Consider the following 144179-nt stretch of genomic DNA (forward strand, 5'->3'; position numbering starts at 1 on the left):
ATTGTCAGACACACAATATTTATGAGGTTGATGTTTGTAACAATGTGTATCAACATGTTTACACAAAACTCACACAGTCACCGGGGGAATATTCCAGAGAGCAGGTTAAGTGCAAAGTCCTGAGTATGTAAAACTCGAGAGTACCTCCTAAAATAAGAAAGGTAAGACACATTTAGAGTCAGTTACCATGGTAACTGACTCTGTAAACCTAGCCTGCTAGCTGGCAGGTTTGACAAGTTATATATGTGTGTCAAAGCTATTAGTTCCTTCATATTGGTGCAGCCATTAACCTACTACAACACCTACTACATCCACCTACTCAGTGTTCTAGTGGTTAGAGTGTCCGCCCTGAGGTAGGTTGTGAGTTCAAACCCTGACTGAGTCCTACCAAAGACTATAAAAATGGGAGCCATTACTTCCCTGCTTGGCACTCAGCATCAAGTGTTGGAATTGGGGGTTAAATCACCATAAAAATGATTCCCGGACGCGGCCACCGCTGCTGCTCACAGCTGCTCTCACCTCCCAAGGGTTGATCAAGAGTGATGGGTCGAGTGCAGAGAATAATCTCTCCACACCAAGTGTGTGTGTGACAATCATTGCTACTTTAACTTTTTAACGTGGCAGTAATTGTTGAAAAAACCATGCCTGATCTAAAGATGACATCTTGATCTCATACCATCTAAAACTAATTGACCGTTAATTATTAAGTGACGTGTCTTATAGTCGCTTAAATTTGTCTTTAACCAAGCAACACTACGTTTTATCCAGTTACTCGATTAATCGGAAACATTTCCCGTAGAACACTTGATTAATAACATTTTCAATAGCAACAACCCATTATTTCATGTAGGATTTAATACTTAGCATGTAGGAGTTAAAATGTGTTTTGTTTGTGTCCTGTAGACATCCATCAGCTGATTGGACACCAAGAAGAATGTCTCCCTCATCTGCAGGGGGACAGTTTCACTTTAGAGTATCCACAGCCCTCACATTTTAAAGGGGACAAAGATGATCCACAGCCCTCTTATTTTAAAGAGGAAGAGGGGGGAGAGTGTCCTGTAGGGCAGGAGGTGGCTGATGTCAGCAAGTTTCCACTGACTGTTGTCTCTGTGAAGACTGAAGAGCATGAAGACAAACCACCTGAGTCCTCACAGCTTCATCACAGTCCAAGTAAGCACAACATCCACATATCATCTAATACAATGTTTGTGACACATGTTCACACATTTATGACTAAAGATAAAGATAAACTTGCTTTTTAACACCACCATTTAAACATGAATGCTCATCGATCATCAACAATGTAATTACTGGGGTGTAACCATGTGACCTAGAGGCCGTCCTCCTTACCTCACGTGGTCAAATGAAGGCAAACATTCAATATGGCTACTGTTTATTTACCTTAGCAGCACATATGTCAGCATATTTCAAGGGTTTAGTGGTGAAAATTAGGGATTTATTTGTGTATACGTGTATTTGTATTGAACCGTTTCGGTATGGGGGTTTCGGTTCCGTTCGGAGGTGTACCGAACGAGTTTCCACACGAACATATTAAGCTAAAGTCTTGACAAGCTGCTTCACCTCGTTCTGCCTGTCTCTGTCAGTACCCTACACAGCACCCAGCAAGTGTGCTGGTGAGAAGAGCCGCAGCAAATGAAACTGCAGGATTTGAAATACATGCCCCTTTGTTTGGTCACAGTAAGTTTTTTGTTTTTGTTGATCATAACCATGCCATCGCGTTGTTTTAGTTTATAGTTCATTATTATTCATGCCACCGAGCAAGTGTTTTTGTTTCATGTTTGTATTTTGTAGCCTAGTATTCGTACCTCTTTGTGAGCGCCCTTTGTTTTTTTTTTTTTTATTATAGTATATCATTAAATTAATCATGTACTCATATTCTCGCCTGGCTCGTTCCAAATTCCCTCTGCATCAAAGAAGCAAAATCAATCCAAGTCAAAGTCCTGACACATACAGTAAACATGTATTTATTATTCTCTAAATAAGGCACGCTTGGAAATAATGAATATTCTTTGTGTGCAATTGCAGCAGAAGTCCACAAGAGGGCGCACGTTCCCTCTTCATAAGTCCGCCCCCCCTCCCCCACTTTCCTATTTTTTTAACATCAGTTATATGTTTATCATTATATATATTATATTGTTTTACAGCCCAGCCCTATGATCTTTCTTCAAATTACTGTGTTTTTTAATTGACTTCGATTTGATGTCTTTTGCAATATATATTGACATCGTTGACATCATGTCCACTAAAGACGCTGAGATCATTATCCATAAGTTTGTTACGTCTCGTCTCCATTACTGTAACCTATTATTTTGGGGTCTCCCCAGGTCTAGCATTAAAAGATTACAGTTGGTACAAAATGCGGCTGCTAGACTTTTGACAAGAACAAGAAAGTTTGATCATATTACGCCTGTACTGTATATACCTTTATATACATATATACCTATACTGTATATACCTTTATATACATATATACATACATATATACCTATACTGTATATACCTTTATATACATATATACATACATATATACCTATACTGTATATACCTTTATATACATACATATATACCTATACTGTATATACCTTTATATACATATATACATACATATATACCTATACTGGCTCACCTGCACTGGCTTCCTGTGCACTTAAGATGTGACTTTAAGGTTTTACTACTTACGTATAAAATACTACACGGTCTAGCTCCATCCTATCTTGCCGATTGTATTGTACCATATGTCCCGGCAAGAAATCTGCGTTCAAAGGACTCCGGCTTATTAGTGATTCCTAGAGCTCAAAAAAAGTCTGCGGGCTATAGAGTGTTTTCATTTCGGGCTCCAGTACTCTGGAATGCCCTCCCGGTAACAGTTTGAGATGCCACCTCAGTAGAAGCATTTAAGTCTCACCTTAAAACTCATTTGTATACTCTAGCCTTTAAATAGACTCCCTTTTTAGACCAGTTGATCTGCCGTTTCTTTTCTTTTTCTCCTATATCCCACTCTCTCCTGTGGAGGGGGTCCGGTCCGATCCGGTGGCCATGTACTGCTCGCCTGTGTATCGGCTGGGGACATCTCTGCGCTGCTGATTCGCCTCCACTTGGGATGGTTTCCTGCTGGCTCCGCTGTGAACGGGACCCTCGCTGCTGTGTTGGATCCGCTTTGGACTGGACTCTCGCGACTGTGTTGGATCCATTATGGATTGAACTTTCACAGTATCATGTTAGACCCGCTCGACATCCATTGCTTTCCTCCTCTCCAAGGTTCTCATAGTCATCATTGTCACCGACGTCCCACTGGGTGTGAGTTTCCTTGCCCTTATGTGGGCCTACCGAGGATGTGGTAGTGGTTTGTGTTGTGGTTTGTGCAGCCCTTTGAGACACTAGTGATTTAGGGCTATATAAGTAAATGTAACCTATACGTGCTACAAAGCAATGCAATAAATATATATACGGGGTTTTATGGGCTAGGAAGAGAAGACTAGTTTCAACTCGTAGAGAGAGAAAAAGCTTGAATTGTAGTTTGGTTGACAGCAGATATACACACACAATGATGGACAGCAGATATACACACACAATGATGGACAGCAGATATATACACACAATGATGGACAGCAGATATATACACACACAATGATGGACAGCAGATATATACACACAATGATGGACAGCAGATATACACACACAATGATGGACAGCAGATATATACACACACAATGATGGACAGCAGATATATACACACACAATGATGGACAGCAGATATATACACACAATGATGGACAGCAGATATATACACACAATGATGGACAGCAGATATATACACACAATGATGGACAGCAGATATATACACACAATGATGGACAGCAGATATATACACACAATGATGGACAGCAGATATACACACACAATGATGGACAGCAGATATATACACACAATGATGGACAGCAGATATATACACACAATGATGGACAGCAGATATATACACACACAATGATGGACAGCAGATATATACACACACAATGATGGACAGCAGATATATACACACACAATGATGGACAGCAGATATATACACACAATGATGGACAGCAGATATATACACACAATGATGGACAGCAGATATATACACACACAATGATGGACAGCAGATATATACACACACAATGATGGACAGCAGATATATACACACACAATGATGGACAGCAGATATATACACACACAATGATGGACAGCAGATATATACACACACAATGATGGACAGCAGATATATACACACAATGATGGACAGCAGATATATACACACAATGATGGACAGCAGATATACACACACAATGATGGACAGCAGATATACACACACAATGATGGACAGCAGATATACACACACAATGATGGACAGCAGATATACACACACAATGATGGACAGCAGATATACACACACAATGATGGACAGCAGATATATACACACAATGATGGACAGCAGATATATACACACAATGATGGACAGCAGATATATACACACACAATGATGGACAGCAGATATACACACACAATGATGGACAGCAGATATATACACACAATGATGGACAGCAGATATATACACACAATGATGGACAGCAGATATATACACACACACACACAATGAGTTGAATGGCCATTCAACATGAAAGCAATTTAAAGAGACAAAACACAAGTACTATATACATATACAGTATACAATTTAAAGAGATAAAACACAAGTACTATATACATATATACAATTTAAAGAGACAAAACACAAGTACTATATACATATATACAATTTAAAGAGACAAAACACAAGTACTATATACAATTTAAAGAGACAAAACACAAGTACTATATACATATATACAATTTAAAGAGACAAAACACAAGTATTATATACATATATACAATTTAAAGAGACAAAACACAAGTACTATATACATATATACAATTTAAAGAGACAAAACACAAGTACTAAATACATATATACAATTTAAAGAGACAAAACACAAGTATTATATACATATATACAATTTAAAGAGACAAAACACAAGTACTATATACATATATACAATTTAAAGAGACAAAACACAAGTACTATATACATATATACAATTTAAAGAGACAAAACACAAGTACTATATACATATATACAATTTGAAGAGACAAAACACAAGTACTATATACATATATACAATTTAAAGAGACAAAACACAAGTACTATATACATATATACAATTTAAAGAGACAAAACACAAGTACTATATACATATATACAATTTAAAGAGACAAAACCCAAGTACTATATACATATATACAATTTAAAGAGATAAAACACAAGTACTATATACAATTTAAAGAGACAAAACACAAGTACTATATACATATATACAATTTAAAGAGACAAAACACAAGTACTATATACATATATACAATTTAAAGAGACAAAACACAAGTACTATATACATATATACAATTTAAAGAGATAAAACACAAGTACTATATACAATTTAAAGAGACAAAACACAAGTACTATATACATATATACAATTTAAAGAGACAAAACACAAGTACTATATACATATATACAATTTAAAGAGACAAAACACAAGTATTATATACATATATACAATTTAAAGAGACAAAACACAAGTATTATATACATATATACAATTTAAAGAGACAAAACACAAGTATTATATACATATATACAATATAAAGAGACAAAACACAAGTATTATATACATATATACAATTTAAAGAGATAAAACATAAGTACTATATACATATATACAATTTAAAGAGATAAAACACAAGTACTATATACATATACACAATTGCATTGAACTATTCAGTGTCTCTGGATGTTGTTTAAATGTCAGTTCAGATAGTTGTTCTTGGGGAAAAAAGGATGGCAGTACAGTCCATGTGCTGCAGGTAAAGGTGAACATTGTAAAGTGTTGGCTGGAGAGTCTCCTACCAGCCCAGACAGAGCAGGTGGTGCTCAGCTTCCTGGCTGGAATCTTCCAAACTTGATCCTTGGACTAGGTGATTCTTTTCCTTAGCTGGCCATCAAAAAGAGAAGCCTGGCCCGTGTAAGAGCCAGAACCATTCTTATAGATCCATGTCTACACAAACAATCTTCATTAAATAACACTCAATTGCCTTATCTAGTATTCATAATATATTATCCAACAATATACCATCAAGTATTCATAATAAATATTCAATAATTTCTAGTTCTTTCCTCCATATTGTACAATATACATCAATAAACATGAGAATCCCAATATGCAATAAAATGCTGAAATAAGCATTAGCAGCATAATTATGAGCAACACAAAGCAGTCAGTGCACTAAATGTGCTTATGATGTAAACACACATAAAAGTACATTCAATACACAAATGTGATCATTAGTTGAAGTCATAAAGATGTTAATAAGGAGGATTGAGAATATTCCAGAAAGAAGAAAGATGAATGCTTGAAGTGCTATTGTCATCAATATGGACTCACCAACTCAGCTTCTACGGTCAAACACAGCTTCATGACAAACAATGGAAGTCTGCTCTATAAAGTGACAAAATAGTCATGTACTTTAAAATGGGTCAGCACAATATTTCAGGTGAAAACAAGGTTTAAAAACTACTTTGAGCAGAAATGTCATCCATCTCTCATGTCCTGTCTCTTGGCTACTTCCTGCTAGCGGCTTATAAGCACCACTGATTGGACCGCGGCGGTCACGTGACAAGGGAGGAGTGCAAAGAGTTGCCAAAGACTAAACAGAGCAAGAGCATACCAGTCACTTCCGGCTACCGGTATATACCTACAGCTGATTGGACTGTGGTGGTCATGTGACTAGGAAGTGCGCAAAGAGTAAATAGAAAGGCAAGAGCCTAATAGTCTCCGCAAATGTATTTGACACCTGCGTTACATAAACATTGATTGATTGATTGATCGTTTAATCGCCCAGCCCTATCGGCATTTTTCAATTTTTTTCTATTTTTTTTATATGTCATGCTATATTTTTTTATTCATTTATGTTTTGCGATAAATATTGGTATTGTTTTGTCGCCCAGTCCTATCAGCCTTTATTTATTTATTTATTTATTTATTTACCCAAGTTATGTTTCTCATACACTTATATTCTTACACTAAACATGTATTTCATATTTATGCAGTAAACATGTATTTAATATTTATACACTAAACATGTATTTAATATTCATACACTAAACATGTATTTAATATTTATGCAGTAAACATGTATTTAATATTTATACACTAAACATGTATTTAATATTAATACACTAAACATGTATTTAATATTAATACACTAAACATGTATTTAATATTTATGCCGTAAACATGTATTTAATATTTATACACTAAACATATATTTAACATCCATACACTAAACATGTATTTAATATTAATACACTAAACATGTATTTAATATTCATACACTAAACATGTATTTAATATTAATACACTAAACATGTATTTAATATTAATACACTAATCATGTATTTAATATTTATACACTAAATATGTATTTAATATTTATACACTTAATATGTATTTAATATTTATACACGAAACATTTATTTAATATTAATACACTAATCATGTATTTAATATTTATACACTAAATATGTATTTAATATTTATACACTTAACATGTATTTAATATTTATACACGAAACATGTATTTAATATTTATACACTAAACATGTATTTAATATTTATACACGAAACATGTATTTAATATTAATACACTAATCATGTATTTAATATTTATACACTAAATATGTATTTAATATTTATACACTTAACATGTATTTAATATTTATACACGAAACATGTATTTAATATTTATACACTAAACATGTATTTAATATTCATACACTAAACATGTATTTAATATTAATACACTAAACATGTATTTAATATTTATACACTAAACATGTATTTAATTTTTATACACTAAACATGTATTTAATATTCATACACTAAATATGTATTTAATATTTATACACTAAACATGTATTTAATATTCATACACTAAACATATATTTAACATTCATACACTAAACATGTATTTAATATTCTTACACTAAACATGTATTTAATATTTATGCAGTAAACATGTATTTAATATTTATACACTAAACATGTATTTAATATTCATACACTAAACATGTATTTAATATTAATACACTAAACATGTATTTAATATTTATACACTAAACATGTATTTAATATTTATACACTAAACATGTATTTAATATTCATACACTAAATATGTATTTAATATTTATACACTAAACATGTATTTAATATTAATACAAAAACATGTATTTAATTTTAATAAACTAAATATATATTTAATATTAATACACTAAACATGTATTTAATATTCATAAACTAAACATGTATTTAACATTCATACACTAAACATGTATTTAATATTCATACACTAAACATGTAGTTATTATTTGTACAATAAACATGTATTTAATATTAATACACTAAACATGTATTTAATATTTATACACTAAACATGTATTTAATATTAATACACTAAATATGTATTTATTATTCATCCACTAAACATGTATTTAATATTCATAAACTAAACATGTATTTAATATTCATACACTAAACATGTATTTAATATTTATACACTAAACATGTATTTAATATTTATACACTAAACATGTATTTAATATTCATACACTAAACATGTATTTGATATTCATACACTAAATATGTATTTATTATATATCCACTAAACATGTATTTAATATTCATAAACTAAACATGTATTTAATATTCATACACTAAACGTGTATTTAATATTCATACACTAAACATGTATTTAATATTTATACACTAAACATGTATTTAATATTTATACACTAAACATGTATTTAATATTTATACACTGAACATGCATTCAATAATCATATTCTAAACGTATATTTAATTATACATTAATCATATATTTAATATTCATACAGTAAACATGTATTTATTATTTATACACTAAATATGTATTTAATATTCATACACTAAACATGTATTTAATATTTATACACTAAATATGTATTTAATATTTATACACTAAATATGTATTTAATATTCATACACTAAACATGTATTTAATAATAATACACTGAACATGTATTTAATAATCATATACTAAACGTATATGTAATCATATACTAATCATATATTTAATATTCATTTAGTAAACATGTATTTATTATCCTCTAAATAAGGCACACTTGGAAATAATGATTTTCTTTATGTGTGCAGTTGCGGCAGAAGTCCACAGGAGGGAGCACGTTGCCCCTTAATAAGTCCGGTCCTCTCTGTCTCTCTCTCTCTCTTTTTCCTTTTTTTTTGTTTCTTTTATTTTTTTTACATAAGTTTGGTTTCTCATACACTTATATTTATACACTAAACATGTATTTAATATTTATACACTAAACATGTATTTAATATTAACACAGTAAAAATGTATTAAATAATTATACACTAAACATGTATTTAATATTCTTAAACTAAACATGTATTTAATATTTATACACTAAACATGTATTTAATATTTATACACTAAACATGTATTTAATATTTATACACTAAACATGTATTTAATATTAACACAGTAAACATGTATTAAATAATTATACACTGAACATGTATTTAATATTCTTAAACTAAACATGTATTTAATATTTATACACTAAACATGTATTTAATATTCTTAAACTAAACATGTATTTAATATTTATACACTAAACATGTATTTAATATTTATACACTAAACATGTATTTAATATTAATACACTAAACGTGTATTTAATATTCATACACTGAGCATATATTTAATATTTATACACTAAACATGTATTTAATATTTATACACTAAACATGTATTTAATATTTATACACTAAACATGTGTTTAATATTCATACACTAAACATGTATTTAATATTTATACAATAAACACGTATTTAATATAAATACACTAAACATGTATTAAATAATTATACACTAAACATGTATTTAATATTTATACACCAAACATGTATTTAATATTAATACACTAAACCTGTATTTAATATTCATACACTAAACATGTATTTAATATTTATACACTAAACATGTATTTAATATTCTTAAACTAAACATGTATTTAATATTTTTACACTAAACATGTATTTAATATTTATACACTAAACGTGTATTTAATATTAATACACTAAGCATGTATTTAATATTAATACACTAAACATATATTAAATATTTATACACCAAACATATATTTAATATTTATACACTAAGCATGTATTTAATATTCATACACTAAACATGTATTTAATATTTATACAATAAACACGTATTTAATATAAATACACTAAACATGTATTAAATAATTATACACTAAACATGTATTTAATATTTATACACCAAACATGTATTTAATATTAATACACTAAACATGTATTTAATATTCATACACTAAACATGTATTTAATATTTATACACTAAACATGTATTTAATATTCTTAAACTAAACATGTATTTAATATTTTTACACTAAACATGTATTTAATATTTATACACTAAACGTGTATTTAATATTTATACACTAAGCATGTATTTAATATTAATACACTAAATATATATTAAATATTTATACACCAAACATGTATTTAATATTTATACACTAAGCATGTATTTAATATTCATACACTAAACATGTATTTAATATTTATACACTAAACATGTATTTAATATTCTTAAACTAAACATGTATTTAATATTTTTACACTAAACATGTATTTAATATTTAAAAACTAAACGTGTATTCAATATTTATACACTGAACATATATTTAATATTTATACACTAAACATGTATTTAATATTTATACACTAAACATGTATTTAATATTTATACACTAAAAATGTCTTTAATATTTATACAATAAACATGTATTTAATATTAATACACTAAACATGTATTAGATAATTATACACTAAACATATATTAAATATTTATACACCAAACATGTATTTAATATTAATACACTAAACATGTATTTAATATTTATACACTAAACATGTATTTAATATTTATACACTAAACAAGTATTTAATATTAATACACTAAACATATATTTAATATTCATACACTAAACATGTATTTAATATTTTACACTAAACCTGTATTTAATATGTATACACTAAACATGTATTTAATATTTATACACTAAACATGTATTTAATATTAATACACTAAACATGTATTAAATAATTATACACTAAACATATATTAAATATTTATACACTAAACATGTATTTAATATTCATACACTAACCATGTATTTAATATTCATACACTAAACCTGTATTTAATATTTATACAATAAACATGTATTTAATATTTATACACTAAACATGTATTTAATATTCATACACTAAACATGTATTTAATATTTTTACACTAAACATGTATTTAATATTCATACACTAAACATGTATTTAATATTCATACACTAAACATGTATTTAATATTTTTACACTAAACATGTATTTAATATTAATACACAAAACATGTATTTAATATTTTTACACTAAACATGTATTTAATATTAATACACTAAACATGTATTTAATATTTATACACTAAACATGTATTTAATATTTTTACACTAAACATGTATTTAATATTCATACACTAAACATGTATTTAATATTCATACACTAAACATGTATTTAATATTCTTACACTAAACATGTATTTAATATTTTTACACTAAACATGTATTTAATATTAATACACAAAACATGTATTTAATATTTATACACTAAACATGTATTTAATATTCATACACTAAACATGCATTCAATAATCATATTCTCAACGTATATTTAATTATATATGAATCATATATTTAATATTCATACAGTAAACATGTATTTATTATCCTCTAAATAAGGCACACTTGGAAATAATGACTTTCTTTATGTGTGCAGTTGCGGCAGAAGTCCACAGGAGGGCGCACGTTCCCCCTTTATAAGTCTGGTCCTCTCTCTCTTTTTCCTTTTTTTGTTTCTTTTATTTTTTTTTACATAAGTTTGGTTTCTCATACACTTATATTTATACACTAAACATGTATTTAATATTAATACACTAAACATGTATTTAATATTTATACACTAAACATGTATTTAATATTAATACACTAATCATGTATTTAATATTTATACACCAAACATGTATTTAATATTCATACACTAAACATGTATTTAATATTAATACACTAAACAAGTATTGAATATTTATCCACCAAACATGTATTTAATATTCATACACTAAACATGTATTTAATATTTATACACTAAACATGTATTTAATATTAATAAACTAAACATATATTTAATATTAATACACAAAACATGTATTTAATATTAATACAATAAACATGTATTTAATATTAATTAACTGAACATGTATTCAATAATCATATTCATATTCTAAACGTATATTTAATTATATAGTAATCATATATTTAATATTCATACAGTAAACATGTATTTATTATCCTCTAAATAAGGCACACTTGGAAATAATGAATTTCTTTATGTGTGCAGTTGCGGCAGAAGTCCACAGGAGGGCGCACGTTCCCTCTTAATAAGTCCGGTCCTCTCCGTCTCTCTCTCTCTCTTTTTCCTTTTTTTTTGTTTCTTTTATTTTTTTTACATAAGTTTGGTTCCTCATACACTTATATTTATACACTAAACATGTATTTAATATTCATGAAATAAACATGTATTTAATGTTCAAATCCAGGCTCGGGATCTTTCTGTGTGGAGTTTGCATGTTCTCCCCGTGAATGCGTGGGTTCCCTCCGGGTACTCCGGCTTCCTCCCACCTCCAAAGACATGCACCTGGGGATAGGTTGATTGGCAACACTAAATTGGCCCTAGTGTGTGAATGTTGTCTGTCTATCTGTGTTGGCCCTGCGATGAGGTGGCGACTTGTCCAGGGTGTACCCCGCCTTCCGCCCGATTGTAGCTGAGATAGGCGCCAGCACCCCCTGCGACCCCGAAAGGGAATAAGCGGTAGAAAACGGACGGATTAATATTCATACACTAAACATGTATTTTATATAAATACACTAAACATATATTGAATTATATACCAATTATATATATTAATACAGTATACATGTATTTTTTAAACATGTATTTAATATTAATATAAAAAAAGGTATTTAATTTTAATAAACTAAACATATATTTAATATTAATACACTAAACATGTATTTAATATTTATACACTAAACATGTATTCAATATTAATACACTAAACATGTATTTAATATTTATACACTAAACATGTATTTAATATTTATACACTAAACATGTATTTAATATTAATACACTAAACATGTATTTAATATTAATACACTAAACATGTATTTAATATTCATACAATAAACATATATTCAATATTAATACAAAAACATGTATTTAATTTTAACAAACTAAACATATATTTAATATTAATACACTAAACATGTATTTAATATTCATCTACTAAACATGTATATAATATTAATACACTAAATATGTATTTATTATTTATCCACTAAACATGTATTTAATATTCATACACTAAACATGTATTTAATTTTAATAAACTAAACATATATTTAATATTAATACAAAAACATGTATTTAATTTTAATAAACTAAACATATATTTAATATTAATACACTAAACATGTATTTAATATACATACACTAAACATGTATTTAATATTAATACACTAAACATGTATTTAATATTCATACACTAAACATGTATTTAATATTAATACACTAAAATTGTATTTAATATTAATACACTAAACATGTATTTAATATTAATACACTAAACATATATTTAATATTTATACACTAAACATGTATTTAATATTCATACACTAAACATGTATTTAATATTAATACAAAAACATGTATTTAAGTTTAATAAACTAAACATATATTTAATATTAATACACTAAACATGTATTTAATATTTATACACTAAACATGTATTTAATATTAATACACTAAACATGTATTTAATATACATACACTAAACATGTATTTAATATTAATACACTAAACATGTATTTAATATTCATACACTAAACATGTATTTAATATTTTCACACTAAAATTGTATTTAATATTAATACACTAAACATGTATTTAATATTAATACACTAAACATATATTTAATATTTATACACTAAACATGTATTTAATATTCATACACTAAACATGTATTTAATATTAATACAAAAACATGTATTTAAGTTTAATAAACTAAACATATATTTAATATTAATACACTAAACATGTATTTAATATTTATACACTAAACATGTATTTAATATTAATACACTAAACATGTATTTAATATACACACACTAAACATGTATTTAATATTAATACACTAAACATGTATTTAATATTCATACACTAAACATGTATTTAATATTTTCACACTAAAATTGTATTTAATATTAATACACTAAACATGTATTTAATATTAATACACTAAACATATATTTAATATTTATGCACTAAACATGTATTTAATATTCATACACTAAACATGTATTTAATATTAATACACTGAACATGTATTTAATAATCATATACTAAACGTATATGTAATCATACACTAATCATATATTTAATATTCATACAGTAAACATGTATTTATTATCCTCTAAATAAGGCACGCTTGGAAATAATGAATTTCTTTATGTGTGCAGTTGCGGCAGAAGTCCACAGGAGGGCGCACGTTCCCTCTTAACAAGTCCGGTCCTCTCCGTCTCTCTCTCTCTCTTTTTCCTTTTTTTTTGTTTCTTTTATTTTTTTTACATAAGTTTGGTTTCTCATACACTTATATTTATACACTAAACATGTATTTAATATTAATACACTAAACATGTATTTAATTTTAATACACTAAACATATATTTAATATTATTACACTAAACATGTATTTAATATTCATACACTAAACATTTAGTTATTATTTATACACTAAACATTTTGTTATTATTTATACACTAAACATGTATTTAATATTAATACACTAAACATGTATTTAATATTTATACACTAATCATGTATTTAATATTAATACACTAATTATGTATTTAATATTAATACAAAAACATGTATTTAATTTTAATAAACTAAACATATATTTAATATTTATACACTAATCATGTATTTAATATTAATACACTAAACATGTATTTAATATTTATACACTAAACATGTATTTAATTTTAATACAAAAACATGTATTTAATTTTAATAAACTAAACATATATTTAATATCTATACATTAAACGTGTATTTAACATTTATACACTAAAAATGTATTTAATATTAATACACTAAACATGTATTTAATATTTATACACTAAACATGTATTTAATATTAATACAAAAACATGTGTTTAATTTTAATAAACTAAACATATATTTAGGCCCTGCGATGAGGTGGCGACTTGTCCAGGGTGTACACTGCCTTCCGCTCAATTGTAGCTGAGATAGGCGCCAGCGCCCCCCGCGACCCCGAAAGGGAATAAGCGGTAGAAAATGGATGGATGGATGGATAAACATATATTTAATATTAATACACTAAACATGTATTTAATATTAATACATTAAACATGTATTTAATATTTATACACTAAACATGTATTTATTATTTATACACTAAACATGTATTTAATATTAATACACTAAACATGTATTTAATATTTATACACTAAACATGTATTTAATATTCATACACTAAACATGTATTTAATATTAATACAAAAACATGTATTTAATTTTAATAAACTAAACATATATTTAATATGAATACACTAAACATGTATTTAATATTAATACAAAAACATGTATTTAATTTTAATAAACTAAACATATATTTAATATTAATACACTAAACATGTATTTAATATTTTTACACTAAACGTGTATTTAATATGTATACACTAAAAGTGTATTTAATATTTATACACTAATCATGTATTTAATATTAATACACTAAACATGTATTTAATATTAATACACTAAACATGTATTTAATATTTATACACTAAACATGTATTTAATATTCATAAACTAAACATGTATTTAATATTTATACACTAAACCTGTAGTTATTATTCATACACTAAACATGTATTTAATATTAATACACTAAACATGTATTTAATATTAATACAAAAACATGTATTTAATTTTAATAAAGTAAACACATATTTAATATTAATACACTAAACATGTATTTAATATTCATACACTAAACATATATTTAATATTAATACACTAAACGTGTATTTGATATTCATACACTAAACATGTATTTAATATTAATACACTAAATATTTATTTATTATTTATCCACTAAACATGTATTTAATATTCATAAACTAAACATGTATTTAATATTAATACACTAAACATGTATTTAATATTAATACACTAAACATGTATTTAATATTAATACAAAAACATGTATTTAATTTTAATAAACTAAACATGTATTTAATATTTATACACTAACCATGTATTTAATATTAATACACTAAATATGTATTTATTATTCATCCACTAAACATATATTTAATATTCATAAACTAAACATGTATTTAATATTCATTCACTAAACGTGTGTTTAATATTCATACACTAAACATGTATTTAATATTAATACAAAAACATGTATTTAATACTTATACTCTAAACATGTATTTAATATTTATACACTAAACATGTATTTAATATTCATACACCAGACATGTATTTAATATTAATACAAAAACATGTATTTAATTTTAATAAACAAAACATATATTTAATATTAATACACTAAACATGTATTTAGTAATAATACACTAAACATGTATTTAATATTCATACACTAAACATGCATTTAATATTAATACACTAAACATGTATTTAATATTTACACACTAAACATGTATTTAATATTAATACACTAAACATGTATTTAATATTTATGCACTAAACATGTATTTAATATTTATACACTAAACGTGTATTTACTATTCATACACTAAAAGTGTATTTAATATTTATACACTAAACGTGTATTTAATATTAATACAAAAACATGTATTTAATTTTAATAAAATAAACATATATTTAATATTATTACACTAAACATGTAATTAATATTAATACAAAAACATGTATTTAATATTCTTACACTAAACATTTAGTTATTATTTATACACTAAACATGTATTTAATATTAATACACTAAACATGTATTTAATATTTATACATTAATCATGTATTTAATATTAATACACTAATCATGTATTTAATATTCATACACTAAATATATATTTAATATTTATACACTTAACATGTATTTAATATTTATACACGAAACATGTATTTAATATTTATACACTAAACATGTATTTAATATTCATACACTAAACATGTATTTAATATTCATACATTAAACATGTATTTAATATTTATGCACTAAACATGTATTTAATATTCATACACTACACATGTATTTAATATTTATACACTAAACATGTATTTAATATTCATACACTAAACATGTATTTAATATTTATGCACTAAACATGTATTTAATATTCATACACTACACATGTATTTAATATTAATACACTAAACATGTATTTAATATTTATACACTAAACATGTATTTAATATTTATACACTAAACATGTATTTAATATTCATACACTAAACATGTATTTAATATTAATACACTGATTACGTATTTAATAATCATATAATAAACGTATATGTAATTATACACTAATCATATATTTAATTTTCATACAGTAAACATGTATTTAATATTTATACACTAAACATGTATTTAATATTCATACACTAAACATGTATTTAATATTAATACACTGAACATGTATTTAATAATCATATACTAAACGTATATGTAATCATATACTAATCATTTATTTAATATTCATACAGTAGACATGTATTTATTATTAATACACTAAACATATTTAATATTTATACACTGAAATATTCGTACACTAAACATGTATTTAATATTCATACACTGAACATGTATTTAATAATCATATACTAAACGTATATGATATTATATAGTAATCATATATTTAATATTCATACAGTAAACATGTATTTATTATCCTCTAAATAAGGCACACTTGGAAATAATGAATTTCTTTATGCGTGCAGTTGCGGCAGAAGTCCACAGGAGGGCGCACGTTCCCTCTTAATAAGTCCGGTCCTCTCCGTCTCTCTCTCTCTCTTTTTCCTTTTTTTTGTGTCTTTTATTTTTTTTTACCAAAGTTTGGTTTCTCATACACTTATATTTATACACTAAACATGTATTTAATATTAATACACTAAACATGTATTTAATATTCATACACTAAACATGTATTTAATATTAATACACTAAACATGTATTTAATATTAATACACTAAACATGTATTTAATATTAATACAAAAACATGTATTGAATTTTAATAAACTAAACATATATTTAATATTTATACACTAAACATGTATTTAACATTTATACACTAAACATGTATTTAACATTAATACACTAAACATGTATTTAATATTAATACACTAAACATGTATTTAATATTAATACAAAAACATGTATTTAATTTTAATAAACTAAACATATATTTAATATTAATACACTAAACATGTATTTAATATTTATACACTAAACATGTATTTAATATTCATACACTAAACATGTATTTAATATTAATACACTAATCAAGTATTTAATATTAATACACTAAACATGTATTTAATTTTAATAAACTAAACATATATTTAATATTTATACACTAAATATGTATTTAACATTCATACACTAAACATGTATTTAATATTAATACACTACACATGTATTTAATATTTATACACTAAACATGTATTTAATATTAATACAAAAACATGTATTTAACTTTAATAAACTAAACATATATTTAATATTGATACACTAAACATGTATTTAATATTCATACACTAAACATGTAGTTATTATTTATACACTAAACATGTATTTAATATTAATACAGTAAACATGTATTAAATATTTATACACTAAACATATATTTAATATTCATACAGTAAACATGTATTTATTATCCTGTTGTGCTTGTAGCGTGAAAGCAAGACAACTTCGCGTATCGTTGACACACAAAAACATGTGCGTCCTTTAATCTTTTAGAACCAGAACAGACAGACTTAAAACACTCAAAAATGGCGGGAACAACAAACCCCCACCTTTGGGAGAATCTCCTGCCGGCCACTTAAAGGGGCCGCGCCGAATTACCTGCAACGGAACAACCTTGTCATGTGCCTAATTGAACAGTACAGTGAAACAGAACAACATTGTCATGTGCATACTCGAACAGTACAGTGAATAATAACAATAAGGTCAAGCACTAGGTGTGGCGAATTATGTCCGTAAATCAACCGCTACACACGTCCCCCCAGAATTCGCCATCACCAAGGAAAATAAACGGTCAATAGACAGGGGCACGAACAGGTCTACCAGACCGGGTGCGCCGGACTGGTACTAACGCCGGGGAGTCAGCAGGGGGAAACGGAATGGAATCTGCACAGTCCAAGGTACCGAGGGATTGCTCAGAAGGATGCAAAAAGTCATTATGAGGCCTAGGCAACGCGGGCGGACGACCCCGGCGTGGGGGTACAGCTGTGGTAACCGGCTGACTAAGATCTAAGTGGGCCGCTTTCAGCCGGTCCACCGTGATCTTTTCAGACCGACCCCCGATATCCAAGAGAAAATGTTTGTCCCCGCTCTCTAGGACGCGAAATGGCCCATTGTAAGGGGGCTGAAAGGGGCCGCGGTGGGCGTCGTGGCGGACAAAAACAAAAGCTGCACCCCTTAAAGAAGTGGGAACATGAGACGGCGTAAGTCCGTGCTGAGAAGTGGGGATGGGGGCAAAACCCTTGGCAGCATCGAGGAGAGCAGCTCGTTGCTCACCAGCGGACCAAGATGCCGTCGTGTTAGGAATGAAATCTCCCGGCACACGCAGGGGCTGCCCATACACCAACTCTGCCGAGGAAGATTGCAGGTCTTCCTTGGGGGCAGTCCGAAGGCCCAGCATTACCCAAGGGAGTTTGTCTACCCAGGCGCTGTCCTTCAGGGACGCCCTAAGCGCTGCCTTCATGGATCTGTAAAATCGCTCACACATACCATTGGCCTGTGGGTGATATGCCGTTGTGTGGTGGAGTTTCACTCCCAAGCTCTCGGCCACAGCGGCCCAAAGCTCAGAAGTGAACTGCGAGCCCCGGTCGGATGATATGTCCGACGGGGTACCGAAACGGGCAACCCACGTACCAATGAACGCGCGTGCCACCTCTGCGGAGGTGGCGGACGTCAGAGGTACTGCTTCCGGCCAGCGGGTGGTCCTGTCAACCATCGTGAGAAGGTATGTGTAGCTGCGTGAGGATGGAAGAGGGCCGACCAAGTCCACATTGACATGGTCAAAACGGCGCTCCGGAACCGTAAACGGTGCCAGTGGAGCCCGCGTGTGGCAGTGCACCTTTGAGCGCTGGCATGCTACACAGGTGGAAACCCAGTCCCTAACATCTTTCTTTAATCCCCGCCAGACAAATTTTGCAGCTACTAGCCGCTGGGAAGGTTTCCTGCCCGGGTGAGAAAGGCCGTGGATGGAGTCGAAAACACGCCGCCTCCAACAGGCGGGCACAAGGGGCCGTGGCCGACCGGTAGCGATGTCACAAAGGAGCATAACCCCTGTGTCCTCAAAAGGGACCTCAGACAATCGTAACCCTGTGGTTGCAGCCTTCAGAGCTTTGATGTCAGGGTCGTCGGCCTGGTCAACTGCCATTTGAGCAAAATCGAGCCCGACATGGACGGCGCCAGCGACAGCTCGGGAAAGGCAGTCAGCAACGACATTGCTCTTACCAGCAAGGTGTTGGATGTCTGTCGTGAACTCTGAGACGTAGGAGAGGTGCCTCTGTTGCCGAGCCGACCACGGTTCAGCTGTCTTGGCCATCGCGAAAGTGAGCGGTTTGTGGTCCACAAAAGCTGTGAAAGGCCGGCCCTCAAGCAACGAACGGAAATGGCGTATGGCCAGATAGAGGCCGAGGAGCTCACGGTCAAATGTGCTATATTTCCGCTCGCAGGGGCGCAACTGCCTGCTAAAGAAAGCCAAAGGTTGCCAAGTGCCGCCCACCCACTGCTCATGCACTGCACCTACGGCATAGTCTGACGCGTCTGTGGTGATTGCAATGGGAGCATCGGGTAATGGGTGTGCCAGCAGGGTAGCGTTAGCGAGAGCAGACTTGACCCCCACAAAAGCACTGTGCCGCGTGTCAGACCAGTCCACCATGTGCTTGGGAGCAGCTCCTTTAAGCGCATCATACAGCGGCCGCATGAGGTCAGCTGCCCTGGGAATAAAACGATGGTAAAAATTTACCATGCCCAGGAACTCCTGGAGAGCCTTAACCGTGAGTGGGCGGGGGAAGTTTGCGATGGCAGCCACCTTTGCTGGGAGGGGAACGGCCCCGCACTCCGTGACACGATGACCGAGGAAGTCGATCACAGACACCCCGAATTGGCACTTAGCCGGGTTAACAATGAGCCCGTGTTGGCTAAGACGCTGAAAAAGAGTCCTAAGGTGGGTCACATGTTCGGCTTGCGAGGTGCTTGCTACCAGGATATCGTCCAAGTAAACAAACAAAAACGGCAAATCACGTAAAACAGAGTCCATCAACCGCTGGAAAGTCTGTGCGGCGCTCTTAAGGCCAAACGGCATGCGTAAAAATTCAAACAGTCCAAATGGGGTAATTACCGCTGTCTTCGGAATATCAGAGGGGTGGACCGGCACCTGATGATAGCCCCGGACGAGATCTACCTTAGAAAATACAGTTTTACCAGCCAGGTTGGCGGAAAAGTCTTGTATGTGGGGGACAGGGTAACGGTCCGGGGTAGTCGCCTCGTTGAGTCTGCGGTAATCCCCGCACGGCCGCCAACCACCTCCGGGCTTCTCCACCATGTGGAGGGGCGACGCCCACGGGCTGTCTGAGCGGCGAATTATCCCGAGGCGTTCCATGGTCTCAAATTCAGCTCTAGCGATGGAGAGCTTAGCGGGGTCCAGGCGCCGGGCACGTGCGTGCACAGGGGGGCCCGTGGTGGAGATGTGGTGTTCCACACCATGTTTGGTGGTAGCTGACGAGAACGTGGGCTGCACCAGGGTGGGGAAATCGGCGAGGAGGCGCAGAAAAACGTCTGCGGTGGGTAGCATGCTGGAAAGTCTGATTGAGTCTGTCGCGCTGAGACTGCACTTGCAGGAGCAGAACGTAATTGCATCCAACAAACGCCTGTTTTTAACATCCACAAGGAGGCCGAAAGCACAGAGAAAATCTGCCCCGATGAGCGGCACTGTCACTTTAGCAGTCACAAAGTTCCAACTGAAACGCTGTCCACCAAAACACACTTCCACGTACCGTATTCCATAAGTGCGGATGGGGCTGCCGTTGGCCGCTTCCATGGGGGGGCCATGAGACTCAGACAGCATGTCCAAGTTTGATGCTGGCAGGACGCTCCTCTGCGCGCCCGTGTCACACAGGAACCGACGTCCAGAGAGGGAGTCTTGGATGAAGAGCAGCCTGCCAGTACTGCCGGCATAGCTCGGTTGGTAGAGTGGCCGTGCTAGCAACTTGAGGGTTGCAGGTTCGATTCCCGCTTGTGCCATCCTAGTCACTGCCGTTGTGTCCTTGGGCAAGACACTTTACCCACCTGCTCCCAGTGCCACCCACACTGCTTCAAATGTAACTTAGATAATGGGTGTCACTATGTAAAGCGCTTTGAGTCACTTGAGAAAAGCGCTATATAAATATAATTCACTTCACTTCACTTCATGGCTACTGCTGAGCGCCGGCCCCGGCGTTTCCCGGCGGCGGTCCTCGAAAACTGCACGGGGGTCGGCAGCGCCTGGCTTTTGTCCCGAACTTCGCATGGAAAAAACATAATCCAGAATCCGGTTGCTGCCTGTGGGGCGCTGCTACCGCGGCGGCAGCCGCGATAGTGGGCGAATCTGCCTCAGCCGGTAGAAATGCAGCCACATAGGTCGGTTGGGTGGCTACAAAAACTTTATCCGCTTCCGCAGCTAGTTCGCGGCAGTCCAAAATGGCGGTGTTAGCCAAAGCAGCCCGCACCTGAGAAGGCAGGAGTGTTAGGAAAAGCTGCACGAACAGAAATCCTGGGCTGTGCTCACCCAAGAGGTTTAGCATTTTGTCCATGAGTTCAGAGGGCTTGCAATCGCCAAGCCCCTGCAACGAAAAAAGGCGCCGAGCTCGCTCCGCGTCGGTAAGTCCAAATGTCTGTAACAGGTGAGCCTTCAACGTGAGGTACTTGTTCCTCTCCGGTGGGTGCGTAAGGACGCTAGCCACTCTGGACGCCGTCGCGCTCCCGAGGGAGGACACAACATAATGGAACTTAGTGTCGTCTTCGGTGATACCTCGCAGGGTGAACTGTGCCTCGGCCTGGGCAAACCATACAGTCGCGGAAGATTCCCAGAACTCGGGCAGCTTCAGAGAAACTGCATTCGCCGTCATGGTCGAAAAAAAAAATCCACTGAATTCGTTCAGTGAAACGTCGGGGTCACCAGTGTTGTGCTTGTAGCGTGAAAGCAAGACAACTTCGCGTATCGTTGACACACAAAAACGTGTGCGTCCTTTAATCTTTTAGAACCAGAACAGACAGACTTAAAACACTCAAAAATGGCGGGAACAACAAACCCCCACCTTTGGGAGAATCTCCTGCCGGCCACTTAAAGGGGCCGCGCCGAATTACCTGCAACGGAACAACCTTGTCATGTGCCTAATTGAACAGTACAGTGAAACAGAACAACATTGTCATGTGCATACTCGAACAGTACAGTGAATAATAACAATAAGGTCAAGCACTAGGTGTGGCGAATTATGTCCGTAAATCAACCGCTACAATCCTCTAAATAAGGCACGCTTGGAAATAATGAATTTCTTTATGTGTGCAGTTGCGGCAGAAGTCCACAGGAGGGCGCACGTTCCCTCTTAATAAGTCCGGTCCTCTCCGTCTCTCTCTCTCTCTTTTTCCCTTTTCTTTCGTTTCTTTTATTTTTTTTTACATAAGTTTGGTTTCTCATACACTTATATTTATACACTAAACATGTATTTATTATTAATACACTAAACATGTATTTAATATTTATACACTAAACATGTATTTAATATTAATACACTAAACATGTATTTAATATTTATACACTAAACATGTATTTAATATTAATACACTAAACATGTATTTAATATTCATACACTAAACATGTATTAAATATTAATACAAAAACACATATTTAATTTTAATAAACTAAACATATATTTAATATTCATACACTAAACATGTATTTAACATTTATACACTAAACATGTATTTAATATTATTACACTAAACATGTATTTAATATTCATACACTAAACATGTATTTAATATTAATACAAAAACATGTATTTAATTTTAATAAACTAAACATATATTTAATATTAATACACTAAACATGTATTTAATATTAATACAAAAACATGTATTTAATTTTAATAAACTAAACATATATTTAATATTAATACACTAAACATGTATTTAATATTTATACACTAAACGTGTATTTAATATTTATACACTAAAAGTGTATTTAATATTTATACACTAAACATGTATTTAATATTAATAGACTAAACATGTAGTTATTATTCATACACTAAACATGTATTTAATATTAATACACTAAACATGTATTTAATATTAATACAAAAACATGTATTTAATTTTAATAAACTAAACATATATTTAATATTAATACACTAAACATGTATGTAATATTAATACAAAAACATGTATTCAATTTTAATAAACTAAACACATATTTAATTTTAATAAACTAAACATATATTTAATATTAATACACTAAGCATGTATTTAATATTGTTACACTAAACGTGTATTTACTATTTATACACTAAAAGTGTATTTAATATTAATACACTAAACATGTATTTAATATTTATACACTAAACATGTATTTAATATTCATACACTAAACATGTATTTAATATTAATACACTAAACATGTATTTAATATTTAAACACTAAACATGTATTTAATATTAATACAAAACATGTATTTAATTTTAATAAACTAAATATATATTTAATATTGATACACTAAACATGTATTTAATATTCATAAACTAAACATGTATTTAAAATTTTTACACTAAACATGTATTTAATATTAATACACTAAACAAGCATTTAATATTTATACACTAAACATGTATTTAATATTAATACAAAAATATGTATTTAATTTTAATAAACTAAACATATATTTAATATTTATACACTAAACCTGTAGTTATTATTCATACACTAAACATGTATTTAATATTAATACACTAAACCTGTATTTTATATTTATACACTAAACATGTATTTAATATTAATACAAAAACATTTATTTAATTTTAATAAAGTAAACACATATTTAATATTAATACACTAAACATGTATTTAATATTTATACACTAAACATGTATTTAATATTCATAAACTAAACATGTATTTAATATTCATACACTAAATGTGTATTTAATATTCATACACTAAACATGTATTTAATATTAATACAAAAACATGTATTTAAGTTTAATAAACTAAACATATATTTAATATTAATACACTAAACATGTATTTAATATTTATACACAAACATGTATTTAATAGTCATACACTAAACATGTATTTGATATTCATACACTAAACATGTATTTAATATTTATACACTAAACATGTATTTAATATTAATACAAAAACATGTATTTAATATTAATACACTAAACATGTATTTAATATTTATACACTAAAATTGTATTTAATATTAATACAAAAACATGTATTTAATATTCATACACTAAACATGTATTTAATATTTATACACTAAACATGTATTTAATATTAATTCAAAAACATGTATTTAATTTTAATACACTAATCATGTATTTAATATTTATACACTAAACATGTTTTTAATATTAATACACTTAACATGTATTTAATATTAATACAAAAACATGTATTTAATTTTAATAAACTAAACATTTAATATTAATACACTAAACATGTATTTAATATTAATACACTAAACATGTATTTAATATTTATTCACTAAAAGTGTATTTAATATTTGTATACTAAACATGTATTTAATATTAATAGACTAAACATGTAGTTATTATTCATACACTAAACATGTATTTAATATTAATACACTAAACATGTATTTAATATTTATACACTAAACATGTATTTAATATTAATACAAAAACATGTATTTAATTTTAATAAACTAAATATATATTTAATATTAATACACTAAACATTTATTTAATATTAATACACTAAACATGCATTTAAAAATTATACACTAAAATGGAATTTAATAATAGACTAAACATGTATTTAATATTTATACACTAAACATGTATTTAATATTCGTACACGAAACATGTATTTAATATTTATACACTAAACATGTATTTAATATTCATACATTAAACATGTATTTAATATTCATACACTAAACATGTATTTAATATTTATACACTAAACATGTATTTAATATTCATACACTAAACATGTATTTAATATTTATACACTAAACATGTATTTAATATTTATACATTAAACATGTATTTAATATTTATACACTGAATATGTATTTTATATTCATACACTAAACATGTATTTAATATTAATACACTGAACATGTATTTAATAATCATATACTAAACATATATGTAATTATATACTAATCATATATTTAATATTCATACAGTAAACATGTATTTAATATTAATACACTGAACATGTATTTAATAATCATATACTAAACGTATATGTAATTATATACTAATCATATATTTAATATTCATACAGTAAACATGTATTTATTATCCTCTAAATAAGGCACACTTGGAAATAATGAATTTCTTTATGCGTGCAGTTGCGGCAGAAGTCCACAGGAGGGCGCACGTTCCCTCTTAATAAGTCCGGTCCTCTCCGTCTCTCTCTCTCTCTTTTTCCTTTTTTTTTGTTTCTTTTATTTTTTTTTTCATAAGTTTGGTTTCTCATACACTTATATTCATACACTAAACATGTATTTAATATTAATACACTAAACATGTATTTAATATTTATACACTAAACATGTATTTAATATTAATACACTAAACATGTATTTAATATTAATACAAAAACACGTATTTAATTTTAATAAACTAAACATATATTTAATATTCATACACTAAACATGTATTTAATATTAATACAAAAACATGTATTTAATCTTGATAAACTAAACACATATTTAATATTAATACACTAAACATGTATTAAATATTCCATCCATCCATTTTCTGCCGCTTATTCCCGTTCGGGGTCGCGGGGGGCGCTGGCGCCTATCTCAGCTACAATCGGATATTCATACACTAAACATGTATTTAATATTCATTCAATAAACATGTAGTTATTATTCTTACACTTAATATGTATTTAATATTAATACAAAAACATTAATTTAATTTTAATAAACTAAACATATATTTAATATTAATACAGTAAACATGTATTTAATATTGTTACACTAAACGTGTATTTACTATTAATACAAAAACATTTATTTAATTTTAATAAAGTAAACACATATTTAATATTAATACACTAAACATGTATTTAATATTCATACACTTAACATGTATTTAATATTTATACACTAAACATGTATTTAATATTAATACACTAAATATTTATTTATTATTTATCCACTAAACCTGTATTTAATATTTATACACTAAACATGTATTTAATATTAATACAAAACATGTATTTAAGTTTAATAAACTAAACATATATTTAATATTAATACACTAAACATGTATTTAATATTTATACACAAATATGTATTTAATGATCATACACTAAAAATGTATTTAATATTCATACACTAAACATATATTTAATATTAATACACTAAACATATATTTAATATTCATACACAAACATTTATTTAATATTTATACACTAAACATGTATTTAATATTTATACACTAAATATGTATTTAATATTCATACACTAAACATGTATTTAATATTAATACACTGAACATGTATTTAATAATCATATACCAAACATATATGTAATTATATACTAATCATATATTTAATATTCATACAGTAAACATGTATTTATTATCCTCTAAATAAGGCACACTTGGAAATAATGAATTTCTTTATGTGTGCAGTTGCGGCAGAAGTCCACAGGAGGGCGCACGTTCCCTCTTAATAAGTCCGGTCCTCTCCGTCTCTCTCTCTCTTTTTCCTTTTTTTTTGTTTCTTTTATTTTTTTTTTACATAAGTTTGGTTTCTCCATCCATCCATCCATTTCTACCGCTTATTCCCTTTCGGGGTCGCGGGGGGCGCTGGCGCCTATCTCAGCTACAATCGGGCGGAAGGCAGGGTACACCCTGGACAAGTCGCTACCTCATCGCAGGGCCAACACAGATAGACAGACAACATTCACACACTAGGGACCATTTAGTGTTGCCAATCAACCTATCCCCAGGTGCATGTCTTTGGAAGTGGGAGGAAGCCGGAGTACCCGGAAGGAACCCACGCATTCACGGGGAGAACATGCAAACTCCACACAGAAAGATCCCGAGCCTGGATTTGAACTCATACACTTATATTTATACACTAAACATGTATTTAATATTAATACACTAAACATGTATTTAATATTTATACACTAAACATGTATTTAATATTAATACACTAAACATGTATTTAATATTAATACAAAAACACATATTTAATTTTAATAAACTAAACATATATTTAATATTCATACACTAAACATGTATTTAATATTAATACACTGAACATGTATTTAATAATCATATACTAAACGCATATGTAATTATACACTAATCATATATTTAATATTCATACAGTAAACATGTATTTATTATCCTCTAAATAAGGCACACTTGGAAATAATGAATTTCTTTATGTGTGCAGTTGCGGCAGAAGTCCACAGGAGGGCGCACGTTCCCTCTTAATAAGTCCGGTCCTCTCCGTCTCTCTCTCTCTCTTTTTCCTTTTTTTTTGTTTCTTTTATTTTTTTTTTTACATAAGTTTGGTTTCTCATACACTTATATTTATACACTAAACATGTATTTAATATTAATACACTAAACATGTATTTAATATTTATACACTAAACATGTATTTAATATTAATACAAAAACATGTATTTAATATTAATAAAAAACATGTATTTAATTTTAATAAACTAAATATATATTTAATATTAATACACTAAACATGTATTTAATATTCATACACTACACCTGTAGTTATTATTCATACACTAAACATGTATTTAATATTTATACACTAAACATGTATTTAATATTAATACAAAAACATTTATTTAATTTTAATAAAGTAAACACATATTTAATATTAATACACTAAACATGTATTTAATATTTATACACTAAACATGTATTTAATATTTATACACTAAACATGTATTTAATATCAATACACTAAATATTTATTTATTATTTATCCACTAAACCTGTATTTAATATTTATACACTAAACATGTATTTAATATTTATACACAAACATGTATTTAATATTAATACACTGAACATGTATTCAATAATCATATACTAAACGTATATGTAATTATACACTAATCATATATTTAATATTCATACAGTAAACATGTATTTAATATCCTCTAAATAAGGCACACTTGGAAATAATGAATTTCTTTATGTGTGCAGTTGCGGCAGAAGTCCACAGGAGGGCGCACGTTCCCTCTTAATAAGTCCGGTCCTCTCCGTCTCTCTCTCTCTCTTTTTCCTTTTTTTTTGTTTCTTTTATTTTTTTTTACATAAGTTTGGTTTCTCATACACTTATATTCATACACTAAACATGTATTTAATATTAATACACTAAACATGTATTTAATATTTATACATTAAACATGTATTTAATATTAATACAAAAACATGTATTTAATTTTAATAAACTAAACATATATTTAATATTCATACACTAAACATGTATTTAATATTTATACACTAAACATGTATTTAATATTAATACACTAAACATGTATTTAATATTAATACACTAAACATGTATTTAATATTAATATAAAAACATGTATTTAATTTTAATAAACTAAACATATATTTAATATTAATACACTAAACATGTATTTAATATTAATACAAAAACATGTATTTAATTTTAATAAACTAAACACATATTTAATATTAATACACTAAACATGTTTTAAATATTCATACACTAAACATGTATTTAATATTCATTCAATAAACATGTAGTTATTATTCTTACACTTAATATGTCAATCAATCAATCAATGTTTATTTATATAGCCCCAAATCACAAATGTCTCAAAGGACTGCACAAATCATTACGACTACAACATCCTCGGAAGAACCCACAAAAGGGCAAGGAAAACTCACACCCAGTGGGCAGGGAGAATTCACATCCAGTGGGACGCCAGTGACAATGCTGACTATGAGAAACCTTGGAGAGGACCTCAGATGTGGGCAACCCCCCCCTCTAGGGGACCGAAAGCAATGGATGTCGAGCGGGTCTAACATGATACTGTGAACATTCAATCCATAGTGGCTCCAAGACAGCAGTGAGAGTCCCGTCCACAGGAAACCATCTCAAGCGGATCAGCAGCGTAGAGATGTCCCCAACCGATACAGGCGAGCGGTCCATCCTGGGTCCCGACGAGCGGTCCATCCTGGGTCCCGACTCTGGACAGTCAGTACTTCATCCATGGTCATCGGACCGGACCCCCTCCACAAGGGAGGGGGGGACATAGGAGAAAGAAAAGAAGCGGCAGATCAACTGGTCTAAAAAGGAGGTCTATTTAAAGGCTAGAGTATACAGATGAGTTTTAAGGTGAGACTTAAATGCTTCTACTGAGGTGGCATCTCGAACTGTTACCGGGAGGGCATTCCAGAGTACTGGAGCCCGAACGGAAAACGCTCTATAGCCCGCAGACTTTTTTTGAGCTCTAGGAATCACTAATAAGCCGGAGTCTTTTGAACGCAGATTTCTTGCCGGGACATATGGTACAATACAATGGGCAAGATAGGATGGAGCTAGACCGTGTAGTATTTTATACGTAAGTAGTAAAACCTTAAAGTCACATCTTAAGTGCACAGGAAGCCAGTGCAGGTGAGCCAGTATAGGTATATATGTATGTATATATGTATATAAAGGTATATACAGTATAGGTATATATGTATGTATATATGTATATAAAGGTATATACAGTATAGGTATATATGTATGTATATATGTATATAAAGGTATATACAGTACAGGCGTAATATGATCAAACTTTCTTGTTCTTGTCAAAAGTCTAGCAGCCGCATTTTGTACCAACTGTAATCTTTTAATGCTAGACATGGGGAGACCCGAAAATAATACGTTACAGTAATCGAGGCGAGACGTAACAAACGCATGGATAATGATCTCGGCGTCTTTAGTGGACAAAATGGAGCGAATTTTAGCGATATTACGGAGATGAAAGAAGGCCGTTTTAGTAACGCTTTTAATGTGTGACTCAAAGGAGAGAGTTGGGTCGAAGATAATACCCAGATTTTTTACAGAGTCACCTTGTTTTATTATTTGGTTGTCAAATGTTAAAGTTGTATTATTAAATAGAGGTCGGTGTCTAGCAGGACCGATAATCAGCATTTCCATTTTTTTGGCATTAAGTTGCAAAAAGTTAGCGGACATCCATTGTTTAATTTCATTAAGACACGCTTCCAGCTGACTACAATCCGGCGTGTTGGTCAGCTTTAGGGGCATGTAGAGTTGGGTGTCATCAGCATAACAGTGAAAGCTAACACCGTATTTGCGTATGATGTCACCTAGCGGCAGCATGTAGATGCTGAAGAGTACAGGGCCAAGGACCGAACCCTGGGGAACTCCACACGTTACCTTAACATAGTCCGAGGTCACATTGTTATGGGAGACACACTGCATCCTATCAGTAAGATAAGAGTTAAACCAAGACAGGGCTGAGTCTGACATACCAATTCGTATTTTGATACGCTCTAATAAAATATTATGATCGACGGTATCGAAAGCAGCGCGAAGATCGAGGAGCAGCAACATAGATGACGCATCAGAGTCCATCGTTAGCAATAGATCATTAGTCAATTTTGCGAGGGCTGTCTCAGTCGAGTGATTTGCCCTGAAACCGGATTGAAAGGTTTCACATAGATTGTTAAACGCTAAGTGCTCATTTAGCTGCTCTGCAACAATTTTTTGGAGGATTTTCGAAATAAAGGGAAGGTAAGACACCGGTCGGTAGTTTACCATGAGGTCAGGATCGAGGTTAGGTCTTTTAAGGAGAGGATGAATAACCGCTTTTTTGAATGCTGGGGGAACAGTGCCCGAGGAAAGTGATAAGTTTATAATATTTAGCACTGATGGACCTAATAATACAAAAAGCTCCTTGATAAGTTTCCCAGGAAGTGGGTCAAGTAAACATGTTGTTTGTTTTATTCCATTTACACGTTGTAACAATCCTTCTAATGTTATTTCCTCAAAACGAGAGAAACTATTTTGGAGGGCAGTATCCGCCGTATATACAATCGTGTCAGTGTTAATAGAACCCAGTTGTAGCTGGGACGCATTGTCTTTAATCTCCTTTCTAATGACTTCAATTTTCTTACTAAAGAATTGCATAAAGTCATCAGCTGAGTGGGTTGAGCTACTGGAAGGAGTCCCTTGTTGGGTTAGCGATGCTACCGTACTAAACAAAAATTTAGGATCGTTTTTATTACGGTGGATGAGATTTGAGTAATAATTAGCTTTAGCTAAGGTAAGCATGCGTTTATAAGTTATTAAACCATCACTACATGCTTGATGGTGCACCTCAAGTTTAGTCGTGCGCCATTTGTGTTCCAGCTTTCTACATAATAATTTCTGAGCTCTAGTTTCTTCAGTAAACCATGGCGTACGCCTTTTTGGAGCCTTTTTTAACTTTAGCGGTGCTATGTTATCAATGGTTTCGCGCAGGGCGTTGTTAAAGTTGTTAGTGAGGTTATCAATAGAGCCCACATACTTTGGGAACGGTGCCATTACCGAGGGCAGTAGGTCAGCAAGAGTCGTCGTTGTGGCCGTATTAATGTTGCGGCTGCTATAGCAGTTATTATTATTATTAGTTTGACGAACATGCGTCTGAACTTTGAATTTTATAAGGTAATGAGTTTCCTCCGCAGTGTGGTGGGTCTCTCCCTTAGAGATAGGGTGAGAAGCTCTGCCATTCGGGAGGAACTCAACGTAAAGCCGCTGCTCCTCCACATCGAGAGGAGCCAGATGAAGTGGTTCGGGCATCTGGTCAGGATGCCACCCGAACGCCTCCCTAGGGATGTGTTTAGGGCACGTCCAGCTGGTAGGAGGCCACGGGGAAGACCCAGGACACGTTGGGAAGACTATGTCTCCCGGCTGGCCTGGGAACGCCTCGGGATCCCCCGGGAAGAGCTAGACGAAGTGGCTGGAGATAGGGAAGTCTGGGCTTCCCTGCTTAGGCTGCTGCCCCCGCGACCCGACCTCGGATAAGCGGAAGATGATGGATGGATGGATGGGTTATCCATACATCTCTGTGCCATGTCTGTCTTAGCATCGCCGGTCAAATGTGGAAACACTTTGGTACATTCAATGGGGGACTGGCGGCAGACACTTTGGCATCTTGGGGCCAGTGGTGCAACTTGAATCCCTCCCTGTTAGTGTTGTTACACCCTCCGACAACACACCGACGAGGCATGATGTCTCCAAGGTTCCAAAAAATAGTCGAAAAAACGGAAAATAACAGAGCTGAGACCCGGTGTTTGTAATGTGTTGAAAATGAAAATGGTGGGTGTGTTACCTCGGCGACGTCACATTCTGACGCCATCCCCTCCAGAGCGATAAACAGAAAGGCGTTTAATTCGCCAAAATTCACCCATTTAGAGTTTGGAAATCGGTTAAAAAAATACTTGGTCTTTTTTCTGCACCATCAAGGTATATATTGATGCTTACATAGGTCTGCTGATAATGTTCCCCTTTAAGCTTAAGTTGCATTTAAAATGTTTTTGTTCCTGTTGAAAGCGTTCAGAAATGTAGAAAAACAGAACCTGTTCTCTTGGCTCATGGACCTATGCTACCTTTACACAGGATGTCAAACCAGGTAGATTGTGGCTCACTTACATAATCTTACCACTGATTCAATAGAATATTTGCATAATCATGGACAATCAATTCATATTAAGTAAGAAACCTCACCACTCTTTGTCGAGCTGGGTCATTCGATGGTTCCTTCAAAAATTCCTCAAAGGCCTCCACTGCCTCCAACTCGTCCATTGGAAACTGGATGTTGGCCGGCATTTCAAATTCTGGCCCCGGGGTACTGGTCAACCTGCTGGTCAAGAAGTTGACCTTCGCCATCAGCTGGTCTTGGGTGTGTTTAATCGTTTCCAGCAGGCTAAGGATCTGGACCTCAGCCGCTGTTGACAAACAGCAGTATAATATATCCTGACATTAGCTATTGATCTTGGTTAATGACAAAAGTTATTGACGAAGTTTGAAGAAAATATGTGATTGGTTGTGAATTTGAATTGTTTCCAAAACCTGTGGGACAGAATGACCATCCAGTATTTGTCAGTTATTTCTCACCTGAGCAGGAAATGTTGTCGGCCATCCTTCCCCCTCGCCATGTCGGCCTGTAGGCCAGGCGGGATCCAGGCTCCTCTGTCTGCCACATGTTGAGGGCTGGTGCGGGGGGTGGAGGGAGTCGAGGAGGGACTGCCGTTCCTAGTGAGGTGGGCATTGTGAGAGAGTCATCAGTTAACCATGACTGATAATACCCATGGGGCCTATCTGTTCACTAATATTTCAGAGATCAGTCCCTACCTTGTGTAACTCTCTGCATGTTTAACGCAGGTGCTGGTGAAGGCAAATGAATAAGTCCTTCCCCATGGTGAAGTGCTAAGGGAGATAAATTGGTATTAAATGGTTGTGATCTGTTAACCACGGTTACTGGATGCTGAGACTTTTCATGCAATATTGCATGAATGCAGATCTTTTTAACTGAAAAATATTTGGCTGAGATTTGTTACGCAGTATGCAGAAATCCAAGATAAGATGCAACAACACATTTCCTACAAACAATACTCTCTCTCTAAAAAAAAAATAAAAATAGAACTGGTTGATATCACAGCATTTTCTTCTCCCTCGTTCTGTCTTCTGCTTCCGGCACATGTTCTGAAGGTGTCCTCCTACACACGAGAGCCGATGGGAAACTTTTCAACCTCGCCCGTTTGCGCTCCAAGACCAAGGTGACCAGTGTCCTCCTGAGGGAAATACTTTTTGCTGATGATGCAGCTCTAGCATCCCACACCGAGTCCGGGCTCCAGAGGCTGGTGGACAGGCTTTCATTTGCCTGTAAAGAGTTTGGTCTCACCATCAATCTAGAGCCCAAAAAGAGTCTGCGGGCTATAGAGCGTTTTCCGTTCGGGCTCCAGTACTCTGGAATGCCCTCCCGGTAACAGTTCAGTAGAAGCATTTAAGTCTCACCTTAAAACTCATCTGTATACTCTAGCCTTTAAATAGACCTCCTTTTTAGACCAGTTGATCTGCCGCTTCTTTTCTTTCTCCTATGTCCCCCCCTCCCTTGTGGAGGGGGTCCGGTCCGATGACAATTGATGAAGTACTGGCTGTCCAGAGTCGAGACCCAGGATGGACCGCTCGTCGGGACCCAGGATGGACCGCTCGCCTGTGTATCGGTTGGGGACATCTCTACGCTGCTGATCCACCTCCGCTTGAGATGGTCTCCTGTGTACGGGACTCTCGCTGCTGTCTTGGATCCGCTTTGGACTGAACTCTCGCGGCTGTGTTGGAGCCACTATGGATTGAACTTTCGCAGAATCATGTTAGACCCGCTCGACATCCATTGCTTTCGGTCCCCTAGAGGGGGGGGGGGGTTGCCCACATCTGAGGTCCTCTCCAAGGTTTCTCATAGTCAGCATTGTCACTGGCGTCCCACTGGATGTGAATTCTCCCTGCCCACTGGGTGTGAGTTTTCCTTGCCCTTTTGTGGGTTCTTCCGAGGATGTCGTAGTCGTAATGATTTGTGCAGTCCTTTGAGACATTTGTGATTTGGGGCTATATAAATAAACATTGATTGATCAATCTAAAGAAGACCAATGTCATGGGCCAAGATGCTGAAACTCCACTCTCCATCTCCGTCGACAATCAGACTCTGGAATGTGTCAACACCTTTACATGCCTTGGATCCGCAATCTCCAGTGACTTGTCACTTGACATAGAACGTTCCATCCGGCTTGCGAGAGCCGCCACAGTGATGGCCAGGCTGTCCAAAAGAGAATGGTCGAACAACCAGTTATCCACGCGCACTAAACTCCAGGTCTACCAAGCCTGCGTCATTAGCACACTGATATAGAGTCCTGGACCACCTACACCGGACATGAGAAACAGCTAAACAGCTTCCACCTGCTCTGTCTTCGCCGCATCCTGGGAATCTCATGGCAGGACAAAGTTCCCAAGATGGAAGTCCTAGATCGTGCTCACTCCACCAGCCTGTTCACCATGCTCAGCCAACGCCGCCCTAGATGGCTTGGCCATGTCCACAGGATGGACCCCAGCCGGCTCCCCAGAGCTGTTCTTTACGGCGAATCGTCAACAGGCTCCAGACCCCTTGGTCGCCCCCGACTGCGTTTCAAGGACGTGTGCAAACGTGACATGAAACTGGCAGACATCGACCACAACAACTGAGAGGCAGACTGTTGCCACAGGAACCCGCCATGCCGAGGAGAAGCATATCTCCCTGTTGCAGGCGAGGAGACTAAAGCGGAAACTGCGTGACGTGGGACCTGCTCCTGTGTCAGAACCCTCCCCATACGTCTGCGCCAACTGCACCAGAGATTGTCACTCCAGAGTGGGGCTGTTCAGCCACAGCCGCCGCTGCAAGAAAGAATGAACTCCCCCAGGCGCAACCCATCGTCATTACTGACGGACGGATGCCTATGATGATATTTTATTTTTTATTTTTTCCAAGATGGCGCTGCTGTAGTGGCTGCTGTAGGCAGGAGCTCTGTGCTCTTGTGTCATCCTTTTGTGTTTCCCTCTTGTTTTCATGTCTTATTATATTTTTTTGCCTTTTGGTCCGGGACCCTTTGGGACTGTGTGACAAGGGGTGGCACTTTCGTGACCTCCGTGGTGCTTTTTTTGTGGACTTCTGGATCTGCCTCCCGGGAGCCTTTTGGCCATGGAGACCAGCTGCTGGGTCTCTGCCACACCGGAGTCTGTTTGGAGGGACTGGAGGAGATGCAGATGAGGGGACAGGGCTGCGGAGCTAGCACTGAGCGCTGGGACGGAGAGGCTTCACGGTGTCTTGGCTGGGTGAGCAGGTGTCGGACACCTCAGTCACCTTGGACGTATCCTCACTCATCCATGTGGACTGGACATTGGCCGAGAGTGGAGTTTTGCTGTTTTGGTTGCTTTGTTGGGTCTGCTCCTGTCTCTGGCCATGCTCCCTTCTCCCCAGCGGACGATGGCGTGGAACACCGCAGAGGCCACCACAGTGTATATGTTTCTTTTACTTTTTATTCATAGCTGTATGTAGAAGTGTCTGGTTGTATATGCTGCTTTAATGTCTTTAATGTCCTCTGTGTTCTTTGATGTTTGATGTTTCCCTCTTCCACACATGGAAGAGGGATGTGTACTATGGCTATGAGTTGTTCTTTTTTTTTTTTTTTCCCTTGGCCTCAGTCTGCACCTCCAATCCAGGGCCCAGGCTAAGACCGATTTTTTTTTATTTTATTTTACCCCCCCCCCCGTTTACCTGTATGTCATCTTTTTTGTAAGGGGCGCTGGAAGCCGGCAGACCCGTCAGCGATCCTGTTCTGTCTCCCTGTAATGTTTGTCTGATCTTGAATGGGATTGTGCTGAAAATTGTAATTTTCCTGAAGGAACTCTCCTGACGGAATAAATAAAGTACTATCTAATATAGAAAAGAATCGGCTTGCACAAGCGCAGTCCACACCAACAAATACGGTGGCTGCCAAGGTACAATAACTACCAAGTGAGCGTGACGTGAATGCTCTACAGCAAGGGTGTCAAACTCATTTTAGATTGGGGGCCACATGGAGAAAAAATCTATTCCCAAGTCACGGCACAATAACTCAAAAAAGAAGACAACTTAAGATTGTTTTCCTTGTTTAAAAATAGAACAAGCATATTGACGTTCGAGATGCCACCACAGTAGAAGCATTTAAGTCTCACCTTAAAACTCATTTGTATACTCTAGCCTTTAAATAGACTCCCTTTTTAGATCAGTTGATCTGCCGTTTCTTTTCTTTTTCTCCTATGTCCCACTCTCCCTTGTGGAGGTGGTCCGGTCCGATCCGGTGGCCATGTACTGCTTGCCTGTGTATCGGCTGGGGACATCTCTGCGCTGCTGATCTGCCTCCGCTTGGGATGGTTTCCTGCTGGCTCCGCTGTGAACGGGACTCTCGCTGCTGTGTTGGATCCGCTTTGGACTGGACTCTCGCGACTGTGTTGGATCCATTATGGATTGAACTTTCACAGTATCATGTTAGACCCGCTCCATATCCATTGCTTTCCTCCTCTCCAAGGTTCTCATAGTCATTATTGTCACCGACGTCCCACTGGGTGTGAGTTTTCCTTGCCCTTATGTGGGCCTACCGAGGATGTCGTAGTGGTTTGTGCAGCCCTTTGAGACACTAGTGATTTAGGGCTATATAAGTAAACATTGATTGATTGATTGATTGATTCTGAAATTGTACATATCATAATGTTTTTGGGTTTGTTTTACACTCACATGGTGCGGTTAATAGTGTTCTCTTTATTTGTTGTTATTTATATTTTCTGAATAAATTGTGTGAAAATGTTCATCACACCAACTAACACCAACTCATTACATGGAAATCAAATTACAGTATTTATGTAGTTTGGAGTGTTGTTCACGAGTGGGGGAAGAGTGGATGGTGAGATCGACAGGCGGATCGGTGCGGCGTCTTCAGTAATGCGGACGTTGTATCGATCCGTTGTGGTGAAGAAGGAGCTGAGCCGGAAGGCAAAGCTCTCAATTTACCGGTCGATCTACGTTCCCATCCTCACCTATGGTCATGAGCTTTGGGTCATGACCGAAAGGATAAGATCACGGGTACAAGCGGCCCAAATGAGTTTGGGTCTCTCCCTTAGAGATAGGGTGAGAAGCTCTGCCATCCGGGAGGAACTCAACGTAAAGCTGCTGCTCCTTCACATCGAGAGGAGCCAGATGAGGTGGTTCGGGCATCTGGTCAGGATGCCACCCGAACGCCTCCCAAAGGAGGTGTTTAGGGCACGTCCAGCTGGTAGGAGGCCACGGGGAAGACCCAGGACACGTTGGGAAGACTATGTCTCCCGGCTGGCCTGGGAACGCCTCGGGATCCCCCGGGAAGAGCTAGACGAAGTGGCTGGAGAGAGGGACGTCTGGGCTTCCCTGCTTAGGCTGCTGCCCCCGCGACCCGACCTCGGATAAGCGGAAGATGATGGATGGATGGATGGATGTAGTTTGATCATTTTCCTCGACTGATGTACTAACATCATGTGGTTTATTTTGTACATACGTAGCATCATCTACAAAGATACAAATAATTGCTATTGCGACATCCAGCGGACACATTTACAACAGCTGTTTCTTTCATTAAAAGTGAAGTGAATTATATTTATATAGCGCTTTTTCTCTAGTGACTCAAAGCGCTTTACATAGTGAAACCCAATATCTAAGTTACATTTAAACCAGTGTGGGTGGCACTGGGAGCAGGCGGGTAAAGTGTCTTGCCCAAGGACACAATGTCAGTGACTAGGATGGCAGAAGCGGGAATCGAACCTGCAACCCTCAAGTCGCTGGCACGGCCACTCTACCAACCGAGCTAAACCGCCCCTATCAGTCATGGTTAACTGATGACTCTCTCATAAAACATTTCAGGTTAATTTTTATACTTGGCAAACTCATGCCGCGGGCCGGATAAAACCTGTTCGCGGGCCTGATCCGGCCCTAGGGCCGTACGTTTGACACCCCTGCTCTACAGTCTTTTTCACTTCCGGTTCACCATCGCTGTGTCTGTTTTACTTCCGGTTCACTGACATAGGAAAAAAAAGCGAGATCTTGCAAAACATCTATATCCCTTTGGGGCCCTGTAGTTTTTTGTAGTATTATGTTTTATTATTATTATTATTTTTGCAATGTATGCACTTTTTTCTGGTTCGAGCACCAGCCATCGAAAATGTCTGTGCACGTGCTTGTGGATGGACGAAAAAAAAGTTTAAAGTTTAATTGTCCATTAGGTGTTTTAAGACAAGAAAAAAATGCCTTTATTTTGAAAAAACAAACAAAAACAAAACGCTGTCAAGTAGAGAAAGGAAGTTGCTGATTTTTGGCGCATGCGCAAACTACTTGCAGCTACAGGGATAAGATTCAGATGGCTGTGGTTTTTCTGAGAATTTTCCAATTTACGATCTTAAAGCCGTAAAGTTCCACAGCGAATATTGCAAAAAAATACCTAAAAATTCATATTTTCCGAAGCAGTGTCTGTTTTACTTCCGGTTCACTGGTATAGGAAAAAAAAAATGAGGTGTTTTAATACAAGAAAAAATGCCTTTATTTTGGAAAAAAACCAACAAAAAAAAAACGCTGTCAAGTACAGAACGGAAGTTGCTGATTTTTTGGTGCATGCACAAACTACTTGCAGCAAAGGGGATAAGATTCAGATGGCTGTGGTTTTTCTGAGAATTTTCCAATTTACGATCTTAAAGCCGTAAAGTTCCACAGCGAATATTGCAAAAAAATACCTCAAACTACATATTTTCCGAAGCTGTGTCTGTTTTACTTCCGGTTCACTGGTATAGGAAAAAAAAATATGAGGTGTTTTAGGGGTTCCGTAAAAAACAGATTTTGTAAACGTACATAGTTATTTTAGCTAACAGCCTTTACAATCTCAAACGATCGTATTGAACAAAGAAGAAAATCACTAAGTGTAGATCTACACCAGGCCCAATCTCCCATAAAATAAAATAAAATGTCAGAATTATTGTATCTAAGTATTCGCAACCGTTCGTGTTGCCATGAGTTCCCGGCAAGAAGACAAAAGCTGTCTTTGATCCTACCAAGAAGAAGGCTTGTAAAACTCCACCGTGTAGGATGGGAAGCAACATGAAGGTGTTCTTTGAAACACAAAGTGTGAGGCTTGTGTGGCATTGTAATGCCGGATTGGTTCTTCCAGGGATGCGTCGAAGCGATGAACACAACAAGGTATGTTATAAATGGATTTATTAAATAATAAAAAGGCTAGGAACAAAAACACTGGTGTAAAGAGAAAGCAAACAAAAGACGCTAGCGTGAAAACTAGGATAAAACACTAGAAAACTAAAACTTGGCACGAGAGCACAAACGAGAAAACAAATCATCAGTATGAAAACTGGAATAATCAAGTGGCATAGCATGAGAGCTAGCCAGAAAATACATATAGTAGAAGAATGAAAGTAGTCACGGTTGCACGTAGGCAAATTAGGAGCCGAGAATGAATAACGAAAAGGGGCGGGTTTAAATAAGGGAGGTGATTAGAAGAAAACAGGTGTGCGTAGATAACAAGGGGCAGGTGAACTAATGAGCTACCTTGGTGACATACTAAACAGGAAATAAAGACGTTAAACAACGGGGTGATACTAAAATGTAACAATAAACCAGAATATGTACAGATCCGAGCAGCGGATCGCAACACGAAGTTTTGTGATAACATAAATACAATTATTCTGACAGACACATTACTGTATTTCCCCACCACAAACATCCTACTCCGATCTAAACTTGTATAAACACATTCATGTCTGAACAACTAAGATATTCAGTTGTGCGCATTGAACCTACAGCTTGTGCTCTCTTAGACCTGAGTGATAAACGTGAACACTTTTATCAAATTCATCTTTATTTCAAGAACAAAGCGATACAAAACACCATACACAAAACAAACACTACAGCAATGACGCAGTCTTTCAAAACGCCAACAATGTGATCACCAAACTAAAAACTATCTTCAATACATTTTCGAAATGTGGTTATGAGAAAATATATATTCAGCAGTTGTCAGACTATCAGTACTATTCAGGCAAAATATTAAAGTAGCAGTAGAGTGGAAAAACAAGTTGCCTCTACATTGAAGCTATTATCATATAGATCTGATTTATGACATCAAAAGACTTTCAAATTTGCGAATAAATATGTATGATCAAAATAGTAGCAGAAGTAGCCACAGATCCCTTTTGGAAAAATTATGATCCAGGACCTCACATTTTTGAGGCCGAACACAAAGAAGATGAGCAATAAGTTTTAGAAAGCTGACAGCAACACTAGCATCTGCAGCATGGCTTGGTGCTAAACATACAAACTAACAACAACAAACCAGAATAAAACAAACATTTACTGTAATATTTTCATTCTTGTTGGGATGTCCACCGACACCGTTTAGATGAAGATTCAATCACAATCCTCGGGGAGGGTTAAAATAAAAAGTTTCCGCAACAAGCATCTTTTTGGTTGTTGTTGGCGGTTTTTAGATGTTTGTAAAAAGAGTATATAATGAGCGCAACAGAGGACCATCCCTCTGTTGACTCAATTGTTAGCAATTTATTTAGGATTTCAAATGCATAGAAAAAGACAAGTATATGTGTTCTTGTCTTACATAAGGATTTTGAATGATAAACAGCACATCTCTTTCCAATTTTTGCATATTTCCAGTGTGACTGACCTAATAATATGGTCAGAGTGCTGTAGCGTTACTAGAGTGATGCAGAATCTCCGGAAATTACCGAAGAAATTCGGAGCGGAATATTCAAAATAGCTGGCTGAATTTGTGGCATTTTAGACGGTATTTTCACATAGTTTGCGGACTGTAAATACAAATGGATATGGTTTAACTAAAGGCTTAGTGGCCACATGCGTGGACAGCACCTTTTCGCTCTTATTTACAAAATTGTGTGCACTACTGAATTGGGGTCTTATGGCCGCGTATGTGGACACTTATACTGCCATCTGGTGGTGTCAGAAGAGTATAACATACAATGGAATTTGGAAAAAAGAAGTGTAAAAATAAGAATTAGTATGTCACCAAACATGAAGTACACTTTTGTGTACTTATGGACGAAGTACATCATATCAAAAGATGATTCTTAGTTTTTTTTGGCTTCACGGTGGCAGAGGGGTTAGTGCGTCTGCCTCACAATACGAAGGTCCTGGAGTCCTGGGTTCAAATCCAGGCTCAGGATCTTTCTGTGTGGAGTTTGCATGTTCTCCCCGTGAATGCGTGGGTTCCCTCCGGGTACTCCGGCTTCCTCCCACTTCCAAAGACATGCACCTGGGGATAGGCCCCTCCCACTTCCAAAGACATGCACCTGGGGATAGGTTGATTGGCAACACTAAATGGTCCCTAGTGTGTGAATGTGAGTGTGAATGTTGTCTGTCTATCTGTGTTGGCCCTGCGATGAGGTGGCGACTTGTCCACGGTGTACCCCGCCTTCCGCCCGATTGTAGCTGAGATAGGCGCCAGCGCCCCCCGCGACCCCGAAAGGGAATAAGCGGTAGAAAATAGATAGATAGATAGATTCTTAGTTTTTATTTTTTAATTAGGGTCTGTCACGCCTATGGTTCATGTTTAGTTTTGGTCATGCTATGTTTAGTTTTTTGGACATTGAGTTTTGTTTTGCATTTCCTTGTTTGTCTTACCATGCCAACTGATTTAGTTTTCTGTCATGTCTGATCATGAGTTTTGTATGGCCATATTACCCTGAGCATCCCCAATCTTATTCTCAAAGCTAAGCAGTGTCTGGCCTGGTTAGTACTTGGATGAGAGACTGCCTAGGAATACCAGGTGCTTTTGAGTCCTAGACTCTAAGTTCCTTTTTTTTTCACTCCCTGTTTTGTTACCATGACAACCAATCAGTTCACCTGTCTTGTCTCACACCTGTTTTCACTTATCATGTTCATTATTTAAGCCACAGTTACCAGTTAGCCAGTCTGGCAACATCACCTCATTCACGCCCTCGATTATCTGCCTCATGCCTTGCAATGCTGTCCATTTTGTCCACGTAAGTTCTTGTTATTCATGCCACTGCGCAAGTGTTTTTGTTTCATGTTTGTAGTTTATAGTCTTTGTGCTAGTCTTTTGTTTCATAGCCCAGTTTTTTGTACCGCCATTGTGCGCGCTTTTTGTTGGTTCCTGTTTTTAGTTTTAGTGTTAAAATAAAGATGTCTTTACCTTCACGCCGTTTCCACTCCATTCGCTTTGCACCTCGGGAAAACAAACCAAGACCAAGTCCAAGCCTGAAAGGGTCCAATAAGCCCAAATAGCAAAGAGAAAAAAAAAAAAAAATGTAAACAAAAAGCTTGGGCCTTAAAAGGTTAATGGATACAATGAAACACAAACAAGCACATAAAGTTGACTTGTTTTTCCGCAATACTGCTCCTTTAGTACCTAAACTCAACTTTAGTTTTAAAATAAAAAAATATAAATTCGTAACGTATAAGCTACAACAATTAAAATAATACTATTACCAATAAAAACATAGCTATAGCAATGTAAAAAAAATAAATAAAAGTAAGTTATTCTGTTTTAAATTCAGTTGTATGCCTTTTACAGTTATTTTAGCACCATAAAGTGCCTGCTTTTTTTTTTGTCAAATAGGATTTAATAAGATTTTTGTTAATTAAATAAAAAACTCCTTACATTTATCGGTGGAGTACATCTTTGGACAATTTTGAACAGTATTTTAAAGGGGAACATTATCACAATTTCAAAAGGGTTAAAAACAATAAAAATCAGTTCCCAGGGGCTTGTTGTATTTTTTGAAGTTATTTTCAAAATTTTACCGGTCTCGGAATATCCCTCAATAAAGCTTTAAAGTGCCTTATTTTCGGCTCTCTGCGAAGACACTGGCCATTTCCCTGTGACGTCACACAGTGCTGCCAATGTAAACAAACAATGGGAATACCAAAGCAAGATATAGTGACATTAGCTCGGATTCAAACTCGGATTTCAGCGACTTAAGCGATTCAACAGATTACGCATGTATTGAAACAGATGGTTGGAGTATGAAAGTATTGAAGAAGAAACTGAAGCTATTCGGCCATAGCGTGGGTGTACCTAATGAATTGGCCCATAGCATGGCTGCCTTATTAGCATCGCCGGTAAAATGTGTGGACCAAACGATCAGGACTTTCGCATCTTTTGACACTGGAGCAACTTAAATCCGTTGATTGGTAAGTGTTTGTTTTCCCATTAAATGTGGGTGGAAGGAAACGTAATATAGTTGCAAATGCATCTACAGATTATCCATACATCTCTGTGCCATGTCTGCTTTAGCACCGCCGGTAAATAGCATGTTAGCATCGATTAGCGTAGCATGTTAGCATCGATTAGCTGGCAGTCAACATCAACAAAACTCACCTTTGTGATTTCGTTGACCATCGTTGCAAATGCATCTGCAGGTTATCCATACATCTCTGTGCCATGTTTGTCATCGCCGGTCAAATGTGGAGACACTCCAGTATATTCAATGGGGGTCTGGCGGCAGACACTTTGGCCTCTTCGGGCCAGTGGTGCAACTTGAATCCCTCCCTGTTAGTGTTGTTACACCCTCCGACAACACACCGACGAGGCATGATGTCTCCAAGGTTCCAAAAAATAGTCAAAAAAACGGAAAATAACAGAGCTGTAATGTGTTGAAAATGAAAAGGGTGGGTGTGTTACCTCGGCGACGTCACATTCTGATGTCATCGCCTCCAGCGCGATAAACAGAAAGGCTTTTAATTCGCCAAAATTCACCCATTTAGAGTTCGGAAATCGGTTAAAAAAATAGATGGTCTTTTTTCTGCACCATCAAGGTATATATTGACGCTTACATAGGTCTGCTGATAATGTTCCCCTTTAAACAAAACAATAAAGTCATATTCTGATAAAAAAAAAAGAGAAAATTTCAAAATGCGTATTTCGGCGGTCTTGCAGAAATTTAAGATGCCTGATATATGTGAAAAAAGCAGTGGACCAATTTGGAAGTCCTGGGTTTGGGTGGATGTGCCACATATGAGCAACATACCACTAACTAAAGAGTTAACTGGTTCCTCTCCCCCTTGTGTGTTTGAATGTGTCTTACTGCGTCTGCTTTGAGATTAAACCCTTTGCAGCACACTGAACAACCAAACGCTTTTTCTCTGGCGTGTCTTTTCATGTGTTCCATCAAATGGCTGTTCCGAGAAAAGCTTTTACCACAAACTGAACAGTTAAATGGTTTTTCTCCTGTGTGTGTTCTCATGTGTTGAGTTAAACAGCTGTTCCCAGAAAGGCTTTTACCACACACAGAACAACAGAATGGTTTAAGTCCGGTGTGTGTCATTTTGTGATTTGTCAAACCTTTTTTGGAAACAAAGATTTTACCGCAGACAGAGCAATTAAATGGTTTTTCTCCTGTGTGCGTTCTCATGTGTGGCTTCAAAGCGCTCTTTTGCAAAAAGCTTTTACCGCAAACTGAGCAATTATATGGTTTCTCTCCTGTGTGTGTTCTCATGTGTTGGGTCAAATTGCATTTAAAAGAAAAGCTTTTACCACAAACTGAGCAGATACATTTTTTTTCTCCAGTGTGTGAGCTCAGGTGTTTTGCCAAATTGGATTTTTGACAGAATCCTTTACCACAAACTGTGCACTTATAAGGTTTTTCTCCTGTGTGTGTTCTCATGTGTTCATTCAAATTGCTCTTCTGAGTAAAAGTTTTACCACAAATTGAACAACTAAACGGTTGAAGTCCTGTGTGTGTCATTATGTGTTGAGTCAAACCCTGTCTGGAAACATACATTTTACAACAAACTGGGCAATTAAACGGTTTCTCCCCTGTGTGCGTTCTCATGTGTGGAATCAGACCATTCTTTTGCGAATAGCTTTTACCACAAACTGAACAATTAAATGTTTTCCCTACGGTGTGTGTTTTCATGTGTTGAGTCAAATGTCTCCTTTTTGAAAAGCTGTTCGCACAAATTGAGCAACTGAAACCTTTTTTACCTCGCAAAAAGCTTTTACTACAAACTGAGCAATCAAATGGTTCTCGCCCGGAAAAGGGTGGAGTGCCATCTCCGGGTTGGGGAGGAGACCCTGCCCCAAGTGGAGGAGTTCAAGTACCTAGGAGTCTTGTTCACGAGTGGGGGAAGAGTGGATCGTGAGATCGACAGGCGGATCGGTGCGGCGTCTTCAGTAATGCGGACGTTGTATCGATCCGTTGTGGTGAAGAAGGAGCTGAGCCGGAAGGCAAAGCTCTCAATTTACCGGTCGATCTACGTTCCCATCCTCACCTATGGTCATGAGCTTTGGGTCATGACCGAAAGGATAAGATCACGGGTACAAGCGGCCGAAATGAGTTTCCTCCGCCGGGTGGCGGGGCTCTCCCTTAGAGATAGGGTGAGAAGCTCTGCCATCCGGGAGGAGCTCAACGTAAAGCCGCTGCTCCTCCACATCGAGGTGGTTCGGGCATCTGGTCAGGATGCCACCCGAACGCCTCCCTAGGGATGTGTTTAGGGCACGTCCAGCTGGTAGGAGGCCACGGGGAAGACCCAGGACACGTTGGAAAGACTATGTCTCCCGGCTGGCCTGGGAACGCCTCGGGATCCCCCGGGAAGAGCTAGACGAAGTGGCTGGAGATAGGGAAGTCTGGGCTTCCCTGCTTAGGCTGCTGCCCCCGCGACCCGACCTCGGATAAGCGGAGGATGATGGATGGATGGATGGATGAGCAATCAAATCAATCAATCAATCAATCAATGTTTACTTATATAGCCCTAAATCACTAGTGTCTCAAAGGGCTGCACAAACCACTACCACATCCTTGGTAGGTCCACATAAGGGCAAGGAAAACTCACACCCAGTGGGATGTCGGTGAAAATGATGACTATGAGAACCTTGGAGTGGACGAAAGCAATGGATGTCGAGCGGGTCTGACATGATACTGTGAAAGTTCAATCCATAGTGGATCCAACACAGTCGCGAGAGTCCAGTCCAAAGCGGATCCAACACAGCAGCGAGAGTCCCGTTCACAGCTGAGCCAGCAGAAAACCATCCCAAGCGGAGGCGGATCAGCAGCACAGAGATGTCCCCAGCCGATACACAGGCAAGCAGTACATGGCGTCAAATTGCTCTTATAAGAAAAGCTCTTGCCACAAACCGAGCAAGTGAATTTTTTATCTCCTGTGTGTAATCTCATGTGTTTTGTCAGGTTAGTTTTTTGACAGAAACGTTTATCGCAAACTGAGCATTTAAATGGTTTTTCTCCCGTGTGTGTTCTTATGTGTTCAGTCAAACTGCTGTGATAAGAAAAGCTTTTACTGCAAACTGAACAATTAAATGGTTTTAGTCCAGTATGCGTCAATAGGTGTTTGGTCAAACCTCCTTTGGAAACAAAGATTTTACCACAAACTGAGCAATTAAATGTTTTCCCTACGGTGTGTGTTTTCATGTGTTGAGTCAAATGTCTCCTTTTTGAAAAGCTGTTCGCACAAATTGAGCAACTGAAACCTTTTTTACCTCTCTTTTTGTCAGCGCATTCAGGCCGTTTGTTGTTAGTGTGAGTCCTTATGTCACCTTCCCAGTCTGGATCGCCGCTCAACGGTTCCTCAAACCCGTCTTCAGAATCGCTTTCTGATAGTGGAGCTAAGAGGTTGTCTTCTTGTGGTTTCTCTTCACCTTCACAGTCTGTATCGCTGCTCAAAGGTTCTTCAACCTCGTCTTCAGCCTCACTATCTGATAGTGGAGCTAAGAGGTTGTCTACTTGTGGTTTCTCTTCATCATCTTCAGTCTTCACAGAGACAACAGTCAGTGGAAACTTGGTGTAATCAGCTTCCTCTCGTCCTAGAAGACACTCTCCCTCCTGAGTGATGCAGAGTTCCTCCTCTTCCTTTTTAATGCAGGGTGGTTGTGGAGTCTCCTGCTTCAAAGTGGAGCTCCCACCTGACTGAGGGGAAACTTCTTCTGGATGACCCATCAGCTGCTGGACGTCTGCAAGACACAAACAACAAAAACACACTTTCTTCTATGTACTGTATGTGTGTGTAGTGTTTCATGGCCATTCATTTAGAGCCTTGCCAGAATGATGGATCAATGTTTACATGACTTGGCTTGGACTCGGAGAAGTGTCGCTAGAATAACAGAAAATACAACATATTTTTGATGTACTTAAGGGAACTACAAACCAGCTTTGGGGAAAACAATCAATACGGAAATATATAGGATATATACCGTATTTTTCGGACTATAAGTCACAGTTTTTTTCAATGTTTGGCCAGTGGTGCGACTTATACTCAGGAGCGACTTATGTGTGAAATTCCATCCATCTTCTTCCGCTTATCCGAGGTCGGGTCGCGGGGGCAACAGCCTAAGCAGGGAAACCCAGACTTCCCTCTCCCCAGCCACTTCGTCTAGCTCAGGGGCGCTCACACTTTTTCTGCAGGCGAGCTACTTTTCAATTGACCAAGTCGAGGAGATCTACCTCATTCCTATTTATAATTTATATTTATTTATTTATGAAAGAGACATTTTTGTTAACAAGTTAATGGTGTTTAATGATAATACAAGCATGTTTAACACACATAGATTCCCTTCTTTCATGAAGACAAGAATATAAGTTGGTGTAATACCTGATTCTGATGACTTGCATTGATTGGAATCAGACAGTGGTGCTGATAACGTCCGCATTTTCAAATGGAGGAAAAAAAAGTCCTCCTTTCTGTCCAATACCACATGAAAGTGGTTGGATTTGGCATCTCATTTGTCCAACTTGCATACTCCTTTTTAAACACTTTGTTATGAGAGTAGCATATGTGTGTGGCCCTTTAATGTCTGGCAGCAGGTGAGTGACGTCAGTGAGTGTGCGGGTGGGCAAGCAAGTGAGAAAGCGCTCGCTGAGGGCGGGGGAGAAATACATTGGCATCAAACTCCGTAGCTTGCTAGCTTGTGCACGCTAGCTTTCTGAGACTCTTATTTTGTTAGCACAGGCAGGATGAAACAGGTCTTTTATGGTGAAGACAGGAACTGTGCAGTCGGTCTTTAGAGTTTTGACAGTAGGTACGGAGTCTCTAGAAATAAAATGTGTTTCTCTGCATCCGCCCTGTTAGTGATTTTTTTCTTAAATCTGAGCTCGCAGCAGCCAGCGTCATCTCACAAGATCCTCGGGTGCCGAGAATGTCAAACAACTGACGAAAGTGAAGTCTTGCTATGATTGATGATTGCTCATTTTTATGTCTATTTTTTAATGCCTGGCTTGAGATCGACCGACACACCCTCCGAGATCGACCAGTCGATCGCGATCGACGTAATGCCCACCCCTGATCTAGCTCTTCCCGGGGGATCCCGAGGCGTTCCCAGGCCAGCCGGGAGACATAGTCTTCCCAACGTGTCCTGGGTCTTCCCCGTGGCCTCCTACCGGTTGGACGTGCCCTAAACACCTCCCAAGGGAGGCGTTCGGGTGGCATCCTGACCAGATGCCCGAACCACCTCATCTGGCTCCTCTCCATGTGGAGGAGCAGCGGCTTTACTTTGAGTTCCTCCCGGATGGCAGAGCTTCTCACCCTATCTCTAAGGGAGAGACTCGCCACCCGGCGGAGGAAACTCATTTGGCCCGCTTGTACCCGTGATCTTGTCCTTTTTGGTCATGACCCAAAGCTCATGACCATAGGTGAGGATGGGAACGTAGATCGAGCGGTAAATTGAGAGCTTTGCCTTCCGGCTCAGCTCCTTCTTCACCACAACGGATCGATACAGCGTCCGTATTACTGAAGACGCCGCACCGATCCGCCTGTCCATCTCACGATCCACTCTTCCCTCACTCGTGAGCAAGACTCCGAGGTACTTGAACTCCTCCACTTGGGGCAGGGTCTCCTCCCCAACCCGGAGATGGCACTCCACCCTTTTCCAGGGCGAGAACCATGGACTCGGACTTGGAGGTGCTGATTCTCATTCCGGTCGCTTCACACTCGGCTGCGAACCGATCCAGTGAGAGCTGAAGATCCTGGCCAGATGAAGCCATCAGGACTACATCATCTGCAAAAAGCAGAGACCTAATCCTGCGGTTACCAAACCGGAACCCCTCAACGCCTTGACTGCGCCTAGAAATTCTGTCCATAAAAGTTATGAACAGAATGGGTGACAAAGGGCAGCCTTGGCGAAGTCCAACCCACATTGGAAACGTGTTCTGACACTGATCAAACAGGGAACGGATCGCCACAATCAGACAGTCCGATACCCCATACTCTCTGAGCACTCCCCACAGGACTTCCCAAGGGACACGGTCTAATGTCTTCTCCTAGTCCACAAAGCCCATGTAGACTGGTTGGGCAAACTCCCATGCACCCTCAAAGACCCTACCGAGAGTATAGAGCTGGTCCATAAGGTCCACGATCAGGACAACCGCAATACCAATAAATCATATTCGGTACTATACTGCCTCTAAAAAGTAGCGGTCCGCCACCCCCCTGCCGTCGTCACGTCGTGTCATTGCTGGTTTACGAGCAGACGAGCATGTTCGGCAGTGCACATTCAAAGAGTACCTACAAGCAGACACGGTGTGTAGACAGAAAAGGGAGAACAGAAGTATTTTGGCTTAAAAAGTAAAGATAAAGGTGAAACTATAACACTGAAACACCCTCAGGAAGAGGTGCTTTAAGACATGGCTAGGTAGCTCGCGGCTAAAGTCCAGCCGCTGTCAGCAGTATTTTAGCTACTTCTAAATCACTAATCCTTGTCTCCATGGCGACACATAAAGTACGTTTCGTACAAGTACCATTATCACTGCAGGATGAGGAATAGTTAAACATACCATAGCTCACCGTAAAATGTAAACAAACGCCACTGGTGGATCTACACCTGACCTCCAGTGTAATGATACCAACTACTAGTCGATGTCACTATGATTACGTCGATATTTTTTGGCATCACAATGTCTTTTGTTTTTTTAAATTCATATTATGTTTATAAACTCAGGAAATACGTCCCTGGACACATGAGGACTTTGAATATGACCGATGTATGATCCAGTACCTACTTGGTATCGGATCGATACTTAGATGTGTAGTATCATCCAAAACTAATGTTAAGTGTCAAAGAAGAGAAGAATAAGTGATTATTACATTTTAACAGAAGTGTAGATAGAACATGGTGAAAGAGAAAGTAAGCAGATGTTAACAGGAAATGAACAAGTCGATTAATAATTCATTTTCTACCACTTGTCCTTAATATTTTTAACTAAATAAAAGAATGGAAAATGACACAATATCTAACTGCATACGTCAGCAGACTAATTAGGAGTCTTTGTTTGTTTACTTACCACTAAAAGATAAGTTATCTAGTATGTTCAACATTTTATTTAAATGGGAACATTATCACAATTTCAAAAGGGTTAAAAACAATAAAAATCAGTTCCCAGTGGCTTGTTGTATTTTTTGAAGTTTTTTTCAAAATTTTACCGGTCCCGGAATATCCCTAAATAAAGCTTTAAAGTGCCTTATTTTCACTATCTTCGAAACCACTATCCATTTCCCTGTGACGTCACACAGTGCTGCCAATACAAACAACATGGCGGTTACCACAGCAAGATATAGCGACATTAGCTCGGATTCAGACTCGGATTTCAGCGGCTTAAGCGATTCAACAGATTACGCATGTATTGAAACAGATGGTTGGCGTATGGAGGCGGATAGCGAAAACGATATTGAAGAAGAAATTGAAGCTATTGAACGAATAGCTATTGACACTATTCGGCCATAGCATGGGTGTACCTAATGAAGTGGCCCATAGCATGGCTGCCTTATTAGCATCGCCGGTAAAATGTGCGGACCAAACGATCAGGACTTTCGCATCTTGTGACACTGGAGCAACTTAAATCCGTCGATTGGTAAGTGTTTGTTTCGCATTAAATGTGGGTATCTAGTTTCAAATGTACATACAGCTAGCGTAAATAGCATGTTAGCATCGATTAGCGTAGCATGTTAGCATCGATTAGCTGGCAGTCATGCCGTGACCAAATATGTCTGATTAGCACATAAGTCAACAACATCAACAAAACTCACCTTTGTGATTTATTTGACTTAATTGTTGCAAATGCATCTGCAGGTTATCCATACATCTCTGTGCCATGTCTGTCTTAGCATCGCCGCTCAAATGTGAAGACACTCCGGTACATTCATTGGGGGTCTGGCGGCAGATTTTTTGCCAGTGGTGCAACTTGAATCCCTCCCTGTTAGTGTTGTTACACCCTCCGACAACACACCCACGAGGCATGATGTCTCTGAGGTTCCAAAAAATTGTCGAAAAAATAGGAAAATAACAGAGCTGAGACCCGGTGTTTGTAATGTGAAAATGAAAATGGCGGGTGTGTTACCTCGGTGACGTCACATTCTGACGTCATCGCTAAAAGACCGATAAACAGAAAGGCGTTTAATTTGCCAAAATTCACCCATTTAGAGTTCGGAAATCGGTTAAAAAAATAGATGGTCTTTTTTCTGCACCATCAAGGTATATATTGACGCTTGCATAGGTCTGCTGATAATGTTCCCCTTTAAGGACAAACTTGCAATAAGAAACATATGTTTAATGTACCCGAATATTTTTTGTGAAAATAAGGCCAAGTATGCCATTTTGTGTGGTACCGACAAGTATAAAAATAATTTTGGTATCGGTACCAAAATATTGGTATTGGGACAACACTACTTTGAACCCACAGTGCAGCTAATTTATGGATTTTTCTTCACTGACGGCCATAATGCAAATAACAAAACCAAAAAAACGGATCAATTACATTGAAAAGGTGTGTGATTGTTTGCGCTATAGCACCATCTTTTGGAGGAGTTTGCTCACTGCAGCGTCCTTCCATTTAGTGCTTTCAACCGGAGGAAGTGGTGCCGTTCCATCTTCTCGCAGTCCATACTGTTTCCACCCGTGTGGACTTTTTATTCCTAAATCCAAGTTTCACAACATACAAACCCCGTTTCTATTTGACTTGGGAAGTTGTGTTAGATGTAAATATAAACAGAATACAATGATTTGCAAATCCTTTTCAACCCATATTTAGTTGAATATGCTACAAAGAGGGCTTCACGGTGGCAGAGGGGTTAGTGCGTCTGCCTCACAATACGAAGGTCCTGCAGTTCTGGGTTCAAATCCAGGCTCGGGATCTTTCTGTGTGGAGTTTGCATGTTCTCCCCGTGACTGCGTGGGTTCCCTCCGGGTACTCCGGCTTCCTCCCACCTCCAAAAACATGCACCTGGGGATAGGCCCCTCCCACCTCCAAAGACATGCACCTGGGGATAGGTTGATTGGCAACACTAAATGGTCCCTAGTGTGTGAATGTGAGTGTGAATGTTGTCTGTCTATCTGTGTTGGCCCTGCAATGAGGTGGCGACTTGTCCAGGGTGTACCCCGCCTTCCGCCCGATTGTAGCTGAGATAGGCGCCAGCGCCCCCCGTGACCCCGAAAGGGAATAAGCGGTAGAAAATGGATGGATGGATGCTACAAAGATAAGATATTTGATGTTCAAACTGATAAAAATTTTGTGTTTTTGCAAATAATCATTAACTTTAGAATTTGATGCCAGCAACACATGACAAAGAAGTTGGGAAAGATGGCAATAAATACTGATCAAGTTGAGGAATGCTCATCAAACACTTATTTGGAACATCCCACAGGTGTGCAGGCTAATTGTGAACAGGTGGGTGCCATGATTGGGTATAAAAACAGCTTCCCAACAAATGCTCAGTCTTTCACGAGAAAGGATGGGATGAGGTTGTCAGGCTTGTCCCTGACAGTTTGACTATGTTTTAGTTTTTTCCTCTGCATTTGTCTTTGTTTCCTCTGTGTGTGTAGTGTTTACTGTCAGCGCTCTTATTTTGTTGGTTTCCTGTCTTTCTCCCTGAGTGCTGTGTCACCTCAGCTGCGGCTGATTGGCACCTGGCCACACCTGGTGTCAATCAGCCCGCTCCTATTTAGACCTGTTTTCTCATCCAGTCTGTGCTGGATTATTGTCATGTATTGTCACTCGTGTCGTTGCAGTGTAGCAGTAAGCTATATGGGGCGGCATGGCGTAGTGGGTGTTGCAGGTTCGCTTCCCACCTAGTGACAACAAAGTCGCTGCTGTTGTGTCCTTGGGCAGGACACTTCACCCTTTGCCCCCGGTGCCGCTCACACTGGTGAATGAATGGTGAATGAATGATTGGTGGTGGTCGGAGGGGCCGTAGGCACAAACTGGCAGGCACGCTTCCGTCAGTCTACCCCAGGGCAGCTGTGGCTACAGATGTAGCTTACCACCACCAGGTGTGAGAATGATGGGTTCCCACTTCTCTGTGAGCGCTTTGAGTATATAACAATAGAAAAGCGCGATATAAATCTAATCCATTATTATTATTATTATTTGGTAGCTTTGTGTAGCTTACTGTCTTTTGTTCCCTGCTTCCAGTTTTGTTTGTTCATAGCCTAGTTTTTTATCCGCCTCATGCGCACTTTTAATTTGTACTCTTTGTTTGGTTTTGTTTTCGTGTTAAAGATTAAATCATGTTTTCTCACTCCATGCCTGCCTCCTTCTCTGCATCTTGGGGTTCGTCACCAACAAACTCTGACAGAGGTACACCCCTTTGTCCACAACTGCGTGAGCAAATAGTCAAACAGTTTAGAAAGAACGTTTCTCAAAGTGCAATTTCAAGAAATTTAGGGATTTCAACGTCTACGGTCCGTAATATCATCAAAAGGTTCAGAGAATCTGAAGAAATCACTCCACGTAAGCAGCATGGCCGGAAACCAACATTGAATGACCGTGACCTTTGATCCCTCAGACGGCACTGTATCAAAAACCAACATCAATTTCTAAATGATATCACCACATGGGCTCAGGAACACTTCAGAAAACCACTGTCCCTAAATACAGTTTGTCGCTACATCTGTAAGTGCAAGTTAAAGCTCTACTATGCAAAGCGAAAGCCCTTTATCAACAACATCCAGAAACGCAGGGCCCGAGATCATCTAAGATGGACTGATGCAAAATGGAAAAGTATTCTGTGGTCTGACGAGTCCACATTTCGAATTGTTTTTGGAAATATTCGACATCGTGTCATCCGGACCATAGGGGAAGTGAACCATCCATACTGTTAATGACGCAAAGTTCAAAAGTCAGCATCTGTGATGGTATGGGGGTGTATTAGTGCCCAAGGCATGGGTAACTTACACATCTGTGAATGCACCATTAATGCTGAATGGTCCATACAGGTTTTGGAGCAACATATGTTGTCATTCATGCAACGTTATCATGGACTCCCCTGCTTATTTCAGCAAGACAATGCCAAGCCATGTGTTACAACAGCGTGGCTTCGTAGTAAAAGAGTGTGGGTACTTTCCTGGCTCGCCTGCAGTCCAGACCTGTCTCCCATCTAAAATGTGTGGCGCATTATGAAGCGTAAAATACGACAGCAGAGACCCCGGACTGTTGAACGACTGAAGCTCTACATAAAACAAGAATGGTAAAGAATTCCACTTTCAAAGCTTCAACAATTAGTTTCCTCAGTTCCCAAACGTTTATTGAGTGTTGTTAAAAGAAAAGGTGATGTAACACAGTGGTGAACATGCCCTTTCCCAACTACTTTGGCATGTGTTGCAGCCATGAAATTCTAAGTTAATTATTATTTGCAAAAAAAAAATAAAGTTTGAGTTTGAACATCAAATATCTTGTCTTCATGGGGCATTCAATGGAATATGGGTTGAAAAGGATTTGCAAATCATTGTATTCCGTTTATATTTACATCTAACACAATTCCCCAACTCATATGGAAATGGGATTTGCAATTAAATCGGTTTATACTTGCTGAACCGTCCCATTCGTAACGTCTGTAGGTGTGCTTTCATGCATATTTGTATGTGCTATCGTACTGTAATCAACCCAGCGTCGCAAACATTTGCGTCTGTTAGTATTTTTAACTTATAATGCCATTCTTTTTGTATTGTTTCATTTTCATAAATTCCTCGTTAAATTCACTAAAACATGACCACAGAGTTATTGAGTCTGTTTAAAGTTCAACTTAAAAGTACCCATTAATGTCACACACACACTAGGTGTGGCGAAATTTTCCTCTGCATTTGACCCATCATCCTTGATGACACCCTGGGAGGTGAGGGGAGCAGTGAGCAGCAGCGGTTGCCGTGCCCGGGAATCATTTTTGGTGATTTAACCCCCAATTCCAACCTTTGATGCTGAGTGCCAAGAAGGGAGGTAATGGCTCCCATTTTAATAGTATTTGGTATAGTTAGCTCAGGGGTGTCTTAAAGGGGAACATTATCAGCAGACCTATGTAAGCGTCAATATATACCTTGATGGTGCAGAAAAAAGACCATACATTTTTTTTAACCGATTTCCAAACTCTAAATGGGTGAATTTTGGCAAATTAAACGCCTTTCTGTTTATCGCTCTGGAGGGGATGACGTCAGAACGTGACGTCGCCGAGGTAACACAGCCGCCATTTTAATTTTCAACCCATTGTAAACATTGGGTCTCAGCTCTGTTATTTTCCGTTTTTTCAACTATTTTTTGGAACCTTGGAGACATCATGCCTCGTCGGTGTGTTGTCGGAGAGTGTAACAACACTAACAGGGAGGGATTCAAGTTGCACCACTGGCCCCAAGATGCCAAAGTGTCTGCCGCCAGACCCCCATTGAATGTGCCAGAGTGTCTCCACATTTTAGCGCCGATGGCAGACATGGCACAGAGATGTATGGATAACCTGCAGATGCATTTGCAATGATAAATTCAACGAAATCACAAAGGTGAGTTTTGTTGATGTTGACTTATTTGCTAATCAGACATATTTGGTCGCGGCGTGACTGCCAGTTAATCGATGGTAACATGCTACGCTAATCGACGCTAACATGCTATTTACCGGCGGTGCTAAAGCAGACATGGCACAGAGATGTATGGATAACCTGCAGATGCATTTTCAACGATAAAGTCACAGTAATTAAAAAGGTGAGTTTTGTTGATGTTGACTGCCAGCTAATCGATGCTAACATGCTACGCTGATCGATGCTAACATGCTATTTACCGGCGGTGCTAAAGCAGACATGGTACAGAGATGTATTGATAACCTGCAGATGCATTTGCAACTATATTACGTTCCCTTCCACCCACATTTAATGCGAAAAAAACACTTACCAATCGAAGGATTTAAGTTGCTCCAGTGTCAAAAGATGCGAAAGTCCTGATCGTTTGGTTCGCACATTTTACCGGCGATGCTAACGCAGCTATTCGGCCATGCTTTGGCTATGAATAGCGTCAATAGCTATTCGCTCAAAAGGCTTCAGTTTCTTCTTCAATACTTTCATACTCCAACCATTCGTTTCAATACATGCGTAATCTGTTGAATCACTTAAGCCGCTGAAATCTGAGTCTGAATCCGAGCTAATGTCGCTATATCTTGCTGTGCTTTTCGCCATTGTTTGTTTACATTGGCAGCACTGTGTGACGTCACAGGGAAATGGATAGTGGTCTCGAAGATAGTGAAAATAAGGCACTTTAAAGCTTTATTTAGGGATATTCGGAGACCGGTAAAATTTTGAAAAAAAATTCCAAAAATACAACATGCCACTGGGAACTGATTTTTATTGTTTTTAACCCTTTTGAAATTGTGATAATGTTCCCTCTTAACTTGTTTGACTCGGGGGGCCGCATTAGCCAAAAAAATGTGGCCACTCATCAATGAAATATTTCTTCTCCTGTGTGTGTTTTAATGGCTCTTTTTAGTAAAGCTTTTAGCACAAACTGAGCAGCTCAAATGTGTTAACTTCTTTTTGGAACAATGTTTGTTGTCAGTGTGTGTCTTCACATCACCTTCAGAGTTGGTTTTGATGCTCAAAGGTTCTTCAGCCTCGTCTTCAGCCTCACTATCTGAAAGTGGAGCTAAGAGGTTGTCTACTTGAGGTTTCTCTTCATCATCTTCAGTCTTCACAAAGACAACAGTCAGTGGGAACCTGGTGAGACCAGCTTCCCGTGGTCCTAGAAGACACTCTCCCTCCTTAGTGATGCAGAGTTCTTCTTCTTCCTTTTTAATGCAGGGTGGTTGTGGAGTCTCCTGCTTCAAAGTGAAACTCTCTACTAACTGAGGGGGAAGTTCTTCTGGACGACCAATCAGCTGCTGGACGTCTGAGGAACACACACACACACACACACACACACACACACACACACACACACACACTTCTTAATATACCGCCCCCGATATGTACGAATAACCCAAGCAATTGTCCTTGATCAAATATTCTGAAACCGTCATTCTTGTCCACAGGTTTATTGACCATAAAAAAAAGGTAAAACAAAGTTGCTTTGACGAACATAAGATTTGAGCAAATGACCACAATTGAAAATGTCCCCAAACTGACATATGTAGACTGGACTTAAAAAGGGAACTGTGTCAGAACGTGGATTACTTTGCAGCTTGTTGCGAAGATTTGTTTTCCCGGGATGCAAACAAACTTGACTGGACATGGCGTGCAGGTAAAAACATGATTTAATCCTAACTCAAAAGCTACAAAAGGGGTACAAACAAAAGGCGCTCAGAGTGGAGGCCCAACTCTTGGCGCAGGAAACCAAAACATAAAAACATAGCCTGATCTATGAGAGTTTGCACTGGGTCCCTGTTCATTTTAGAATTGATTTTAAAACCTTGCTCTTTGTTTTTAAAGCTGTACATGGACTGGCACCTCATTATACCTCGGACCTCATCCAAACTTACAATCCTGCGCGCGCTCTGAGGTCCGAGAGCCAGCTCTAGCTCGTGGTGCCCAAGACCAGACTTAAAACTAGGGGAGGCAGGGCCTTCTCTGTGGTCGGCCCTGAGCTCTGGAACACTCTGCCACTCCATATTCAAACTGCTCCCACAGTGGAGTGTTTTAAAGGGGAACATTAGCACCAGACCTATGTTAGCGTCAATATATACCTTGATGGTGCAGAAAAAAGACCATGTATTTTTTTAACCGATTGCCGAACTCTAAAAGGGTAAATTTGGCGATTGAAACGCCTTTCAATTGTTCGCTGTTGGAGCGATGACCTTTCACTCGTGACGTTACAACAGGAAGCAATCCTCCATTTTCTCAAACACATTACACACACTAAGTCAAATCAGCTCTGTTATTTTCCGTTTTTTCGACTGTTTTCCGTACCTTGGAGACATCATGCCTCGTCGCTGTGTTGTCGAGGGTGTAACAACACGAACACCGACGGATTCAATTTGACTTACGTGCTAATCGATGCTAACATGCTATTTAGGCTAGCTGTATCTACATATTGCATTGTTAGGCCTCATTTGTAGCTATATTTGCATCCAGCCTTTCCCTCCACCCACATTTAATGCCAAACAAACTCATACCAATCCAAAGAATCAAGTTGCACCAGTGTCAAAAGATGCGAAAGTCCCTTGTTTGTTCTGCACATTTTACCAACGATAGCGATGTTACGACAGAGATGTGTGGATATCCTGCGACACTCAAAGCAGATGCATTTCCAACGATAAAGTCAACAAAATCACAAAGGTGAGTTTTGTTGATGTTATTGACTTATGTGCTAATCAGACATATTTGGTCATGGCATGGCTGCCAGTTAATCGATGCTAACATGCTATTTAGGCTAGCTGTATGTACATTTGTAGCTATATTTGCATCCAGACTTTCCCTCCACCCACATTTAATGCCAAACAAACACCTACGAATCGACGGATTTAAGTTGCTCCAGTGGTCAAAAGATGCAATCGTTGGTTAGAAGGCGATCGCCAAATAGCTTCAGTTTCTTTTTCAATTTCGTTTTTGCTATCTGCCTCCACACTCCAACCATCTGTTTCAATACATGCGTAATCTGTTGAATCGCTTAAGCCGCTGAAATCCGAGTCTGAATCCGAGCTAATGCTGCTATATCTTGCTGTGCTATCCGCCATGTTTGTTTGTATTGGCGTCACTACGTGACGTCACAGGAAAATGGACGGGGGGATTTACAGATAGCGAAAATCCGGCACTTTAAAGCCTTTTTTCGGGATATTCCAGGATGGGTAAAGTTTAGAAAAAAACTTCAAAAAATAAAATAAGCCACTGGGAAATTATTTTTTATTGGTTTTAACCCTTCTGAAATTGTGATAATGTTCCCCTTTAGGTCTCGTCTTAAAGGCCTACAGAAAGCCACTACCGACCACGCAGTCTGATAGTTTATATATCAATGATGAAATATTAACATTGCAACACATGCCAATACGGTCTTTTTAGTTTACTAAATTGCAATTTTAAATTTCGCGCGAAGTATCCTGTTAAAAACGTCAGTATGATGACGCGTATGATGACGCGTGCGCGTGACGTCTCTGATTGTAGCGGACATTTTTTTCCAGCCCGATCCCAGCTATATGTAGTCTGCTTTAATCGCATAATTACACAGTTTTCTGGATATCTGTGTTTCTGAATCTTTTGCAATTTGTTCAATTAATAATGGAGACGTCAAAGAAGGAAGATGTGAGTGGGAAGCGGTGTATTACAGCTGCCTTTAGCAACACAAACACAGCCGGTGTTTCCTTGTTTACATTCCGGAAGGGGAAGCTTTACTAAGGAACAGACAAATGCGCGTATTGCCCATCCCCTTAAAAGGGGTGGGGGGTTGCACTAATATACAACGAAAACTTTAACCTTAGTCCTAACTTAAAAAATAAATATAAATCGTTTGAGGTGCTTTCTACGAGGTCTGTCACACCACTGCCTCTATGCCTGGCCCCCAGGGCCCTATTCGGACCTTATCAGTAAATTCTCAGAGTTTGTTGCTGATCTAGTGACGCATGCCGATAATATAATTATAATGGGGGACTTTAATATCCATATGAATACCCCATCGGACCCACCGTGCGTGGCGCTCCAGACTGTAATTGATAGCTGTGGCCTTACACAAATAATAAATGAACCGAAGAATCGCAGCGCTAATACGATAGACCTAGTGCTTGTCAGAGGTATAACCGTTTTCAAAGTTATGGTACTCCCGTATACTAAAGTAATGTCCGATCATTACCTTGTAAAATTCGAAGTTCAGACTCGTGTTCGGCAAGTTAATAATAATAATAACTACTATAGCAGCCGCAACATTAATACGGCCACAACGACGACTCTTGCTGACCTACTGCCCTCGGTAATGGCACCATTCCCAAAGTATGTGGGCTCTGTTGATAACCTCACTAACAACTTTAACGACGCCCTGTGCGAAACCATTGATAGTATAGCACCACTGAAGTTATAAAAGGCTCCAAAAAGGCGTACTAGAGCTCAGAAATTATTATGTAGAAAGCTGGAACGCAAATGGCGCACGACTAAACTTGAGGTGCACCATCAAGCATGGAGTGGTAGTTTAATAACTTATAAACGCATGCTTACCTTAGCTAAAGCTAAATATTACTCAAATCTCATCCGCCTTAATAAAATCGATCCAAAATTTTTGTTTAGTACGGTAGCATCGCTAACCCAACAAGGGACTCCTTCCAGTAGTTCCACCCATTCGGCAGATGACTTTATGAATTTCTTTAATAAGAAAATTTAACTTATTAGAAGGGAGATTAAAGACAATGCATCCCAGTTACAACTGGGTTCTATTAACACAGATACGATTGTATATACGGTGGATACTAGCCTCCAAAATAGTTTCTCTCGTTTTGATGAAATAACATTACAAGAATTGTTACAACGTGTAAATGGAATAAAAAAACCAACATGTTTACTTGACCCTCTTCCTGGAAAACTTATCAAGGAGCTCTTTGTATTATTAGGTCCATCGGTGCTAAATATTATAAACTTATCATTTTCCTCTGGCACTGTTCCCCTAGCATTCAAAAAAGCGGTTATTCATCCTCTCCTTAAAATACTTAACCTTGATCCTGACCTCATGGTAAACTACCGACCGGTGTCTCACCTTCCCTTTATTTCGAAAATCCTCCAAAAAATTGTTGCAGAGCAGCTAAATGAGCACTTAGCGTCTAACAATCTATGTGAAACCTTTCAATCCGGGTTCAGGGCAAATCACTCCACGGAGACAGCCCTCGCAAAAATGACTAATGATCTATTGCTAACGATGGATTCGGATGCGTCATCTATGTTGCTGCTCCTCGATCTTAGCGCTGCTTTTGATACTGTCGATCATAATATTTTATTAGAGCGTATCAAAACACGAATTGGTATGTCAGACTTAGCCCTGTCTTGGTTTAACTCTGATCTTACTGACAGGATGCAGTGCGTCTCCCATAACAATGTGACCTCGGACTATGTTAAGGTAACGTGTGGAGTTCCCCAGGGTTCGGTCCTTGGCCCTGCACTCTTCAGCATCTACATTCTGCCGCTAGGTGACATCATACGCAAACACGGTGTTATGACAAACTGCACTTTTGGTGGAATTGTGTCAATCATTTGATACAGTAAATGAGTGATTTTCAACCACTGCACCGCGAGATATTGTCTGGTGTGCTGCGGGAAATTGTGCAACTCCACCTAATTGGTCCAAAAAAATATTTTTTGCAAATCAATAATCATAATAATGTGCCGTTTGTTGTCTAGAGCCTGTGCTGTGTAGAGCTGGGCAGGGTAATCTTGTAATAGTCCATATCAGTAGGTGGCAGCAGGTAGTCCATTGCTTTGTCGGAACGCGTCGAGTATGGTTGGTCGTGATCCAGATACGCAGAGCACAGCGGGAGACAACGTGCAGATATCAATCAATGTCAATCAATCAATGTTTACTTAGATAGCCCTAAATCACAAGTGTCTCAAGCCACAATGACATCCTCGGTTCAGAGCCCACATAAGGGCAAGGAAAAACTCACAACTCAGTGGGATGTCAATGAGAATGACCATGAGACACCTTGGAGAGGACCGCAGATGTGGGTAACCCCCCCCCCCCCCCCCCCCCCCTCTAGGGGACCGAAAGCAATGGATGTCGAGTGGGTCTAACATGATACTGTGAAAGTTCAATCCATAATGGATCCAACACAGCGGCGAGAGTTCAGTTCAAAGCGGATCCAAGACAGCAGCGAGAGTCCCGTCCACAGGAACCCCCCCCCCAGTTCCCAGACGTTTACTGAGTGTTGTTAAAAGGAAAGGCCATGTAACACAGTGGTAAAAAAATGTCCCTGTGACAACGTTTTCTCAATGTGTTGCAGCCATTAAATTCTAAGTTCATGATTATTTGCAGAAAAATTAAGTTTCTCAGTTCGAACGTCAAATATCTTGTCTTTGCAGTCCATTCAATTGAATATAAGTTGAAAAGGATTTGCAAATCATTGAATTCAGTTTTCATTTACGATGTACACAACAACTTCACTGGTCGTGGGTTTTGTACAACATTATAAGAGTAAACAGTAGAAACAAATGAGATGAAAAAGGCAGCAAAACAATAATAATATCAATAAATAAACATCAAAACATTTCCGCCATTTTGGATCGAGGTTCTTTGTTTACACTGTTAAACAAAGTCGGATAATTTCTGTTTTTAGGGCTTGGAAGACAAATAGCTTTCAAATGAGGGAACGCAACACACTCACCTTCATCTTCGCTTTTCAGATTGTTCTCCGTTGGTGGCGCTGATTCTCTTTCACTTTCTCTTTGACATGACGTCGCCATCTTAGCATAGCAGTAGTCGTCCATCTTCTATCACGTCTTCAATCTTCACTTCAGGTAACACGCCGTCGCTCCACACTCAAAGTCCGTGTGGTGGGCTTAAGAAGAGGCGAACAGTTGAGGTATTTGATGCTATTTTTGAATCTATAAGATCGTAAATGTGAAACTTCTCCGGAAAGCCACGCCGCTTAGTCCGCCATCTTGGACTTTCCCGCGTCCGATGGTCTTGCGCATGCGCCAAAAGTTTGAAACTTCCGATCGACAACTGCGCTTTAAAAAATAAAATACCTTTTAAATAACTAGCGGCCCTTTTCATCTTTTCTTACATTTCAGGCTCATAATTGAAGTGCTCCTTATCGCGAAAACATTTTGGAGACAGAAATTAAACAAAAGTCGACAATATTGTTCTTGTTCTACCATGAATTGATTAACGTGGACCCCGACTTAAACAAGTTGAAAAACTTATTCGGGTGTTAGCATTTAGTGGTCAATTGTACGGAATATGTACTGTACTGTGCAATCTACTAATAAAAGTTTCAATCAATCAATCAATCAATCAGTCTTTTAGTGCAGGGGTTCTCAACCTTTTTTTCAGTGATGTTCCCCCTGTGAGCATGTTTTTAATTCAAGTACCCCCTAATCAGAGCAAAGAATTTTCTGTTGAAAAAAAGAGATAAAGAAGTAAAATACAGCACTATGTCATCAGTTTCTGATTCATTAAATTGTATAACAGTGCAAAATATTGCTCATTTGTAGTGGTCTTTCTTCAACTATTTGGAAAAAAATTTATAAAAATAACTAATATCTTGCTGCGATGAGGTGGCGACTTGTCCGGGGTCTATCAATCAATCAATCAATCAATCAATGTTTATTTATATAGCCCCAAATCACAAATGTCTCAAAGGACTGCACAAATCATTACGACTACAACATCCTCGGAAGAACCCACAAAAGGGCAAGGAAAACTCACACCCAGTGGGCAGGGAGAATTCACATCCAGTGGGACGCCAGTGACAATGCTGACTATGAGAAACCTTGGAGAGGACCTCAGATGTGGGCAACCCCCCCCACCCCCTCTAGGGGACCGAAAGCAATGGATGTCGAGCGGGTCTAACACGATACTGTGAAAGTTCAATCCATAGTGGCTCCAACACAGCCGCGAGAGTTCAGTTCAAGCGGATCCAAGACAGCAGCGAGAGTCCCGTCCACAGGAAACCATCTCAAGCGGAGGCGGATCAGCAGATTAGAGATGTCCCCAACCGATACACAGGCGAGCGGTCCATCCTGGGTCCCGACGAGCGGTCCATCCTGGGTCTCGACTCTGGACAGCCAGTACTTCATCCATGGTCATCGGACCGGACCCCCTCCACAAGGGAGGGGGGGGGGACATAGGAGAAAAAAGAAAAGAAGCGGCAGATCAACTGGTCTAAAAAGGAGGTCTATTTAAAGGCGAGAGTATACAGATGAGTTTTAAGGTGAGACTTAAATGCTTCTACAAGATACCCCGCCTTCCGCCCGATTGTAGCAGAGATAGGCGCCAGCGCCCCCCGCGACCCCAAAAGGGAATAAACGGTAGAAAATGGATGGATGGATAACTAATATATTGTTGAAAAATAACCAAGTGATTCAATTATAAATAAAGATTTCTACACATAGAAGTAATCATCAACTTAAAGTTTCCTCTTTGGGGATTGTAATAGAGATCTATCTGGATTCATCAACTTCATTCTAAACAACCGTCCATCCATCCATTTTCTACCGCTTATTCCCTTTTGGGGTCGCGGGGGGCGCTGGCGCCTATCTCAGCTACAATCGGGCGGAAGGCGGGGTACACCCTGGACAAGTCGCCACTTCATCGCAGGGCCAACACAGATAGACAGACAACATTCACACTCACATTCACACACTAGGGACCATTTAGTGTTGCCAATCAACCTATCCCCAGGTGCATGTCTTTGGAGGTGGGAGGGGCCTATCCCCAGGTGCATGTCTTTGGAAGTGGGAGGGGCCTATCCCCAGGTGCATGTCTTTGGAAGTGGGAGGAAGCCGGAGTACCCGGAGGGAACCCACGCATTCACGGGGAGAACATGCAAACTCCACACAGAAAGATCCCGAGCCTGGATTTGAACCCAGGACTGCAGGAACTATTGTGAGGCAGACGCACTAACCCCTCTGCCACCGTGAAGCCCTCATTCTAAACATTTATTCACAAAAAAAGAAATCTTTAACATCAATATTTATGGAACATGTCCACAAAATATCTGGCTGTCAACACTGAATATTGCATTGAATGTAAGTTTATGAACTTACATTCATATTTTGTTAAAAATACTATTCAATAAATATATTTATAAAGGATTTTTGAATTGTTGCTACTTTTAGAATTTTTTTGGAAAAATCTCACGTACCCCTTGGCATACCTTCAAGTACCCCCATTGGAGAACCACTGTTTAGTGGGTTCAAGCAAACGGCAAGTTGTTTGACAAAGTAAGTCTTGTGAAAGTGTGAAACTAATAAAATAAGCAACCAGAACTTACAATTAGTCTGACATCCAAAAAAGAAAACACATAGATTTGACAAACATACCAGAAGTAATCATACCTCGTTGGCTTCATAAACTCCAAGGGAATAAAGTTTATTTTCAATCCGAGACTCCATTAACGTCTTCCACATCAAACACTTGTCTTCTCATTCCCTCACAAATTAATTATTAATCCCTCCAACAACGTGACCAAACTGGAGACAAAACATATATTCTCAACTCAATTGACATGAGTTTGTAACAAAAATAAAGTTAACATAAACTTGCATGAATTAACCCAAGGAAATACCTTTTTTAATCACATTATGTGTACAATATGAACTTATTATTTATGCATGGTATGTATTTATTCCCACCAAGTATGACATCATATATCAAATATTCATGTTGCTTCTGTCAGCAGCTACACTGACATTGATGTGTCTCTGAGAACTGAACACATTTTTATAACTTATAACAAAATGATTTTATACAGTAACCTGCTCACATGAGTCACTGTTAATTGTTCATATGTCTCTGATTTGCACATCAATCAGTCTGAGGAGTGAAAGTTGGCAGTTTGTTATGCAAACAGTTACCCAGGATCACTTATGTGTCAACATCAGTTTTGATACATCTCAACTTTGCAGTGAAAAAGTGTGTAGTGCAGGTTTTTGGGCGTACACAAACTTGACACATGAGGCCCCAGGTCCCTGGACTGAAGAAGGAGTAACCAAGCACTTGAAGCATCATCTATCTTACTGTTCAGGAAGGTTTCAGATACAGAGAAGACATGGGGTCATTATGCTCCAAATAATCCAAGATATTTGTGAAAGAAGCAGTGAGGAGGTCGTAGGTAGGGTGGATGTCGCCACATATGAGCAACACACCACAAACTATACTAATTGATTAATTTGTGTGTTCTCATGTGTTTTAGTGCGTCTGCATTATGTGCGAACCTTTTACAGCACACTGAGCAACTAAATGTTTTTTCTCCAGTGTGTGTTCTCATGTGTCGAGTCAATTTGCTCCTAACAGAAAAGCTTTTGCCACAAAGTGAACAATTATTAGGTTTTTCACCTGTGTGTGTTCTCAGGTGTTCAATCAAAGTGCTCTTAACAGAAAACCTTTTGCCACACACTGAACAACGAAATGGTTTTTCACCTGTGTGCGTTCTCATGTGTTCAATCAAACTCCTCTTAACAGAAAATGTTGTGCTACAAATTGAACACTTAAAAGGTTTCTCACCAGTGTGTGTTCTCATGTGCACGGTCAAACTCCTCTTAACAGTAAAAGTCATGCAACAAACTGAACACTTGAATGGTTTTTCACCTGTGTGTGTTCTCATGTGAGGAGTCAAATAGTTATTACGAGAAAAGCTTTTGCCACAAACTGAACAATTAAATGGTTTTTCACCTGTGTGTGTTCTCATGTGTTGTGTCAACGAAGTATTTAGAGAAAAGCTTTTGCCGCAAAATGAACAACTAAATGGTTTTTCACCTGTGTGTGTTCTCATGTGTTCAGTCAAATGTCTCTTAATAGAACAACTTTTGCCACAAACTGAACAATGAAATGGTTTTTCACCTGTGTGTGTTATCATATGTTGAGTCAAATCGCTATTTTGAGAAAAGCCTTTGCTGCAAAATGAACAACTAAATGGTTTTTCACCTGTGTGTGTTCTTATGTGTCGGGTTAAATTGCTATTTTGAGAAAAACTTTTGCCACAAACTGAACAATTAAATGTTTTTTTTCCTGTGTGTGTTCTCATGTGTTGAGTCAAATAACTATTTCGAGAAAAGCTTTTGCCACAAACTAAGCAGCTCAAACATGTTTCACTTCTCTTCTTTGAAGAGCATTCAGAGTGTTTGTTGTCAGTGTGAGTCCTCATATCACCTTCACAGTCTGTATCGCTGCTCAAAGGTTCTTCAACCTCGTCTTCAGCCTCACTATCTGATAGTGGAGATAAGAGGTTGTCTACTTGTGGTTTCTCTTCATCTTCTTCAGTCTTCACAGAGACAACAGTCAGTTGCAACTTGGTGTAATCAGCTTCCTCTCGTCCTAGAAGACACTCTCCCTCCTGAGTGATACAGAGTTCCTCCTCTTCCTTTTTAATGCAGGGAGGTTGTGGAGTCTCCTGCTTCAAAGTGGAGCTCCCCCCTGACTGAGGGGAAACTTCTTCTGGATTACCCATCAGCTGCTGGACGTCTGCAAGACACAAACAACAAAAACACACTTTCTTCTATGTACTGTATGTGCGTGTAGTGTTTCATGGCCATTCATTTAGTGCCAGTGTCTCCACATTTGACCGGCGATGCTAAGACAGACATGGCACAGAGATGTATGGATAACCTGCAGATGCATTTGCAACGATAGTCAACGAAATCACAAAGGTGAGTTTTGTTGATGTTGACTGCCATCTAATCGATGCTAACATGCTACGCTAATCGATGCTAACATGCTATTTACCGGCGGTGCTAAAGCAGACATGGCACAGAGATGTATGGATAACCTGCAGATGCATTTGCAACTATATTACGTTTCCTTCCACCCACATTTAATGCGAAAAAAACACTTACCAATCGACGGATTTAAGTTGCTCCAGTGTCAAAAGATGCGAAAGTCCTGATCGTTTGGTCCGCACATTTTACCGGCGATGCTAACGCAGCTATTCGGCCATGCTATGGCTATGAATAGCGTCAATAGCTATTCGCTCAATAGCTTCAGTTTCTTCTTCAATACTTTCATACTCCAACCATCTGTTTCAATACATGCGTAATCTGTTGAATCGCTTAAGTCGCTGAAATCCGAGTTTGAATCCGAGCTAATGTCACTATATCTTGCTGTGGTATTCCCATTGTTTGTTTACATTGGCAGCACTGTGTGACGTCACAGGGAAATGGCCAGTGTCTTCGCAGAGAGCCGAAAATAAGGCACTTTAAAGCTTTATTTAGGGATATTCCGGGACCGGTAAAATTTTGAAAAAAACTTCAAAAATTACAACAAGCCACTGGGAACTGATTTTTATTGTTTTTATACCTTTTGAAAATGTGATAATGTTCCCCTTTAAGAAAAAGAATCACTTACAGGACACTTTTTATCTTTTATCTGTCTTCACCATAAAAGACCTGCTTCATCCTGCCTGTGCTAACAAAATAAGAGTCTCAGAAAGCTAGCGTGCACAAGCTAGCAAGCTACGGAGTTTGATGCCAATGTATTTTTCCCCCGCCCCCTCTCCTCTCTCACCCACACACTCACTGACGTCACTCACCTGCTGCCAGACATTAAAGGGCCACACACACACATATGCTACTCTCATAAAAAGTGTTTAAAAAACGAGTGTGCAAGTTGGACAAATGAGATGCCAACTCCAACCACTTTCATGTGGTATTGACAGAAAGGAAGACTTTTTTGAAAATGCGGACGTTATCAGCACCACTGTCTGATTTCAATCAATGCAAGTCATCCAAATCAGGTATTACACCAATTTAAATTCTTGTCTTCATGAAAGAAAGGAATCTATATGTATTAAACATGCTTGTATTATCATTAAAGGCCTACTGAAAGCCACTACCACCGACCACGCAGTCTAATAGTTTATATATCAATGATAAAATATTAACATTGCAACACATGCCAATACAGCCTTTTTAGTTGACTAAATTGCAATTTTAAATTTCCCGCGAGTTTCTTGTTGAAAACGTAGCGGAATGATGACACATACGCGTGACGTCACGGACTGTAAGGAAACATTAGCGCTGCACCAAACACGGCTAAAAGTCGTCTCTGTTCATCGCATAATTACACAGTATTTTGGACATCTGTAATAATGGAGACTATAAAGAACAATGCTGTTGGTGGAAAGCGGTGGTTTGCAGCTGCCTTTAGCACCGAGACACAGCCGGTGTTTCTTTGTTTGTTGTGAAGCGGAGCAGTCAAGCGAACATGTTTTCTCTACGTCAACCAACATGTTTTTGGATGGGGAAATTGTGATATATATCTTACCGGAGACATCAATGGATTATTCTTCGTCCTGCAGCAGCTGTTTTGTCAAAAAAGGCAGCTCTGAGCTTGGCTCCTCGGCTTCTCTCTGAGAAACTGCGTGTTCACCGCAGCCATCCGACCTCGAGGTATGTCTTTACAATCTTTAAAATCTCACTAAATAACTATTAAAACAATAAGCACATGAGGGATCTTCCAGAATTATCCTAGTAAATGTCTGAATCGCTCACAATGCAATCGCCTTTTTTTTAACTCTATTTATTTTTTTGTAGTCCTTCGATATCAATATCCTCAGCCACGACTCTTTCATCCTCGCTCAAATTAATAGGGAAATGGTCGTTTTCTCGGTCCGAATAGTTCTTTTTGTTGGAGGCTCCCATTATAAACAATGTGAGGATGTGAGGAGCCATCCGACCAGTGACGTCATCGTCTGCTACTTCCGGTACAGGCAAGGCTTTTTTATTAGCGACCAAAAGTTGCGAACTTTATCGTCGATGTTCTCTACTAAATCCTTTCAGCAAAAATATGGCAATATCGCGAAATGATCACGTATGACACATAGAATGGACCTGCTATCCCCGTTTAAATAAGAAAATCTCATTTCAGTAGGCCTTTAAACACCATTAACTTTTTAACAAAAATGTCCCTTTCATAAATAAATAAATATAAATTATAAATATGAATGAGGTAGATCTCTTCGACTTGGTCAATTGAAAAGTAGCTCACCTGCAGAAAAAGTGTGAGCACCCCTGATTTAGTGCCTTGCCAGAATGATGGATCAATGTTTACATGACTTGTCATAGACTCAGAAAAGTTCAGCTAGAATCACAGAAAGTAGAAAACATCTGCTTCCATGGACATTAGGATACTACAAACTAACAGTGGGGAAAAAGTCAATATTGAAATACTTTGCACAACCAAAAAAGACAATATCTATCTCAAAGAAGTCTATAGTTAAAAGTAGAGGACTTTTCTTAGATACCAAATGTAAGAAATTGGATCCACTTTCTGTACAATTGCAATTATCTTTTTATTTACTTTGTTTTTAACACAGTTGGTCCAATAAATTATTACTGGCATTGAATGTACTTATATACACATTTATTTTAAGTGTTTTTATTTTTATTTTTAATGACTTTGTAAAAATGGCATCAAATGTACTTATATACACATTTATTTTAAGTGTTTTTATTTTTATTTTTAATGACTTTGTAAAAATGGCAGTAAAGGTCCATGTCACAATATCACAATAGACTATAGTATCGTGACTCAAGTAGTGTGATACATAGTTGATCGTGAAGTCCTTGCCAATACCTCGTCTGGGGCTGGACAATTATGGCAAAACATAATAATGACAATTATTTAGAGTGATTTTGGAATCACGATAAATAACAGCATTATGTATTAATTTGAAAACGTAAAAACTCCATTTTAAATGTAATCTAAAAAAACAACATTAGTAACATTAGTAACAAATGAATAACACATAAACTAACAATGATAGTAACAATAAATTAAAATGATTATAGCAATCTGCTACAGGGCTGCACTTTGATTGATTGATTGAAACTTTTATCAGTAGATTGCACAGTACAGTACATATTCCGTACAATTGACCACTAAATGCTAACACCCCAATAAGTTTTTCAACTTGTTTGAATTGGGGTCCACGTTAATCAATTCATGGTAAAAAAAAAATTCCGAGCTGTGTAAGGAAAGAGGCTCAACGCTGATTGGACATTAATTACGTTGGGACCGTGGGACAGGAGGTTTCACGCACGCGCACGCACACACACACACGCGCGCGGTCAATAAAGGCGGATTCACGCAGGATTATACCAAGTATCGTTGCTTGCCTACTGTTTACTACTGCAGTAACTTAAACAGACATTTCTGCCATTTTGGATCGAGGTAAAAATGCTAACAGCTTCTTTGTTTACATTGTTCAACAAAGTCGGCTAATTTCTATTCGTAGGGCTTGAAATTCAAATATCTTATAAATTAAGGAACGCAACACACTCACCTTCATCTTGGCTTTTCAGATTGTTCTCCGTTGGTGGCGCTGATTCTCTTTCACTTTCTCTTTGACATGACGTCACCATCTTAGCATAGCAGTAGTCGTCCATCTTCTATCACGTCTTCAATCTTCACTTCAGCTGACACGCCGTCGCTCCACCTCAAAGTCCGTTTCCTGGGCTTAAGAAAAGGCGAATAGTTGAGGTATTTGATGCTATTTTTGAATCTATAAGATCGTAAATGTGAAACTTCTCCGGAGAGCCACGTCGCTCAGTCCGCCATCTTGGACTTTCTGCTTTCGATGTGATTGCGCATGCGCCACAAGCTTGCAACTTCCGGTCACACACACTCGACAACTGCACTTTAAACAATAAAATACCATTTAAATAACTAGTGGCCCTTTTCATATTTTCTTACATTTCAGGCTCATAATTGAAGTGCTCCTTATCGCGAAAACATTTTTGATATCAAAATACTTTGGAGATAGAAATTAAAGAAACATTGACAATGTTGTATTCTGTCTTTTAGTGGGTTCAAGCAAACGGCAAGTTGTTTAACAAAGTAAGTCTTGTGAAAGTGTGAAACTAATAAAATAAGCAACCAGAACTTACAATTAGTCTGACATCCAAAAAAGAAAACACATAGATTTGACAAACATACCAGAAGTAATCATACCTAGTTGGCCTCATAAACTCCAAGGGAATAAAGTTTATTTTCAATCCGAGACTTCATTAACGTCTTCCACATCAAACACTTGTCGTCTCATTCCCTCACAAATTAATTATTAATCCCCCCAACAACGTGACCAAATTATATTCCCCACTCAATTGACATGGGTTTATAACAAAAATAAAGTTAACATAAACTTGCATGAATTAACCCAAAATAAATACCTTTTTATTCACATTATGTGTACAATATAAACTTATCTTTATGCATGGTATGTATTTATTCTCACCAAGTATGACATCATATATCAAATATACATGTTGCTTCTGCGGCCGAAATGTGTTTCCTCCGCCGTGTGGCGGGGCTCTCCCTTAGAGATAGGGTGAGAAGCTCTGCCATCCGGGAGGAACTCAAAGTAAAGCCGCTGCTCCTTCACATCGAGAGGAGCCAGATGAGGTGGTTCGGGCATCTGGTCAGGATGCCACCCGAACGCCTCCCTAGGGAGGTGTTTAGGGCACGTCCAACCGGTAGGAGGCCACGGGGAAGACCCAGGACACGTTGGGAAGACTATGTCTCCCGGCTGGCCTGGGAACGCCTCGGGATCCCCCGGGAAGAGCTAGACGAAGTGGCTGGGGAGAGGGAAGTCTGGGTTTCCCTGCTTAGGCTGTTGCCCCCGCGACCCGACCTCGGATAAGCGGAAGATGATGGATGGATGGATGATGGATGGATGGATGGATGTTGCTTCTGTCAGCAGCTACACTGACATTGATGTGTCTCTGAGAACTGAACACATTTTTATAACTTATAACAAAATGTGTTTATACAGTAACCTGCTCACATGAGTCAGATTACAGCAGGGCTGTCAAACTCATTTTAGCTCAGGGGCCGCATGGAGGAAAATCTATTTCCACGTGGGCGGGACGGGTAAAATCATGGCATGATCACTTAAAAATACGACTAGATGGATGGATGGATGGATGGATGGATGGATGGATGGATGGATGGATAAATAGATGGATGGATGGATGGATGGATGGATGGATGGATGGATGGATGGATGGATGGATGGATGGATGGATGGATGGATGGATGGATGGATGGATGGATGGATGGATGGATGGATGGATGGATGGATGGATAGATAGATAGATAGATAGATAGATAGATAGATGGATGGATAGATAGATAGATAGATAGTACTTTGATTCCTTCAGGAATATAAAAAAAAAATACTACGACAACTTCAAATATTTTTTTTTATTTTACTTTGGTCAAAAACAGAACAAGCACATTCTGAAAATGTACATATCACAAATAATCCTCTGGACAAAACAATTCAAATTAGTTGAACATTTAAAAGAAAAACAAAGGTACATTTTCAAAAACATCTTGAAGAACACAATGAATTTAGACTTCATCTAAAAGCAATTAAAATTTAAGTCAAAATCCATCTAGGATTGAACGACAAACAAAAAATAGCATGAATAAAACATATTTTATGTATCAACTACCTCATTTGTCATTTCCACATATTAATCCTGTGCTAACTCAACAAACCATACACACTGAGGTAGAAACTATTCAAGAGTGTTGAGTTACTTCCTGTCTTCTAGACATAATGTGTATTGACAGAAAAATAAAAGCAGTGCAATGTGTGAACAATTTCAACAAAGCACAAATAAAAAGTTGAAAGAGTGACAGTATTGCAGTAAATCACACACTGTTCACTTTCTTTACATTTGCACAGAAGACAATCATTTTCACAGAACTATATCAGTGTGCAGTGTCTCATGCTGCATTTGAAGTGGGGTTACTGATTGATTATTTTACTCCTCTTTTACGTTGGCTGGAGGGGGAGGAGTCACAGCCCCGCTTTTCCGTGTACCTCTTGCTTGGTATACTTGCTATGCTATTTGCTTGCCTAACAGAATTGCTATTGTGACATCCAGTGGACACATTTAGAACAGCAGTTTCTTTCATTAAAAAATGCAGCTGAATTTTACACTTGGCAAAATGATCCCTCGGGCCGGATTGAACCTGTTATGACCGAATGTAAAGGGAGGTGGGGGTTGGGTTGTGGGTGTTGGGGGTTAATTGTTCATATGTCTCTGATTTGCACATCAATCAGTCTGAGGAGTAAAAGTTGGCAGTTTGTTATGCAAACAGTTACCCAGCATCACAACGTGAGTTTTGATACATTTCAACTTTGCAGTGAAAAAGGGTGTAGTGCAGGTTTTTGAGCGTGCACAAACTTGACACATGAGGCCCCAGGTCCCTGGACTGAAGAAGGAGTAACCAAGCACTTGAAGCATCATCTATCTTACTGTTCAGGAAGGTTTCAGATACAGAGAAGACATGGGGTCATGAGTGGATAAGATTATGCTCCAATTAATCCAAGTTTGTATGAATACCTCAGATATTTGTGAAAGAAGCAGTGAGGAGGTCCTGGGTAGGGTGGATGTCGCCACATATGAGCAACATACCACAAACTAAACAGCTAATTTTTTTATTTTTTCCCTTTATGTGTCCTCATGTGTTTTACTGCGTCTGTATTATGTGGGAACCTTTTACAGCACACTGAACAACTAAATGTTTTTTCCCTAGCGTGTGTTCTCATGTGTCGACACAAAGAACTGTTATAAGGAAAGGTTTTACCACAAACTTTACAATTAAATGGTCTTAGTCCAGTGTGTGATCTCATATGTTGTGATAATTTGCTCTTAACAGAAAAGCTTTTGCCACAAACTGAACACTTATATGGTTTTTCACCTGTGTGTGTTCTCCTGTGTTCAATGAAAGTGCTCTTAAAAGAAAAGCTTTTGCCACAAACTGAACAATTAAATGGTTTTTCACCTGTGTGTGTTCTCATGTGTTGAGTCAACGAGGTATTTCGGGAAAATATTTTGCCACAAACTGAACAATTACATGTTTTTTCACCTGTGTGTGTTCTCATGTGTTCAGTCAAAGTGCACTTAACAGAAAAGCTTTTGCCACAAACTGAACAATCAAATGGTTTTTCACCTGTGTGTGTTCTCATGTGTTGAGTCAAATGGGTCCTTTGAGAAAAGCTGTCGCCACAAACTGAACATTTAAATGGTTTTTCCCCTGTGTGTGTTCTCATGTGTCGGGTCAAATGAATATTTTGAGAAAAGCTTTCCCCACAAACTGAACAGTTAAATGGTTTTTCACCTGTGTGTGTTCTCATGTGTAGAGTCAAAAAGCTATTTCGAGAAAAGCTTTTGTCACAAATTGAACAATTAAATGGTTTTTCACCAGTGTGTGTTCTCATGTGTTGAGTCAACAAGCTATTTCGAGAAAAGCTTTTGCCACAAACGGAACAAGTAAATGTTTTTTCACCTGTGTGTGTTCTCATGTGTTGAGTCAAAAGGCACTTTCGCATAAAACTTTCAGCACAAACTGAGCAGCTCAAACATGTTTTACCTCTCTTCTTTGAAGAGCATTCAGAGTGTTTGTTGTCAGTGTGAGTCCTCATATCACCTTCACAGTCTGTATCGCTGCTCAAAGGTTCTTCAACCTCGTCTTCAGCCTCACTATCTGATAGTGGAGCTAAGAGGTTGTCTACTTGTGGTTTCTCTTCATCATCTTCAGTCTTCACAGAGACAACAGTCAGTGGAAACTTGGTGTAATCAGCTTCCTCTCGTCCTAGAAGACACTCTCCCTCCTGAGTGATGCAGAGTTCCTCCTCTTCCTTTTTAATGCAGGGTGGTTGTGGAGTCTCCTGCTTCAAAGTGGAGCTCCCCCCTGACTGAGGGGAAACTTCTTCTGGATTACCCATCAGCTGCTGGACGTCTGCAAGACACAAACAACAAAAACACACGTTCTTCTATGTACTGTATGTGTGTGTAGTAGGGTTGTACAGTATACTGCTACTAATAAAGTATTGTGGTACTAATTAATTGAAATCAGAACTACACCACCTTTGAAAAGTACCGGTACCGTTCTTTCATCTGAATGCTGCTGTGTGGCGGTGACTACAGAGCCGAGGCGCATGATGTTGAGTGTGTCAAAACGCACACACAAAGTGCATACAAGCAATAACATCGTGGAGAGGAAGAAAGGCAACAAAGGACAATTCTACTGGTTAATAAAGAGGGTGTGTGAAGTGCAATATGGAGGTATTTGGGCTTCTAAACTAACAATAAAGGTGACACTTTAAACAGGGAGCCGCCGCTCTGCAAGGGTTGCTTTACACCTTTCCTGTTTGTGGGCTCCCAGACCGTGGTCGAGGAGCGCAGGGGAGACCTTCCCTGCAGGGCCCATGTTTTTGTCGGTGGTGACACTGGGTGCATAAAGCTCCTCTCTTTTGGCCGTCGATTAGTTACAACTTGCTCACTTTATTTAATATTTCCACAGGGCACAAGCGGACATCCACCATGCTATTAACACTCCTCAGGACTACGACAAACAGTGAATGCATTTGGACCGGCAAAGCAGACTATCAGTTATTGTCCGCGATGTATGTTGAGCGACTACTCAATGTCTAGTTTTGTAATCCACCACCATTGTGAAGCCATGAAGTGGTTGCGGCCGTCATGTACGACTGCCAAGTTGAGCCTACAAGCACAGTGTCCTGACCAGATATCTAGATTCCTAGATTGATTGTTGTAAAATGTTCTTTATTACGTTGTTTACTTTCACACGTCCATGAAAGACATGATTCATGTATGATGGCTCAGGTGTGATTCACCAGCTGCTGATGGTGAGGCAAGCAAGGTTTACTGTTCAAATAAAAGTGGTAATAGTCGACATTGAAACACAGGGTAAGGATACACTTCCAAGTCAGATGTGACTATGATGCGTGCATTTTATTTCCGCGCATGCATACTAGGCCATGTTGCGCCGGCGGAAGTAGGGGGAAGGGGGTTTTAAACGGTTGCATTGTGTGTGTGTGGACAAGGATAAGGTTAAGTGGGATATATCCTGGATAACCTTAGTGTAAAAAGGGCCTTAGAGGTAGTGGGTGTTATGTCCACTCAAAAATCCATCGAATAACGTGATGGACTCCATGAATAACTTAGCTTAGTAGTAATGCTCGCTAACTTTTTTATTAGTGGCATTTGCCAAAATTAGAAAAGAGGAACTCTTCTGTTTTGATTTAAAAAATCCAGACAGCGACCAAACAACTGTAGGCTAGTCTTTAAAACACGCTGCTAACGAATCGTTGCTCGCGACTTGAACACGTCCGTTCTTTTTTGTTACTTGACGACACCACAAACTGTACAGAGACTTTGTTAAATGTGACAAAATACTCGCCTTACCTCAGAACCACAAAAAAAAAAACAAAAAAAAAGAGTTACATTACCACAAACACTTTTCACATGACAATTTCATGGACTGCAACATTTGCACTACTCTCAACAAAACTTGCACATCGATTGTATTTTAAAGGGGAACATTATCACAATTTCAAAAGGGTTAAAAACAATACAAATCAGTTCCCAGTGGTATGTTGTATTTTTTGAAGTTTTTATTTTTATTTTACCGGTCTCGGAATATCCCTAAATAAAGCTTTAAAGTGCCTTATTTTCGCTCTCTGCGAAGACACTGGCCATTTCCCTGTGACGTCACACAGTGCTGCCAATGTAAACAAACAATGGGAATACCACAGCAAGATATAGCGACATTAGCTCGGATTTCAGCGACTTAAGCGATTCAATAGATTACGCATGTATTGAAACATACATTTTCCAAACCACAAATATACCAACAACTTTCTTCATTTGACTTTTGCATTCTTTCATCTCCTCTGATGTGAACTCCACTGCCTTCTTCAAGCTAACAATCATGGCGGCTCTTTCTTTACATTCTGCAACAAGGTCGGCTAAGGTCTCTTTTTTAAGGGCTTGTAATAATTTTTAAACGACAAAACTTCAAGTCACTCACCTTCATCTTCCGTCTTTATCTCCGTTGGTGATTTGCTGGAATGTTCTCTTTGACATGACGTCGCCATCTTAGCATAGCAGTAGTCGTCCATCTTCTATCACGTCTTCAATCTTCACTTCAGATATCGCTCCAAACTCAATGCACGTTTAGTGGCTTTGGTAAATACGATTTGAGACATTTTTTGCTATATTTGCTGTGAATCATAAGACTTTAAGATCGTGAATTCAAAAAGTCTCCGAACAACCATAGCATGCGGTCCTCGTCTTTTTGCTTGGCTTCAAGTACTTTGCGCATGCGCTATAATTCGGCAACTTCCGTTTCCTACTCCACAACAAATGTTTTTCAAAATAAAGGCAATTTAATCTTGTTTTAAAACAACGGTCATCGAATAAACAACAACTACTCTTTGAAAACAAAATATATATATATATATATACAAGCACATGCACAGACTTTTTCGATGGCTGTTGTTCAAACCAGAATAAGGGCATACATCGAAGAGAAAAATCATACATTTTAAGAAGTACAAGAAACACAGAAATATTTTTCAACCCACTTAGTTGATAAAAACCTTTTAGAAAGTCAAATCATGACTCTGAATAAAGAAGAAAAGCCCTAAGAGTGTAGATCTCCACCAGGACCAATCCTATTGTTCACCTGCTACTAAATTGTGTGCCATCTCATGTGTATCGTGTGCTGCTATGACAATAAACTTCCATGAATCCTGTAAAACAGCAGACAGTTAGTAATATGGTTTCACATCAAAATGTTGGTGAAACTGCTCATTTCTACCTGGCGATAGGTGGCTCTAACTGTAGTGCTAATCACTCACCAGCAGAAAGCCCTCATCGCACTGCTAATCAATAACTACCATCTTAGGCACTTAACATCACTAATCACCAGTTAACAAATGTCAACTATCTTAAATGCAAACATGAAAACAAGACACATTAACGTCTTTCCCCATTACAAACATCATAACACAATCTAAACTTATATAAACACATTACTGTCTGAGCATATAAGATATTCAATTGTGTTACAATTTATTATATTGCAATTAGCCATGTGATTAAGATCGGCACGGTCTGACCAATCACAAGTCAGTAGGAGCTGCTTTGTTCTCGTGTTTGGAGAAAGCGGAAGAGCGATTGTCAGCCTGACATTGATGTGTCTCTGAGAACTGAACACATTTTTATAACTTATAACAAAATGTGTTTATACAGTAACCTGCTCACATGAGTCAGATTACAGCAGGGCTGTCAAACTCATTTTAGCTCAGGGGCCGCATGGAGGAAAATCTATTTCCATGTGGGCGGGTAAAATCATGGCATGATCACTTAAAAATACGACTGGATGGATGGATGGATGATGGATGGATGGATGGATGGATGGCCTTCTTATGAACTTTTATACATTTTGATTTAAATTCCCTTTTATTCTGTTTTTAGAGAAATAAAACAAATTATAATAATTAAGAGTAGCAACAGTCACACAGAGCCAGGCGGTCACATGATTAACTGCACCCTTTTTTTTTTTTAATAAACCTTTATTTATGAATTTCAACATTTACAAACAGTTGAAAATAATAATAAAAGTAAGTACAAACCCCGTTTCCATATAAGTTGGGAAATTGTGTTAGATGTAAACATAAACGGAATTTGCAAATCCTTTTCACCCCATATTCAGTTGAATATGCTACAAAGACAACATATTTGATGTTCTAACTCTGGGGTCGGGAACCTTTTTGGCTGAGAGAGCCATGAAAGCCAAATATTTTACAAACGTATTACCGTTAGAGCCATATTATATTTTGGTAATACTTTGATATGGGGAACATATTCACCATTAATTAGTTGCTTATTAACATGCACATTCGTATCATATTAGCTCTTAATTAGTCATTTTTAAGTACTTACTAATGCCTTTTTCTGCATGGCCTTATTTTACAAGCAGTAAGCCATTAACTAAGAGTCTTCCCTTATAACCTCAGAATTATTGCTTATTAGTATCCCTAACCCTTATATGGTCCCCTAGTGTCCAAATAACTCTTAATCAAGTCTTTGTTACTTAGAATATGTTCCCGTTTCTAAAGTGTTACCAATATTTTTTAACACTGAATACAACTAAATGTGCGCATTTTTAAGTTAGACCAACATTTTTAGAGTATAATAAGTCTCTTATTCTTTTTAATAACATTGTTATTCTGAAGCTAACAAATAATAAATGAAATACTTCTTACCATTAATGGGACTTCTTGGATTGATGGAATAAAATGCATGAGAATGTTTTTAATTTTGAACGTTATTTTTAACCCTGTGATTACCAGCGGAATCATTTATTACTTATCGTGTTAAGCAAAGTCAGCTAAGATTTATCTGAGAGCCGGATGCAGTCATCAAAAGAGCCACATCTGGCTCAAGAGCCGCAGGTTCCCTACCCCTGTTCTAACTCAAACACTTTTTTTGTTGCAAATAATCACTAACTTTAGAACTTGATGCCAGCAACACATGACAAATTAGTTTGGAAAGGTGGCAATAAATACTGATAAAGTTGAGGAATGCTCATCAAACACTTATTTGGAACATCCCACAGGTGTGCAGGCTAATTGGGAACGGGTGGGTGCCATGATTGGGTATAAAAACAGCTTCCGTGAAATGCTAAGTAATTCACAAACAAGGATTGGGAAACAGTCACCACTTTGTGAAGAAACGCGTGAGCAAATTGTCAAACAGTTTAGAATCAACATTACTCAACAGGCTATTGCAAGGAATTTAGGGATTTCACCACCTATGGTCCGTAAAATCATCAAAAGATTAAGAGAATCTGGAGAAATCATTGCACTTAAGCGATGATATAATGGACCTTCGTTCCCTCAGGCGGTACTGCATCGAAAAGCGACACCAATCTCTAAAGGATATCACCACATGGGCTCAGGAACACTTCATAAAACCACTGTCAGTAACTACAGTTTGTCGCTACATCTGTAAGTGCAAGTTAAAACTCTACTATGCAAAGCCAAACCCATTTATCAACAACACCCAGAAACGCCGCCGGCTTCACTGGGCCCGAGATCATCTAAGATGGACTGATGCAAAGTGGAAAAGTGTTCTGTGGTCTGACGAGTCCACATTTCAAAATGTTTTTTGGAAACGGTGAACGTCGTGTCCTCCGGACCAAAGAGGAAAAGAACCATCAGGACTGTTCTAGGTGCAAAGTGTAAAAGCCAGCATCTGTGATGGTATGGGGGTGTATTAGTGCCCAAGGCATGGGTAACTTACACATCTGTGAAGGCACCATTAATGCTGAAAGGTCCATACAGCTTTTGGAGCAAAATATGCTGCCATCCAAGCAACTTTATCATGAACGCCCCTGCTTATTTCAGCAAGACAATGCCAAGTCACTTGTTACAACAGCGAGGCTTCATAGTAAATGAGTGCGGGTACTAAACTGGCTTGTCTAAAGTCCAGACCTGTCTCCCATTGAGAATTTGTGGCGCATTATGAAGCCTAAAATACGACAGCGGAGACCCCGGACTGTTGAACATTTTAAGCTGTACATAAAACAAGAATGGGAAAAAATTCCACCTGAAAAGCTTCAAAAATGTGTCTCCTTAGTTCCCAAACGTTTATTGAGTGTTGTTAAAAGTAAATGTGATGTAACACAGTGGTGAACATGCCCTTTCCCAATTACTTTGGCAAGTGTTGCAGCCATGAAATTATAAGTTAATTATTATTTGCAAAAAAAAAATAAAGTTTATGACTTTAAACATCAGATATCTTGTCTTTGTAATGCATTCAACTGAATATGGGTTGAAAAGGATTTGCAAATCATTGTATTCTGTTTATATTTACATCTAACACAATTTCCCAACTCATATGGAAACGGGGTTTGGACAAAACAGTATAAAAACCGTACAAAACACCGCCAGGGGGTTGTAAATTCAAAGTAACTAAAATAGAATGCAAAAAAATATATATATAAAATAAACAAAGCGCAAAGCCATAGGCTCACTCAATCTCAGTAAATAACTTACATTTGGAACACAGCATCACCGTTTTCACAGCCTTTTGGTTGTTAGAGGTAGAGTGTTTTAATGTAGAGTTCTAAATCTTTTTCAAAGGCACGGGTATTGAGAAACTTACATTTATGAATATAAAACTTAGCCAATAGTAATACGAGGTTGCAAAGGCAAACTTTTTTTTCAAATTTTTTTCCAATACATTGTAAAACCAAATATATATTATTTAATATATATTATTGTTTTAGTTGCTTCACAGATATTCCTGGCTCTGAATTTCTTCATTGCTATTTTTATGTTTTTGTGCATTACTTGTTGCCGTCATCATTAAAAGAACAGGTTACTCATCAGTTACTCAGTATTTGAGTAGTTTTTGCTCAAGTAAATATTTGGGTGACTACTCCTTACTTTTACTTGAGTAATACATTTCTAAAGTAACAGTACTCTTACTTGAGTACAATTTCTGGCTACTCTACCCACCTTTGATAATACCTCAGATATTTGTGAAAGAAACAGTGAGGAGGTCCTGGGTAGGGTGGATATCACCACATATGAGCAACATACCACAAACTAAACAGCTAATTGCTTACTATTCCTTGTGTGTTCTTATGTGTTTTACTGCGTCTGCTTTATGTGGGAACCTTTTACAGCACACTGAACAACTAAATGTTTTTTCTCCAGCGTGTCTTCTCATGTGTCGAAACAAAGAGCTGTTATAGGGAAAGCTTTTATCACAAACTGAACAATTAAATGGTCTTAGTCCACTGTGTGATCTCATATGTTGTGTCAATTTGCTGTTAGCAGAAAAGCTTTTGCCACAAACTGAACACTTATATGGTTTTTCACCTGTGTGTGTTCTCATGTGTTCAATGAAAGTGCTCTTATAAGAAAAGCTGTTGCCACAAACTGAACAATTAAATGGTTTTTCACCTGTGTGTGTTCTCATGTGTTTAGTCAAACAGCTATTTCGAAAAAAACTTTTGCCACAAACTGAACAATTCCATGTTTTTTCTCCGGTGTGTGTTCTCATGTGTCGAGTCAAATTGCCATTACGAGAAAAACTTATGCCACAAACTGAACAAATAAATGTTTTTTCTCCTGTGTGTGTTCTCATGTGTTGAGTCAAATCGCCATTTCGAGAAAAACTTATGCCACAAACTGAACAACTAAATGGTTTTTCACCAGTGTGTGTTCTCATGTGTTGAATCAAATACCTTTTTCGAAAAAAGCTTTTGTCACAAACGGAACACTTAAATGTTCTTTCTCCTGTGTGTGTTCTCATGTGTTGAGTCAAATGTCTCTTTTTAGTAAAACTTTCAGCACAAAGTGAGCAGCTCAAACATGTTTTACCTCTCTTCTTTGAAGAGCATTCAGAGTGTTTGTTGTCAGTGTGAGTCCTCATATCACCTTCACAGTCTGTATCGCTGCTCAAAGGTTCTTCAACCTCGTCTTCAGCCTCACTATCTGACAGTGGAGCTAAGAGGTTGTCTACTTGTGGTTTCTCTTCATCATCTTCAGTCTTCACAGAGACAACAGTCAGTGGAAACTTGGTGTAATCAGCTTCCTCTCGTCCTAGAAGACACTCTCCCTCCTGAGTGATGCAGAGTTCCTCCTCTTCCTTTTTAATGCAGGGTGGTTGTGGAGTCTCCTGCTTCAAAGTGGAGCTCCCCCCTGACTGAGGGGAAACTTCTTCTGGATTACCGATCAGCTGCTGGACGTCTGCAAGACACAAACAACAAAATAACACTTTCTTCTATGTACTGTATGTGTGTGTAGTAGTGTTGTACAGTATACTGCTACTAATAAAGTATTTTGGTACTAATCGATTTAAATCAGTACTATACCACCTTTGAAAAGTACCAGTATTGTTCTCTCATCTGAATGCCGCCGTGCGGCAGTGACTACCTCCAGGGCCCATGTTTTGTCGGGGGTAACACTGGGTCCATAAAGCTCCGCTCTTTTGTTGGAAGGACGAGGCCGTTGATTAATTACAACTTGCTCACTTTATTCATTATTTCCACAGGACACAAGCGGACATCCACCATGCTATTAACACTCCTGCACATGCTACCACTACCTCTCCTTACTCGCCCGCTCACTCACTGACGTCACTCAGACAACAGGTTGACATTGTCACAAACACACATACTACTCTCAGAAGTTAACCAGCTCCCCTGCTGTGCACATGTAGATACGTAGAACTTGATGCCAAATATTAGCGCAGTTAAAACTGACCAATTAGCAGTCAACTAATGCAAGTCAAATGACGACATTTTGTAACAAATTCCTACAATTTATGTTTTGTTTTTAATAAATGTGTTTTATCTGCTACATGGCTTATCTGTGTGCATTTATCCACAGTTTAGTTTTTAGTACTTAATTAATAATTTCATATTTCTTAAAGCACAGACCAGGAGTGGCAACCATAAATCATGAATAATTCAATATAATGTCAGTAAAACTTTATGTTCTATTCTAATCTAATCCTTGATTCTAGTAGACTATATGTAATATGGAAAATTGTAAAATGTGAGGTAAATGTGTTCTGCTGACCTCGACTGCGGATGTTGTGGATCGGTGGAAGGAATACTTCGAAGACCTCCTCAATCCCACCAACACGTCTTCCTATGAGAAAGCAGTGCCTGGGGAATCTGTGGTGGGCTCTCTTATTTCTGGGGCTGAGGTAGTTAAAGGGGAACATTATCAGCAGACCTATGTAAGCGTCAATATATACCTTGATGGTGCAGAAAAAAGACCATACATTTTTTTAACTGATTTCCGAACTCTAAATGGGTGAATTTTGGCGAATTAAACGCCTTTCTGTTTATCACTCATGTGGTGATGACGTCAGAATGTGACGTCGCCGAGGTAACACACCCGCCATTTTCATTTTCAACACATTACTAACACCGGGTCTCAGCTCTGTTATTTTCCGTTTTTTTGACTATTTTTTGGAACCTTGGAGACATCATGCCTCGTCGGTGTGTTGTCGGAGGGTGTAACAACACTAACAGGGAGGGATTCAAGTTGCACCACTGGCCCGAAGATGCCAAAGTGTCTGCCGCCAGACCCCCATTGAATGTGCTAGAGTGTCTCCACATTTGACCGGCGATGCTAAGACAGATATGGCACAGAGATGTATGGATAACCTGCAGATGCATTTGCAACTATAAAGTCAACGAAATCACAAAGGTGACTTTTGTTAATGTTGACTTATGACATATTTGGTCGCGGTGTGACTGCCAGCTAATCGATGCTAGCATGCTATGCTAATCGATGCTAACATGCTATTTACCGGCGGTGCTAAAGCAGACATGGTACAGAGATGTATGGATAACCTGCAGATGCATTTGCAACTATATTACGTTTCCTTCCACCCACATTTAATGCGATAAAAACACTTACCAATCGACGGATTTAAGTTGCTCCAGTGTCACAAGATGCGAAAGTCCTGATCGTTTGGTCCGCACATTTTACCGGCGATGCTAACGCAGCTATTCGGCCATGCTATGGCTATGAATAGCGTCAATAGCTATTCGCTCAAAAGCTTCAGTTTTTTCTTCAATACTTTCATACTCCAACCATCTGTTTCAATACATGCGTAATCTGTTGAATCGCTTAAGTCGCTGAAATCCGAGTTTGAATCCGAGCTAATGTCACTATATCTTGCTGTGGTATTCCCATTGTTTGTTTACATTGGCAGCACTGTGTGACGTCACAGGGAAATGGATAGTCGCATCGCAAATAGCGAAAATCAAGCACTTTAAAGCTTTTTTGGGGGATATTCCGAGACCGGTAAAATGTTGAAAAAAACTTCAAAAAATACAACAAGCCACTGGGAACTGATTTTTATTGTTTTTAACCCTTTTGAAATTGTGATAATGTTCCCCTTTATCACGGGTACAAGCGGCCGAAATGAGTTTCCTCCGCCGGGTGGTGGGTCTCTCCCTTAGAGATAGGGTGAGAAGCTCTGCCATCCGGGAGGAACTCAAAGTAAAGCCGCTGCTCCTCCACATGGAGAGGAGCCAGATGAGATATCTCAGGGATCTGGTCAGAATGCCACCCGAACGCCTCCCTAGGGAGGTGTTTAGGGCATGTCCGACTGGTAGGAGGTCAAGGGGAAGACCCAAGAGACGTTGTTCTCCCGGCTGGCCTGGGAACGCCTCAGGATCCCCCGGGAGGAGATGGACTAAGTGCCTGGGGAGAGGGGAGTCTGGGCTTCTCTGCTTAGGGTGCTGCCCCCGCGGCCCGACCTCGGTTACGCGGAAGAAGATGGATGGATGGAGATTAAAATCTGGTCAATTGTCCAGCTCTAAATCAGCCCTATTAAGAACTAAGAAATACAAATCAAAAATGCTCAAAATCAAATGCTGGCACAACAAGATGATGTTCATCTTTCACTAGCTGCTACAGTGTTTACAAGATGGAGGATGACTTAGAGATAGTGGCTGTTATGTCCACTCTAAAATCCATCCAATGACTTGATGGACTCCATGAATAACTTAGCTTAGTAATGCGAGCTAAATATTTCATTTGTGGCATTTGCCTAAAATAGGGAGCACTTGTTTTGCTCTTCCACTTTCTTCATGTGACTTTTGCATTCTTTCATCTCCTCTGATGTGAACTCCACTGCCTTCTTCAAGCTAACAATCATGGCGGCTCTTTCTTTACATTCTGAAAAGTCGGCTAAGGTCTCTCTTTTAAGGGCTTAAAATAATTTTCTAATGACGAAACATCAACTCACTCACCTTCATCTTTGGTCTTTATCTCCGTTGGTGATTTGCTGGAAGTTTCTGATTCTCTTTCACTTTCTCTTTGACATGACGTCGCCATCTTAGCATAGCAGTAGTCGTCCGTCTTCTATCACGTCTTCAATCTTCACTTCAGATATCGCTCCAAACTTAATGCACGTTCCGTGGCTTTTGGAAAACGTGAATTGAGATATTTGTTGATACTTGTTTAAGATCGTGAATTCGAAAATTCTCCGAAAGACCATAGCCTGCCGTCTTCGTCTGTTTGCTTGGCTTTAAGTACATTTGCGCATGCGCTGGAAGTCAGCAACTTCCGTTTCCTACTCCTCAGCAGTATTTTTTCAAAATAAAATAATTTTAATCTTGCAATTGTTTGCAAAAGTATTTCACATTAAATAATTTTGCAAAAGTATTTCACATTAAATAATCTACAACTACTTCAAAAAAATATTAAATATACACACACACATATGTGTATATATATATATATATATATATATATATATATATATATATATATATATATATATATACAAGTATGTGGCCAGACTTGTTCGATGGCTGTTGTTCAAACCAAAAAAAGGGCATACATCGAGGAAAAAAAACCTATATTTTAAATACTACAAGAAACAGAGAAATATTTTTCAACCTACTTATTTGTTTCTAGTTAAAAACCTTTAGAAAGTCAAATCATGACTCTGAATAAAGAAGAAAAGCCCTAAGAGTGTAGATCTCCACCAGGACCAATCCTATTGTTCACCTGCTACTAAATTGTGTGCCATCTCATGTGTATCGTGTGCTGCTATGACAATAAACTTCCATGAATCCTGTAAAACAGCAGACAGTTAGTAATATGGTTTCACATCAAAATGTTGGTGAAACTGCTCATTTCTACCTGGCGATAGGTGGCTCTAACTGTAGTGCTAATCACTCACCAGCAGAAAGCCCTCATCGCACTGCTAATCAATAACTACCATCTTAGGCACTTAACATCACTAATCACCAGTTAACAGCTATCATGCTAAATAGATAGATAGATAGTACTTTATTGATTCCTTCAGGAGAGTTCCTCCAGGAAAATTAAACAGTAGAAAGTACATAATGGGGTTATAATGGAAAACAATTTGAAAAATATTACAATAAGAGTAAAAAGCAACAGTGAGAATAACAATATAAAAGTAAAATAAGAATATAAGAAGAGAAACTAGGCAGTAGTGACCATGTTATGAAAACGTATTGCACTGTTATTGTTTTGCATCCCCTGTCATCCTTGTACCCCCCGTCCCCCGCCCCAGAGAGGAGTTGTACAGTCTAATGGCGTGTGGGACAAAGGAGTTCTTGAGTCTATTAGTCCTGCACTTAGGATGAAGCAGTCTAGAACTGAACAGGCTCCTCTGGCTACTGATAACACTATGCAGAGGGTGACTAGCATCATCCAGGATGCTCACTAGTTTGTCAACAGTCCTCTTCTCTGCCACCCTCACCAGTGAGTCCAGTTTCATTCCGATCGTAAAACCGGCCCGCCTGATCAGTTTCTCCAGTCTGGAGCAATACCACCCCCCCTCCTCCCTCCCCATTGGCAACCACAGACTGGTAGTACATCCACAATAGTTTTTTTGCAGATGTTGAAGGAGTGCAGCTTCCTGAGGAAGTACAGCCTGCTCTGTCCTTTCTTGTACGAATGTCAACTATCTTAAATGCAAACATGAAAACAAAACACATTAACGTCTTTCCCCATTACAAACATCATAACCCAGGAGAGTCAAACCCATTTTAGCTCAAGGGCCGCATGGAGGAAAATCTATTTCCATGTGGGCGGGACGGGTAAAATCATGGCATGATGACTTAAAAATATGACTACGACAACTTCAGATTGTTTTCTTTATTTTACTTCAGCCTAAAATAAAACAAGCATTTTCTGAAAATGTACATATCACAAATAATCCTCTTGACAAAACACTTCCAGTTAGTTAAAAATTCAAAGGGAAAAAAATTGTGCATTTTCAAAATCACCTTGAAGAACACAATGGACTTAGACTTAATCTTAGTGTTTCTACAAAGCAATTAAACTTTAAGTCACAACCCATCTAGGATTGAACAAAAAACTAAAAAAAGCATGAATAAAAACTATTCTATGTATCAACTACCTCATTTGTCATTTCCACATATTAATCCTGTGCTAACTCAACAAACCATACACACTGAGGTAGAAACTATTCAAGAGTGTTGAGTTACTTCCTGTCTTCTAGACATAATGTGTATTGACAGAAAAATAAAAGCAGTGCAATGTGTGAACAATTTCAACAAAGCACAAATAAAAAGTAGAAAGAGTGACAGTATTGCAGTAAATCACACACTGTTCACTTTCTTTACATTTGCACAGAAGACAATCATTTTCACAGAACTATATCAGTGTGCAGTGTCTCATGCTGCATTTGAAGTGGGGTTACTGATTGATTATTTTACTCCTCTTTTACGTTGGCTGGAGGGGGAGGAGTCACAGCCACGCTTTACCGTGTACCTTTTGCTTGGTATACTTGCTCGCCCCGGTATAAACTATTTGCTTGCCTAACAGAATTGCTATTGTGACATCCAGTGGACACATTTAGAACAAGGAGTCTTTTTTTAAACAATGAAGCTGAATTTTACACTTCACAAACTCATATCTCAGGCCGGATTGAACCTGTTATGCCCGAATGTTGAGTAAGGTGGGGGTTGGGGGGGGTTAATTGTTCACATGTCTCTGATTTGAACATCAATCAGTCCAAGGAGTAAACGTTGACTCTTGGTTATGCAAAGAGTTACCCAGCATCACAACATCAGTTTTGATACATCTCAACTTGGCCATGAAAAAGGGTGTAGTGCAGGTTTTTGAGCGTGCAAAAACTTGACACATGAGGCCCCAGGTCCCTGGACTGAAGAAGGAGTAACCAAGCACTTGAAGCATCATCTATCTTACTGTTCAGGAAGGTTTCAGATACAGAGAAGACATGGGGTCATGAGTGGATAAGATTAAGGACCAAACTAAATGACTGGCGGGCGGTCAGCGCCATAAAGCTGAGCGGGTCCCTGGGTAAATGGGGCGCGGGCAACCAACAGGACAGACTAAGTTCAACAGCCCAGCAAGACAATTAGTCTAGGAGAAGGATCTCTGATATAAAATACCCCTTCCAACCCACACCAAGCCAGCGTGCAAGGTGTAGGCTAATAACCAGCATGAAATGTACGCCAAATGGCAGAAACATGCTGACGCTTTCGTCCAGCAGTGGACTGACAATGGCTGATGATGATGAAAGCAAGTTTGTATGAATATATCAGATATTTGTCCTGGGTAGGGTGGATGTCGCCACATATGAGCAACATACCACAAACTAAACAGTTAATTGCTTATTTTCCCTTGTGTGTTCTTATGTGTTTCACCTCGTCTGCTTTATGTGTGAACCTTTTACAGCACACTGAACAACTGTGTGTGCGTTCTCATGTGTTGAGTCACATGGCTATTTTGAGAAAAGCTTTTGCCACAAACTGGACAACTAAATGGTTTTTCACCTGTGTGTGTTCTCATGTGTCGAGTCAACATGTTCTTAACAGAAAAGCTTTTGCCACAAACTGAACAACTAAATGGTTTTTCACCTGTGTGAGTTCTCATGTGTTCAACCAAATTTCTCTCAACAGAAAAGCTTTTGCCACAAACTGAACAACTAAATGGTTTTTCACCTGTGTGTGTTCTCATGTGTTGAGTCAAATTTCTCTTAACAGAAAATCTTGTGCCACAAACTGAACACTTAAATGGTTTTTCACCTGTGTGTGTTCTCATGTGTTCAATCAAATTTCTCTGTACAGAAAAGCTTTTGCCACAAACTGAACATTTAAATGGTTTTTCACCTGTGTGGGTTCTCATGTGTTGAGTCAAATTCCTCTTACCAGAAAAGCTTTTGCCACAAACTGAACAACTGAATGGTTTTTCACCTTTGTGTGTTCTCATGTGTCGAGTCAAATGGCTTTTTTTAATAAAACATTCACCACAAACTGAACAGCTAAAACATGTTTTAGCTCTCTTTTCTGAAGAGCATTCAGAGTTTTTGTTGTCAGTGTGAGTCCTCATATCACCTTCACAGTCTTTATCGCTGCTCAAAGGTTCTTCAACTTCATCTTCAGCCTCACTATCTGATAGTGGAGCTAAGAGGTTGTCTACTTGTGGTTTCTCTTCATCATCTTCAGTCTTCACAGAGACAACAGTCAGTGGAAACTTGGTGTAATCAGCTTCCTCTCGTCCTAGAAGACACTCTCCCTCCTGAGTGATGCAGAGTTCCTCCTCTTCCTTTTTAATGCAGGGTGGTTGTGGAGCCTCCTGCTTCAAAGTGGAGCTCCCCCCTGACTGAGGGGAAACTTCTTCTGGATTACCCATCAGCTGCTGGACGTCTGCAAGACACAAACAACAAAAACACACTTTATTCTATGTACTGCATGTGTGTGTAGTACGTACGGTATACCCCCATGGACCCCGACATAAACAAGTTGAAAAACTTATTCGGGTGTTACCATTTAGTGGTAATCTACTAATTAAATCTACTATTAAAAGTCTCAATCAATCAATCAATCAAAAATCACAACTAAAAAAGTATTGTGGTGCTAATCAATTGAAATTGGTACTATAGCACCTTTATTAAGTACCGGTACCGTTCTTTCATCTGAATGCTGCTGTGCTGCGGTGACTACAGAGCCGAGGCGCATGATGTTGAGTGTGTCAAAACGCACACACAAAGTGCATACAAGCAATAACATCGTGGAGAGGAAAAAAGGCAACAAAGGACAATTCTACTGGTTAATAAAGAGGGTGTGTGAAGTGCAATATGGAGGTATTTGGGCTTCTAAACTAACAATAAAGGTGACACTTTAAACAGGGAGCCGCCGCTCTGCAAGGGTTGCTTTACACCTTTCCTGTTTGTGGGCTCCCAGACCGTGGTCGAAGAGCGCAGGGGAGACCTTCCCTCCAGGGCCCAAATGTGGTGATTAGTATTAGCACCTTTGTTTCAGAATAAGGTAAACATTTAAATAATCAGCATTCAGATTTGCACAAGGAGTTTAAATAGTGACAGGTATAATGTAGTTGTTACACCTGTCCTGCTGCTCTCTCTTCACTCGCCCGCTCACTCAGTGACGTCACTCAGACAACAGGTTGACATTGTCACAAAGACACATACTACTCTCAGAAGTTAACCAGCTCCCCTGCTGTGCACATGTAGTTATGTAGCGCACCCAGCTGCTTGGCCCGATGCCAAATATTAACAGAATTATGGCAAAACATAATAATAATGATTATTTTGAGTGATTTTAGATGTACTATAAATAACCCCATTATTTATTCATTTGATAATGTAAAAATAGTACCACCAAAACTCAATTGTAAGTATAATCTAAAAGAACAACCAGATATGCATTAGTAGCAAATAAATAAAAGATAAACTAACAATACATTAAAATGATTATAACAATAACAATATATAGATATATATTTTTCCAGCCATTGATTAGCAGTCTGTTTCCTCTTTCTGTAGCGTTTGAGGGACGCTACGTCACTACATGGGTCGAAAAAGAACTAAGTTAACGCCACGCTACTGGGAACTGTAGTTAAGCTACATAGCGTCGCTACTTGTTGTGCACTACTGCCCATCACTGATTCTAACTCGTAAATAAACACTAGCAAAAGTCAGCTAACAATGCAGGTAATGTGGACACACTTTATTTCGCCTATAAAAAACTCTTAAGAAATATACAAAAGCTTCCAGCAACTTTTTATATACACACTTAAGTATATATATATAGTGTAATAACAGTCATATTCATAATAACATGTAATATATACGTATTAACATCTTTTTTATCAAAATGGCGGCACATTATTTTCACAGACGCATCACAACGTTTGCTATTTCCTTCAACAAAACCGCCAACTATTACTAATAAAGGCAGACTTCATGAGTGCCATCAAATAATACTTTGGGACAAATTATGATCCAGAACCTTATATTTTTGAGCCTGAATATAAGGAGGATGAGCTACAAGTTTTAGAAGCTGAGTGACAAGCAGATCAAGCAATTAGCACTATTGCTAAGTGCTAAACAAAAATACAAACTATATACCATCCAATCTCGACTAATATCACTTTGTATTTAAATTAAGGCAGGTTTAACGGTGCAGGATACTACTGCGGTAACTTCTAACAGACATTTCCGCCATTTTGGATCGAGGTAAAAATGATAACAGGGTCTTTGTTTACATTGTTCAATAAAGTCGGCAAATTTTTATTTTTAGGGCTTGGAATTCAGATACTTTTCAAACTAGGGAACGCATCACCCTCACCTTCATTTTCGCTTTTCAGATTGTTCTCCGTTGGTGGCGCTGATTCTCTTTCACTTTCTCTTTGACATGACGTCACCATCTTAGCATAGCAGTAGTCGTCCATCTTCTATCACGTCTTCAATCTTCACTTCAGCTAACACGACGTCGCTCCACACTCAAAGTCCGTGTGGTGGGCTTTAAAAAAGGCTAATAGTTGAGGTATTTGATGCCATTTTTGAATCTATAAGATCCTAAATGTGAAACTTCTCCAGAAGGCCACGTCGCTTAGTCCGCCATCTTGGACGTTCCGCTTAACAACTGTTCGATGTGTTTGCGCATGCGCCGGAAGTTGGCGGTCGACAACTGCACTTTAAAAAATAAAATACCTTTTAAATAATTAGCGTCCCTTTTCATCTTTTCTTGCATTTCTGCCTCATAATTGAAGTGCTCTTTATCGTGAAAACATTTTTTGACATCAAAATACTTTGGAGATAGAAATGAAACAAAAATGGACAATGTTTGTATTCTGTCTTTTAGTGGGTTCAAGCAAACGGCAAGTTGTTTGACAAAGTAAGTCTTGTGAAAGAGTGAAAGTCACACTACCCCAGTATACATTTTCAACATTATAATCTTGACTTTTATCAGTAATATCCTCATTGAAGGATGACTTGTACTCGACCTCGGACCAACTGCACTCGGTGAGGAAACAAAGACGCTGACATAAATATTGCTCTTATTGCAACCATAGACAGCAGAAGACTTCTACTTTCACTTTTGTACACTGACTTTAGTTATCTGCTGCACTGACAAGATGCCTGCTCGGTGCGTGTTGGCGACTGGAGCCAAACTGCAGGTGGGCGGGACGGGTAAAAACGTGGCATGATAACTTAAAAATACGACTGTAACAACATCAAATTGTTTTCTTTATTTTACTTCGGCCTGAAATAGAACAAGCATTTTCTGAAAATGTACATATCACAAATAATTCTCTTGACAAAACACTTCCAGTTAGGTAAACATTCTAAGGAAAAATAATGGTGCATTTTCAAAAACACCTTGAAGAACACAATGAACTTAGACTTAATCTCAGTGTTTCTACAAAGCAATTAAAATTTTAAGTCACAACCCTCTAGGATTAAACAAAAACATAAAGCATGAACAAAACTATTCTATGTATCAACTACCTCATTTGTCATTTCCACATATTAATCCTGTGCTAACTCAACAAACCATACACACTGAGGTAGAAACTATTCAAGAGTGTTGAGTTACTTCCTGTCTTCTAGACATAATGTGTATTGACAGAAAAATAAAAGCAGTGCAATGTGTGAACAATTTCAACAAAGCACAAATAAAAAGTTGAAAGAGTGACAGTATTGCAGTAAATCACACACTGTTCACTTTCTTTACATTTGCACAGAAGACAATCATTTTCACAGAACTATATCAGTGTGCAGTGTCTCATGCTGCATTTGAAGTGGGGTTACTGATTGATTATTTTACTCCTCTTTTACGTTGGCTGGAGGGGGAGGAGTCACAGCCCCGCTTTACCGTGTACCTCTTGCTTGGTATACTTGCTCGCCCCGGTATAAACTATTTGCTTGCCTTCCTGTTATGCCCAAATGTCGAGGGAGGTGGGGGTTGAGTTGTGGGTGTTGGGGGTTAAATATTCGTATGTCTCTGATTTGCACATCAATCAGTGTGAGGAGTAAAAGTTGTCACTTTTTTTGGGAACAGTTGTCCCAGCATCAATTATGTGTGCCATCCACAGCCTGTAGAAGTGTGCATAATATAGCTATGAAGCTGCCATTAAGCACTGCACATTTTCACGTCAACTTGATACAACTCACCTTTGCAGTGATAAAGGGTGTTGTGCAGGTTTTTGAGTGTGCACAAACTTGACACATGAGGCCCCAGGTCCCTGGACTGAAGAAGGAGTAACCAAGCACTTGAAGCATCATCTATCTTACTGTTCAGGAAGGTTTCAGATACAGAGAAGACATGAGGTCATGAGTGGATAAGATTATGCTGCAAATAATCCAAGTTAGTATGAATACCTCAGATATTTGTGAAAGAAGCAGTGAGGAGGTCCTGGGTAGGGTGGATGTCGCCACATATGAGCAACATACCACAAACTAAACAACCTACTAGTTATTTTCCCTTGTGTGTTCTCATGTGTTTTACTGCGGCTGCTTTATGTGTGAACCTTTTACAGCACACTGAACAACTAAATGGTTTTTCACCTGTGTGTGTTCTCATGTGTTGAGTCACATGGCTATTTTGAGAAATACTTTTGCCACAAACTGAACAACTAAATGGTTTTTTACCTGTGTGTGTTCTCATGTGTCGAGTCAAGAGAAAATTTCGAGAAAATATTTTGCCACACACTGAACAACTATGCGGTACTTCTCCAGTGTGTGTTCTCATGTGCCGAGTCAATATGCTCTTAATAGAAAAGCTTTTGCCACAAACTGAACACTTGTATGGTTTTTCACCTGTGTGCGTTCTCATGTGTTCAATCAAATTTCTCTCCACAGAAACGCTTTTCCCACAAACTGAACAACTAAATGGTTTTTCACCTGTGTGTGTTCTCATGTGTTCAGTCAAACCACAATTTCTGGAAAACCTTTTGCCACAAAGAGAACAACTGAATGGTTTTTCACCTGAGTGTGTTCTCATGTGTCGAGTCAAATGGCCCTTTTTAATAAAACTTTTAGCACAAACCGAGCAGCTAAAACATGTTTTACCTCTCTTCTTTGAAGAGCATTCAGTGTGTTTGTTGTCAATGTGAGTCCTCATATCACCTTCACAGTCTGTATCGCTGCTCAAAGGTTCTTCAACCTCGTCTTCAGCCTCACTATCTGATAGTGGAGCTAAGAGGTTGTCTACTTGTGGTTTCTCTTCATCATCTTCAGTCTTCACAGAGACAACAGTCAGTGGAAACTTGGTGTAATCAGCTTCCTCTCGTCCTAGAAGACACTCTCCCTCCTGAGTGATGCAGAGTTCCTCCTCTTCCTTTTTAATGCAGGGTGGTTGTGGAGTCTCCTGCTTCAAAGTGGAGCTCCCCCCTGACTGAGGGGAAACTTCTTCTGGATTACCCATCAGCGTCTGGACGTCTGCAAGACACAAACAACAAAAACAAACTTTTTTATATGTACTGTATGTGTGTGTGGTAGGGTTGGACAGTATACCGCTACCTATTGGTAGCGGTATACCAAAAAGTTATATTTTGGTTTCATCTGACCACATGACATTATCCCAATCCTCTGCTGTATCCTCCATGTATACGTTTTGGTATAAACTCAACTCGTCGTGTTTGGAGGAAGAAGAATACTGAGTTGCATCCCAAGAACACCATACCTACTGTGAAGCATGGGGGTGGAAACATCATGCTTTGGGGCTGTTTTTCTGCTAAGGGGACAGGACGATTGATCCGTGTTAAGGAAAGAATGAATGGGGCCATGTATCGTGAGATTTTGAGCCAAAACCTCTTTCCATCAGTGAGAACTTTGAATGGTTGACCAAATACTTATTTTCCACCATAATTTACAAATAAATTCTTAAAAATTCCTACAATGTGAATTCCTGGATTTTTTTTTCACATTCTGTCTCTCACAGTTGAAGTGTACCTATGATGAAAATTACAGACCTCTGTCATCATTTGAAGTGGGAGAACTTGCACAATCGCTGGCTGACTAAATACTTTTTTGCCCCACTGCATGTGTGTATTTATACGGTACACATATATTGATATACTATACATAATATTAATGGGACGGCGTAGCGTTTCCAGTGAGGGTTGGACTCCGCAAAGCTGCCCTTTGTCACAGATTCTGTTCATAACTTTTATGGACAGAATTTCTCGGCGCATTCAAGGCGTTGAGGGGTTCTGGTTTGGTGGCTGCAGGATTAGGTCTCTGCTTTTCCCGGATGAGGTGGTCCTGATGGCTTCATCTGGCCAGGATCTTCAGCTCTCACTGGATCGGTTCGCAGCTGAGTGTGAAGCGACTGGGATGAGAATCAGCACCTCCAAGTCCGAGTCCATGGTTCTCATCTGGGAAAGGGTGAAAAGCCATCTCCGGGTTGGGGAGGAGACCCTGCTCCAAGGGGAGGAGTTCAAGTACCTCGGAGTCTTGTTCAGGGTGCGGTGTCTTCAGTAATGCGGACGTGGTGAAGAAGGAGCTGAGCGGAAAGGCAAAGTTCTCCATTTACCGGTCGATCGACGTTCCCATCCTCACCTATGGTCATGAGCTCTGGGTTAGGACCAAAAGGACAAGATCGCGAGTACAAGCGGCCGAGATGAGTTTCCTCCACCGGGTGGCGGGTCTCTCTCTTAGAGATAGGGTGAGAATCTCTGTCATCTGTGAGGCACTCAAAGTAAAGCCAAATGGAGAGGAACCAGATGAGGTGGTTCGGGCATCTGGTCAGGATGCCATCCAAACACCTCCCTGGATGTTTCGGGCATGTTTAACCAGTAGGTGGCCAAGGGGGAAGACCCAGGACACGTTGGGAAGACTATGTCTCCTGCCTGCCCCTGGGAACGCCTCTGGATCCCCCGGGAGGAGCTGGACGAAGTGGCTGGGGAGAGGGAACCCGACCACAGATACGCAGAAGAAGATTGATGGATGGATGGGACGGCGTGGCTCGGTTGGTAGCACGGCTGAGGGTTCCCGGTTCGATCCCCAGCTTCTGCCATCCTAGTCTCGCCCGTTGTGTCCCTGAGCAAGACCTTGCTCCTGATGGGTCATGGTTAGGGCCTAGCATGGCAGCTCCAGCCACCAGTGTGTGAATGAGGAAATAATGTCAAAGCGCTTTGAGTACCTTGGAAGGTAGAAAAGCACTACACAAGTGTAACCCATTTAGCATTTAATATATATACACATATTATATTTGTAGCGGTAAAGTCTAGGGTTGCAACAACTAATCGATCAAATCGATTATTAAAATAGTTGGCGATTAATTTACTCATCGATTCGTTGGATGTATGCAATGTGCATGCGCAGAGGCTTAAAAAAAAAAGTTTTATATTTATTTTTTCCCCCTCTAAACCCTTGTTTATAAACTGCAACATATACTAACAGCTGAAAAACAATAATCAAAATAAGTACAAAAACAGTAAATAAATAAAAAAATAAAGTACAAAAAATACAGTACAAAATAAAGTACAAATAAATAAAGTACACAAAAGCGCCAGGCTACGTCTGGTGGTGGCAGGGAGCCAGCCAATGATGTGTCAGGTGCAGCTCACGTGACCACGCCTTCTTCATTGCTGGAAACATTTGACAAATGGCGGAGAAAAACAGTACAGATAGTTCAGCGGAGAAACATCTCGAGGTTATTGCTTCAATGGAGGAAAAGTGTACGACCTGAGTCGTCAAAAGTGTCGGAACACTTTACTTTAAATGGGAACATTATCACAATTTCAAAAGGGTTAAAAACAATAAAAATCAGTTCCCAGTGGCTTGTTTTATTTTTCGAAGTTTTTTTCAAAATTTTACACCTCCCGAAAAACTGCCTCAAATTGCCTGATTTTCACCATCGCTACATCCACCCGTCCATTTCCCTGTGACGTCATACAGGGCTGCCAATACAAACAACATGGCGGTTACCACAGCAAGATACAGCGACATTAGCTCGGATTCAGACTCGGATTTCAGCATCTTAAGCGATTCAACAGATTACACATGTAGTGAAACAGATGGTCAGAGTATGGAGGCAAATAGCGAAAACGAAATTGAAGAAGAAATTGAAGCTATTGAGTGAATCGCTATTGACGCTATTCGGCCATAGCGTGGGTGTACCTAATGAAGTGGCCCATAGCATGGCTGCCTTATTAGCATCGCCGGTAAAATGTGCGGACCAAACGATCAGGACTTTCGCATCTTGTGACACTGGAGCAACTTAAATCCGTCGATTGGTAAGTGTTTGTTTCGCATTAAATGTGGGTATCTAGTTTCAAATGTACATACAGCTAGCATGAATAGCATGTTAGCATCGATTAGCGTAGCATGTTAGCATCGATTAGCTGGCAGTCATGCCGTGACCAAATATGTCTGATTAGCACATAAGTCAACAACATCAACAAAACTCACCTTTGTGATTTCGTTGACTTAATGGTTGCAAATGCATCTGCAGGTTATCCATACATCTCTGTGCCATGTCTGTCTTAGCATCGCCGCTCAAATGTGAAGACACTCTGGTACATTCAATGGGGGTCTGGCGGCAGATTTCTTGCCAGTGGTGCAACTTGAATCCCTCCCTGTTAGTGTTGTTACACCCTCCGACAACACACCGTCGAGGCATGATGTCTCCAAGGTTCCAAAAAATAGTCGAAAAGACGGAAAATAACAGAGCTGAGATCCGGTGTTTGTAATGTGAAAATGAAAATGGCGGCTGTATTACCTCGGTGACATCACGTTCTGACGTCATCGCCTCCAGAGCGATAACCAGAAAGGCGTTTAATTCGCCAAAATTCACCCATTTAGAGTTCGGAAATCGGTTAAAAAAATAGATGGTCTCTTTTCTGCACCATCAAGGTATATATTGACACTTGCATAGGTCTGCTGATAATGTTCCCCTTTAAGGACTTCAAAGAAGACATTTCCTGCAAAACGTGCAGCATAGACGTCGCGTACGTGGCACCAAGGACAACATTGCTTCGGCAGCACCTTAAGAGGAGCCATATATCTGATCCAGTTCTGATCTGATGAGTTACATTTCTGTGTTGTTATTGATGTATTCTGCAACTCCAATGTCCATTTATTTAATTTAGCTGTTTTTTTAATGTGGTGGCGTATTTTTCAGAAATTATTAATTAAATCCACTGGGGATGTATTGAGTTACATGTAAATGTTGCTACTATGTACGTTCATAATATGGTTTCTCTCATTTCAGAAAGAAACAAGCCAACATTAGTGAATTGGTACAAAGGAAGGTGTACACACCACGGCAAGCGGTTGCACTGACTGATGCCATCCTTAATATGTTGCTAACTGACATGAGGCCACTATCAATGGTGGAGGATGAAGGTTTCAGACAAATGAGTCACGTTACATTCTTCCCTCGAGGAACCATTTTACCAAACTGATGGAGAGGAAGTACGAGCAGACATTCCAAGCAGTGTAGACTGACATAAAAGCCACCCAGAGCAAAATTGCTCTCACTACTGATGTGTGGACAAGATTTGCCTACCTCGGCAATACATGCCACTACATTGGAGACGAATGGAACATGAAATCAATCTGCCTTCCGACCATGCCACTAGAGCAGGGGTCACCAACGCGGTGCCCATGAGCACCAGGTAGCCCGTAAGGACCAGATAAGTAGCCCGCTGGCCTGTTAAATAAATAAATGATAAATGGGTTGTACTTGTATAGCGCTTTTCTACCTTCAAGGTACTCAAAGCGCTTTGACACTACTTCCACATTTACCCATTCACACACACATTCACACACTGATGGAGGGAGCTGCCATGCAAGGCGCTAACCAGCACCCATCAGGAGCAAGGGAGACGTGTCTTGCTCAGGACACAATGGACGTGACGAGGTTGGTACTAGGTGGGGATTGAACCAGGGCCCCTCGGGTTGCGCACGGCCACTCTCCCACTGCGCCACTGCGCCACGCCGTCCCTGTTCTAAAAATAGCTCAAATAGCAGCACTTACCAGTGAGCTGCCTCTATTTTTTAAATTTGATTTATTTAATAGCAAGCTGGTCTTGCTTTGCTCAAAATTTTTAATTCCAAGAGAGACAAAACTCAAATAGAATTTGAAAATCCAAGAAAATATTTGAAAGACTTCGTCTTCACTTGTTTAAATAAATTCATTTATTTTTTTTACTTTGCTTCTTATAACTTCCAGAAAGACAATTTTAGAGAAAAAATACAACCTTAAAATTGATTTCAGGATTTTTAAACATATATACCTTTTGAATTCCTTCCTCTCTTTTCCTCACAATTTAAATCAATGTTCAAGTATTTTTTTTTTATTATAAAGAATAATACATACATTTTAATTTAATTCTTCATTTTAGGTTCTGTTTTTTTCAGTGAAGAAAATTTGTGAAATATTTCTTCAAACTTATTATGATTAAAATAAAAAAAAAATATATTCTGGCAAATCTAGAAAATTATTTAGAATCAAATTTAAATCATTTTTCAAAGTCTTTTGAATTTCTTTTCAGATTTTTGTTCTGGAAAATCTAGAAGAAATAATAGCTTGGTCCAATTTGTTATATATTCCAACAAAGCGCAGATTGGATTTTAACCTATTTAAAACATGTCATCAAAATTCTAAAATTAATCTTAATCAGGAAAAATTACTAATGATGTTCCATAAATTCTTTTTTTAAGTTTTTCAAAAAGATTTGAATTAGCTAGTTTTTCTCTTCATCCAGAAAGCTGATCTGTAATTTGACCCCCTTAACATGCTTCAAAACTCACCAAATTTGACACACACATCAGGACTGGCAAGAGTTGCCATCTAATCAATCAATCAATCAATGTTTACTTATATAGCCCTAAATCACTAGTGTCTCAAAGGGCTGCACAAACCACTACGACATCCTCGGTAGGCCCACATAAGGGCAAGGAAAACTCACACCCAGTGGGACGTCGGTGACAATGATGACTATGAGAACCTTGGAGAGGAGGAAAGCAATGGATGTCGAGCGGGTCTAACATGATACTGTGAAAGTTCAATCCACAATGGATCCAACACAGCAGCGAGAGTCCAGTCCAAAGCGGAGCCAGCAGGAAACCATCCCAAGCGGAGGGGGATCAGCAGCGCAGAGATGTCCCCAGCCGATACACAGGCAAGCAGTGCATGGCCACCGGATCGGACCGGACCCCCTCCACAGGGGAGAGTGGGACAATAAATAACCAAGCCCTAAAAATCTAAATTGCACTCTAGCGCCCCCCAGGAAAAAAACCCAGATAAAACGGCATGTAATTTCTGTTAGGAATATCGTGGAGACATGAAACAAAAACCTCTATGTTGGTCTGACTTAGACCAGGGCTTGAGTAGTGGCGGCAGACCCGACCAGCGCTGCTTGCAGCGTTAATTCATTTTGCTCTTCCACTTTCTTCATGTGACTTTTGCATTCTTTCATCTCCTCTGATGTGAACTCCACTGCCTTCTTCAAGCTAACAATCATGGCGGCTCTTTCTTTACATTCTTCAACAAGGTCGGCTAATGAATCTTTTTTAAGGGCTTGAAATTATTTTCAAATGATAAAACTTCAACTCACTCACCTTCATCTTCCGTCTTTATCTCCGTTGGTGATTTGCTGAAAGTTTCTGATTGTCTTTCACTTTCTCTTTGACATGACGTCGCCATCTTAGCATAGCAGTAGTCGTCCATCTTCTATCACGTCTTCAATCTTCACTTCAGATATCGCTCCAAACTCAATGCACGTTTCGTGGCTTTGGAAAATACGCATTGAAATATTTGTTGCTATATTTGCTGTGAATCATATGACTTTAAGATCGTGAAATCGAAGGATCTTTAAAAAAAAAACAGACTGCGGTCTCCGTCTGTTTGCTGGGCTTCAAGTACATTTGCGCATGCGCTAGAAGCCAACAACTTCCGTTTCCTGCGCCACTACAAATGCTTTTCAAAATAAAGGCGATTTGATCTTGTTTTAAAACAATGGTTGACAAATGTATCTATCATCAAATAATCGACAACTACTCTTTGAAGATCAAATATATATATATATATATTATATATATATATATATATATATATATATATATATATATATATATATATACAAGCACGTGCACAGACTTTTTCGATGGCTGTTGTTCAAACCAGAAAAAGGGCAAACATCAAATAAAAAAATCATACATTTTAAATACGACAAGAAACACAGACATGTTTTTCAAACCACTTAGTTGTTTTAGTTAAAAACCTTTAGAAAGTCAAATCATGACTCTGCATAAAGAAGAAAAGCACTAAGAGTGTAGATCTCCACCAGGACCAATCCTATTGTTCACCTGCTACTAAATTGTGTGCCATCTCATGTGTATCGTGTGCTGCTATGACAATAAACTTCCATGAATCCTGTAAAACAGCAGACAGTTAGTAATATGGTTTCACATCAAAATGTTGGTGAAACTGCTCATTTCTACCTGGCGATAGGTGGCTCTAACTGTAGTGCTAATCACTCACCAGCAGAAAGCCCTCATCGCACTGCTAATCAATAACTACCATCTTAGGCACTTAACATCACTAATCACCAGTTAACAAATGTCAACTATCTTAAATGCAAACATGAAAACAAGACACATTAACGTCTTTCCCCATTACAAACATCATAACACAACCTAAACTTATATAAACACATTACTGTCTGAGCATATAAGATATTCAATTATGTTGCAATTTATTATATTGCAATTAGCCATGTGATTAAGATCGGCACGGTCTGACCAATCACAAGTCAGTAGGAGCTGCTTTGTTCTCGTGTTTGGAGAAAGCGGAAGAGCGATTGTCAGCCTGACATTGATGTGTCTCTGAGAACTGAACACATTTTTATAACTTATAACAAAATGTGTTTATACAGTAACCTGCTCACATGAGTCAGATTACAGCAGGGCTGTCAAACTCATTTTAGCTAACTTCGGATTGTTTTCTTTATTTCATTCGGCCCAAAATATTGATTGATTGATTGAAACTTTTATTAGTAGATTGCACAGTTCAGTACATATTCTGTACAATTGACCACTAACTGGTAACACCTGAATAAGTTTTTCGGGGTCCACGTTAAACAATTCATGGTAAATACAACGAGCACATTCTGAAAATGTACATATCACAAATAATCCTCTTGACAAAACACCTCAAGTTAGTTAAGCATTTACAGGAAGAAAAAAGAAAAGTTTTTAAAGACACCTTGAAGAACACAATTAATCTAATTAATTGTGCTTTATTTAATTAAAGCAACTAAACATTAAGTCAAAACCCATCGAGAAAACCATAACAAAAATTAACAAAAACTATTCTATGTATCAACTACCTCATTTGTCATTTCCACATATTAATCCTGTGCTAACTCAACAAACCATACACACTGAGGTAGAAACTATTCAAGAGTGTTGAGTTACTTCCTGTCTTCTAGACATAATGTGTATTGACAGAAAAATAAAAGCAGTGCAATGTGTGAACAATTTCAACAAAGCACAAATAAAAAGTTGAAAGAGTGACAGTATTGCAGTAAATCACACACTGTTCACTTTCTTTACATTTGCACAGAAGACAATCATTTTCACAGAACTATATCAGTGTGCAGTGTCTCATGCTGCATTTGAAGTGGGGTTACTGATTGATTATTTTACTCCTCTTTTACGTTGGCTGGAGGGGGAGGAGTCACAGCCCCGCTTTACCGTGTACCTCTTGCTTGGTATACTTGCTCGCCCCGGTATAAACTATTTGCTTGCCTAACAGAATTGCTATTGTGACATCCAGTGGACACATTCAGAACAGCAGTTTCTTTCATTAAAAAATGCAGCTGAATGTTACACTTCGCAAACTCAACTTGCGGGCCGGATTGAACCTGTTATGCCCGAATGTCGAGGGAGGTGGGGGTTGGGTTGTGGGTGTTGGGGGTGCATTGTTCACATGTCTCTGATTTGCACGTCAATCAGTCTGAGGAGTAAAAGTTGGCAGTTAGATAAAAGTATGCTCCATATAGTCCACGTTTGTATGAATACCTCAGATATTTGTGAAAGAAGCAGGGAGGAGGTCCTGGGTAGGGTGGATGTCGCCACATATGAGCAACATACCACAAACTAAACAGCTAATTGCTTATCTTCCCTTGTGTGTTCTCATGTGTTTTACTGTGTCTGCATTGTATGGGAACCATTTAAAGCACACTGATCAACTAAATGGTTTTTCACCTGTGTGTATGTTCTCATGTGTGTAGCCAATTGGCTATTTTTAGAAAAGCTTTTGCCACAAACTGAACACTTATATGGCTTTTCACCTGTGTGTGTTCTCATGTGCTTAGTTAAATTGCTGTTAGCAGAAAAACTTTTTCCACAAACTGAACACTTAAATGGTTTTTCACCCGTGTGTGTTCTAATGTGTTCAATCAAAGTGCTCTTAACAGAAAAGCTTTTGCTGCAAACTGAACAACTAAATGGTTTTTCACCTGTGTGTGTTCTCATGTGGTCAGTCAAATTGCTCTTACCAAAAAAGGTTTTGCCACAAACTGAACAAGTAAATGTTTTTTCTCCAGTGTGTGTTCTCTTGTGTTGAGTCAAATGGCTATTTTGAGAAAAGCTTACGTCACAAACTGAAAATTTAGACGTGTTTTCACCTGTGTGTGTTCTCATGTGTTTAGTCAAATGGCTATTTTGAGAAAAGCTTTTGCTACAAACTGAACAACTAAATGGTTTTTCACCTGTATGTGTTCTCATGTGTTCAGTCAAATACCACTTAACAGAAAATCTTGTAGCACAAACTGAACAGTTGAATGGTTTATCTCCTGTGTGTGTTCTCATGTGTTGAATCAAAATACTATTTTGAGAAAAACGTTTGCCACAAAAGGAACACTCAAATGGTTTTTCACCTGTGTGTGTTCTCATGTGTACAGTCAAATAGCTATTTCGAGAAAAGCTTTTGCCACAAACTGAACAACTGGATGTTTTTTCACCTGTGTGTGTTCTCATGTGTCGATTTAAATTGTTCTTGTTAGTAAAACTTTCAGCACAAACTGAGCAGCTCAAACATGTTTCACCTCTCTTCTTTGCAGAGCATTCAGAGTGTTTGTTGTCAGTGTGAGTCCTCATATCACCTTCACAGTCTGTATCGCTGCTCAAAGTTACTTCAACCTCGTCTTCAGCCTCACTATCTGATAGTGGAGCTAAGAGGTTGTCTACTTGTGGTTTCTCTTCATCATCTTCAGTCTTCACAGAGACAATAGTCAGTGGAAACTTGGTGTAATCAGCTTCCTCTCGTCCTAGAAGACACTCTCCCTCCTGAGTGATGCAGAGTTCCTCCTCTTCCTTTTTAATGCAGGGTGGTTGTGTGGTCTCTTGCTTCAAAGTGGAGCTCCCCCCTGACTGAGGGGAAACTTCTTCTGGATTACCCATCAGCTGCTGGACGTCTGCAAGACACAAACAACAAAAACACACTTTATTCTATGTACTCAGGGTTTCCCACACATTCATTTTTTTATGGCGGCCCGCCACAAAAGAATTACGGCTGCCACAAATAAAAAAAATAAAAAATATTTTTTTTTCGACTTTTGACTCGCTTGACCGCTCTTAAAAGCAATGGGACTCTGTCTGTGAATGGAGCTTGTAGTTACATATTATATAAATATGTAAATATTATATAAATATGTACATAAAGTGTTGTAATTATATTCCAACTCCGCATTCTTCTTGGTCATCGCTGCCGCCACTGCCACCCTCCATCAACCTCCCCCTACCTCCCTGCCGCCCGACCACACCACCGCAAATAGATGCCTGACCTGTTGGAAACACTGGTACTGTATGTGTGTGTAGTAGGGTTGTACAGTATACTGCTACTAATAAAGTATTGTGGTACTAATCAATTGAAATCGGTACTACACCACCTTTGAAAAGTACCGGTACTGTTCTTTCATCTGAATGCTGCTGTGTGGCGGTGACTACAGAGTCGAGGTGCATGATGTTGAGTGTGTCAAAACGCACACACAAAGTGCATACAAGCAATAACATCGTGGAGAGGAAGAAAGGCAACAAAGGACAATTCTACTGGTTAATAAAGAGGGTGTGTGAAGTGCAATATGGAGGTATTTGGGCTTCTAAACTAACAATAAAGGTGACACTTTAAACAGGGAGTCACCGCTCTGCAAGGGTTGCTTTACACCTTTCCTGTTTGTGGGCTCCCAGACCGTGGTCGAGGAGCGCAGGGAAGATGTTCCCTCCAGGGCCCATATTGGGTCCATAAAGCTCCGCTCTTTGGTCGTCGATTAGTTACAACCCGGTCACTTTATGAAGAATGATTCAATGTAATGTTAGTAAAACTTTCTGTTCTATTCTAATCTAATCCTTGATTATAGCAGACTAGGGGCGGTATAGCTCGGTTGGTAGAGTGGCCGTGCCAGCAACTTGAGGATTGCAAGTTCAATCCCCGCTTGCACCATCCTAGTCACTGCCGTTGTGTCCTTGGGCAAGACACTTTACCCACCTGCCACCCACACTGGTTTAAATGTAACTTAGATATTGGGTTTCACTATGTAAAGCGCTTTGAGTCACTAGAGAAAAAGCGCTATATAAATATAATTCTTTTTTTTTTTTTCACTATATGTAAGATGGAAAATTGTAAATTGTTCTTTGAGTGCAACAAGAAAAGCCCAATGGGTTTAATGCATTTTAATTTATATTTTAACCTAGTAAAATAGTTTTTGGACTATGAGTGTTTAGTGTAAAATGTTCTGTTAAAATGAAGCCAATATTTACATTTTTCATAGTTCCATTTATTTGGAAAAGTATCTATACATTTAGTACCGGTACTAAATGGTTGGTATCAGGACCACCCTAGTGTGTAGTGTTGCATGGCCATTCATTTAGTGCCTTGCCAGAATGATGGGTCAATGTTTACATGACTTGTCATAGACTCAGAAAAGTTCAGCTAGAATCACAGAAAGTAGAAAACATCTGCTTCCATGGACATTAGGATACTACAAACTAACAGTGGGGAATAAGTCAAAATTGAAGTACATCGCAAAAATTAAAAAAAAAATCTATCTAAAAGAAGTTTGTAGTTAAGAAGCAGATAACTTTTTTTAGATATTAAATGCAAGAAATTGGATCCACTTTCTTTACAATTGTAATGATCATTGGAATTACTTTGTTTTTGACGAAATGTGTCCAATAAAAAATAACTGGAATCTGGTATACTTATATACAACTTTTATTTAAGTAGTTTTTTTAAACATTTTTCAGTGACTTTGTAAAAACGGTGTAAAACTCAATGTCACAATATCACAATAGACTATTGTATCGTGACTCAAGTACCGTGATACATAGTTTGTCGTGAAGTCCTTGCCAAGACCTCGTGTAGGGATGGACAATTATGGCAAAACACTGATTTTGGAATCACCATAAATAACCAAAATATTTATTTATTTGAAAAAGTAAAAACAGTACCAACAAAACTCAATTTTAAATATGATATAAAAAAAACACCAGACACACATTAGTAACAATAAATTAAAATGACTATTGCAATATGACAAACAAATCAAATTCAAGTTTTGTGTTTAAATTTTTTCTAAATTCCGTTTCTTACCCCTCACACTATTTTTTATCGCAATAGATTGTTTGCTTTTTGTGTCATAAATAACATTTTCTAAAATTAATCAACCAATTAATCAAAGCGGAAAGTGAGAGTTTTGAGAAAACTTGAGGCTGTAAAATTAAGAAAGCCTCTCAAGTTGCGACAGCTTTCCTGTTTGTACATTGATCTTACATCGTGATGCCGTTCACAACAACACAATAAGTGATTTGTGGTGTATGGATTGTTCTTGCTAGCTTTAGTTTCATAGTTTAGTCGCTGTCTCAACATTGTTTAGTTCAGGACAGGGTGGTTGAGTGTTTCGGCGATGAACGAGGGGTATCGGACAAATTATTGTACCGAACAAATGTTCCTTCTCCTCACAATGACAACATTTCACTCACATTTATGTCAATTTGCGTGAAATTTTGTGTTTACCAGCGGATTCTGTTTTAGTTGCAAGTTTGTCAAATTTTCGGCCCATTTCCAAATTACCTTTTGTGTCAAAGATTTTGGAGAAATGTGTTCTGGCACAACTGCAGCCTTTTTTAGATGAAAATAGCACTTTAGATCCATTTCAGTCTGGATACAAAGCTTTGCACAGTACTGAATCTGCACTTTTAAAGGTTTTTAATGACTTGCTTTTAATGTCTGATTCTGGCAGCTCTGCCATTTTAGTGCTTTTAGATCTTTGACACAGTCCACCACACAAATCTTTTAGACCGCCTGAGAGACTGTGTGGGTGTCAGGGGGACTGCGTTAGAGTGGTTCAGATCCTACCTGTCTGAGAGGTCCTTCTCTGTCAGGCTTTACTGTGGTGTCCCCCAGGGATCTATTTTAGGCCCCATCCTGGTCGCTCTTTATCTCCTCCCTCTTGGAGAGATTTTTTTAAAAACATGGAGTGTTTTATCACTTTTATGCAGATGACTGTCAAATTTATATGCCGATTTCAAAAAGCCACGGCCCCCTGACACCCCTTCTTAACTGTCTATGTGACGTCAAGGCTTGGTTAGCCCAGAATTTTTAAATAATGAATGAGGGAAAAACGGAAATTGTAGTTTTTGGTCCGGCCCTCACTGACTTGGGACCATTGCAAAATGATGTGCGTCCCAAAGTCACCAGCCTTGGCGTCACTATAGACAGCCATTTTAAACTAGACAAACAAGTCAATGGCGTTTTAAAATCGTGTTTTGATCACTTTCGTCTTTTAGTAAAGGTTAAACCGTTTTTACCTTTTTGAACAAGTCGTGCATGCTTTTATTTCAAGTGGCCTGGACAACTGCAATGCACTTTATGCTGGCATGAGCCAAAAAGCTCTCTCCCGGTTGCAGTTAGTCCAGAACGCGGCAGCAGGACTTTTAACAGGGGCCAGGAAACGCCAGCCTTTAACCCCAATTCTTCAGAGTTTGCACTGGCTCCCTGTTCATTTTAGGATTGATTTTAAAACTTTGCTGTTTGTTTTTAACTCTTTACATGGACTGGCACCTCACTATATCTCGGACCTCATCCAAATTTACATTCCTGCACGCGTTCTGAGGTCCGAGAGCCAGTTCCAGCTCGTGGTGCCCAAGACCAGACTTAAAACCAGGGGAGACAGGTCCTTCTCTGTGGTCGGCCCTAAGTTCTGGAACACTCTGCCCCTCCATGTTCAAACTGCTTCCACAGTGGAGTGTTTTAAGTCTCGTCTTAAGACCATGAATTGATTAACGTGGACCCCGACTTAAACAAGTTGAAAAACTTATTGGGGTGTTACCATTTAGTGGTCAATTGTACGGAATATGTACTGAACTGTGCAATCTACTAATAAAAGTATCAATCAATCAAAGACCCACTTTTATTCTTTGGCTTTTAACACTACGTGAGTTGTGTGGTCCTCTGTCCTCTGTTGTCCTCTGTGTTTTTTATACACTTTTAATTGATTTTACCCTTTAAAATTGTTTTTAATCATATTTGTTTTTATATTGGTTTTATATTTATTTTTTTGTTTTTATTCAGTCATTGCTGGAGCATAATATTGTTTTTTTTAATATTGTTTTTAACATGGCTGTGCAGCACGTTGGAAACGTTATTGTTGTTTAAATGTGCTATATAAATAAAAGTGGATTGGATTGGATTAGTGTCCAATTCCGAAGTGAAAATCATGTGGTCTTACTTTTTTGTAGAGTTCAGTGATTACTTATTAGACATACTAGCATAGTGTCAAATAAAAAGTCGCAAATTCGAGTAGACAATGTAATAGAGTTGTTTGTTGCAATCTCCTGGTGAATGTTGGATATAATATTCTGTGGTTACTTTTTGGTTGGCCAACGATTTACGTCGTATTGCGCTATGTGACGGCAAGTGTGCGAGTCTGTTCTGAAGTCTGAAGGAAAGAGACGTAACTTCACCACCTCGCCTGGTTACTGACTCACACCCAAATGGCGACGAGGATGTTTTTTGGACAACATCCTCATCACTGCTTCCTCGGAGGAGGAGCATTTGACAAGACTGGATAATATTCTCTCACGTTTGGAGAAGCATGGCATCAGGGTGAAGCTATCCAGATGTCAGTTTTTCCAGAGCAGTGTCGAGTACCTGGGACTTCGCATTGATAAGACTGGTTTACATCCCACAGACGAAAAGATGACTGTCATAACAAATGCACCTGAGCACACAAATGCAACAGGACTGAAGTCTTTCTTAGGCCTTCTCAACTATTACAGCTGATTCCTGCAAAACCCCTCTACTGTGCTCCAGCCTAGGGCTGGGCGATATGGCCTTTTTTTAATATCTGGATATTTCTAGGCAATACACCATATATATCTCCATATTTTTCCTTAGCCTTGAATGAATACTTGATGCATCACAGCAGTATGATGATTCTATGTCTACATTAAAACATTCTTCTTCATACTGCATTAATATATGCTACTTTTAAAGGGGAACATTATCACAATTTCAAAAGGGTTAAAAACAATAAAAATCAGTTCCCAGTGGCTTGTTGTATTTTTTGAAGTTCTTTTAAAAATTTTACCGGTCTCGGGATATCCCTAAATAAAGCTTTGAAGTGCCTTATTTTCGACTCTCTGCGAAGACACTGGCCATTTCCCTGTGACGTCACACAGTGCTGCCAATGTAAACAAACAATGGGAATACCACAGCAAGATATAGTGACATTAGCTCGGATTCAAACTCGGATTTCAGCGACTTAAGCGATTCAACAGATTACGCATGTATTGAAACAGATGGTTGGAGTATGAAAGTATTGAAGAGGAAACTGAAGCTATTGAGCGAATAGCTATTGACGCAATTCATAGCCATAGCATGGCCGAATAGCTGCGTTAGCATCGCCGGTAAAATGTGCGGACCAAACGATCAGGACTTTCGCATCTTTTGACACTGGAGCAACTTAAATCCGTCGATTGGTAAGTGTTTTTTTCGCATTAAATGTGGGTGGAAGGAAACGTAATTTAGTTGCAAATGCATCTGCAGGTTATCCATACATCTCTGTGCCATGTCTGCTTTAGCACCGCCGGTAAATAGCATGTTAGCATCGATTAGCGTAGCATGTTAGCATCGATTAGCTGGCAGTCAACATCAACAAAACTCACCTTTGTGATTTCGTTGACTATCGTTGCAAATGCATCTGCAGGTTATCCATACATCTCTGTGCCATGTCTGTCATCGCCGGTCAAATGTGGAGACACTCTGGCACATTCAATGGGGGTCTGGCGGAAGACACTTTGGCATCTTCGGGCCAGTGGTGCAACTTGAATCCCTCCCTGTTAGTGTTGTTACACCCTCCGACAACACACCGTCAAGGCATGATGTCTCCAAGGTTCCAAAAAATAGTCAAAAAAAAGGAAAATAACAGAGCTGAGACCTGGTGTTTGTAATGTGTTGAAAATGAAAATGAGGGGTGTGTTACCTCGCCTCCAGCGCGATAAACAGAAAGGCGTTTAATTCGCCAAAATTCACCCATTTAAAGTTCGGAAATCGGTTAAAAAAATAGATGGTCTTTTTTCTGCACCATCAAGGTATATATTGACGCTTACATAGGTCTGCTGATAATGTTCCCCTTTAAAGATCCTGTACTCAGCAACGTGTGGAACTACACATTAAATGGCTGGCCAAGTTATGTGCAAGACGCAGCATTGAGGCCTTACTTTGTACGCAGACAGGAGTTATCAGCAGATCAAGGCTGCATTCTCTGGGGACCGCGAGTCCTCATACCCCCGGGTTATCGACAGAGATTACTGGAGGATCTCCATCATAAACATGCGGGCATCTGCCGTATGAAAACTCTTGCCCGCAGTTACCTCTGGTGGCCAGGCTGTGATGGTGAAATTCAAGAACTAGCGAACAAGTGCTCAGTCTGCTAAGCACTACATACTTGGCGGTGGCCAGAAAGAGTGTGGCAAAGAATTCACATCGATTTTGCAGAGAAAGATAAACAGTATTGTGGAGAGGCGTGGCCGGTAGTCCAACAGCGAGGCCGGGCAAGATGGCGACGGGGAGGCGTGGACTGCGAGCAAGCAGCGAGGCGGGGTGCGCCTGAATCAACCCCGCCAATATTATCAGGAGCGTGGGTCGCCCAGCTGGGGACAAATTTAAATCTCCTCTCACACTGTATAAAAAGGGCAGCGGCCGAAAACGCCGGGGAGAGACATTGAGAGAGAAGGAGCCAGAAGGAAGCTGATGCTAAGAGCTGAGGAGAAAAGAGTCGCGGAAAATGTGACGGTCTCGAGCCATCGTGGTGCGGGTTTCTCAGGACCACCAAGGAATGACATTCTGTCAAGTAGGTGTAGACTTCTTTTACCTTGCAATATTTAAGTCTCTTTCCGGTTTCCTTTGCAGTTTTCCCGTTTTTCTGCTCGCTCTTCCGCTCCAGCTTTTCGGCTGCACGCGTCGTCTTCCTTGTGCTCAGCATTGGCTTCCTTCTGGCTCCTTCTATCTCCGTTTCTCTCCCCGGCGTTTACGGCCGATGCCCTTTTATACAGTGCGAGAGGAGATTTAAATCATCCCTAGCTGGGCGACCCACGCACCTGATAATATTTGCCGGGTGGATTCCGGGCGCGCCCCGCCTCGCTGCTGGAGCGCAGTCCACGCCTCCTCGCCGCCATCTCGGGCCGGGCTCCGGCTTGCCCTGCCTCGCTGTTGGACATTTTGGATTTTTTGGTTGTCATAGATAGACATTCAAAGTAGTTAGAGGCTTTTCCCATGTCCTCCACCACTTCTCACAACATCATTAAAGTGCTGCGCGGTCTGTTTGCTTCGTACGGACTGCCAGAAGAGCTAGTTTCAGACAATGGCTCACAGCTGGTGGCAAAAGAGTTTAACTCAGTTCCTGGAGAGTAATGGAGTCAAACACACTGCTGTACCGGCCTACCACCCAGCATCAAATGGAGCAGCAGAGAGATCGGTACAAATCCTGAAACGGGCTCTGAGGAAGAATGTGCTGGAAGAAGACAGCAAGTCTTCCTCTCCACTAGGGTTGGGTATCGTTTGAATTTGAACGATTCCGATTCTTTGTCACGATTACGATTCCTGACGATTCTCGATTCCGATTCTTCTTGTACCATGTGTTTGCCAGGTAGTCCCTGGAAGGTGGAATGTATTTTGGGTTTAGAGTTTGAGTACCCTGCAAACGTAAACAAACATGTAATGTTGCTGTTACTGTTTAGCCCAGTATCAATTAGCTTAGCTCTAACGTTATTGCTTAACTAACCTCATTGTTGGAGATTCCACTTCTGAAAAGGGATGCAGTCTTTTGATTATGTGTGCAGTGACCTTTCTGTGGCACTCTTCCGTCTGTGGCACCGACATCTTCCCCGTTGCCATTGCACATCACGGAGCCTGTCTAGAGGGTTACGTCTCGCCTCAATTACTGTAACGTATTATTTTCGGGTCTCCCCATGTCTAGCATTAAAAGATTACAGTTGGTACAAAATGCGGCTGCTAGACTTTTGACAAGAACAAGAAAGTTTGATCACATTACGCCTGTACTGTATATACCTTTATATACATATATACATACATATATACCTATACTGTATATACCTTTATATACATATATACATACATATATACCTATACTGTATATACCTTTATATACATATATACATACATATATACATATACTTTATATACCTTTATATACATATATACATACATATATACCTATACTGGCTCACCTGCACTGGCTTCCTGTGCACTTAAGATGTGACTTTAAGGTTTTACTACTTACGTATAAAATACTACACGGTCTAGCTCCATCCTATCTTGCCGATTGTATTGTACCATATGTCCCGGCAAGAAATCTGCCTTCAAAGGACTCCGTCTTATTAGTGATTCCCAAAGCCCAAAAAAAGTCTGCGGGCTATAGAGCGTTTTCATTTCGGGCTCCAGTATCCAGAATGTCCTCCCGGTAAAAGTTCGAGATGCCACCTCAGTAGAAGCATTTAAGTCTCACCTTAAAACTCATTTGTATACTCTAGCCTTTAAATAGACTCCCTTTTTAGACCAGTTGATCTGCCGTTTCTTTTCTTTTTCTCCTATGTCCCACTCTCCTATGTGGAGGGGGTCCGGTCCGATCCGGTGGCCATGTACTGCTTGCCTGTGTATCGGCTGGGGACATCTCTGCGCTGCTGATCCGCCTCCGCTTGGGATGTTTTCCTGCTGGCTCCGCTGTGAACGGGACTCTCGCTGCTGTGTTGGATCCGCTTTGGACTGGACTCTCGCGACTGTGTTGGATCCATTATGGATTGAACTTTCACAGTATCATGTTAGACCCGCTCGACATCCATTGCTTTCCTCCTCTCCAAGGTTCTCATAGTCATCATTGTCACCGACGTCCCACTGGGTGTGAGTTTTCCTTGCCCTTATGTGGGCCTACCGAGGATGTCGTAGTGGTTTGTGCAGCCCTTTGAGACACTAGTGATTTAGGGCTATATAAGTAAACATTGATTGATTGATTGATTGTAAATTGTCTATGAAAATATACGCGGGCTAATTTGTTAGCTGCCTCAACGTTGGCGCAAAACCCATTATTTACTGCATATATATTGTTTTACTTACCGGATTCGGACTGCAGTGCAGTCACCGAGGTGCCAGGCTGGGCGTCGGAGCCGGAGCCAGAGGAAGAGGCAGAGGAAGACGGTCGGCGCAGCGCGTCGAAGACAGGACACGCATTTATTTGTACTCCATGAACTCAGAGGTGCTTCATCATGTTCGACGTGCACCCTCCTGTCGCACGTGTTACATGTCGCCGATATTTCCTTTCTTTTAGTAAAATAAAGCCACACTTTTGACCGTCGACGCCCGCTATCCATGCTTGTCTGACTCGCTCGGCTACATAGGCTCGGCTATGCTAACACTTCCGGCGGTGGGCGCTTCTTCGTTGGTGTTCAGCGGCTTCTTCTTCCGGTCGGCGGACTGGGTATCGAAACTAGGAATCGAAATTTAAACTTTTGAACGATTCCGGGAGAATCGGAAAGTTAGTCCCGGGTCCAAACGATACTCGATACCCAACCCTACTCTCCACTCGGTCACAGACTTGCAAATTTCCTTCTCATGTAGCGCAGCACACCCCACACAGGATGGGACGTACTCCAGCTGAGTTATTCCTGAAACGCCAGTTGAGAACTCCTTTCAGTTTGCTCAAGCCGGAGCTTGGCAGACAGATCCAAGGAAAAGAAGCAGCGCAGAAGCATCATCAAAACAAAAGGGCTCCCCCTGTTTTCTTTTTCCTGGAGGGAGAGGTGGTTTGCATCAGAAGTTTCAGGAAAAATGGACTCAGGCAAACACACTGAAATGACTGGGAACTGTCACTTACCTGACCCAAGAGGGACAGAGACAGCGCACAGTGCATGTGGATCACATGTTACCATGGCGGGAAAACATGGAGAGACTGCCAGTTATCTTGTCTCCACCAGTTGCAGGAAATGTGCAATCAGTACAACTGGTCACTGCTGTTTCAGTTCCAACACCAGGACCATCAGTGAGTCAGACACAAACTGCTCTCATCACTGAACCAGATTCAAGGGCTGCTGAGTTGCCATCACCAGAACCCAGATCACCCACCAGAAAAACCTCGCCAGTGATCCGCAGGTACCCAGAAAGGTTTTGAGCACCACCACAAAAACTGAGTCTCTGAAGACAGTATATAAATTTCAGTGGAAGGTGTACAAATACTGTTTATATAATATGTATGTTCTTGTTTACAAATAAGGGTTAAGAGTGCAGTACAAAAAAAAGAGAATATGGCTTAAGGACTGCATTTTTTGGTTGAGTTGTTTTTTGTTTTTGAGTAACTTCTACATTTCTAAAAGGGAGGGAGTGTAATAGAGTGATCTAAGTAATTTGTTGCCATCTCCTGGTGAATATTGGATAAAGTGTGCTGTGGTCATTTTCTGGTTGGCCGACGATTGAGGTTGTATTGCGCCACCTGGCGGCAAGTGTGTGAGTCTGTTCTGAAGTCTGAAGGAAAGAGACCTCACTTCATCACCTGGCCTGGTTATTGACTCACACCCACAATATTAACACACATGGTCTTTTTTTTCCCCAATCATACGCTCACTCATCCTTTTAACTCTTACAGGCTCAATAATTTGCACGCACGTTCATCTTTTTTTAGGCTACAAATGTTATGATCGTGCCAAGTTCAAGCTAACAATCATGGCGGCTCTTTGTTTACATTGTTGAAAAGTCGGCTAAATTTTCATCGGAAAATTTTTTTCAGGGTTTGAAATACTTTGCAAATGACAAAACGTCAAGTCACTCACCTTCATCTTTGGTCTTTATCTCCGTTGGTGATTCTCTTCCATGTTCTCTTTGACATGACGTCGCCATCTTAGCATAGCAGTAGTCGTCCATCTTCTATCACGTCTTCAATCTTCACTTCAGGTATCGCTCCAAACTCAATGCACGTTTCATGGCTTTGGGAAATGCGAATTACGATGTTTTGTTGCTATATTTGCTGTGAATCATTAGTCAATTCAAAAAGTCTCCAAACAACCATAGCATGCGGTCATCGTCTTTTTGCTTCGTTTCAAGTACATTTGCGCATGCGCTAGAAGCCAGACACTTCCGTTTTTCTACTCTACAACACTTGTTTTTCAAAATAAAGGCAATTGACTCTTGCTTTTAAACAATAAATGGCAGAAGTATCTCACATTAAATAACTGACAACTACTCCGAAAAAAATAATAAAAATAACTAGATCGCAATGTTTGCCAGTCCTGATGTGTGTGTCAAGTTTGGTGAGTTTTGAAGCATTTTGAGAGGGTCAAAATACAGCGCAATGAGGCAAAAATAACATTTTTTTAGGCAAATTTTGCTTTGAAGGGGTTTTTGCCATTTTTATTTTTATTTTTGCCGTTTAAAGTAAAATTATGAAATGTAGGTCTAAGTCAGTCCTGCATAAAGGTTTTGGTTTCATGTCTCTACGACATTGCTAACGGAAGTTACAAGCTGTCTGTTTTGGTTTTTTTTCGTAGGGGGGCGCTAGAGCGCATTTTTTATTTTTGGGGTTTGTTTTTTTTATTAGATGGCAATTTTCGCCAGTTCTGATGAGTGTGTGAAATTTGGTGAGTTTTGAAGCATGGTCAGGGGGTGAAATTACAGTTCAAAGAGGCGGCGGAATAATAATAATAATAATAATAAAGAATAATAAAACGCACGAAATTCAATAGGTCCTTTAGGGCCCGCGTGGCCCATTGCCATGCGGGCCCTAAATATATACAAGCACGTGCAGAGACATTTTCGATTGCTGTTGTTCAAACCAGAAAAAGGGCATACATAGAAGAAGAAAAAAATCATACATTTTAAATACGACAAGAAACACAGAAATATTTTTCAAACCACTTAGTTCTTTTAGTTAAGCACTAAGAGGACCAATCAATCAATGTATTTTATTTCGGCAATCTTCACATAAAACAAAGAACAACAACAAGAAAAGAAAGAAAAAAAAAAAAAAACACTCATTTGAGCAATGATTAGGCCGAAAGGGTGCAGGTTGAAGCAACGCTTATATAAACCTACCCCATCACAACAAGAACAAGGTTCAAAATATATAAAATCTAAAACATGCTTCACTTATATTACTTTGTTTTTTAAACAATATATAAGCAACATATATGTAGCACACGTCTCATATACACAGTTTAACATTTAAATCAAACATATACATTTGTACACTTATATATATATATATATACATATATATATATATATATATATATATACATATATATATATTATATATATCCACAATTTATTTAAATTCCATATAAAGTGGTAATATATACATTTTAATATAACCTATATGTATAATTATGAAATCATAAATTGTATCTATATACATATATATTATTGTCTTTCTAAAACAATGTTTGCTCTTCTTTCTTATATTTACTAATGATACATGATTTAAAAAGCTTTTTAAACTGGTTTATGTTGGTGCTGTGTTTTATTTCCTCCTTTAAACAGTTCCATATTTTAACCCCTGCTATTGTTATACTCATTCGTTTCTGCGTTGTTCTACAATATTGGATCTTAAAAAGTAGTTCTCCTCTTAAATGATAATTCCCTTCTCTTTGTAAAAATGTTCTCTGTAACCCTGTTGGAAGTAAATCTTTACTTGCTTTATAAATCATTTGGGCAGTCTTGAGTTGGATGAGATCTGGTAGTTTTAAATCAAATGTTTTTATGCATAATCCATTAGTGTGTTCTCGGGGTCCTGTGTTATGTATCAGTCTGGTGGCCCTTTTTTACATTATGAATAGTGGTTGGATGTTCTATCCTATTGTTCACCTGCTACTAAATTGTGTGCCATCTCATGTGTATCGTGTGCTGCTATGACAATAAACTTCCATGAATCCTGTAAAACAGCAGTAATGTACTATTGTGTGCCGTCAAACAGTTTTGTAATTTTCCCGTGCCTTTAAGTTCATAGGCCAATCTGTGACGTCATTTCCGCTTTAAATTACGTCTTTGTCAGAACAGCCGGTTTCAATCAATGGTGGCAGCCTGCCTTGTGTGCGTTGACGACGAAAGTTAAGTTGAAGTGAAGTGAATTATATTTATATAGCGCTTTTTCTCTAGTGGCTCAAAGCGCTTTACATAGTGAAACCCAATATCTAATTTTTACATTTAAACCAGTGTGGGTGGATCTGGGAGCAGCTGGGTAAAGAGTATTGCCCAAGGACACAACGGCAGTGACTAGGATGGCTGAAGCGGGGATCGAACCTCCAACCCTCAAGTTACTAATTCTGCACGTTTGGTGCATTTTATGCTAAGTTCAGGTATTTTTGGGTCAATCAAGAGATAATAAGTCTCTTTTGACGGCGTTTCCATTCACGCTCATTGCAACTGCGATGGATTCGTTTGGCCTCTAGATGGCGACAGAGACCAAATCGCCATTTATGTTTTCTGAAGCCTAGAACTTGTTGAAGTTCAAGAACAGTTAAGTGGAATTTATTTTTGTTATTATGCACACCTTTATATTATATGATGTATGCACATTTATGTATTGCTACATATTGTTCTGTATATAATTGGATTGTTTTTTTGTTTTTTTTTTGCCCTGTCCAGCTTCTCAGGCAAATCATATAGTTGATGTAGGTGCTTATATCGGCTGTTCAGATTTACTTTACAAAAGAGAAGTGTAGGATACTTCTCTTGTTGCCTTATTTGTATTTGACTTTATTAAATGTATTTATATTTTCATTTGGTGCAGCCGGGGATAGAAAGAGAAAAAAAGGAAGACAGAGGGGGAAATTGTGGGGATAAGAGGGGGATTAGACGGAGAGACAACAACAGCAAATACAACAACAACAATAGAACAACAGCAGCACATACGATATGTACAAATATTATCGTAAAAGTGATAGCAAAGAAGCAGTTAGTGAAATAAATAATAATATAGAAATGACAATGAGCATTTTTACACTAAAACTGGAGCAAAACAAATACCATTAGAAAAAGCGCTATTGATCATGAACAAAACCAATAGTTTACCTCTATTATCAACAATACAGTTGTTCAAATGCAACAATATGTATACATAATGATAACTAGAAAGATAATAAAAATAAATAAATAAATGAAAAAAAAAAAAAAGAAGGAATACCGAAAGATGATTGTAATTGTTCCTCTTTTCTCTGTTTAGACCACACACACACACGCACACACGCACGCACGCACGCACGCACGCACGCACGCACGCACACACACACACACACACACACACACACACACACACAAACACACACACACACACACACACACACACACACACACACACACACACAAACACACAAACACACACACACACAAATTACATCTACCTTTCAGCAATAAGGATGATTAAAGGATTCTCTGGCCGGAATCTGTCCATCGTGTCCCAACTCTTTCACATCAAAATGTTGGTGAAACTGCTCATTTCTACCTGGCGATAGGTGGCTCTAACTGTAGTGCTAATCACTCACCAGCAGAAAGCCCTCATCGCACTGCTAATCAATAACTACCATCTTAGGCACTTAACATCACTAATCACCAGTTAACAAATGTCAACTATCTTAAATGCAAACATGAAAACAAGACACATTAACGTCTTTCCCCATTACAAACATCATAACACAATCTAAACTTATATAAACACATTACTGTCTGAGCATATAAGATATTCAATTGTGTTGCAATTTATTATATTGCAATTAGCCATGTGATTAAGATCGGCACGGTCTGACCAATCACAAGTCAGTAGGAGCTGCTTTGTTCTCGTGTTTGGAGAAAGCGGAAGAGCGATTGTCAGCCTGACATTGATGTGTCTCTGAGAACTGAACACATTTTTATAACTTATAACAAAATGTGTTTATACAGTAACCTGCTCACATGAGTCAGATTACAGCAGGGCTGTCAAACTCATTTTAGCTAATTTCAGATTGTTGTCTTTATTTTATTTTGGCCCAAAATAGAACAAGCACATTCTGAAAATGTACATATCACAAATAATCCTCTTGACAAAACACCCCAAGTTAGTTAAACATTTACAGGAAGAAAAAAATGGTACAATTTTAAAGACACTTTGAAGAACACAATTAATCTTATTAATTTTGCTTTAATCAATAATTAATTAAAGCAACTAAACTTTAAGTTAAAACCCATCGAGAAGACCAAAACAAAAATGAATAAAAAATATTCTATGTATCAACTACCTCATTTGTCATTTCCACTTACTTAAAGGCCTACTGAAATGAGATCTTCTTATTTAAACGGGGATAGCAGGTCCATTGTATGTGTCATACTTGATCATTTCGCGATATTGCCATATTTTTGCCGAAAAGATTTAGTAGAGAACATCGAAGATAAAGTTCGCAACTTTTGGTCGCTAATAAAAAAGCCTTGCCTGTACCGGAAGTAGCAGACGATGTGGTCGTGATGTCACGGGTTGTAGGGCTTTTCACATCCTCACATTGTTTATAATCATAGCCTCCAGCAGCAAGAGCGATTCGGACCGAGAAAGCGACGATTTCCCCATTAATCTGAGCGAGGATGAAAGATTCGTGGATGAGGAAATTTGGAGTGAAGGAATACAAAAAAAAAGGTAAAAAAGAAAGGCGATTGCAGTGGAAGCGATTCAGATGTTATTAGAGACGTTCACTAGGATAATTCTGGAAAATCCCTTATCTGCCTATTGCGTTGCTAGTGTTTTAGTGAGATTAAATAGTACCTGAAAGTCTGATGGGTGTGTCCACGGGTGTGTTGACCGCGAGTGTCTCTGAGGGAAGTCACGCTGGTGCAGCAGGACAAAAGCTCCGCTGATGTCTGCGGTAAGAGCCGATTTATTACCACAATTTTCTCACCGAAAACTGCCGGTTGACATGTGGTCGGGATCCATGTTCGCTTGACCGCTCTGTTCCATATTAAAGCTTCACCTTCGGGAATTTTAAACAAGTAAACACCGGCTGTGTTTGTGTGGCTAAAGGCTAAAGGCTTCCCACCTCCATCTTTCTACTTTGACTTCTCCATTATTAATTGAACAAATTGCAAAAGATTCAGCAACACAGATGTCCAGAATACTGTGTGATTATGCGAATAAAGCAGACTACTTATAGCTTGGATCGGGCTGGAAAATAATGTCCGCTACAACCCGAGACATCAAATGCACGCGTCATCATACGAGTCATCATACCGCGACGTTTTCAACACGACACTTCGCGGGAAATTTTAAGTTGCAATTTAGTAAACTAAAAAGGCCGTATTGGCACGTGTTGCAATGTTAATATTTCATCATTGATATATAAACTATCAGACTGTGTGGTCGCTAGTTGTGGCTTTCAGTAGGACTTTAAAGGGGAACATTATCAGCAGACCTATGTAAGCGTCAATATATACCTTGATGGTGCAGAAAAAAGATCATATATTTTTTTAACCGATTTTCGAACTCTAAATGGGTGAATTTTGGCGAATTAAACACCTTTCTGTTTATCACTCTGGAGGGGATGACGTCAGAATGTGACGTCGCCGAGGTAACACACCCACCATTTTCATTTTCAACACATTACAAACACCGGGTCTCAGCTCTGTTATTTTCCGTTTTTTTGACTATTTTTTGGAACCTTGGAGACATCATGCCTCGTCGGTGTGTTGTCGGAGGGTGTAACAACACTAACAGGGAGGGATTCAAGTTGCACCACTGGCCCGAAGATGCCAAAATGTCTGCCGCCAGACCCCCATTGAATGTGCCAGAGTGTCTCCACATTTGACCGGCGATGCTAAGGCAGACATGGCACAGAGATGTATGGATAACCTGCAGATGCATTTGCAACGATTAAGTCAACGAAATCACAAAGGTGAGTTTTTGTGATGTTGACTTATGTGCTAATCGGACATATTTGGTTGCGGCGTGACTGCCAACTAATCAATGCTAACATGCTACGCTAATTGACGCTAACATGCTATTTACCGGCGGTGCTAAAGCAGACATGGAACAGAGATGTATGGATAACCTGCAGATGCATTTGCAACTATATTACGTTTCCTTCCACCCACATTTAACGCCAAAAAAAACTTACCAATCGACGGATTTAAGTTGCTCCAGTGTCAAAAGATGTGAAAGTCCTGATCGTTTGGTCCGCACATTTTACCGGCGATGCTAACGCAGCTATTCGGCCATGCTATGGCTATGAATAGCGTCAATAGCTATTCGCTCAATAGCTTCAGTTTCTTCTTCAATACTTTCATACTCCAACCATCTGTTTCAATACATGCGTAATCTGTTGAATCGCTTAAGTCGCTGAAATCCGAGTTTGAATCCGAGCTAATGTCGCTATATCTTGCTGTGGTATTCCCATTGTTTGTTTACATTGGCAGCACTGTGTGATGTCACAGGGAAATGGATAGTGGCATCGCAAATAGCGAAAATCAAGCACTTTATAGCTTTTTTAGGGATATTCGGGGACCGGTAAAATTTTGAAAAAAAATTCAAAAAATACAACAGGCGACCGGGAACTGATTTTTATTGTTTTTAACCCTTTTGAAATTGTGATAATGTTCCCCTTTAAAGGCCTACTGAAAAGAGATGTTCTTATTTAAACGGGGATAGCAGGTCCATTCTATGTGTCATACTTGATCATTTCGCGATATTGCCATATTTTTTGCTGAAAGGATTTAGTAGAGAACATCCACGATAAAGTTCGCCACTTTTGGTACTTCCTGAAAAAGCCTCGCCTTTACCGGAAGTCGCAGACGATGACGTCACATGTTGATGGCTCCTCACATATTCACATTGATATTAACGGGAGTCTCCAACAAAAACAGTTGTTAGGACCGAGAAAACGACAATTACCCCATTAATTTGAGCGAGGATGAAAGATTTGTGTTTGAGGATATTGATAGCGACAGACTAGAAAAAAAAAAACGCGATAGCATTGGGACATATTCCGATGTTTTTAGACACATTTACTAGGATAATTCTGGGAAATCCCTTATCTTTCTATTGTGTTGCTAGTGTTTTAGTGAGTTTAATATTACCTGATAGTCGGAGGGGTGTGTCCACAGCCGGGTGTTGACGTGCAGTGTCTCAGGGGAGTCGACGGCAGCTTTATGGACGGCACAAGCTCAAGTTTTATCCGGTAAGAACTGACTTTTTACCCACAATTTTCTCACCGAAACCTTCTGGTTGACATTTGGTCTGGATTCATGTTTGCTTGACCGCGCTCTGATCCATAGTAAATTTTCACCTCCGGGAATTTTAAACCAGGAATCACCGTGTGTTTGTGTGGCTAAAGGCTAAAGCTTCCCAACTCCATCTTTCTACTGCGACTTCTTCAATATTAATTGAACAAATTGCAAAAGATTCAGCAACACAGATGTCCAAAATACTGTTTAATTATGCCATTAAAGCAGACGACTTTTAGCTGTGTGTGTGTGCAGCGCTCATACTTCCTGAAACCCTGTGACGTCACGCGTACACGTCATCATTACACAACGTTTTTAAGACGAAACTCCCGGGAAATTTAAAATTGTAATTTAGTAAACTAAAAAAGCTGTATTGGCATGAGTTTCGTCTTAAGAGTATCATGTATCAAATATCATGCTAAAACGTCGCGGTATGATGAATCGTGCGCGTGACGTCACGCATTGTAGAGGACATTTTGGTCCAGCACCGTTCACAGCTATAAGTCGTCTGTTTTCATCGCATAATTCCACAGTATTCTGGACATCTGTGTTGCTGAATCTTTTGCAATTTGCTCAATCAATAATGGAGACGTCAAAGAAGAAAGATGTAGGTGGGAAGCGGTGTATTGCGGTTGCCTTTAGCAACACAAACACAGCCGGTGTTTCCTTGTTTACATTCCCGAAAGATGCAAGTGAAGCTTTACTATGGAACAGAGCGGTCAAGCTAACATGGTTCCCTACCACATGTCAACCGGCAGGTTTTGGTGAGAAAATGGTGGTAATAAGTTGGCTCTTACTGTAGACATGAGGGGAGAGCTTTCATCGTTCCTCCTGCACCTGACAAAGAGGCAGCTGCGACTCTCTTAAATGGGTTGTACTTGTATAGCGCTTTTCTACCTTCAAGGTACTCAAAGCGCTTTGACACTACTTCCACATTTACCCATTCACACACCCATTCACACACTGATGGAGGGAGCTGCCATGCAAGGCGCTAACCAGCACCCATCATGAGCAAGGGTGAAGTGTCTTGCTCAGGACACAACGGACGTGACGAGGTTGGTACTAGGTAGGAATTGAACCAGGGACCCTCGGGTTGCACACGGCCACTCCACCACTGCGCCACGCCGTCCCACCGGTCTCTTGTCTCCTCCCACCGGCCGCCCCCGACGGTTGGATGCTTCCACCGTGGAGGAGGGGGGAAACACTTCTATGCCCTGCCCCAACGGCTGCTCTCGCCTCGTCGAGTAACGTGGCTTCCCTCGGAGACACTGGCGGTCACCACACCCGTGGCCACACCCCTCTGACTTTCAGATTGTTCAGGTACGACCATATAATCTCACTAAAACACTAGAAACAAAATAAGCAGATAAGGGGTTTTCCAGAATTATCCTAGTAAATTTGTCTAATTACATCTGAATCGCTCTGCTGTTTTTTTTCCCCCTAGTCCTTCACTCTCACTTTCCTCATCCATGAATCTTTCATCCTCGCTCAAATAAATGGGGAAATCGTCGCTTTCTCGGTCCGAATTGCTCTCGCTGCTGGTGGCCATGATTGTAAACAACGTGAGGAGCCCTACAACCCGTGACGTCACACGCACATTGTCTGTTACTTCCGGTAGAGGCAAGGCTTGTTTATTAGAGACCAAAAGTTGCGAAATTTATCATGGATGTTGTCTACTAAATCCTTTCAGCAAAAATATGGCAATATCGCGAAATGATCAAGTATGACACATAGAATGGAGCTGCTATCCCCGTTTAAATAAGAAAATCTCATTTCAGTAGGCCTTTAAATGCCTTTTCACCTGTGTGTGTTCTCATGTGTTCAGTCAAAAGACAATTTTGAGAATAGCTTTTGCCACAAACTTAACAACTGAATGGTTTTCCACCTCTGTGTGTTCTCATGTGTTGAGTCAAATGCCACTTTTTAGTAAAAAGTTCAGCACAAAGTGAGCCGCTCAAACATGTTTTACCTCTCTTCTTTGTAGAGCATTCAGAGTGTTTGTTGTCAGTGTGAGTCCTCATATCACCTTCACAGTCTGTATTGCTGCACTAAGATATTTGTGAAAGAAGCAGTGAGGAGGTCCTGGGTAGGGTGGATGTCGCCACATATGAGCAACATACCACAAACCAAACAACTAATTGCTTATTTTCCCTTGTGTGTTCTCATGTGTTTTACTGCAGCTGAATTATGTGTGAACCTTTTAAAGCACACTGAACAACTAAATGGTTTTTCACCTGTGTGTGTTCTCATGTGTCTAGTCAATGGGCAATTTTTAGAAAACCTTTTGCCACAAACTGAACACTTACATGGCTTTTCCCCTGTGTGTGTTCTCATGTGTTTAGTTAAATTGCTCTTAGCAGAAAAGCTTTTTCCACAAACTGAACACTTAAATGGTTTTTCACCCGTGTGTGTTCTCTTGTGTTCAATCAAAGTGCTCTTAACAGAAAAGCTTTGGCCACAAACTGAACAACTAAATGGTTTTTCACCTGTGTGCGTTCTCATGTGTTCTGCTAAATTGCTCTTACCAGAAAAGCTTTTGCAACAAACTGAACAACTAAACAGTTTTTCAACTGTGTGTGTTCTCATGTGTTCAGTCAAATTAATCTTACCAAAAAAGCTTTTGACACAAACTGAACAGTTAAATGTTTTTTCTCCTGTGTGTGTTCTCTTGTGTACAGTCAAATGGCTCTTTTGAGAAAAGCTTACGCCACAAACTGAACATTTAAATGGTTTTTCACCCGTGTGTGTTCTCATGTGTTGAATCAAAATGCTATTTTGAGAAAAACTTTTTCCACAAATTGAACAATTAAATGGTCTTTCACCTGTGTGCGTTCTCATGTGTTTAGTCAAATAGCTATTTCGTAAAAAGCTTTTGCCACAAACTGAACAACTAAATGTTTTTTTACCTGTGTGTGTTCTCATGTGTTGAGTCAAATAGTTATTTTGAGAAAAACTTTTGTCACAAACTGAACATTTAAATGTTTTTTCACCTGTGTGTGTTCTCATGTGTTGAGTCAAATTGCTATTTTGAGAAAAGCTTTTGCCACAAACTGAACAACTAAATGGTTTTTCACCAGTGTGTGTTCTCATGTGTTCAGTCAAATACCACTTAACAGAAAATCTTTTAGCACAAACAAAACAATTGAATGGTTTATCTCCTGTGTGTGTTCTCATGTGTCGATTTAAATTGCTCTTGTTAGTAAAACTTTCAGCACAAACTGAGCAGCTCAAACATGTTTTACCTCTCTTCTTTGAAGAGCATTCAGAGTGTTTGTTGTCAGTGTGAGTCCTCATATCACCTTCACAGTCTGTATCGCTGCTCAAAGGTTCTTCAACCTCGTCTTCAGCCTCACTATCTGATAGTGGAGCTAAGAGGTTGTCTACTTGTGGTTTCTCTTCATCATCTTCAGTCTTCACAGAGACAACAGTCAGTTGCAACTTGGTGTAATCAGCTTCCTCTCGTCCTAGAAGACACTCTCCCTCCTGAGTGATGCAGAGTTCCTCCTCTTCCTTTTTAATGCAGGGTGGTTGTGGAGTCTCCTGCTTCAAAGTGGAGCTCCCCCCTGACTGAGGGGAAACTTCTTCTGGATTACCCATCAGCTGCTGGACGTCTGCAAGACACAAACAACAAAAACACACGTTCTTCTATGTACTGTATGTGTGTGTAGTAGGGTTGTACAGTATACTGCTACTAATAAAGTATTGTGGTACTAATTAATTGAAATCAGAACTATACCACCTTTGAAAAGTACCGGTACCGTTCTTTCATCTGAATGCTGCTGTGTGGCGGTGACTACAGAGCCGAGGCGCATGATGTTGAGTGTGTCAAAACGCACACACAAAGTGCATACAAGCAATAACATCGTGGAGAGGAAGAAAGGCAACAAAGGACAATTCTACTGGTTAATAAAGAGGGTGTGTGAAGTGCAATATGGAGGTATTTGGGCTTCTAAACTAACAATAAAGGTGACACTTTAAACAGGGAGCCGCCGCTCTGCAAGGGTTGCTTTAAGTTTCAAGTTTCTTCACAATCCCATATAACAATTACAATAGTGGTGAATGTCATCATTTAAAGATGTTGGTACGTGAAAGGGTCCCCCAAATAAGCTAGAAGAAGCTTTTTACAGGGGGTCCAAAGTTATTTAGGGCTATATAAAGAAACATTGATTGATTGATTGATGGGCTTCACGGTGGCAGAGGGGTTAGTGCGTCTGCCTCACAATACGAAAGTCCTGCAGTCCCGGGTTCAAATCCAGGCTCGGGATCTTTCTGTGTGGAGTTTGCATGTTCTCCCCGTGACTGCGTGGGTTCCCTCCGGGTACTCCGGCTTCCTCCCACTTCCAAAGACATGCACCTGGGGATAGGCCCCTCCCACTTCCAAAGACATGCACCTGGGGATAGGTTGATTGGCAACACTAAATGGTCCCTAGTGTGTGAATGTGAGTGTGAATGTTGTCTGTCTATCTGTGTTGGCCCTGCAATGAGGTGGCGACTTGTCCAGGGTGTACCCCGCCTTCCGCCCGATTGTAGTTGAGATAGGCGCCAGCGCCCCCCACGACCCCAACAGGGAATAAGCGGTAGAAAATGGATGGATGATTGATTGATTGATTGATTGATCGTAAAGACCTTGCCAATACCTCATCTAGGGCTGGACAATTATGGCAAAACTTAATATTATATTTTGGAATCACAATAAATAACGCTATTATTTATTATTTTGAAAACGTAAAAACATCCATCCATCCATCCATCTTCTTCCGCGTATTCGAGGTCGGGTCGCGGGGGCAGCAGCCTAAGCAGGGAAGCCCAGACTTCCCTCTCCCCAGCCACTTCGTCCAGCTTTTCCCGGGGGATCCCGAGGCGTTCCCAGGCCAGCCGGGAGACATAGTCTTCCCAACGTGTCCTGGGTCTTCCCCGTGGCCTCCTACCGGTAGGACGTGCCCTAAACACCTCCCTAGGGAGGCGTTCGGGTGGCATCCTGACCAGATGCCCGAACCACCTCATCCGGCTCCTGTCGATGTGGAGGAGCAGCGGTTTTACTTTGAGTTCCTCCCGGATGGCAGAGCTTCTCACCCTATCTCTAAGGGAGAGACCCAAACTCATTTGGGCCGCTTGTACCCGTGATCTTATCCTTTCGGTCATGACCCAAAGCTCATGACCATAGGTGAGGATGGGAACGTAGATCGAGCGGTAAATTGAGAGCTTTGCCTTCCGGCTCAGCTCCTTCTTCACCACAACGGACCGGTACAACGTCCGCATTACTGAAGACGCCGCACCGATCCGCCTGTCGATCTCACGATCCACTCTTCCCTCACTCGTGAACAAGACTCCTAGGTACTTGAACTCCTCCACTTGGGGCAGGGTCTCCTCCCCAACCCGGAGATGGCATTCCACCCTTTTCCGGGCGAGAACCATGGACTCGGACTTGGAGGTGCTGATTATCATTCCGGTCGCTTCACACTCGGCTGCGAACCGGGCCCGCGCCTGCCACTCCCGCCCGGCGCGGGCCCCCAGAGTGCGGCACACACCAGCAAGAGTGCCAAAGCTGTTCACATTACTACCGTCAGTGTAAAAGGCATGGCTTCTGACCACGTATGCATTGCAATCTGGTATGAGGAGCAGCGAAATGCAAAAAGTCATGCTGGCACGCAGATAGCATGGTGGAAAGGTGGGCGTGATGACATGTTGTAGAACAGTGGTCCCCAACCACCGGGCCACGGAATCATTTTTTATTAATTTTTTTTTATCACACTCAATTTTTAATCGCATGCCATTGGCAAGCGCAGGGGTGAGAAGAGGTTTTAAAATTATTAGTGCCTGCTTACTTTTACCACATGCCTTGAATAAGCAAAGTTGCCGTGCCAGTAACTTGAGGGTTCCCGGTTTGATCCCCGCTTCCGCCATCTTAGTCACTGCCGTTGCGTTCTTGGGCAAGACACTTTACCCACCTGCTCCCAGTGCCACCCACACTGCTTTAAATGGAACTTAGATATTGGGTTTCACCATGTAAAGCGCTTTGAGTCACTAGAGAAAAGCGCTATATAAATATAATTCACTTCACTTCACAGGAGTGAGAAGAGGTTTTAAATTAATTAGCGCCCCGGCGGCTATTCAAGGAGCTACGGTAATCTAAAAGGTCAACCAGGTATACATTAGTAACAAATAAACAACACGTAAAAAAAACCTAACAAAGTAACAATAAATTAAAATTATTAAAAGCACTTTTTTTCCTGCCTTTGCCTGGCAGAGTGTTTTAGTACATGTTGTATCAGAGCATGAGAAACTTTGCAGACACAAACCAAAAGTCTGATCGGTCAATAAAGGCGGATCCAGGCAGGATTATACCAAGTATCATTGCTTGCCTACACTGTAAAAAAAATCCTATTTTTATGGTTGATTTACTCTAAATTTCTACTGTAATTTTTCTAATTTTTTTTAATAGGTTATAACACTGTTGAATTGAAGACATTATCTGTAAATAAACAAACTGCCTGTTATTTTAAAGGGGAACATTATCATCATCATTTATTTGTATTCCTTTCATGAAAATGCATATTTACAAGCCACGTACAATTGACACTGTCATTGTTTTTTTTGTTTTTCTTTTTAAACATTTCCATGATCAGAAAGGAGCAGATGGAAGAATTATATTCTTATATTTATCTGCCCCTTTTTTAACACAAATTACAGTATTTTAGATGAATTATAACTGTTCAATCAATCATCAATCAATCAATGTTTATTTATATAGCCCCAAATCACAAATGTCTCAAAGGACTGCACAAATCATTACGACTACAACATCCTCGGAAGAACCCACAAAAGGGCAAGGAAAACTCACACCCAGTGGGCAGGGAGAATTCACATCCAGTGGGACGCCAGTGACAATGCTGACTATGAGAAACCTTGGAGAGGACCTCAGATGTGGGCAACCCCCCCCCCCCCCCCTCTAGGGGACCGAAAGCAATGGATGTGGAGCGGGTCTAACATGATACTGTGAAAGTTCAATCCATAGTGGCTCCAACACAGCCGCGAGAGTTCAGTTCAAGCGGATCCAAGACAGCAGCGAGAGTCCCGTCCACAGGAAACCATCTCAAGCGGATCAGCAACACCCAAACTCCAACATACTTTTCCATTTTCCTTGAAGCACTTTCACAATGACACGTCCAATCTAAATCAAAACTCAGTTTGATATCATTTCAGTTTTCTCTTTTTATAACTTTTTTTCAATACAAATATATTCTTACAGCTTTTTAAGTCTTTGTTTAGAGAATTCCATGCTTTCACACCAACAACAGACAAGCACATTTGTTTCAAATTTGTTCGCGCTCTTGGATGTTTAAAGTCGTACGGCCTTCTGTGGTTCTCATCTTCAGATGTGAACACAAATAACTTTTGTATGTCCTTCGGAAGAACTTTATTTCTCGCTTTGAACATCATTAATAGTGTATTCAATTCTACAATGTCTTTTATTTTTAGTAATCCTGACCTAATTATCACCAGACCTATGTAAGCGTCAATATATACCTTGATGTTGCAGAAAAAAGACCATGTATTTTTTTAACCGATTTCCGAACTCTAAATTGGTGAATTTTGGCTAATTAAACGCCTTTCTGTTTATCGCTCTTTTAGCGATGACGTCAGAATGTGACGTCGCCGAGGTAACACACCCACCATATTCATTTTCAACACATTACAAACACCGGGTCTCAGCTCTGTTATTTTCCGTTTTTTCGACTATTTTTTGGAACCTCAGAGACATCATGCCTCGTTGGTGTGTTGTCGGAGGGTGTAACAACACTAACAGGGAGGGATTCAAGTTGCACCACTGGCCCGAAGATGCCAAAGTGTCTGCCGCCAGACCCCCATTGAATGTACCAGAGTGTCTGCACATTTGACCGGCGATGCTAAGACAGACATGGCACAGAGATGTATGGATAACCTGTAAATGCATTTGCAACCATTAAGTCAACGAAATCACAAAGGTGAGTTTTGTTGATGTTGTTGACTTATGTGCTAATCAGACATATTTGGTCACGGCATGACTGCCAGCTAATCGATGCTAACGTGCTACGCTAATCGATGCTAACATGCTATTTACGCTAGCTGTATGTACATTTGAAACTAGATACCCACATTTAATGCGAAACAAACACTTACCAATCGACGGATTTAAGTTGCTCCAGTGTCACAAGATGCGAAAGTCCTGATCGTTTGGTCCGCACATTTTACCGGCGATGCTAATAAGGCAGCCATGTTATGGGCCACTTCATTAGGTACACCCATGCTATGGCCGAATAGCGTCAGTAGCCATTCGCTCAATAGCTTCAATTTCTTCTTCAATTTCGTTTTCGCTATCTGCCTCCATACTCCGACCATCTGTTTCAATACATGCGTAATCTGTTGAATCGCGTAAACCGCTGAAATCCGAGTCTGAATCCGAGCTTATGTCGCTATACCTCTCTGTTCTAACCGCCATGTTTGTTTGTATTGGCTTCACGCAGTGACGTCACAGGACATTAGACGGGTGGATTTACCGATGGTGAAAATCAGGCACTTTAAAGCTTTATTTAGGGATATTCCGGGACCGGTAAAATTAAAAAAAAAAAATTCAAAAAATACAACAAGCCACTGGGAACTGATTTTTATTGTTTTTAACCCCTTTAGAATTGTGATAATGTTCCCCTTTAAGTAATATGCCAGTAATGACAAACTATGTATATTTGTATTTTTTTTTTACAAAAAATACCGAATTAATTATACATATCATTTTCTGTTTTCTCAAATTACTTTCAAATGCATGTAATATTACAGTAATTATCTTTCTTTTAATATGTAGCTTGTTATATAAAAGTCTATGTTCATAATAACAATTCAACAGTTTTATATGTAATTTTAAGGTAAATCTTATTTTTTAAATATTTATATGTACTTTTATATTCAAGTTAAAAAATATATGTAGCCTGTTATATAAACGTTTATGCTCCTACTAACAATCGAACATTTTTCTCTGTAATATGACACACGTTGGTGACTGCAAGACATACTTGATCACAGCCAACAGCCACACAGGTTACACTGACGGTGGCCGTACAATCAAATGTAACACTGTTACAAATATGCGCCACATTGTGAACCCACATCAAACAAGAATGACAAACACATTTCGGGAGAACGTCTTTACCGTAACACAACACAAACACAAAAGAACAAAAACCCGGAATCCCATGCAGCGCTACTCTTTTGGGCTACACCCCCGCAACCACCAAACCCCGCCCACCTCATCCGGCGGTGATGTGGAGTGGTGACGGGGGTGTAGCCCAGAAGAGTAGCGCTGCATGAGATTCTGGGTTTTTGTTCTTTTGTGTTTATGTTGTGTTACGTTGAGATGTTCTCCCGAAATGTGATTGTCTTACTTGTTTGATGTGGGTTCACAGTGTGGCGCATATTTGTAACAGTGTTAAATTTCTTTGTGACCTGTATGGCTGTTGATCAAGTATGTCTTGCAGTCACTATTGTATGTCCAACTAAACCTTATACGACATGTGTCTCAGTCGGCATGCTGTTTGTGTGATGAATGAAAGGTTGTCTAGGACGATGAAGGCAGTGCACGCCCTTTAAATACTTGTCCGGGCGAACGTCGGGACAATCCTTCACGAGGGGTCACAGGAAGTCTCTCGGGAGGATTGGCAAGTATGTTGCTAGGTCGGGATAGCCATTCAAAGAAGGTGAATCCACTTATCAGGTAGTTTCTGCATCCAGTGGCCCCCAAGTAAATTGAGTTTGAGACCCCTGATCTTAACAATTCAGAAAAAATCTGTCAAATAATGCCAGCATTGTCACTTCATTAAAGTTAGTTGATCATAATAATTTGGTAAAACTCTGTAGAATAAAGGTATTTTTCTGCAGAACTGTTTGCATCGTCACTTTATTAAAGGAGGTTGATGTTAATAATTTTGTAAAAATCTGTAATATTAGGATAGTTTTCCACAAAACGTTTCATGAAAATTTCTGTAAATATGATGTTTTTTATCTTTTGGTTTACAATATTTTACTTTAATTTTATGGTTTTCGTTTGGCAGCCGTAACTGCCAGTAGTTGACCGTTTTTTTTTGCAGATTTTTTTTTACAGTGTACTGTTTACTAACAGACATTTCCGCCATTTTGGATCGAGGTTCTTTGTTTACATTGTTCAACAAAGTCGGCTAATTTCTGTTTTCATGGCTTGGAAGTCAAATAACTTTCAAATGAGGGAACGCAACACACTCACCTTCATCTTGGCTTTTCAGATTGTTCTCCGTTGGTGGCGCTGATTCTCTTTCACTTTCTCTTTGACATGACGTCACCATCTTAGCATAGCAGTAGTCGTCCATCTTCTATCACGTCTTCAATCTTCACTTCAGGTAACACGCCGTCGCTCCACACTCAAAGTCCGTTTGGTGTGAGGTATTTGATGCTCTTTTTGAATCTATAAGATCATAAATGTGAAACTTCTCCGGAAAGCGACATCGCTTAGTCCGCCATCTTGGACTGGACCACTGTTCGATGTGTTTGCGCATGTGCAAGAAATTAGCATCTTCGGGTCGACAACTGCACTTGAAAAAATAAAATACCTTTTAAATAACTAACGGCCCTTTTCCTCTTTTCTTACATTTATGGCTAATAATTGAAGTGCTCTTCATCACGAAAACATTTTTGAAATCGAAATACTTTGGAGATAGAAATTAAACAAAAATGGACAATGTTTGTATTCTGTCTATTAGTGCAGTGGCACTATTGGTACCGGGCCGCAGAAGAATTTTCTATATATATATATATATATATTTTATTATTATTAAATCAACATAAAAAACACAATATACACTTACAATTAGTGCACCAACCACAGAAACCTCCCTTTTTCATGACAAAAACCAAAAACGTCCCCTTTTTCATGACAAAGAAGAAGAAAAAAAAAAAAAGGACCCCCCCCCTGGCCCGCGGGACAAATTATTAAGCGTTGACCGGTCCGCAGATACAAAAAGGATGGGGACCAATGTATTCGTGGGTTCAAGCAAACGGCAAGTTGTTTGACAAAGTAAGTCTTGTGAAAGTGTGAAAGTCACACTACCCCAGTGTAACAGGGTCAATTAGATGAGCGATGTTGGCAGTAATCTGAGCCGTAACAACAACATGGGAATTAAATGGTTTGTTAAAATGTTTTCTTGACTTGTGCAGTATATTCTGCGAATTAAGGTTTTGTTTAAACATTTTGTGAAAAAATAAATAAAAAAAGAACCTGTTACACGGACCTGAATGAAGTTTCCCACTTTATTATTGCAAATATCAAAATAACACTGCAACATGTTTGTGCTGTAAACATTAGTTTCTACCATTGAGGTTTTTAAGTTATTTTAAAATACATGTTCTGGCTAGTGATGTCATCAGCCCCTTCCCCCCTCCCCCCACCACACACACTTTGTCAAAATCTCCCTAAACTTGTCCCAATTGTTTGTGCTACACAATGTTTTGTCTTATGATTATTGTATTTATATTAGGGGTTAACATATTAACTTAAACTATAGTTTTGGACAAACGATATCTATTGTCTGACTACAAGAAACATTGAAAAGTATATGAATAATAAGTCATGAGGAAACTTTTTTGAACAAAAAAAAAAAAGATGTTTAATATATTTATGTAAAATGTATTGAATATTTCAAACAATATATGCAGAGAAGTTCCATGAATCCAGAGGTTGTGTATTCTGTCCTTGTTGAAATGGTCATGCCGCTGCGTGGTTACTCTGAAATAAGAATGTAACAATCACATCACATGAAAATATTGACATATTTTTGCTGAAAGGATTTAGTAGAGAACATCCACGATAAAGTTTGCAACTTTTGGTCGCTAATTAAAAAGCCTTGCCTGTACCGGAAGTAAAAAAAGTGCGCGTGACGTCACGGGTTGTAGGGCTCTTCACATCCTCACATTGTTTATAATCATAGCCACCAGCAGCAGGAGCAATTTGGGCCGAGAAAGCGACGATTTTCCCATTAATTTGAGCGAGGATGAAAGATTCGTGGATATGGAAAGTTAGAGTGAAGCACTAGGAAAAAAAAAAAAAAAGGCAGTGAGAGCGATTCAGAAGTTATTAGACACATTTACTAGGATAATTCTGGAAAATACCTTATCTGCTTATTGTGTTACTAGTGTTTTAGTGAGATTATAAAGTCATACCTGGAAGTCGGGGGGCTGCGGTGAACGCCAGTGTCTCTGAGAGAAGCCAATGGAGGAGCCAAGATCACAGCTGCCTTTTTGACAACTTCTGCAGGAGGAGGTCGCATAATCCGCTGAAGTCTCCGGTAAGAGCCGACTTAATATCACAATTGGTTGACATGTGGTAGAGAAACATGTTCGCTTGACCGCTCTGTGTTAAAGCTTCACAACAAACAAAGAAACACCGGCTGTGTTTGGGTTGCTAAAGGCAGTTGCAATCCACCGCTTTCCACCAACAGCATTCTTCTTTATAGTCTCCATTATTAATTGAACAAATTGCAAAAGATTCAGCAAGACAGATGTCCAAAAGACTGTGTAATTATGCGATGAAAAGAGACAACTTTTAGCCGTGTGTGGTGCTGGGCTGAAATGTCCCCTCCAACCAATAACGTCACAAACACGCGTCAACATAAGCGTCAGCATTCCGCGACGTTTTCAACAGGATACTTCGCGGGAAATTTAAAATTGTAATTTAGTAAACTAAAAATGCCGTATTGGCATGTGTTGCAATGTTAATATTTCATCATTGATATATAAACTATCAGACTGCGTGGTGGCTAGTAGTGGCTTTCAGTAGGCCTTTAAAGAGGAACATTATCAGCAGACCTATGTAAGCGTCAATATATACCTTGATGGTGCAGAAAAAAGACCATCTATTTTTTTAACCGATTTCCGAACTCTATATGGGTGAATTTTGGCGAATTAAACGCCTTTCTGTTTATCGAGCTGGAGGCGATGATGTCAGAATGTGACGTCGCCGAGGTAACACACCCACCATTTTCATTTTCAACACATTACAAACACCGGGTCTCAGCTCTGTTATTTTCCGTTTTTTTGACTATTTTTTGGAACCTTGGAGACATCATGCCTCGTCGGTGTGTTGTCGGAGGGTGTAACAACACTAACAGGGAGGGATTCAAGTTGCACCACTGGCCCCAAGATGCCAAAGTGTCTGCCGCCAGACCCCCATTGAATGTGCCAGAGTGTCTCCACATTTGACCGGCGATGACAGACATGGCACAGAGATGTATGGATAACCTGCAGATGCATTTGCAACGATAGTCAACAAAATCACAAAGGTGAGTTTCGTTGATGTTGATTGCCACCTAATCGATGCTAACATGCTATTTACCGGCGGTGCTAAAGCAGACATGGCACAGAGATGTATGGATAACCTGCAGATGCATTTGCAACTATATTACGTTTCCTTCCACCCACATTTAATGCGAAACAAACACTTACCAATCGAAGGATTTAAGTTGCTCCAGTGTCAAAAGATGCGAAAGTCCTGGTCGTTTGGTCCGCACATTTTACCGGCGATGCTAACGCAGCTATTCGGCCATGCTATGGCTATGAATAGCGTCAATAGCTATTTGTTCAATAGCTTCAGTTTCTTCTTCAATACTTTCATACTCGAACCATCTGTTTCAATACATGCGTAATCTGTTGAATCGCTTAAGTCGCTGAAATCCGAGTTTGAATCCGAGCTAATGTCGCTATATCTTGCTGTGGTATTCCCATTGTTTGTTTACATTGGCAGCACTGTGTGACGTCACAGGGAAATGGCCAGTGTCTTCGCAGAGAGCGAAAATAAGGCACTTTAAAGCTTTATTTAGGGATATTCCGAGACCGGTAAAATTTTGAAAAAAAACTTCAAAAAATACAACAAGCCACTGGGAACTGATTTTTATTGTTTTTAACCCTTTTGAAATTGTGATAATGTTCCCCTTTAAGAGAGCCCATCCGGGTTGGTCTTTCTCTCCTTTTTATAAACTCCATGATGACCTGATTCCTTTCATGACAACTTACGCAATTGTCCACTGTTCAATGTCCCATGTGGTGTCAACCCCCAACTTGGTCAGTGTGACTTGACCACTCATGTCGTGTCCTCCCCAATGTATCTAGGTGAAAGTTACCCAAAACAGATTAAGGATATACATTTTGTACTACAAAATAAAGGCAATTGAATTTTGCTTTAAAACAATAGATGGCAGAAGTATCTCACATTAAATAATCGACAACTACTCTTTGACAATAAAAAAAATATTAAATATATATATATATATATATATATATATATATATATATATATACAAGCACATGCACAGACTTTTTCGATGGCTGTTGTTCAAACCAGAAAAAGGGCAAACATTGAAGAAAAAAATCAGACATTTTAAACACAACAAGAAACACACAAATATTTTTCAACCTACTTAGTGGTTTTAGTTAAAAACCTTTAGAAAGTCAAATCATGACTTTGAATAAAGAAGAAAAGCCCTAAGAGTGTAGATCTCCACCAGGACCAATCCTATTGTTCACCTGCTACTAAATTGTGTGCCATCTCATGTGTATCGTGTGCTGCTATGACAATAAACTTCCATGAATCCTGTAAAACAGCAGACAGTTAGTAATATGGTTTCACATCAAAATGTTGGTGAAACTGCTCATTTCTACCTGGCGATAGGTGGCTCTAACTGTAGTGCTAATCACTCACCAGCAGAAAGCCCTCATCGCACTGCTAATCAATAACTACCATCTTAGGCACTTAACATCACTAATCACCAGTTAACAAATGTCAACTATCTTAAATGCAAACATGAAAACAAGACACATTAACGTCTTTCCCCATTACAAACATCATAACACAACCTAAACTTATATAAACACATTACTGTCTGAGCATATAAGATATTCAATTATGTTGCAATTTATTATATTGCAATTAGCCATGTGATTAAGATCGGCACGGTCTGACCAATCACAAGTCAGTAGGAGCTGCTTTGTTCTCGTGTTTGGAGAAAGCGGAAGAGCGATTGTCAGCCTGACATTGATGTGTCTCTGAGAACTGAACACATTTTTATAACTTATAACAAAATGTGTTTATACAGTAACCTGCTCACATGAGTCAGATTACAGCAGGGCTGTCAAACTCATTTTAGCTAACTTCAGATTGTTTTCTTTATTTTATTTCGGCCCAAAATAGAACAAGCACACTCTGAAAATGTACATATCACAAATAATCCTCTTGACAAAACACCTCAAGTTAGTTAAACATTTACAGGAAGAAAAAAAGGTACATATTTAAAGACACCCTGAAGAACACAATTGATCTAATTAATTGTGCTTTAATTAATTAATATATTAATTAAAGCAACTGAACTTTAAGTAAAAACCCATCGAGAAGACCAAAACAAAAATGAATAAAAACTATTCTATAGGGGCGGCATAACTCGGTTGGTAGAGTGGCCGTGCCAGCAACTTGAGGGTTGCAGGTTCGATTCCCGTTTGTGCCATCCTAGTTACTGCCGTTGTGTCCTTGGGCAAGACGCTTTACCCACCTGCTCCCAGTGCCACCCACACTGGTTTAAATGTAACTTAGATATTGGGTTTCACTATGTAAAGCGCTTTGAGTCACTTGAGAAAAGCGCTATATAAATATAATTCACAATTCACATCAACTACCTCACTTGTCATTTCCACATATTAATCCTGTGCTAACTCAACAAACCATACACACTGAGGTAGAAACTATTCAAGAGTGTTGAGTTACTTCCTGTCTTCTAGACATAATGTGTATTGACAGAAAAATAAAAGCAGTGCAATGTGTGAACAATTTCAACAAAGCACACATAAAAAGTTGAAAGACTGACAGCGTGGCTCCGAAATGACAACACTGGCACGGCTTCTTAAAGACGGGCTCTTTACTTGAGTTCATGCCGGGAAAACTACAGGACAAGACATGAAATACATTGGTTTTAGAAATAGTACAGTCACAAGCAAATAAGGTGCTAAACAGAATAGCTACCTCGTGGCCGTCTGCCACTTCGGAGGTTCTTGGGCAGCAAATATTTCAGTCTTGTGCAACTAAATGAGCGTACAATAATGAAACCAATGTACTTTACAAATATACACAACAATTCGACACAATATGACAAATACCTGGTTCAGCTAGCCAAATGTTCTTAGTGCTGCTGATGGCAGTAAGACACTTACTGACAGTATTGCAGTAAATCACACACTGTTCACTTTCTTTACATTTGCACAGAAGACAATCATTTTCACAGAACTATATCAGTGTGCAGTGTCTCATGCTGCATTTGAAGTGGGGTTACTGATTGATTATTTTACTCCTCTTTTACGTTGGCTGGAGGGGGAGGAGTCACAGCCCCGCTTTACCGTGTACCTCTTGCTTGGTATACTTGCTCGCCCCGGTATAAACTATTTGCTTGCCAACAGACTTACTATTGTGACATCCAGTGGACACAATTAGAACAGCAGTTTTATTTCATTAAAAAATACAGCCGACTTTTACACTTCGCAAACTCATCTCGCGGGCCTGATTGAAGCTGTTATGCCCGAAAGTCCAGGGAGGTGGGGGTTGGGTTGAGGGTGTTGGGGGTTAATTGTTCATATGTCTCTGATTTGCACATCAATCAGTCTGAGGAGGAAAAGTTGGCAGCTAAATAAAAGTATTCTTCCAATAATCCAAGTTTTTAGGAATACCTTAGATATTTGTGAAAGAAGCAGTGAGGAGGTCCTGGGTAGGGTGGATGTCGCCACATGAGCAACATACCACAAACTAAACAGCTATTTGCTTATTTTCCCTTGTGTGTTCTTATGTGTTTTACTGTGGCTGCTTTATGAGTGAATCTTTTACAGCACACTGAACAACTAAATGGTTTTTCACCTGTGTGTGTTCTCATGTGTCTCGTCAGTGGGCAATTTTTAGAAAAGCTTTTGCCACAAACTGAACACTTATATGGCGTTTCACCTGTGTGTGTTCTTATGTGTTCAATCAAAGTGCTCTTACCAGAAAAGCTTTTGCCACAAACTGAACAACTAAATGGTTTTTCGCCCGTGTGCGTTCTCTTGTGTACAGTCAAATGGCTTTTTTGAGAAAAGCTTACGCCACAAACTGAACATTTAAATGGTTTTTCCCCTGTGTGTGTTCTCATGTGTTGAAACAAAATGTTATTTTGAGAAAAACTTTTGCCACAAACAGAACACTTAAATGGTTTTTCACCTGTGTGTGTTCTCATGTGTTCAGTGAAATAGCTATTTTGAGAAAAGCTTTTTCCACAAACTGAACATTTAAATGTTTTTTCACCTGTGTGTGTTTTCATGTGTTGAGTCAAATGGCCATTTTGAGAAAAGTTTACGCCAC

At 38.7% G+C, this 144179-nt stretch overlaps 6 protein-coding genes and 1 pseudogene across 12 annotated transcripts in view; all 7 read right to left on the minus strand.

Moving 5' to 3' along the window:
• Positions 1-33284: 33284 nt before the first annotated feature.
• LOC133549851 (zinc finger protein OZF-like) lies at positions 33285-73961 on the minus strand. Of its 6 annotated transcripts, XM_061896071.1 has the most exons (6): positions 73650-73961; positions 59321-59632; positions 48994-49464; positions 35270-35344; positions 35033-35170; positions 33285-34863 (listed from the first exon to the last, which is right to left on the minus strand). In XM_061896071.1, the coding sequence occupies exons 1-6, from the start codon at positions 73750-73752 to the stop codon at positions 34625-34627; spliced, it is 1338 nt and encodes a 445-aa protein (XP_061752055.1). In that variant the 5' UTR covers positions 73753-73961; the 3' UTR covers positions 33285-34624. The 6 variants fall into 6 exon arrangements, with proteins under 6 accessions (XP_061752055.1, XP_061752144.1, XP_061751806.1 ...); XM_061895908.1 differs by lacking the exons at positions 33285-34863; positions 35033-35170; positions 35270-35344 and adding an exon at positions 65031-65184 and having other exon boundaries at positions 48215-49464; positions 73803-73961; XM_061895822.1 differs by lacking the exons at positions 33285-34863; positions 35033-35170; positions 35270-35344 and having other exon boundaries at positions 48214-49464.
• Positions 41659-47712, minus strand: LOC133557509 (gastrula zinc finger protein XlCGF8.2DB-like). Its single transcript, XM_061908035.1, has one exon. It carries the CDS (start codon positions 47414-47416, stop codon positions 46535-46537), a length of 882 nt encoding a protein of 293 aa, XP_061764019.1. The 5' UTR covers positions 47417-47712; the 3' UTR covers positions 41659-46534.
• A 1621-nt stretch (positions 73962-75582) lies between the features above and the next one.
• LOC133553861 (zinc finger protein OZF-like) lies at positions 75583-79477 on the minus strand. Its single transcript, XM_061902233.1, has one exon. The coding sequence runs from the start codon at positions 78105-78107 to the stop codon at positions 76818-76820; it is 1290 nt and encodes a 429-aa protein (XP_061758217.1). The 5' UTR covers positions 78108-79477; the 3' UTR covers positions 75583-76817.
• A 1132-nt stretch (positions 79478-80609) lies between these two features.
• Positions 80610-89271, minus strand: LOC133554501 (zinc finger protein 501-like). The gene is made up of 2 exons (XM_061903380.1): positions 88985-89271; positions 80610-85955 (listed from the first exon to the last, which is right to left on the minus strand). The coding sequence occupies exons 1-2, from the start codon at positions 89067-89069 to the stop codon at positions 84826-84828; spliced, it is 1215 nt and encodes a 404-aa protein (XP_061759364.1). The 5' UTR covers positions 89070-89271; the 3' UTR covers positions 80610-84825.
• A 1583-nt stretch (positions 89272-90854) lies between these two features.
• LOC133562697 (zinc finger and SCAN domain-containing protein 2-like) lies at positions 90855-104884 on the minus strand. The gene is made up of 4 exons (XM_061916638.1): positions 104578-104884; positions 97487-98445; positions 95351-95447; positions 90855-93409 (listed from the first exon to the last, which is right to left on the minus strand). Exons 1-4 carry the CDS (start codon positions 104684-104686, stop codon positions 92433-92435), a joined length of 2142 nt encoding a protein of 713 aa, XP_061772622.1. The 5' UTR covers positions 104687-104884; the 3' UTR covers positions 90855-92432.
• A 1106-nt stretch (positions 104885-105990) lies between these two features.
• On the minus strand, positions 105991-119660 carry LOC133553631 (zinc finger protein OZF-like; annotated as a pseudogene).
• An 18573-nt stretch (positions 119661-138233) lies between these two features.
• LOC133549323 (zinc finger protein OZF-like) overlaps positions 138234-144179 on the minus strand; it is a 14890-nt gene continuing 8944 nt past the window's right edge. The window contains exon 3 of one of the 2 annotated variants that reach the window (XM_061894737.1): positions 138234-138542. In XM_061894737.1, the coding sequence (XP_061750721.1) occupies positions 138538-138542 (5 nt within the window). In that variant the 3' untranslated portion in view covers positions 138234-138537. Of the gene's footprint in view, positions 138543-142698 lie in introns of those variants that run through there. The other variant, XM_061894647.1, reaches the window with a different exon arrangement.

Source organism: Nerophis ophidion, linkage group LG01 (assembly GCF_033978795.1).
Source record: "Nerophis ophidion isolate RoL-2023_Sa linkage group LG01, RoL_Noph_v1.0, whole genome shotgun sequence".
Taxonomy (NCBI): domain Eukaryota; kingdom Metazoa; phylum Chordata; class Actinopteri; order Syngnathiformes; family Syngnathidae; genus Nerophis; species Nerophis ophidion.

Bases quoted from the DNA above. Each gene is read 5' to 3' on its own strand.
- LOC133549851 (XM_061895822.1), bottom strand. From the start codon at position 73,752: ATGGACGACTACTGCTATGCTAAGATGGTGACGTCATGTCAAAGAGAA. The intron at 59,633-73,649 runs GTGAGTGTGTTG...TGTGTTCCTCAG, and splicing joins TCTGAAAAGCCAAGATGAAG to ACGTCCAGCAGCTGATTGGT. The intron at 49,465-59,320 runs GTGATGTGAAGA...TGTGTCTTGCAG, and splicing joins CATCAAAACCAACTCTGAAG to ACGTCCAGCAGCTGATGGGT.
- LOC133557509 (XM_061908035.1), bottom strand. From the start codon at position 47,416: ATGAAAACACACACCGTAGGGAAAACATTTAATTGTTCAGTTTGTGGT.
- LOC133553861 (XM_061902233.1), bottom strand. From the start codon at position 78,107: ATGGGTAATCCAGAAGAAGTTTCCCCTCAGTCAGGGGGGAGCTCCACT.
- LOC133562697 (XM_061916638.1), bottom strand. From the start codon at position 104,686: ATGGACGACTACTGCTATGCTAAGATGGCGACGTCATGTCAAAGAGAA. The intron at 98,446-104,577 runs GTGAGTGAGTTG...TGTGTCTTGCAG, and splicing joins GATAAAGACGGAAGATGAAG to ACGTCCAGACGCTGATGGGT. The intron at 95,448-97,486 runs AAATAACTAGTA...TAGAAGATGGAC, and splicing joins ACATGAGAACACACAAGGGA to GACTACTGCTATGCTAAGAT.
- LOC133554501 (XM_061903380.1), bottom strand. From the start codon at position 89,069: ATGGCGACGTCATGTCAAAGAGAAAGTGAAAGAGAATCAGAAACTTCC. The intron at 85,956-88,984 runs GTGAGTGAGTTG...TGTGTCTTGCAG, and splicing joins GATAAAGACCAAAGATGAAG to ACGTCCAGCAGCTGATCGGT.